This window comes from Bubalus bubalis, chromosome 5 (assembly GCF_019923935.1).
Source record: "Bubalus bubalis isolate 160015118507 breed Murrah chromosome 5, NDDB_SH_1, whole genome shotgun sequence".
In the NCBI taxonomy this organism is placed as follows: Eukaryota; Metazoa; Chordata; class Mammalia; order Artiodactyla; family Bovidae; genus Bubalus; species Bubalus bubalis.
In genome coordinates this window covers 81,707,449-81,851,627 of record NC_059161.1, presented here as the reverse complement: position 1 = coordinate 81,851,627, position 144,179 = coordinate 81,707,449, and the positions used below count along the sequence as shown (strand labels likewise).

General features: G+C 39.8%; 3 protein-coding genes, 1 long non-coding RNA gene and 10 other non-coding genes across 22 annotated transcripts; 4 read left to right on the top strand and 10 right to left on the bottom strand.

Annotated features, from left to right (window-relative positions):
* The first annotated feature begins 45,459 nt into the window (after positions 1-45,459).
* On the top strand, positions 45,460-97,087 carry CEP295 (centrosomal protein 295). 8 transcript variants are annotated; one of them, XM_025286163.3, is made up of 30 exons: positions 45,463-45,707; positions 50,174-50,310; positions 50,947-51,147; positions 52,263-52,387; positions 53,218-53,311; positions 55,769-55,861; positions 60,202-60,342; positions 62,002-62,185; positions 62,439-62,606; positions 64,571-64,792; positions 68,252-68,341; positions 68,482-68,585; positions 70,097-70,234; positions 70,702-70,799; positions 71,061-74,445; positions 75,445-75,598; positions 75,741-75,884; positions 83,408-83,560; positions 86,837-86,940; positions 87,411-87,513; positions 87,874-88,122; positions 88,921-89,060; positions 89,811-89,985; positions 90,554-91,200; positions 91,832-91,972; positions 96,084-96,177; positions 96,278-96,442; positions 96,533-96,632; positions 96,785-96,884; positions 96,974-97,087. In XM_025286163.3, the coding sequence occupies exons 1-30, from the start codon at positions 45,572-45,574 to the stop codon at positions 97,010-97,012; spliced, it is 7,824 nt and encodes a 2,607-aa protein (XP_025141948.3). In that variant the 5' UTR covers positions 45,463-45,571; the 3' UTR covers positions 97,013-97,087. The 8 variants fall into 8 exon arrangements, with proteins under 8 accessions (XP_025141954.3, XP_025141948.3, XP_025141951.3 ...); XM_025286164.3 differs by having other exon boundaries at positions 45,464-45,707; positions 75,445-75,577; positions 88,918-89,060; XM_025286162.3 differs by having other exon boundaries at positions 45,464-45,707; positions 88,918-89,060.
* LOC112585329 lies at positions 87,024-87,103 on the top strand. The gene has a single exon (XR_003109802.1). It is a non-coding gene; the product is annotated as a small nucleolar RNA U2-19 (small nucleolar RNA).
* Positions 87,252-87,323, top strand: LOC112585328. The gene has a single exon (XR_003109801.1). It is a non-coding gene; the product is annotated as a small nucleolar RNA U2-30 (small nucleolar RNA).
* A 146-nt stretch (positions 97,088-97,233) lies between the features above and the next one.
* LOC112585321 lies at positions 97,234-97,360 on the bottom strand. Its single transcript, XR_003109794.1, has one exon. It is a non-coding gene; the product is annotated as a small nucleolar RNA SNORA25 (small nucleolar RNA).
* Positions 97,361-97,657: 297 nt separating this feature from the next.
* Positions 97,658-97,780, bottom strand: LOC112585325. The gene has a single exon (XR_003109798.1). It is a non-coding gene; the product is annotated as a small nucleolar RNA SNORA32 (small nucleolar RNA).
* A 227-nt stretch (positions 97,781-98,007) lies between these two features.
* Positions 98,008-98,080, bottom strand: LOC112585319. Its single transcript, XR_003109792.1, has one exon. It is a non-coding gene; the product is annotated as a small nucleolar RNA Z40 (small nucleolar RNA).
* A 243-nt stretch (positions 98,081-98,323) lies between these two features.
* Positions 98,324-98,457, bottom strand: LOC112585322. Its single transcript, XR_003109795.1, has one exon. It is a non-coding gene; the product is annotated as a small nucleolar RNA SNORA1 (small nucleolar RNA).
* A 482-nt stretch (positions 98,458-98,939) lies between these two features.
* Positions 98,940-99,077, bottom strand: LOC112585320. The gene has a single exon (XR_003109793.2). It is a non-coding gene; the product is annotated as a small nucleolar RNA SNORA8 (small nucleolar RNA).
* A 585-nt stretch (positions 99,078-99,662) lies between these two features.
* On the bottom strand, positions 99,663-108,129 carry TAF1D (TATA-box binding protein associated factor, RNA polymerase I subunit D). Its single transcript, XM_044943350.2, is given in 9 exon segments — positions 99,663-99,844; positions 101,508-101,564; positions 102,313-102,367; positions 102,370-102,486; positions 102,836-102,893; positions 104,152-104,327; positions 105,316-105,700; positions 106,328-106,480; positions 107,977-108,129. Coding segments are annotated over 8 exon segments (927 nt in total). The 5' UTR covers positions 106,387-106,480; positions 107,977-108,129; the 3' UTR covers positions 99,663-99,824.
* On the bottom strand, positions 99,673-99,743 carry LOC112585342. The gene has a single exon (XR_003109812.1). It is a non-coding gene; the product is annotated as a small nucleolar RNA SNORD5 (small nucleolar RNA).
* Positions 99,892-100,022, bottom strand: LOC112585326. The gene has a single exon (XR_003109799.1). It is a non-coding gene; the product is annotated as a small nucleolar RNA SNORA18 (small nucleolar RNA).
* On the bottom strand, positions 101,713-101,839 carry LOC112585331. The gene has a single exon (XR_003109804.1). It is a non-coding gene; the product is annotated as a small nucleolar RNA SNORA40 (small nucleolar RNA).
* An 11-nt stretch (positions 108,130-108,140) lies between the features above and the next one.
* Positions 108,141-131,582, top strand: C5H11orf54 (chromosome 5 C11orf54 homolog). Of its 2 annotated transcripts, none has more exons than XM_006061537.4 (9): positions 108,141-108,272; positions 115,985-116,070; positions 117,812-117,910; positions 121,661-121,734; positions 121,914-122,015; positions 123,010-123,186; positions 124,322-124,471; positions 129,995-130,111; positions 130,980-131,582. In XM_006061537.4, exons 2-9 carry the CDS (start codon positions 116,016-116,018, stop codon positions 131,151-131,153), a joined length of 948 nt encoding a protein of 315 aa, XP_006061599.1. In that variant the 5' UTR covers positions 108,141-108,272; positions 115,985-116,015; the 3' UTR covers positions 131,154-131,582. The 2 variants fall into 2 exon arrangements, with proteins under 2 accessions (XP_006061599.1, XP_006061598.1); XM_006061536.3 differs by having other exon boundaries at positions 108,249-108,313.
* Positions 131,583-134,021: 2,439 nt separating this feature from the next.
* LOC123333752 lies at positions 134,022-138,314 on the bottom strand. Its single transcript, XR_006551265.1, has 3 exons — positions 137,966-138,314; positions 136,898-137,100; positions 134,022-134,144 (listed from the first exon to the last, which is right to left on the bottom strand). It is a non-coding gene; the product is annotated as an uncharacterized LOC123333752 (long non-coding RNA).
* Between the last annotated feature and the right edge of the window lie 5,865 nt (positions 138,315-144,179).

Genomic DNA, 144,179 nt, shown 5'->3' with positions numbered 1-144,179 from the left:
TGGGAGCAACAGGAGAGGAAAAAGCGCTTGTGTTTTTAGTCTTGCAGTCACCAACATAGGTGACACTCTATCCCTGGTACCCTTTTATTTTCTTTTTATTAATTCTATTTTTTTTAACACCAAAAACATTTTGTATGGGGGTATAGCCTATTAACAGTGATGTAATAGTTTCAGGTGAACAGTGAAGTGGCTCAGCCACACATATACATGTACCAATTCTCCCCCAAACCCCGCTCCCATCCAGGCTGCCACATGACATTGAGTAGAGTTCCATGTGCTATAGAATAGGTTTTGTTCATTACTCTTTCACTTTCTAGTTGGGTATTTCCTCCTGGCCTTATAGGCCTTTGCTCCACTCTCTTAAACAGAAGGAAAGAGTCTTTCCATTTCTCTACCATTAACTCTTGAGCGTGTTACGCTCCTCTCTCTTGGCTAATGCCACCGTATTAGTGTGATTCGGCGTTACCTTGCTTCACCGTGGCCCGCCCACTAGTGGGTGCTCTGGCCCCGCCTCCGGGCGTGGCGTCCTGTAGGTTCCTACCGCTCAAGTTCTAGCAATGGATGTGCCCCTACTTGTGAGCAGCTGGCAGACACATCATCCAACTCGCTGTGACAGTCCCGGAGGCTGTCCCAAAAACAGGATAAAAGAGAACATATTCAGTTAGTTTTTAATGCAGGCTCAAAGGACAAGGGGATATTATGAAACAGGGTTTCATAGGCTAGAACATTTAGAATATATAAGAAAATGGATATGGTGATAGCCGCTTAGGAGAGGAACCAAGACTGGATGGAGACGTATAAATCCTCATACATTTTTGCTATTGTATCATTTTTTAAAAATAGGGTGTTTTTTCTTAATGAAGTATAGTTGATTTACAATGCTGTGTTAGTTTCACATGTTCAGTACAGTCGCTCACCGTGTCCGACTCTTTGCGACCCCAGGGACTGCAGCACGCCAGGCTTCCCTGTCCATCACCAACTTCGAGAAGTGGAGGTGGAAGTCACTCAGTCGTGTCCGACTCTTTGCGATCCCATGGACTGTCCATGGAATTCTCCAGGCCAGAATACTGGAGTGGGTAGCCTTTTCCTTCTCCAGGGGATCTTCCCAACCCAGGAATCAAACCCAAGTCTCCCACACTGTAGGTGGATTCTTCACCAGCTGGGCCACAAGGGAAGCCCACCAACTCCTGAAGTTTACTCAAACTCATGTCCATTGAGTTGGTGAGGCCACCCAACCATCTCATCCTCTGTCGTCCCCTTCCCCTACCGCCCTCAGTCTTTCCCAGCATCAGGGTCTTTTCAAATGAGTCAAATCTTCGCATCAGGTGGCAAAAGTATTGAAGTTTCAGCTTCAGCATCAGTCCTTCCAATGAATATTCAGGATTGATTTCCTTGAGGATTGACTGGTTGGACCTCCTTGCAGTCCAAGGGACTCTCAAGAGTCTTTTCCAACACCACAGTTCAAAAGCATCAATTATTTGGCGTTCAGCTTTTTTTATAGTCCAGCTCTCACATCTATACATGACTACTGGAAAAACTATAGCTTTGACTAGATGGATCTTTGTTGGCAAAGTAATGTCTCTGCTTTTTAATACGCTGTCTAGGTTGATCATAGCTTTTCCTCCAAGGAGCAAGTGTCTTTTAATTTCATGGCTGCAGTCACCATCTGCATGATTATGGAGCTCAAAACAATAAAGTCTGTCACTGCTTCCATTGTTTCCCCATCTATTTGCCATGAAGTGATGGGACCAGATGCCATGATGTTAGCTTTTTGAACACTGAGTTTTAAGTCAGCCTTTTCACTCTCTTCTTTCACTTTCATCAAGAGGCTCTTTAGTTCTTCTTTGCTTTCTGCCATAAGGGTGGTGTCATCTGCATATTGATATTGATATTTCTCTCGGCAATCTTGATTTCAGCTTGTGCTTCATCCAGCCAGGCATTTTGCATGATGTACTCTGCATATAAGTTAAATAAGCAGGAAGATAATATACAGCCTTGATGTACTCCTTTCCCTATTTGGAACCAGTCAGTTGTTCCATGTCCAGTTCTAACTGTTGCTTTTTGACCTGGATACAGATTTCTCAGGAGGCAGGTCAGGTGGTCTGGTATTCCCACCTCTTGAAGGATTTTCCATAGTTTGTTGTGACACACAACAAAGGCTTTGGCATAGTCAATAAAGCAGAAGTAGATGTTTTTCTGGAACTCTTGCATTTTCAATGATCCAACAATGTTGGCAATTTGATCTCTGGTTCCTCTGCCTTTTCTAAATGCAGTTTGAACATCTGGAAGTTCACGATTCACATATTGCTGAAGCCTGGCTTGGAGAATTTTGAGCATTACTTTACTAGCTTGTGAGATGAGTGTAATTGTATGGTAGTTTGAACACTCTTTGGCATTGCCTTTCTTTGGGACTGGAATGAAAACTGACTTTTTCCAGTCCTGTGGCCACTGCTGAGTTTTCCAAATTTGCTGGCATATTGAGTGCAGCACTTTCACAGCATCATCTTTTAGGATTTGAAATAGCTCTAATTCCATCACCTCCATTAGCTTTGTTCGTAGTGATGCTTCCTAAGGCCCACTTGACTTCACATTCCAGGATGTCTAGCTCTAGGTGAGTGATCACACGATCGTGGTTATCAGGATCATGAAGATCTTTTTTGTAAAGTTGTTCTGTGTCTTAGTATCTTCTGCTTCCGTTCAGTCCATACAGTTTCTGTCCTTTACTGTGCCCATCTTTGCATGAAATGTTCCCTGGGTATCTAGTTTCAGGTGTACAGCAAAGTTATTTAGTTATACATTTTTTTCATATTCTTTTCCATTATAGGTTATTATGAACCTGTGCTGTAAAATAGGTTCTTGTTGCTTATTTTATAAGTAGTAAAGGAGGGCATGGCAACCCACTCCAGAGTTCTTGCCTGGAGAATCCCCATAAACAGAGGAGCCTGGTGGGCTACAGTCCATAGGGCTGCAAAGAATTGGACATGCCTGAGTGACTAAGCCGGAGAAGGCAATGGCACCCCACTCCAGTACTTTTGCCTAGAAAATCCCATGGACGGAGCCTGGTGGGCTGCAGTCCATGGGGTCGCTAGAGTGGGACACAACTGAGCGACTTCACTTTCACTTTTCACTTTCATACATTGGAGAAGGAAATGGCAACCCACTCCAGTGTTCTTGCCTGGAGAATCCCAGGGACGGGAAGCCTGGTGGGCTGCCGTCTATGGGGTTGCACAGAGTCGGACACGACTGAGGCGACGCAGCAGCAGCAGCAGCCGAGCGACTAAGCACAGCACAGCAGAGTGTGCATCTGTTAAATCCTAAACTCCTGATTTATCCCTCCACCACTCTTCCCCTTTGGTAACTATTAATTTGTTTCCTATGTCCGTGAGTCTGATTCTGTTTCGTATAGTAAATAAGTTCATTTGTATTGTTTTCTTAGAGTCCACATATCAGAGATACCATGTAATATTTGTCTTTCTCTGACTTACTTCACTTAGTTTGATAATCTCTAGGTCCATCCATGTTGCTGCCAATAGCAATATTTCAGTCTTTTTATGCCTGAGCAATATTCTATTGTATAGATATACCATAGCTTATTTATCTATTCATCTGTTGATGGACACTTAGGTCACTTCCACGTCTTCGCTATTGTAAACAGCACTGCAATGAACACTGAGGTGTATGTATCTTTTCAAATCAGAGTTTTCTCCAGATATATACCTGAGAGTGGGATTACAGGATCAAATGGTAGCTCTGTTTTTAGGTTTTTAAGGACCTTCCATACTGTCCTCCATAATGGTTGTACCAATTTACATTCCCACCAACACTGTAGGAGTATTCCCTTTTCTCTGCACCCTCTCCAGCACTTATTTGTAGATTTAGTAGGTTTTAAAAGACCTAGAGAGTCACCTAATTGAAGATGAGATGTAAATCTGATTTTTTAATGGAATGCTGGACAGCTGTTGACCCACCTCTCCCACAGGCCTTACTGGAGTCCATAACTGAGAGGCAACCCGTTTGCCTTCTCTGACATCTGCCCTCAGCCTGAAGGGAGTCGGGGGCGCGTATCGCTAGTGTTCATATTTCTTCGGAACCATTGCTCATGTGTCTTTAAATAAGAAACACTCCTTCAAAGCTATTGCCCACCAGGCAGTAAATGCTAATAATATTTACCTTTATTGAGCTTTTACTAAACATATAGTGTTCTAAGTGCTCTGGATACATAATATAATTTTTTCCCATTTCAGGTGTCAGTGCTATAATAAGAGAAGTCTTCCCTGGTGGCTCAGATAGTAAAGAATCTGCCTGCAAAGCAGGAGACCTGAGTTTGATCCCGGGTTGGGAAGATCCCCTGGAGAAGGGCAAGGCAAGCCACTCCAGTACTCTTGCCTGGAGAATCCCACGGACAGAGGAGCCTGGCAGGCGACAGTCCATGGGTTTGCAGAGAGTCGGACACAACTGAGCAACTAACACCTTCATTGTCACAAGTGCTTGCAGGGCTGTCGTGTGCTAACGCTGGGATCCAGATCTAGCTTGCGTCTGGAGCCCACCCGGAATCCCACCCACACTCTCCCCTCCTCCCCCTGTGTCACCTCCACAGCCACTGAAAAGACACGGTACCTGCAGCCACTCCTTACCTCATCTTCATCCTGGGGCTAAAGGAGGAAGCAAGCGAGGGCAGTAGGGAAGGTTAGAAGGTCACTCTGGGGCTTCCCTGGTGCTCCAGGGGCTAAGAATTTGCAAGGAACACTGGTTTAATCCCTGGTTGGGAAGATCCCACATACTGGGGGGCAACCAAGCCCAAGTTCTGTAACTAGAGAGTAGCCCCTGCTTGCTGCAACTAGAAAAACTCAGCACAACCTAAAATGAATCAATAGAATTTTTGCTAAAAAAAAGGTCACTCTAGGTAGGGACAGGGAGGACAATCTAAACCATCAGGAAAAAAAAAATAATCAGGAAGATCCAAGCACTGACTCCTCTTCATTCTCTGTTACCACATCTTTCCCTCACACACACACACACACACACACACTCCTAAACATAAACACACACACACACTCACTCCTAAACATAAACACACACACACGCTCCTAAACATAATACACACACACACTCACTCACTCCTAAACATAAACACACACACACACACTCCTAAACATAATACACACACACACACACTCACTCCTAAACATAAACACACACACACACTCACTTCAAAACATAAACACACACACACACTCCTGAAAACACACACATACACTAATGCTTGACACTTATAGATCCCACCATTGAGAATTTTGTCTTCTAAGAACCTTGGGTTCTGGCTTTTCATTTCATTTTGTCAGTAGCATCACTAGAAGAGTCATCAGAAGGGAAGTTAGAAGGACCTGCCTGGCGGGTGCCCGCTGAGTTGACAAAAAAGAAAGCTGCTCTCGTGGGGAAGCACAGTTCTCGTGGAGCAGGGCGTGGGGCTGGGGAACAGCAGCCAGCTGAGGCGGGCGGGAACCTGAGAGAGAAGAGCAGGGCTGAGAGGGGCTGAGAGGAGAAGAGACGAATTTTGTTTTCTGTTTTGAAATTTACAAAGCAGTCATAGAATTGCGAAAGCTAATCATCTCCTTCCCCCGCCCCTGGCTGATCAATGGCCTAAAAATAAATGACTGCATTGCTGTCCTCTGCACCACCCCACGAAGCCATCACAGCGAGAAAACAAACTACAAGCAGAGCCTGTGTTTGGGGAGAAAGAAAGAGAATTCATCGTTGTTTGCAAACTCAGAAGTGGTTGCCACAGCCCTACTAAAGGAAAGACACAGACACACAGCACACACACCCTGAGTAGGAAAAGAATCTATTAATAAGCAGGTACCTTTGTGTCTTTGCAGTTTTCTACAACCTGTATCCCATGCAGAAAAGATGTTGTTTCAAGTTCTGACAGGGGACTGGCTTGAAAGAGAAACTCCGAAGGATTTAAACCACTTTCTGAGTAAGGGAAAACTCCAACTGTCAACAGTTTCATATTTTTTTCTTATTTTCCTTCACTTTTCTTCTACTTTTTTCCTTTCATTTCTCTCCCTTGATGCACCCTGATCTTTTCCTTTTTCCTACCCTCCTTCCCTTTCCCCCCTTCTTCACAAAAACTATAAAGATGGAGCAGCCAATTAAGAGTGCTTCACGGTATCACAGCGTTTGGGGAATTAGGAAGAGTAAATGTCATGCCTCATTAGAAGATTGACAGCCAGTGGAAAAATCCAAATAAAAGACCTGGAGCAGAATTCCCGGAGCTGCTGGAGAACAGCTCGTCACCACTAGGATGAGGAGAGGCGCTTCTTTGGGGCTGGTTTTATAAAATCTGCTGCACTGGCGGTGATTTTCACTGAGGTCAGCGCCATAAGTACAGGGCCAAGCCTGCTTCAGTTCTCAGTAAATATCATTCCCTAGGATACTTTGGTGGAACATATCAGCAAAGTCTCTAGCATTATACAATGCTTTGCAAGCCAGTGTGACCCTTGCGTGGTCGCAAAAAGACCTGCGTAACTGTAGAGATGTCACTCCTGTGTGTTTGCGCTTCCACGTGGACACCTCAGGGGGTCAGTAAAGAACCTTGTAGTAGGAGTTGGATAAAGCAACTAATGCCTACTGTGTGTCCAACCTAGGTAGGTAAGCTTACAGCTCCTACCCTGGAAGCCTCCAAGTCTGGTGGGCGGTAACACGAAAAAAAAAATTACATATATCTATGTATGTATGTACATATTATACATACACACACACATGCACAGAGATTAATCCAACAGTAAGGCTAAGAATATATATGGAAGGATTTACTCTGCTTTAAAAAATAGAAACAGCTTGCTAAGAATCTATAGCCTCTATTTTCCTTTCCCTAACCAGTGACTTTTCCTTCTTACCTCTCAGCTCGCATCTAGGCGCATCCATCCACCCAAATGTTAACCTCATTCCTATCAAGACAGCTGCCAAGGGGAGGTGGGGGAATAAAAAGAAAGCCAGCTGCCGAGATTCCTCACCTCTCTGAACTCCTCGTCTGACCCTGACATTGGCAGCTAAGACGGTCATGGCTCTTTGTGATTCCCCAGCTCTCTCACTTTTAGCCTATTTCTGATCAGAAAATTAACCCATTTGCTCCCTGGCTCCTAGACTTCTGAGTCACCTGACTTCTCTCTGTTCCCGTCCACTGATATCCCATTCCCATGGGTCTTTGGCTCACCCTCACACAGTGGTCTAGGTTAATGCCTAGACCCAGATGTTCCAGACTTTACCCTTCCCTTGGCCTGATGGAGTCCTACTCTGTGTCTTATTGAGTGGAAGGTCAAGACTCAGCATTCTTTCCCCAGTTAATTGAGCTACACTATAATAATGGAAAAACAGGGAAACAGTAGATTTCCTCTTGCTATGATGGATTAGCCTCACCTAGGTGAAATGACCCAAACAGTGCCTGTAAGGCATGTGATCCAGAAGAGATCTCTGTGGCTCTAAGGGGCCAAATAAAGGGTCACTATATCAGAGTGAGCCCCTTCCCCTTCCTCTTTATAAAGTGAACCCAGAGAACACCACAGAAGTTGTCAAGCATTATCACTATCTTGAAGAGCTCCAAAAAGTGCTGTAGCTCAACCCTCTCAGTGTCAGGAGGTACCAATAAGCTGGGTTTCTTGCAATCTGCTTCCTTGTGCGGCTCAGGTCTCAGGAGGAGGGAGCCGTGGGGAGCTAACAAAGTGCATGCCAGCCACCTCCCTTCTCTTTCTCTTGATCAATGGCTGTGAAAATACTGCTCTTATTTTTCAGGGGAGGCTGAGGAAATATTGTGAGTCTTCCCGCTGGATTAGACACCTGTAGGATCAAGATAACAGCAACTTACTTATCTTCATACCCCAACCTTTAGGTCAGAACCTAGCACAGAGCAACAGCTTGATTAATGTTTGATGAACATATGATTAGTCCCTGATAGCTCAGTTGGTAAAGAATCTGGCTGCAATGCAGGAGACCCTAGTTTGATTCCTGGATCAGGAAGATCTGCTGGAGAAGGGATAGGCTACTCACTCCAGTATTCTTGGGCTTCTGTTGTGTCTCAACTGGTAAAAAAAAAATCAGCCTGCAATGCAGGAGACCTGGGTTTGATGCCTGGGTTGGGAAGATCCCCTGGAGAAGGGAAAGGCTACCCACTCCAGTATTGTGGCCTGGAGAATTCCATGGGCTGTATAGTCCAAGGGATAGCAAAGAGTCAGGCACAACTGAGTGACTATCACTTTCACTTTTACTCCATTTTGCATCTTGTAGTTAAATATTCTTTCAGTCAACAGTTCTTGAATTCAGTTCAAACATCATTCACATAGGTTAAGGGACCGTCCTAAAATGTTGGCTTACAAGATCCAAAATGTTTGACTGAAGTAATGATTCTCCTTCTGCTTATGTAGCATATAATCTTTGGCTAAAAACAAATTCACCTGGACCCAGTCTAATCCAGATCTTAAGGTTTCCTTTCTCAAGGTTGGTGTCACTGAGCTAAGACCCTTAATCTGATATTGAAAGGCTGGAGTCTCAGGTTCAATGAAGGTTGAGAGCAACCAGTTGAAGGCAACAGACTAAGAATTTTGCATTTGGGCAAATTTCAAACATTGATGTAAAAATTGATACTGGGTTTTCTTCTAACATGGTCGGAATACTCAGAGAGAGATGCAAGTGTCTCCCACGCCTTGCCTCACAGGAATAATTCTGAAGCACTTAATTTTTTTTTTTTTAATTTTATTTTATTTTTAAACTTAACATAACTGTATTAGATTTGCCAAATATCAAAATGAATCCGCCACAGGTATACATGTGTTCCCCATCCTGAACCCTCCTCCCTCCTCCCTCCCCATTCCATCCCTCTGGGTCGTCCCAGTGCACCAGCCCCAAGCATCCAGTATCATGCATCGAACCTGGACTGGCAACTCATTTCATACATGATATTTTACATGTTTCAATGCCATTCTCCCAAATCTTCCCACCCTCTCCCTCTCCCACAGAGTCCATAAGACTGTTCTATACATCAGTGTCTCTTTTGCTGTCTCGTACACAGGGTTATTGTTACCATCTTTCTAAATTCCATATATATGCGTTAGTATACTGTATTGGTGTTTTTCTTTCTGGCTTACTTCACTCTGTATAATAGGCTCCAGTTTCATCCACCTCATTAGAACTGATTCAAATGTATTCTTTTTAATGGCTGAATAATACTCCATTGTGTATATGTACCACAGCTTTCTTATCCATTCATCTGCTGATGGACATCTAGGTTGCTTCCATGTCCTGGCTATTATAAACAGTGCTGCGATGAACATTGGGGTACACGTGTCTCTTTCCCTTCTGGTTTTCTCAGTGTGTATGCCCAGCAGTGGGATTGCTGGATCATAAGGCATGTCTATTTCCAGTTTTTTAAGGAATCTCCACACTGTTCTCCATAGTGGCTGTACTAGTTTGCATTCCCACCAACAGTGTAAGAGGGTTCCCTTTTCTCCACACCCTCTCCAGCATTTATTACTTGTAGACTTTTGGATCGCAGCCATTCTGACTGGTGTGAAATGGTACCTCATAGTGGTTTTGATTTGCATTTCTCTGATAATGAGTGATGTTGAGCATCTTTTCATGTGTTTGTTAGCCATCTGTATGTCTTCTTTGGAGAAATGTCTATTTAGTTCTTTGGCCCATTTTTTGATTGGGTCATTTATTTTTCTGGAGTTGAGCTGTAGGAGTTGCTTGTATATTCTCGAGATTAGTTGTTTGTCAGTTGCTTCGTTTGCTATTATCTTCTCCCATTCTGAAGGCTGTCTTTTCACCTTGCTAATAGTTTCCTTTGATGTGCAGAAGCTTTTAAGGTTAATTAGGTCCCATTTGTTTATTTTTGCTTTTATTTCCAATATTCTGGGAGGTGGGTCATAGAGGATCCTGCTGTGATGTATGTCAGAGAGTGTTTTGCCTATGTTCTCCTCTAGGAGTTTTATAGTTTCTGGTCTTACGTTTAGATCTTTAATCCATTTTGAGTTTATTTTTGTGTATGGTGTTAGAAAGTGTTCTAGTTTCATTCTTTTACAAGTGGTTGACCAGAGTTCCCAGCACCACTTGTTAAAGAGATTGTCTTTAATCCATTGTATATTCTTGCCTCCTTTGTCAAAGATAAGGTGTCCATATGAGAAGCACTTAATTGTCATCTTAAATAATAATGATAACTCGGACGTGGCTTTTGGAAGCAGTGCGAGTGCCCAACAATCAGTTTCCCTGAGACTGAAAGCTATGCGATGCTGCACGTGCACACGGGGCTGACTGAGGGCCAGTAGAGCCAGCAGCCAATCCGAGGAGGAAAACGTGTTTCCCTCAGTATACAAATCCATTCTCCCAGAGACCATGCTAGGACTCAGGGAGTTCAGGTGCTTTTTAACCTCTTAAGTAGAGAAGGAAATGGCAACCCACTCCAGTATTCTTGCCTGGAAAACCCCATGGAGAGAGGAACCCGGCGGACTACGATCCATGGGGTCACAAAGAGTCAGACATGACTGAGCGACTGAGCACTCAAACCTCTGAAGGGAATGGCAGAGGATAAGATGGTTGGATGGCATCATAGACTCAACATACATGAGTTTGAGCAAACTCTGGGAGCTAGCAAAGCCTGATCTGCTGCAGTCCATGGGGTCACAAAGAGTCAGACTCAACTCAGTGATTGAACAAAAAAAATTTCTTGATAATCTCCCAGTTGCAAGGCTACCCCCTATACAGTCTGGCCTGAACAATCACAACTGCTTGCCAATGCTTGACTGCTTCCTAGTACAGACTGACTCCAGGTAAAACTGTGAAGATGTCCGAGTTTGTCTCTGTGACCCCCCGGCCCAGCTTTCTGGGCCTTCCCCTCCCGACTCTGTGCCGCCTCCCTCTGACCAGTCACCTGGAGCTACAAGCCCTCGGGCACAACTTCTCAAGAAAGGCTCGACATGGACATTTAAATGACTAGACTCCCTGTTCTAAAAAGTGTTCACTGTGGAATGACAGTGTTTTTCCCTCCTAGCGTGCATTAGAGGGATGGGGAGAGATGTGTGTGGATGGATGTAGTTCTTCCCCAGTACCCTCGAGTTCGGTGGATGTGTTCTGAGCACTTCGGGAAGGCAGGATAGTGCTGGGCAGCGACTCTCAGCCTTGACTACCCATTAGGGTCTCCTGGGAGGCTTTTGAAACATACTGATGTCTTGTCCTTACTCCAATCCAGGTAATCAGAATCTAAGTCAAGGCTTTTTTTGTTTATTTCGTATTCTTTTCCATTATGTTTATAACAGGATATTGACTGTATCAATAGTTCCCTACGCTGTACAGCAGGGCCGTGTTTCTTGTCTGTTTTATAGATAGTAGTTTGTTTCTGCTAAGCCCAAACTCCTAATTTATCCCTCTCCCATCTCCTTTCCCCTTCAATAACCATAAGTTTGCTTTGTATATCCGTGGGTCTGTTTTGTAAATAAGTTCATTTGAACATTTTTTTTTTAGATTCCACATATAAGTGACATCATATGATATTTGTCTTTGTCTGACTTACTTCACTTAGTATGATACTGTCTGGGTCCATCCACGTTGCTGCAAATGTCAGTCAGGGTTTAGAACCATCAGCATGGCGGAACACATTTAGGCTTTGGCACTGACAGATACATGTGCTTCCCACGTGGCGCTGGTGGTAAAGAACCTGCCTGCCAATGCAGGAGACATGAGACCTAGGACCAATCCCTGGGTCAGGAATACCTACTGGAGGAGGGCACGGCAACCCACTCCACTATTCTTGCCTGGAGAATTCCATGGACAGAGGAGCCTGGTGTGCTACAGTCCATAGGGTTGCAAAGAGTCAGACACAACTTCGCATGCATACACTTGACAGATATGGGTTCAGATCCCAAATCTGATACTTATAAGTTGTATGATTTTGGAAGAATTACTTAACGTTGATATGTCTCAATACCTTCCTCTGCCAAATGACATAATATTAGTGATACCAGTCCTACCAAGGTGTAAGGCAGTTAGATGACCAACAGAGCACCTGACCCATAACAGGGATGCTGTAACTTTGGTTTCCTACCCCCTCTACCTGGCCTTGAAGGAGGTACCAGAAATCGCACATACAAAGAATCAAGTACTACGACTACATCTATCGCTTCATAAACAGATACCTCTATTTGACCAAAAAAAAAAAAAATATATATATATATATATATATTTCCTCTAGCAGTTCCCAAAACTTATTCCTGAGAACTGACTTCTCACTTCTGGAGGCACATTAGAATCACTCTCACAATTTTTTTTAATGCAGATGGATTTTGGCTCCATCCCAAATATTCTGACTTAGTTGATCTGGGATAAGACCTGGACACCAGTATTTTTTAAAAAGCTTCTAATGTGAGTATAGGGTTGAACAGATATCTTTCTAGAACAAAGACAGATAGATTATTGTGGAAAGAGCAATAAAAAAGTGGTCAAAAAAAAAAAGTGGTCAAAAGACAGTTCTGCCTTCGAGATCTGCCCCTGTCAATATGACCTTGGGCACATCACATAAGCTCTCCAAAACTGAAAATGAAGATAATATTATCTGGCTTGAAGCAGAGTCATAATGATCAAATAAGATAATGTAAAATTAAAGTGCTTTTTAAACCATAAAGCACTGTGCAATTTTGGCTTATCATTCTGAAGATGACAGAGCCTGGGATTAGTGGCATGGTTGGCCTAACCCTTCCCAAGATTGTCCTGTGCCTAGGGGTGGGATGGGGAATTTGGACGTGGAATACAAATGAATATGGTGTTGACCATAACAAGAATTTTGCTTGCTTCCTACAAATGAGGAAAGAGAAAGTTTTTCTCTAGGCCAAAAATCCATCAAACTTTAAGGCAAATAGAAACAGCAAATTTCTTGCCATCCCAAGCAACAATTTATGTGATAATGTAAACTGTTGGTGGGACTTTTTAAAAACTTTTTATTTTGTATTGGGGTATAGCCAAATAATAAACAATGTTTTTACAATTTCAGGTGAACAGGGAAGGGCCCAGCCATACATACACATGTAATCTATTCTCCCCCAAACTTATGTACCATCCAGACCACTGCACTACATTGAGCAGAGTTCCATGTGCTGTATAGTAGGTCCTTGTTGGTTATCCATTTTAAATATAGCAGTGTGTACATGTCAGTTCCAAACTCCCTAACTGTCCCTTCCCCACATCCCTGCCAGCAACCATAAGTTCATTCTCCAAGTTTGTGAGTCTTTTTCTGCTTGGTAAGTTCATTTGTATCATTTCTTTTTAGATTCTACATATAAGGGATGCCATACAATATTTCTCATTCTCTCTCTGACTTACTTCACTCAGTGTGACAGTCTCTAGGTCCATCTATGTTTGCTGCAAATGGCATTATTTCATTCTTTTTAACAGCTGGGTAATGTTCCACTGTATATGTATACCACATCTTTAGCCATTCCTCTGTCAATGGACATTTAGGTTGTTTCCATGTCTGAGCCATTGTATACAGGGCTGCAATGAACATTGGAGTGCATGTATCCTTTCAAACCATGTTTTTCTCTGGATATATGTCCAGGAGTGAGATTGCAGGGTCATATGGTAGCTCTGTTTTTAGTTTTTTAAGGGGCCTCCATACTGTTCTCCCTCGGAGAAGGCAATGGCACCCCACTCCAGTACTCTTGCCTGGAAAATCCCATGGACAGAGGAGCCTGGTAGGCTGCAGTCCATGGGGTCGCTAAGAGTCGGACATGACTGAGCGACTTCACTTTCACTTTTCACTTTCATACATTGGAGAAGGAAATGGCAACCCACTCCAGTGTTCTTGCCTGGAGAATCCCAGGGAAGGTGGAGCCTGATGGGCTGTCGTCTTTGGGGTCACACAGAGTCGGACACGACTGAAGCGACTTAGCAGCAGCAGCAGCAGCAGCATACTGTTCTCCATAACAGCCTACTAATTCACATGCAGTCTGGTTCGGTTCAGTCCCTCAGTCGTGTCTGACTCTTTGTGACCCATGAATTGCAGCACGCCAGGCCTCCCTGTCCATCACCAACTCCCGGAGTTCACTCAAACTCACGTTCATCAAGTCAGTGACACCATCCAGCCATCTCATCCTCTGTCGTCCCCTTCTCCTCCTGCCCCCAATCCCTCCCAGCATCAGGGTTTTTTACAATGAGTCAACTCTTCTCATGAGGTGGCCAAAGTACTGGAGTTTCAGCTTTAGCATCATTCCTTCCAAAGAACACCCAGGGCTGATCTCCTTCAGAATGGACTAGTTGGATCTCCTTGCAGTCCAAGGGACTCTCAAGAGTCTTCTCCAACACCACAGTTCAAAAACATCAATTCTTTGGCGCTCGGTTTTCTTCACAGTCCAACTCTCGCATCCATGCATCTATTTCTGCTTTATTGATTATGCCAAAGCCTTTGACGGTGTGGATCACAATAAACTGTGGAAAATTCTGAAAGAAATGAGAATACCAGACCACCTGACCTGCGTCTTGAGAAACCTATATGCAGGTCAGGAAGCAACAGTTAGAACTGGACATGGAACAACAGACTAGTTCCAAATAGGAAAAGGAGTACATCAAGGCTGTATATTGTCACCTTGCTTATTTAACTTATATGCAGAATACATCATGAGAAACACTAGGCTGGAAGAAGCACAAGTTGGAATCAAGATTGCTGGGAGAAATATCAATAACCTCAGATATGCAGATGACACCACCCTTATGGCAGAAAGTGAAGAGGAACTAAAAAGCCTCTTGATGAAGGTGAAAGAGGAGAGTGAAAAAGTTGGCTGAAAGCTCAACATTCAGAAAACGAAGATCATGGCATCCAATCCCATCACTTCATGGGAAATAGATGGGGAAACAGTGGAAACAGTGTCAGACTTTATTTTGGGGGGCTCCAAAATCACTGCAGATGGTGATTGCAGCCATGAATTTAAAAGACGCTTACTCCTTGGAAGAAAAGTTATGACCAACCTAAATAGCATATTGAAAAGCAGAGACATTACTTTGCCAACAAAGGTCCGTCTAGTCAAGGCTATGGTTTTTCTGTTCAGTGGGACTTATTTTTGAAATACAGTTTCCGCTTCCCAAATTTGTCTTCTTCCTACTCCTACAGTACTTCGTACTGATAGGTCTTCCAGGTAGACTGAAATAGTTCATTGTTTTAATCACGCATGTCCTGGGGATTGAGTTAACTGTTTGTGCGGTAGGATGCTAGGATATTGTCAAACCTTTAGCCCCTGGAGCTGTAAATCAGTCTTAATGTCAGCCAAAAGAACTGCTAGGGTGTGTTAGCCTTGTGTCCACAACTACCACTCATTACTTCTGTAATAATAAAATATAAAAAATAAATCTATTTAAACACTGCTCTGCAGCAGGTCTTACATATGAATCAAGGAAGTTTTACAAATGCTACTCTGATTCTCTCACCCTTCAGTGTTCGGACACTCACGGGTGGCTGTGGCCACATGCTGGCCCAAGATTTCTTTAGACAGTGGTTCTCAGCCTGGGTCCCACCACTTGAGAGTTTGGTAGAAATCAGATTCTCAGCCCTCGCTTCAGACTTAGTAATTCAGAATCTGCATTTTCAGCTGCCTTTCCCACAAGTGATTCACACACACATTAAGGTCTGAGGAGCCCCCATGAGGGAGCCTCCCTTCACATCCTCCCAGATCAAAGTGGCTGTTACTATTTCCCCATCACAGGGAGGAAGCAGCTGAGACTCAGATGGAAACATTTACTCAACTATATCAGGACCACACAACTAGTCATTGAGAGATGGAGACCTAATCCCGCCCCTCCCCCAACCCCGCTCTGCTGATTCCAAGAGCAGTGCGCCCCCTCCCCCACCCCCACCCCGTGATATTGCCCTTGCTGTAGGAGCTGTTGGTTTTTCTTTTTTAAGTGTCATTGAGGACACAGGGCCTGTAATTTATTTTACATTCTCTTCTGCACAAAACAGCTTCTCAGGGATTATTCTTAACAAATTAATTGTAAGAACAAATAAAACAGAAGAGTGGTGAGAAACACACCAACCAGAAAACAAAAGTGGAGAAAAGTCAGATTTCCACTGACAAGGACTTTTACAAGAAAGCCAGAGAAAGGCTTCAGTCTCTGGATTTCTGGTAACCCTGGAAACCTGCACCTCTTTAGAACAGGGATAAAAGTCCTCAAAGGACTAGGATGAAGATTAGTAACATAATTAGGTGGAAGGCAGATGGAACCCTTTGGGAAGGAAGTCAATACCCACACAGATGCAGAAAACCAATATAGAAAGCAGTCCCTGTCCCTCCACCCCCAACCCGGCTGCTGAGCTGGAGGAGGCCACACACCCCGGGCTCTGACTGATGACACCACCCCTACCATCTTGCACTTTGGCCCTGCCTGACCCAAATCCCAAGTGCCTGAAGTCCAGGTAGTGCCAGATGCTGAAAGACTGCACTGGAATAGGCATAGGGAGACTAGCTGTGTGACCTTAGAAAAGTTACCTCAAGTCTCCGAATCTCAGTTCCTGCATCCATTAAATGGGAGCAACAAACCTGACCTGCCCCCATCTTGGACTTTTTAAGGATAACTATATTAATCCATGGGCTTCCCAGGTGGGAATCCACCTGCCAATGCAGGAGATACAGATTCGATCCCTGGGTCTGGAAGAGTCCCTGGGGAAGGAAAGGGCAACCCACTCCAGTATTCTTGTCTGGAAAATCCAATGGACAGAGGAGCCTGGCGGGCTGCAGTCCCTGAGGTCACAAAGACACAACTTAGCGACTAACATGCTAATCCGTAAGAAAGTGCTTAAGAGATCATGATTTTCTTGTTGTGAAGCCTGATGCTATGTATGGAGTTATAATTACTAGTTTCTTCCTGGCCATGGCACTTGAAATTCACAGTCTGGCTGGAAGCAGCCCTGTACTGTGCAGAAGCCAACAGCGTCCAGGCTGCTTGAATTGTGTGTCAAGCTGGGTGCCAACAAATGAGGATGTGATAAACACAGGTTGTTTAGAAGGGACTGGGAATGATCCAGAAACGACCCCCCTAACAAAAAAGATCCTCCACAGGCAAGCCACACTGCCTCATGTTCCACTATTATGGCACTATTTGTTCAGTCAAAGTGTTTTCCTGGGAAAGCTTTGAAATGCAGATATTCCTAGAAAAGGTTAACCTGTTGACTGATTATGGTCTCTTCTACTTTAGTATGAATTAGTTTATCTACAGATTCCTCAGGTATTGCTCTTAAACAAAGTCCCCAAACAAGGGAACTGAATGTAAATTTTGATAGTGGAGAAGAGAGAATGTTAGAGACTGAGACCCCAGCTTGAGAGGGTCTACCCTGGGTCTACTCTACCCAGCAGGTCTGAGTGAGTGCTGCAGGAGACGCAAGAGGGCACTGGGGGAGGCGGGCAAAGTGTCCCCAACTCGTGAGACAAACACTAAATACAGGAATGATAGACAGTGCTGAACCAAACTCACTTTCTGTTTTTTCTCAAGGTCTAAAAGGCTAGTCATTAGAGCCTGTGTTTCTCTCTCTGATCTGACTCCCTCTTTGCCTTTCCTTCTTTGAGCACAGTATACCTTGCTATTGCTCTAGGTAATGGAAAAACAAAGCTAACAATCTTGATTACTGCTCATTGTAAATCATTATTTATCACAGACATGTTACTATCTACAAGTCTTTCCTAATTGCACCATCTTTTTGGGCTTCCCTGGTGGCTTAGATGTTAAAGAATCTGCTTACAATGCAGGAGACCTGGTTTGATCCCTGGGTCAGGAAGACCCTCTGGAGAAGGGAATGGCTACCCACTCCAGTATTCTTGCCTGAAGAGAAAGGAGGAGCCTGGCAGGCTACAGTCCATGGGGTTGCAAAGAGTTAGATACGGACTAACTAACACTTTCACTTTATCAAAAACCCTTTAAGGTGAGTTGGAGCTCTCTATACATCATGTTTGGAGAAGGCAATGGCACCCCACTCCAGTACTCTTGCCTGGAAAATCCCATGGATGGAGGAGCCTGGTAGGCTGCAGTCCATGGGGTCGCTAAGAGTCAAACACGACTGAGCGACTTCACTTTATACATCATGTTACCACTAACATAATGTATAAAGGAAAAAAAATTTTAAGGTTCTAATTGGACCCTTTAAGGCTGTAGACATGGGAAGCGTTCTAGAACCCATCACTAGTATAACAGCATGCTGCCTCAGTTCCTCCAGGGTGATCGGTGTCTACAGAGCTGAAGACAAGCAACTCTAATCTAGTCCAGCAAAATGGGTAGCTCACACTGCCCTGATGAACCCTAATGAGTTCTGCTCCCCAGGTCTGCACATTCATCCAGTTCATCCATGTCCCAGCCAGTCATAGGTCAGTGGATGAAAACCACCCAGGGTATCTATGGCCACCACCCTTGGGTCACCCTTGCTGTGAGTTCCTGTGTTCCTCCAGTTTTAGTGGAGTCCAGCTTCACTGGTCTTCCCTGCTAATTCGGCCTCCACTTTTACCTAATGCACATGGCTTACGATTTTAGACCCAGATATGTCCCTTAGAAGTCTTGACTCATTGTAGTAGACTGATATACTCATCACCAAATATTCTGATCCTCCTCCCTGAGAGGATTATAAAAGCCTGTCCTGTTGAACTCCAGAGCAGCTATGGCCCCCTTGGCCAATGGGAAGTGGGCAGAAGTGACAGTAAGAACATGGTTTGCCATCTTTCTTCCCCTCTGTATCCTTGACCTGAAACATTCCCTGGAGAGGCTACTTTAGAAAACACATTTCCCCTGGAGAGCCTGGTTTCAGTACGGAGATATGGAACAAATTGGCAGCTGACTCGTTTTGGGACATAGGAGTGAGAAGTAAGTCTTTATTATCATAAACGTTGAAATTTGGTAGTCTTATTTGTCACTGTGTGTAGCATGTGCTAAGTCACTTCAGTCCTGTCTGATCTGTGCGACCCTATGGACCGTGATCCACCAGACTCCTCTGTCTGAGGGATTCTCCAGGCAAAAATAGTGAAGTGGGTTGCCATTGCCTCCTCTAGAGGATCCTCCCAACCTAGGGATCGAACCTGCATCTCTTATGCCTCCTGCACTGGCAAGCAGGTTCTTTACTGCTAGTGCCACCTGGGAAGCCCAAAGTTATGGGCTTTCCAAAGTTTTCCAGTAGTCCCAAAGTTTTCCAGTAGTCATGTACAATGTGACATGACTCATTGGAGAAGCGGTCGAACCCTTCCCAGCCCAGGGATTGAACCTGTGTCTCCTGCATTGGCAGGCAGATTCTGATTCACGTATCCTTGGATTCCTACCACTTTCACCAACTTCAGACAGATAGACAGACTGACAGCCTGCTAAATTTAATTCTAGCCCCAACATACCATGATGTTCAGAGTGGGAGGACAGACCCACCAGTCAGGGTAACACAACATACTCAGGTGTTCTGTGACAACTCAGCCCCTGGAGAGAGATGTGTGGTCTTCCAAGTCCCTTGATTTTGTCAGTGTTTCTGGGTTTAAGGCTCTAACAAAATCTCATCCCAGAATCTAGCAGCCTAGGGACTTCTCTGGTGGTCCAGTGATTAAGACTCCACACTTACAATGCACGGGGCGAGGGTTTGATACCTGGTCATGGAACTCAGATTTCCCATGCTGCAGCCAAAAAGTAAAAATTAAAAACAACTCCCCCCAAAGAAAAACCCACCAAAACCCCCCGAAATCTAGCATCCTACATGATACCAGGGTCCCCTTTGGATAAACTATGCATTAGACTCTGAGAAGGCTGGAGTGGAATCTCTTTACAGGGTCTCTTTCAGGCCTTCCATGCCTTAGAAGGAGGAATCACCCATCTAACCTTGCCCAGGCCATCTATGCACCTAAAAAGTTACTAAACTCTATCCAATACTACTGAATTTCTAAAACCCCAGCAGTAATCATTAGAGGTGTTACTCTCTCTGTCAAACTTTCTTCACATACGGATTTTCCTTTCTTCTCTTTATCACCTTCTCAATGATAGAAATAAGGTGGCAAGGTCAAGAGAGCTCTGCTCTCAGGTCTGATAAACGTATTGATATACTGCTGCGAGGAGTGGTCAACATGAGTAAATAGCCTTTCCCCAAATCACAGTTGCTCACAGTTAGCACATTTTCCAGGGCCTGGATTTCTTGCTTATTGATGACAGATATATTCCAGGAAGAAATATTAGGGAGAAGGATTTCCTTCATTAAGTGAATGTGCTGAACTTGTTTATTTTTGTTTTCCCTCGTATCCTCACCTTTCTCCCCCAGGAGATTGTGGTACCTTGAGGATGGAAGCCATGATAGACTCAAATACCTACCAAATGGCCTGGTATGTGATAAATGCTCAATCAGTTCAGTTCAGTCACTCAGTCATGTCTGACTCTTTGCCATCCCATGGACTGCAGCACACCAGGCTCCCCTGTCCATCACCAACTTCCAGAGCTCGCTCAAATTCATGTCCATGAAGTCAGTGATGCTCAATACAGGCTATTAAAATAAAATACAGGCTATTAAATAAAATAATGAATAATTAGATTCAAAATAGGGAGTCAGAGAAAGACAGACATTATATGATATCACTTAGACATCAGTTCAGTCGCTCAGTCGTGTCCGACTCTTTGAGACCCCACAGATTGCAGCATGCCAGGCTTCCCCGTCCATCACCATCTCCCAGAGCTTTCTCAAACTTATCTCCATCGAGTTGGTGATGCAATCCAACCATCTCATCCTCTGTCGTCCCCGTCGCCTCGCCTTCGATCTTTCCCAGCATCAGGGTCTTTTCTGATGAGTCAGTTCTTTGCATTAGGTGGTCAGAGTTTTGGAGTTTCAGCTTCAGCATCAGTTCTTCCAGTGAGAATTGAGGATTGATTTCATTGAGGATTGATTGCTTGAATCCCCTTGCAGTCCAAGGGACTCTCAGGAGTCTTCTCCAACACCATAGTTCAAAATAGTCAATTCTTTGGTGCTCAGCTTTCTTTATAATCCAATTCCGACATCCATTCATGACTACTGGAAAAACCATAGTTTTGACTTAGATGGACCTTTGTTGGCAAAGTAATGTCTCTGCTTTTTAATATACTATGTATATTAGACATATATGTATATTATGTCTAATATATATTATACTATATAATAATAATATTATATATAATAATATATAGTGGAAGTGAGAAATAGATTTAAGGGCCTAGATGGATAGATAGAGTGCCTGATGAACTATGGAATGAGGTTCGTGACATTGTACAGGAGACAGGGATCAAGACCATTCCCATAGAAAAGAAATGCAAAAAAGCAAAATGGCTGTCTGGGGAGGCCTTACAAATAGCTGTGAAAAGAAGAGAAGTGAAAGGCAAAGGAGAAAAGGAAAGATATAAGCATCTGAATGCAGAGTTCCAAAGAATAGCAAGAAGAGATAAGAAAGCCTTCCTCAGCGATCAATGCAAAGAAATAGAAGCAAACAACAGAATGGGAAAGACTAGAGATCTCTTCAAGAAAATTAGAGATACCAAGGGAACATCTCATGCAAAGAGGGGCTCGATAAAGGACAGAAATGGTATGGACCTAACAGAAGCAGAAGATATTAAGAAGAGATGGCAAGAATACACAGAAGAACTGTACAAAAAAGATCTTCACGACCCAGATAATCACGATGGTGTGATCACTGACCTAGAGCCAGACATCCTGGAATGTGAAGTCAAGTGGGCCTTAGAAAGCATCACTACGAACAAAGCTAGTGGAGGTGATGGAATTCCAGTTGAGCTATTCCAAATCCTGAAAGATGATGCAGTGTAAGTGCTGCACTCAATATGCCAGCAAATTTGGAAAACTCAGCAGTGGCCACAGGACTGGAAAAGGTCAGTTTTCATTCCAATCCCAAAGAAAGGCAATGCCAAAGAATGCTCAACTACTGCACAATTGCACTCATCTCACACGCTAGTAAAGTAATGCTCAAAATTCTCCAAGCCAGGCTTCAGCAATATGTGAACTGTGAACTTCCTGATGTTCAAGCTGGTTTTCAAAAAGGCAGAGGAACCAGAGATCAAATTGCCAACATACGCTGGATCATAGAAAAAGCAAGAGAGTTCCAGAAAAACATCTATTTCTGCTTTATTGACTATGCCAAAGCCTTTGACTGTGTGGATCACAATAAACTGTGGAAAATTCTTCAAGAGATGGGAATACCAGACCACCTGATTTGCCTCTTGAGAAATTTGTATGCAGGTCAGGAAGCAACAGTTAGAACTGGACATGGAACAACAGACTGGTTCCAAATAGGAAAAGGAGTACGTCAAGGCTGTATATTGTCACCCTGCTTATTTAACTTCTATGCAGAGTACATCATGAGAAACGCTGGACTGGAAGAAACACAAGCTGGAATCAAGATTGCTGTGAGAAATATCAATAACCTCAGATATGCAGATGACACCACCCTTATGGCAGAAAGTGAAGAGGAACTCAAAAGCCTCTTGATGAAAGTGAAAGTGGAGAGTGAAAAAGTTGGCTGAAAGCTCAACATTCAGAAAACGAAGATTATGGCATCCGGTCCCACCACTTCATGGGAAATAGATGGGGAAACAGTGGAAACAGTGTCAGACTTTATTTTTCTGGGCTCCAAAATCACTGTAGATGGTGACTGCAGCCATGAAATTAAAAGACGCTTACTCCTTGGAAGGAAAGTTATGACCAACCTAGATAGCATGTTGAGAAGCAGAGACATTACTTTGCCAACAGAGGTTCGTCTAGTCAAGGCTATGGTTTTCCTGTGGTCATGTATGGATGTGAGAGTTGGACTGTGAAGAAGGTTGAGTGCCGAAGAATTGATGCTTTTGAACTGTGGTGTTGGAGAAGACTCTTGAGAGTCCCTTGGACTGCAAGGAGATCCAACCAGTCCATTCTGAAGGAGATCAGCCCTGGGATTTCTTTGGAAGGAATGATGCTAAAGCTGAAACTCCAGTACTTTGGCCACCTCATGAGAAGAGTTGACTCATTGGAAAAGACTCTGATGCTGAGAGGGATTGGGGGCAGGAGGAGAAGGGGACGACAGAGGATGAGATGGCTGGATGGCATCACTGACTGGATGGATGTGAGTCTGAGTGAACTCCAGGAGTTGGTGATGGACAGGGAGGCCTGGCATGCTGCGATTCATGGGGTTGCAAAGAGTCGGACACGACTGAGCGACTGATCTGATCTGATCTGATATATTATTATATATAATATATACATTATATACAATATATTATAATTATTATTATAGTTTATTATAATATATATAATATAATATAATATTATTGTATTATATATGCTGGGAAAGATTGAAGCCAGAAGGCGGTGGGGATGACAGAGGATGAGATGGTTGGATGGCATCACCAACTCGATGGAGATAATATTAATAATATATTATAATATTAATAATATTATTATATTATATTATAATATATATTATATTATATTTATAGTATAATATATATTATATAGAATATAATAATATTATTATATATTATTGTTATATATTATAATAATATATACAATATATAAATATATATTATATATAATATAATATATATTATAATAATATTATATATAATATAATAATATAAAGTAATAATATATTATATTATAACATTATATATTATATTATTATATATTATTAATATTATATCCATATATAATTAATAATATATAATAATATATAACATAATATATATTTTATTTATTAATATATAACATATATAGTATAATATATTATTTTAATATAATATAATAATATATAATAGATTAACAATATAATAATAATATAAAATAATATATCATATATCATACATATATGTATATATATATCAAACAGGAGATGGCAGAGTGAATATTAACATTTAAGTTCTGTAATCTCTCCCATCAGGAAGCTTCCATAAGTTTCTTGTCCTTCTCCATCAGAGGGCAGACAGAGGAAAACCACAATCACAAAAACTAATCAAACTGATCACATGGACCACAGCCTTGTCTAACTAATTGAAACCATGAGCCATGCTGTGTAGGGCCACCCAAGACAGATGGGTCATGGTGGAGAGTTCTGACAAAACATGGTTCACTGGGGAGGGCAATGGCAAACCACTTCAGTGTTCTTGCCTTGAGAACCCCATGAACAGTATGAAAAGGCAAAAAGATACAACACTGAAAGATGAACTCCCAGGTTGGTGGGTGTCCAATATGCTACTAGACACCAGTGGAGAAATAGCTCCAGAAAGAATGAAGAGATGGAGCCAAAGCAAAAACAACAACCAGCTGTGATATAACTGGTGACAGAAGTAAAGTCTGATGCTATAAAGAGCAATATTGCATAGGAACCTGGAATGTTAGGTCCATGAATCAAGGTAAATTAGAAGAGGTCAAACAGGAGATGGCAGAGTGAATATCAACATTTTAGGAATCAGTGAACTAAAATGGACTGGAATGGGTGAATTTAACTCAGATGACCATTGTATCTACTACTGTGGGCAAGAATCTCTTAGAAGAAATGGAGTAGCCATCATAATCAACAAGAGTCCAAAATGCAGTATTTGGGTGCAGTCTCAAAAATGACAGAATGATCTGTTAGTTTCCAAGGCAAATTGTTGAATATAACAGTAATCCAAGTCTATGTCCCAACAAATAATGCTGAAGAAGCTGAAGTGGAATGGTTCTATGAAGACCTACAAGACCTTCTAGAACTAACACCCAGAAAAGATGTCCTTTTCATTATAAGGGACTGGAATGCAAAAGTAGGAAGTCAAGAGATACCTGGAATAATAGGCAAAGTTAGCCTTGGAGTACAGAATGAACCAGGTCAAAGGCTGACAGAGTTTTGCCAAGAGAACTCATTTGTCATAGCAAACACCCTCTTCCAACAACACAAGAGAAGACTCTACACATGGACATCACCAGATAGTTGATACTTAAATCAGATTGATTATATTCTTTGCAGCCAAAGATGGAGAAGCTCCATACAGTTAGCAAAAACAAGACTGGGAGCTGACTGTGGCTCAGGTCATGAACTCCTTACTGCCAAATTCAGACTTAAATTGAAGAAAATAGGGAAAACCACTAGACCATTCAGATATGACCTAAATCAAATCCCTTGTGATTATACAATGGAACTGACAAACAGATTCAAGGGTTTATATCTGATAGACAGAGTGCCTGAAGAATTATGGACAGAGATTCATGACATTATACAGGAGGCAGTGATCAAGACCATTCCCAAGAAAAACAAATGCAAAAGGGCAAAATGGTAGTCTGAGGAGGTATTACAAATAGCTGAGAAAAGAAGAGAAGCAAAAGGCAAAGGAGAAAAGGAAAGATATACCCATCTGAATGCAGAGTTCCAAAGAATAGCAAGGAGAGATAAGAAAGCCTTCCTACGTGAGCAATACAAAGAAATAGAGGAAAACAATAGAATGGGAAAGACTAAAGATCTCTTCAAGAAAATTAGATACACCAAGGGAATATTTCATGCAAAGATGGGCTCAATAAAGGACAGAAATGGTACGGACCTAACAGAAGCAGAAGAGATTAAGAAGAGGTGGCAAGAATACACAGAAGACTATACAAAAGAGATCTTCACGACCCAGATAACCACAAAGCGTGATCACTCACCTAGAGCCAGACATCCTGGAATGTGACATCAAGTAGGCCTTAGGAAGCCTCACTATGAACAAAGCTAGTGGAGGTTATGGAATTCCAGTTGAGCTATTCCAAATCCTAAAAGATGATGCTGTGAAAGTGCTGCACTCAATATGCCAGCAAATTTGGAAAACTCAGCAGTGGCCACAGAACTGGAAAAGGTCAGTTTTCATCCCAATCCCAAAGAAAGGCAATGCCAAAGAATGCTCAAACTACCACAGAATTACACTCATCTCACAAACTAACAAATTAATGCTCAAAATTCTCCAAGCCAGGTTTCAACAGTATATGAACCGTGAACTTCCAGATGTTCAAGCTGGATTTAGAAAAGGCAGAGGAAAAAAAAAAATAGAAAAGGCAGAGGAACCAGAGATCACATTGCCAACATCCACTGGATCATTGAAAAAGCAAGAGAGTTCCAGAAAAACATCTACTTCTGCTTTATTGACTACACCAAAGCCTTTGACTGTGTGGATCACAACAAAAATGGAAGATTCTTAAAGAGATGGAAATACCAGACCACTTTACCTGCTTCCTGAGAAATCCGTATGCAGATCAAGAAGCAACAGAACTTCTTGACATGGAACAACAGACAGGTTCCAAATTGGGAAAGGAGTATGCCAGTGTTGTATAATATAACCTGCTTATTTAACTTATATGCAGAGTATATTTGTCAGATGCTGGGTTGGATGAAAAATAAGCTGGAATCAAAATTTCTGGGAGAAATATCAATAACCTCAGATATGCAGATGACACCACCCTTATGGCAGAAAGCGAAGAAGAACTAAAGAATTTCTTGATGAAAGTGAAAGAGGAGAGTGAAAAAGTTGGCTTAAAACTTAAAATTTAGAAAACTAAGATCATGGCATCTGGTCCCACCCCTTCATGGCAAATAGATGAGGAAACAATGGAAACAGTGAGAGACTATTTTGGGGGCTCCAAAATCATTGCTGATGGTGACTGCAGCCATGAAATTAAAAGACTCTTGCTCCTTGGAAGAAAAGCTATGACCAATCTAGACAGCATATTAAAAAGCAGCGACATTACTTTGCCAACAAAGGTCCATCTAGTCAAAGGTATGGTTTTTCCAGTAGTCATGTATGGATGTGAGAGTTGGACTATAAAGAAAGCTGAGTGCCAGTGGATTGATGCTTTTGAACTGTGGTGTTGGAGAAGACTCTTGAGAGTCCCTTGGACTGCAAGGAGATCCAAGCAATCAATCCTCAAGAAAATCAATCCTCAATTCTCATTGGAAGGATTGATGCTAAAGCTGAAACTCCAAAACTTTGGCCACCTGATGCGAAGAACTGACTCATTGGAAAAGACCCTGATGCTGGGAAAGACTTATGGCGGTAGGGAAGGGGACGACAGAGAATAAGAAGGCTGGATGGCATCCCCAACCGGATGGACATGAGTTTGAGTAAGCTCCAGGAATTGGTGATGGACAGGGAAGCCTGGCATACAGTAGTTCATGGGGTTGCAAAGAGTCGGACATGATTGAGCAGCTGAACTGAATAAAAAATTTAATGTTGAGTGTTACAAATAATTCACTACTATTTATTCTTTCCAGTTCCTTTCTCTTAGTTCCCTTTCTGTTCATACATCTATCCTAGGTTCACTTGTAGCAGTGATCAAATAACAGGAATGTGAGTATGCATGTGTGTGTGTGTGTTACACCTTGAGCTTTTGGAAGAAGAGTGTATTTCAAAAACATACCTATGTTCAAAAATGAACCCTGTTGAAATAACATGGGAGGCGAGAGCTGCTGCATCTTGTGGCTGGTTATTTGTTCATCATTCTTTAACTCTGCCATGCCCCAAGGGGTTCAGCAATGAACAAACTGATTCTGCTGTCCGGGCTGATTTTTATTGTGTTCAGGGTGTACACAATTTATTAGCAAGAGTTACAGCCATCCAATGATCTAAATTATACATAATAAAAATTCTAAAAGATAACCAACATCCCTGCCTGCATCCAGTTTTGTAGACTGTGAAAAATAATAAGATTTTGGGTTTGTTTTTAAATAGATTCTGGGTCTTTCCCTCCCTGGCCTCAGGATCTGCCTGGTACTCAATCAACCCTTATCCACCTGTGGTGGGACTCCTGCATGCTCTCTCTCAAGGTTCTGGAATGGGTTCCAGGGGCTTCCAGGGGAGCTGGGTCCAATGAGGTAGGGAAAGTCTTTATTACTATCAACCCAGTATGCATTTTGAAGTGCTTTGGAAATACAGGGTGGTTTCCTCCCCCAAAAGTACATTCAGAAAACATAGTAAAATAAGTGAAAAATAAACAACTAAAAATAAATAAAGTTTAGTAAAGTGCTAGTGCTTTGCTAATTGTGCTCTGTGACTACTTGCCTCGAAATCCCCCGGATGGGTGAGTTAAAATGTTGATTTCTGCACTCTGCCACAGATGGGCTGCTGGTGGGAAGGTAAATTGGTGCAGTCACTACAGAAAAGAGTATGGAGATTCCTCAAAAAGTTAGAAATAGAACTACCATACATTGTGTAAGTTATGGGTATTTACACAAAGAGAATGAAATACTAATTCAAAAAGATATAGGTACCCTTAAGGCCATTGCAACATTATTTACAGTAGCTAAGATATGGAAGCACCCTAAGTGCCCATCAATAGGTGAATGGCTAAAGAAGATGTGACATATATACATATATATATATAATGGAATATTAACCATAAAAAGAAAGAAATCTTGCCATTTGCAACAATGTGGATGAACCAAGAGGGTATTATGCTAAGTGAAATAAGTCAGACAGAGAAAGACAAATACTATATGATTTTATTTATACGTGGAATCTAAAAAACAAAACAAATGGACAAACATAACAACACAGAAACAGAGTTATAAATACAGACAAACAGGTGGTTGCCAAAGGGGAGGGATAAAGGGAAAGGAAAGAAATAGGTGAGGGAGATTAAGATGTACAAACTTCCATTTGCAAAATAAATGAGCCACAGATATTAAATGTATAGTGTGGGAAATACAGTCAATAACTGTGTAACATCTTTGTATAATGACATATTGTAACTATATGTTGATATATATAACTATCACCACCAGACATCGTGGTGATCATTTTGAAACGTACAGAAATATTAAATCACTATGTTATGTAACAGGAACTAATGGTACGTCATTGTAGGTCAATTATACTTCAAAAACAAACAAACTCCGATTTTGTGGTTACCAGTGGTGAGGTACAGGGAAAGGAGGAATTGGGTGGAGACAGTCAAAAGGCACAAACTAATAAGATAAGTTAATACCAGGGATGGTATGTGCCATGTGATACATATAATTGACATTGCTGTATGTTATGTATGAAAATTGTCAAAAGAGCAGATCCTGGGTTCTCATCACAAAGGAGAATACATTTTTTTCTGTTTAATTTTGTATTTATATGAGTGTTCACTAAATTTATTGTGATTGTTGGTAGGAATGTAAATTGATATAGCCACTATGGAAAACAATATGGAGTCTCCTTAAAAGACTAAAAATAGAACTACCATATGAACCAGCAATCTCCCTATTGGACATATACCCAGAGAAAACCATAATTCAAAAGGACACATGTGGCTCCCCAATGACATATACCCAGAGAAAACCATAGTTGAAAAGGACACATGCAAAAAAAATAAATAAATAAAAATAAAAAAATAAAATAAAAGGACACATGCACCCCAATTTACAATAGCCGGGACATGGAAGCAACCTAAATGTCCACCACAGAGGAATGGATAAAGATTTGGGTGACTTCCCTGGTGCTCCTATGGTTAAGAACCTGTCTTGCAATGTAGAGGATGAAGGTTCGCTCTCCGGTGGGGAAGCTAAGATCCCACGTGCCGTGGAGCAGCTAAGCCCACGTGCCGCAACTAGGAAGTTCAGGCGCCACAAGAATGTTGCGGCACCACAGTCGCCACAGTGAAGAGCCACCTCAGCCAAATAATAAAAAAATATTTTTTAAAAAAAGAGTATGTGGTACATATACACAATGAAATATTACTCAGCCATAAAAAGGAATGAAATTGTGTCATTTGCAGAGATGTGGATGAATCTAGAGAGTGTTACACAGAATGAAGTAAGTCAGAAAGAGAAAAACAAATATCATATATTAACATGTATATGTGGGTTTCGTGAAAGGTATAGATGAACTTATTTGCAAAGCAGAAATAGAGACATAGGGAACAAATGTATGGATACCAAGGAGGAAAGGGGTGGGTGGGAGGAATCGGGACATCAGGATTGACACAGATACACTACTGATTGTTGTTGCTCAGTTGCTAAATCATGTTTGACTCTTTGCAGACCCCATGGACACGGATATTTTATATAAAATAGATAACTGATGGGAACATGCTGTACAGCACAGGGAACTCTACTTATGCACTGTGGTGACTTAAGCGGGAGGGAAATCCGAAAGGGATGGAATATATGTATATGTATAGCTGATTCATACATGCAGTAGAAGTTCACACAACATTGTAAAGCAACTATCTGCTAGTAAAATCAACAATAAATAAATTTATTGTGATAATCATTTCCTGATGTATGTAAGTCAAATCATTATCCTGTACACCTTATACAGTGCTATAACTTATGCACTGCTGTATGTCAACTATATATCTTAGCAAAACTAGAAGAAAAAATTGGCATGACAAGTGTGGAAAGATGCAGAGAGTAGTGTTTTTTTAAAACTCTGATCATCCATTATATTCACTTGTGGAAGCGTGAAAGGGTTAGTTGCTCAGTCGTTTCTGACTCTTTGCGACTCCATGGTCTGTAGGCCACCAGGCACCTCTGTCCATGGAATTCTCTAGGCAAGAGTACTGGAGTGGATAGCCATTTCCCTTCTCCAGGGGATCTTCCCAACCCAGAGAATGAACCCAGGTCTCCCACACTGCAGGCAGATTCTTTACCATCTGAGCCATCTGGAAAGCCCTTTATAATCACCTATAGTGCTTCAACAAATGCAGATGGTCTGGGTTCCCATGTCTGAAGATTCTGACTTTAGTATCTGTAAGGTGGAGCCCAAGAATTTATGTTTTTAAAGTCCCAAAAGTGAGGCAGGGTTGAGAGCCATTGGATCTAATGTAATTAATATATTGGATGAAATTTATTTTATAGCCACTGAGAAAATGTCAAAATGTATCCTGAGTATAAAACTCTTAATCACCATTGATGGTAATTAATATTTATGTCTTCCTCAAATTCATAATCCTTGAGGTGAGGGTATTTGGAAGTGGGCCTTTGGGAGATGATTGGCTCATGGGGGTGGAGCTCTCATGAGCGGGATTAGTGCCCTGAAAGAAGAGGCCCCAGAGAGCTCCTTTACCCCTCTTCCACAGTGTGAGGATACAGCAGAAAAACAGGCATCTGTGAAGCAGAAGAGGAACTTCACCAGATAACAAATCTGCTGGCACCTTTATCTTGGACTCTCCAGCCTCCAGAACTGTGATAAATAAATGTCTGTCATTTATAAGCCACCTAATCTATGGTTATTCAGAGCATCCTGAATGGACTATAGTGTACTGGAATGGCCACGCAAAGAGAAAAGAGAAAACTTTGGTCTGAACCCCGAGACAGCTCTAACCATTCATTATGGTGCATCCACTGCTCTTCTGTCTCTTACTGCACGAAGAAAGAAGGGTTTCAAGAGGTGAACACCATGGGGAACCCAACTCCATCACTGACTAGCGGTAGGATCTCAGGCATAATAGTTTAACTGCCTGCTCCTCAAATGCCTCAGCTATAAAATGGGATGACATCTAGCCAAGGTATCTCTTAAGGTTGTTATGAGAGTTAAATGAATACTCTAAAATCTTGATACTCAAAGTATGGTCCATGGACCAGCAGTATCAGAATCACCTGAAAGTTTCCTTGAAAAGTAGAATCTCAGAACCACTGAATAAGAATTTGCCTTTTAAGAAGACATCCTTCCCCACCATCCACCCAGTGATTGCTATACAAAGTTCACAAAACACTGCTTTACAGCACTAAAAAAAATTGTAGGGAAGTGTTATAAGGTGAAATAATCCTCGTCCTTTAGAATCCTACAGTCTCATTGGAAAGGAGCAAGCCTTATATTAAACACGAACAGTTAGAGATGTGGACAAAGCCAACAAAATCAGGTGCTAAGTCATGTCCACAGCTTTCCATTCAAAAACAACAGCAGCAGTAACAACATTATTTAACATTCTTTCTAGCTCTAGTTATAATAATCAGTGCTCTCCAAATGTTTTCACAATCAAAAAACAAATAGTAATAATCTTTATACATCACAGGTATTGTGATAAAGGATAGGACTGTTCAAAACCAGAGTCCATTGTGCACAGCCTCTGAGACTTAAATGAGCAGACGATCACTAAGGCATCTTTTGAAAACGCAGATTCTGAGATGAAGGCTGAAATTCAGCAGCTTCCAAAAGGTACTGCTTGTCCATGAGCAATTATTTGAGGCATAAGAGTTGGGGGCTCAGCCCCAACCAGGCACTGTACCAGCAGCCCAGCCCAGGAGGGAATAAATACCTCAGGACACGTCAGCACGTCTGCAGCACAGTGAATGTGAATTGCCATCCTCACTCAGGTGGAGTGAGCGCGTCATTTATACTGGGACCAGTGTTGTTTCTGCCCCGGGGACATCTTTAGTGCCTGAGGCACGTAGGATGAGGGTAGAGGGGGAGACACCTGCTTCTGTGTATGAATACAGCACCACTTTGTGTGGAGGCGTATGTCAGTCAATACCGCTTGCTGACAAGGAAAGGGAAAGAGCTGGTGATTAAATGGTCCTGCAAGCAAGGGAACCTGTCAAAGTAACACTTTCTGAGTCTCCAGAACTGTGTATGTAGTTCTGTTCCTTTGCATGTCTTTCCTTGGAGCAGGACTATGTGAGCTCACAGCTTCCAGGAGCTATACAGTGTTCTTTCTCTGGGACCTGCTTTATGAATAGATGTTTAACAGCTGTAGTCAGCTTGTCCTTCTGTGAACTTCCTGGGGAACTGAGTTTGTGGCATTTTGCCTTGGTATAACACTCCTATACCCAGATTCCTGGAACCACATGTCTGATGGGCCAGGTAGTCCTAAACCATTTCCTTTGACCTGGACCCATGATATAATACTTTGGTGGGAAATTTATCCACAAGAAAAGAATATACTTAGTAGACATGTCCAAGAAAGCCTGAGCAAGCTCAATATAACTATATTCTTATTGGAGAAATAAGAAATCACCAGGGGAAAATGAATAAATCTGACTGCATAATACATTTTTAAACTTTCTTTTGCAAAAACATCAAAAATGAGGTTGAAAGACAAATGAAAAACTGGGGAAAATATTGTCAATTCAAACAAAGGTTGAATACACAAAGAACAAATCATTAAGGGAAATAATCATAACAGAAAGGTAGACAAAGAACCTAATCTGGGATCCACACAAATAATGCATGTACAAATGGTCAATAAGTCTATGCATAAAACATGCAAATAACCCCAAAATGCAAATGAAAAGACAATATTTTGCCTAAAAGATGACTAAGGTGAAAAGTATTGACAAAATCCCTTTTGGTGAGCTTTGGTCAAAAGCACTGTCACGTACTCTGCTGACGGGAATATAAATTGTCAAATGTGTCAAATGTGTCTTTAAAATTCATAACCTGGGAGTCAGCAATCCCCCTTTTAGAAATCTACCTGGAGATCACTGCCCTGGAAAATGAATATTCATTCATTCGACAGATTTGTATTGAGCCCTGATGGGTGCCAGGCATTAGATGAGGAGTTAGGCGTACACTGAGAACAAAATAATTACAATGCTTGGCTTTACAGAACATACATTATAGTCATGGGAGACAAGCGACAAATAAATTGTGTGGTGTGTGTGTGTGTGTGCAGGCATGCGCACATGCAGTGATGATGGTAAGGACAATAAATCAGAGTGAGGGCAACAGAAAACAGAATACGCTGTTCCCAACAGGATGACTAGGAAAGCCTCACTTATAAAGAGACACTGAGCAGGGATTTGAAGAAAGCAGGAAAGCAGGGCCTAGACACCTGCAGAAAGATGATTCCAGGCAGAGGGTGGGGTCTGGGAGGCGACCAGTGACACTGAGCTGAGTGTGGGGTTGGGTAAAGTGGTGGAAGCCAAGGGGATTGTGTTCTGAGACCACACAGGACCTTGTCAATCACTATAAAACCACTGGATTTGACTGTCAGGGAAACAGTCAGGATTGGAGGGCTCTGGGCAGAGCAGTGGTGGTGGATGACTGGAGTTTATAAAGGTTCTCTGGCGGCTGGTGGAGAAAAGGCTGGAAGTGGGCACGAGCCGGAGCAGGAAGACCACTTGGGGTGAGGTTACAGTAATCTAGGTGGGAACTAACAGGGGAGGGGGACACAAAGTGGTTGAGTGCTAGACACATTTTGAAGGTAGAGCCAACAGGATTTCCTGAAGAACAGATGTGAGTCATGAGAAAAATAAGGGAATCAAGGATGACTGAGATTTGGGGCAGAGAAGTCTGATATTTACTGGGGTGAGAAAGCTTGTAGGAAGAGGATGAAGTGAGGTCAGAGAACCCAAGGCTTGCAACTTGTCAGGTTTGAGATGTCTATTAAATGTCAAAGTAGAACTGTCAGGAAGGCACTTGGCTATGAATCTGGAGTTCAGGAGGAAGTCTGGGCCTACATATAAGTATTTAGTCCTGAGACCAAATGAGAGAGAAGAGGTTTAAGATCTGGATACTGGGATGCTGCAAAATTTGGAGATCAGGAAGACGAGGAGAAACAAGTGAAGGGGACTACAGCCCATGAAATAGGAGGAAACCCAAGAAAGTGATTTCCTGGAAGGCAGTGAAGCATTCTGAAAAAGAAAGGAATGGCCAATGTGTGAAATGCTGCAAGAAAGATGAAGATGAAGGGTAACCATTGAGTTTGACATCATGACAGTCACAGTGACCTTGACAAGAGCTGTTTGTGGAGGACTGTGAGTGAAAACCTGATTGGAGAGAAAGTGAGTCTGAGGAGTCTAAACAACTCTTTCAAGAATTTTAGGTGTCTGGGGGAACAAAGAAAATGGAATGGCATTGGGAAAGATTTTTTTTTTTTAAGATGGGAGCGATTATCTGGTATGTTTGCTAAAGAAACGGTATAGTAGAAAGGAAAAAAAGACAAAGGAATTTAGGGAGATGAGATGGGATCCAGTTAACAAAAGAAGGGGGAGTTTTGGAGAGACATAAACACAAAGAATTTGCTACAAAATTGTTCGAATGGAAAAAACTGAAAATTAATGAAAAGTTTATCAATAGGAACTGGATAAGTGATTTAAGCGGTCTAAGTACAATAAAATAAAACACAATCATTAAAATTGATAGTGAATAATCCCTTATGATTATACAGTGGAAGTGAGAAATAGATTTAAGGGACTAGACCTGATAGAGTGCCTGATAAATTATGGACAGAGGTTCGTGACATTGTACAGGAGACAGGGATCAAGACCATCCCGATGGAAAAGAAATGCAAAAAAGCAAAATGGCTGTCTGGGGAGGCCTTACAAATAGCTGTGAAAAGAAGAGAAGCGAAAAGCAAAGGAGATAAGGAAAGATATGAGTAAGCATCTGAATGCAGAGTTCCAAAGAATAGCAAGGAGAGATAAGAAAGCCTTCCTCAGCAATCAATGCAAAGAAATAGAGGAAAACAACAGAATGGGAAACAGTAGAGATCTCTTCAAGAAAATTAGAGATACCAAGGGAACATTTCATGCAAAGATGGGCTCGATAAAGGACAGAAATGGTATGGACCTAACAGAAGCAGAAGAGATTAAGAAGAGGTGGCAAGAATACACAGAACTGTACAAAAAAGATCTTCACGACCAAGATAATCATGATGGTGTGATCACTGACCTTGAGCCAGACATCCTGGAATGTGAAGTCAAGTGGGCCTTAGAAAGCATCACTACGAACAAAGCTAGTGGAGGTGATGGGATTCCAGTTGAGCTATTCCAAATCCTGAAAGATGATGCAGTGTAAGTGCTGCACTCAATATGCCAGCAAATTTGGAAAACTCAGCAGTGGCCACAGGACTGGAAAAGGTCAGTTTTCACTCCAATCCCAAAGAAAGGCAATGCGAAAGAATGCTCAAAGTACCGCACAATTGCACTCATCTCACACACTAGTAAAGTAATGCTCAAAATTCTCCAAGCCAGGCTTCAGCAATACATGAACTGTGAACTTCCAGATGTTCAAGCTGGTTTTTGAAAAGGCAGAGGAACCAGAGATCAAATTGCCAACATCCGCTGGATCATGGAAAAAGCAAGAGAGTTCCAGAAAAACATCTATTTCTGCTTTATTGACTATGCCAAAGCCTTTAACTGTGTGGATCACAATAAACTGTGGACAATTTTGAAAGAGATGGGAATACCAGACCACCTGACCTGCCTCTTGAGAAATCTATATGCAGGTCAGGAAGCAACAGTTAGAACTGGACATGGAACAACAGACTGGTTCCAAATAGGAAAAGGAGTACGTCAAGGCTGTATATTGTCACCCTGCTTATTTAACTTCTATGCAGAGTACATCATGAGAAACACTGGGCAGGAAGAAGCACAAGCTGGAATCAAGATTGCCGGGAGAAATATCAATAACCTCAGATATGCAAATGACCCTTATGGCAGAAAGTGAAGAGGAACTCAAAAGCCTCTTGATGAAAGTGAAAGTGGAGAGTGAAAAAGTTGGCTGAAAGCTCAACATTCAGAAAACGAAGATCATGGCATCTGGTCCCATCACTTCATGGGAAATAGATGGGGAAACAGTGGAAACAGTGTCAGACTTTATTTTTTTTTTTTGGCTCCAAAATCACTGTAGATGGTGACTGCAGCCATGAAATTAAAAGACGCTTACTCCTTGGAAGGAAAGTTATGACCAACCTAGATAGCATGTTGAAAAGCAGAGACATTATTTTGCCAACAAAGGTTCGTCTAGTCAAGGCTATGATTTTTCCAGTGGTCATGTATGGATGTGAGAGTTGGACTGTGAAGAAAGCTGAGCACCGAAGAATTGATGCTTTGAACTGTGGTGTTGGAGAAGACTCTTGAGAGTCCCTCGGACTGCAAGGAGATCCAACCAGTCCATTCTGAAGGAGATCAGCCCTGGGATTTCTTTGGAAAGAATGACGCCAAAGCTGAAACCCCAGTACTTTGGCCACCTCATGCGAAGAGTTGACTCATTGGAAAAGACTCTGATGCTTAGAGGGATTGGGGGCAGGAGGAGAAGGGGACGACAGAGGATGAGATGGCTGGATGGCATCACTGACTGGATGGACGTGAGTCTGAGTGAACTCCAGGAGTTGGTGATGGACAGGGAGGCCTGGCGTGCTGCGATTCATGGGGTCACAAAGAGTCGGACACAACTGAGTGACTGAACTGAACTGAACTGATTCTGTATTTACGTGATAATGTACACATGTAGCTACACGGATCCATAAAAAAATCATAAAACAAAACAAAATAAAAACAATGTCATAGGAGCCTAACTAAACATGATTTAAAAATGCTTTATCTAGACAATAAGATCTGAAGGCAGTTTTTGCTTTCGCCTTTAGATATTGTGTTGAATTTTTTTTTAACGGTGAATATACATAATTTGTTTAAAGGTATTTTCTCCACTTACAGTGGCTAGCAGAGGACAGTGCCCAGCCCTGAAGCCCTCTTAGAGGCTTTGAACGATAATTTACTGCTTAATTTCAGGTCCTTTCGAGATCCCCCTCTTTTCCCATTGACCCCTCCTTCACAAACATCAGTTCAAACTCGGTATCTGTCACTTATTATTTACTTGCTTTAGAGCAACATATTTAACAAGCATGTTTCTTCACTTGTCGTGATCTTAAAAATGTGCCTCAGAAGGCCATTGTGAGGCTCACAGAAGGTGCTGTGGGTAAAATGCCTAGTAAGGTGCCTGGCTGCTGCTGCTAAGTCGCTTCAGTCGTGTCCAGCTCTGTGCGATCCCAGAGAGGGCAGCCCCCCAGGCTCCCCCGTCCCTGGGATTCTCCAGGCAAGAACACTGGAGTGGGTTGCCATTTCCTTCTCCAATGCGTTAAAGTGAAAGTGAAGTCGCTCAGTCATGTCCGACTCTTAGCAACCCCATGGACTTCAGCCTACCAGGCTCCTCCATCCATGGGATTTTCCAGACAAGAGTACTGGAGTGGGGTGCCATTGCCTTCTCCTATGCTGCTAAGTCACTTCATTCGTGTCCGACTCTGTGCAACCCCATAGACGGCAGCCCCTTATAAGAGGCACTAAACACCAAGCTAGTATCACCCCGACGCTCACTGTTTGTGGCCATAGGGCAAGTCCAGCTCGCGGCATACACAGAGAGGAGGAGGAGGAGGACCGGCTCTTATCAGCAGCAGTGGCGCTGCCTTTGCTTTTTCCTATTTCTGATGACCTTGGTCCCTCTTCTCTTGTCTAATGGGGTTTGGGTGGGGGATCCGAAGGTGGAGGGGATGTGAAACAAAAAAGTCCCCACAGCGTCTCAATGCCCCTCACGCATTTTAAATTTGACCAGTCTGCCCTCTAGCGGTAGACATGATCATTTCCACCCCTTTCCCCGCAAGTGGAGTTGAAACAGAAAACACCGGTAAAGGCATAAAGGACGGCATCTGAGGTGTCGCCTCACCTCTCACTACTGGTCCTGCCGCCGCCATGTAAAGAGAGAAAATTTACTAAAAGTAGCCCCATCGCTCACCTGCTTGTGTTAAGACTTTGAAGGTCCTTCTGAAAACGCACACCCGTGCCTTTGCCTGGGAGGACTGGTCCGCCTGAGAATCCTTTAGCTTGAATGAAGCCAGCCTGAGGAATGAGACTCAGAGGGATGAGGTTAGGAAATTCCATGGGAAGTAAGCCCAAAAATGAGCCATGAAGGTGTCCCCTGGCTGTTCCAAATGTAAAGAACAGAAGACAAGACGTGTAATACAGGCACAAGCGTTCCCATCTGTAGCATGGGCATGATGCTGATAATTCTGATGTCAGCAAAACGGTTGCTAAACCACAGATGATAGTTTTGTTATTTTAAGTCTCCCTGGACATGGCATGTTGGAACTGGCATTGAAGGTGAAAATGGCGTATGTATGTAAAAAGACACCTTTGTTTTGACCTGGGCTAGATGACATCAGGGCATGAATTATGAAGTCATCAGGCTCTTTAGCAAAAGCTGCAGAGAGTGCACAGGATGAGTAGACACCTAATGGAAAGTTTGAGGGAAGTTCCAGGTGTGGAGTTCTAACAGTGAAGTCACAGGAACAAAGGTGGAAGGGTAGGGAGAGAAAAGGTGGGGGGAAGAGCACAGAGATTTGAAATCTGGGAAAGGCTGTTAGAGATGAGACAACTCATAGAAATAGGACAGAGGCTCTTCCTTTTTAAAAAACTTTTTGGTGTGGATCATTTAAAAAGTCTTTATTGAATTTGTTACAATACTGCTTCTGTTTTATGTTTTGGCCCCAAAGAATGTGGGATCTTAATTCCCTGACCAGGAATTGAACCCACACCCCCTGCATTGGAAGGCAAAGACTTTAACCACTGGCCCACCAGGGAAGTCCCCAAGTGGCTTTTTCTAAAGGAGAAGAGTCAATGAGTCCTCATGATCTAATCACCTCCCAGAGGCTCCACCTCCAAACATCACCACAGTGGAGATTAGGATTTAATATATGAATTTTCAGGACACACAGCCATTCAGTTTATAGCTCACTGTCTGCTTGGTCATCTTACCACAGATGGGTTGGGCATCTTGTTTTTCTTTACTCTCATGGTCTAAATCCTCTGGAGAAGGGCATGGCAATCCACTCCAGTATTCTTGCCTAGAGAACCCCATGGACAGAGGCACCTGGTGGGCTACAGTCCATAGGGTTGCAAAGAGTCAGGCCAGACTGAAGTGACAACAAACACAAGAAAGAACCTGGTCATAGCTGGTGTTCATTAAATGTTGAGTTAATGCATATAACTGGGTAATACAATCATATCATGAAATAATAGTTAACCTGTGTGACATCACTCTAGGCATAATGTTTCATAGGTAGGAGAAAACCAGGGGAGAAGACTTCATGAATGAGATAGGATGTGAGCTAGAAAAGGAAGACATGGTCAAGTATGAAAAGTGCTTGCTACAACAGGGCCGGGAGTGATGTGACGTGCCAAGCACGGTCTAAGGGCTTTACCCCGGGAGCCCATTTAATCCTCACTACAGCCTCCAGGGCAAGTGCTGACGCAGACCCCAAGCAGTCTGGCCTCAGGGTCTGCTCTCCTCCCCACCGGGCTGGGGACTCACATAAGCCCCAACTCAGAGACAAGAAGGAACACAGCACATTGTGGTCCAGTTGAAGGATGACATGAAATAATGCTGGATGGATCAAAGTACCAACATCATAATACTCACATCTGTACAGTAACACTACATTGGTGGTTTGCAAAGTGCTGTCAGATGCATCATTTTGTTTAACACTGACACAGTCCTGTGAGTTTGATATGGTGGATATTATTATTCCTATTTTACAAGAAAAAAAAAAGGCTCAATGTGATTAGTGATAAACTGAAACTCTGAGCTCTGCTCTCCTTAGTGCCATATTTTGGATGTTCTGGAAAGCTAGTAAGAGACATTAGCATTGATGTATTCTGTAAAGAGAACCACTGTAGGTTTCAAGCAGGGCAGGAATGCTTATAGAGGGCTGTTTGTCTAAAAGATTGTCCCATGTCACCACTTTCTAGAATGCTGAGGAAAAAACAAGTCCAAATATACAGAGATTGAAGCAAGCATAAATTTATTCTCTCAGCTATGTTTGGCAGTATTATAGAAGTGCAGAATTCTCTTCAATATGCCTGTTTCACCACATTACAAGCATTTAAATAAAATATTTTACCCCATCAACACACAGTGACACCATATGCATTATATTATCAATACACTGCTCCCTTTAAAATTGCTAGAATATCTTAGATTCCCACCTGTCTTCTTCCCGATGCCAAAGATTTATAGCTGGAGTTCCCCTCTCTGGAAAGCAGAGTGCTTACTATATGGGTTGGGTCTCTGGGGTAGCAGACACATCAATTGTATCCTCAGGAGTCCATGTTTCCTTCTTTCTGCTAATTTGAGCCTCAAGAAACTCACAGACTTCTGATGGCTGCCTCACTAGTTCACCAGTTACGTGGCAGCCCCATTTTTGGCTCAGACAGAGCTCTGGCTGGGAATGAAAGCGTGTAAAGAACAAGCAGGCTGTTGCACTTAATGTGAAGTATTGTGAGAGCCTGTTCACGTGTCTTCACTGCCTTTTTGAGGGTAGGATAGCGTCTGTCTTGTGCATTTGTTATATCCTCAATATCTGGTTTATCACTGTATCCTCAGCCAAAATGTTTGGTTGGCACTTAGTAATTGCTCAATGAATAGTCAATGAATGAATGAAAACAATGAAGCCAAAATGGTTATAACTGGATGATTACTATCTTGGGGGGCATATGCCTCAGGGCATATGGGATCTTGGTTTCCTGACCAGGCATTGAACCATGTTCCCTATGCTGGAAGGCAGAGCCTTCATCATTGGACCACCAGGAAGTCCCCAGACTTCCCTGTCTTTTAAGTATATAACTCACAGTCTACACCCTTATTGCTGAATAAATATCAGTAATATTAATAAAAATCATATTAGCTGAAATATGATTTAAAGATGAAACAAAATAAATTCATTTTCCTATTCTCTCCTCTCAATTTTCACTCTCCTTAAATAAAAGGCCCAATTCCTCCCCACCTTCGGATCTACCCACACACATTTTAAAGAAATATTTATAGCTTTTAAAAGCCTTTCTGAGCCCATCTTTCCTCTCCTGCTGGGCGCTCTTAGTCTCACTTCTGTTAGCAGCTGTAAATTACCCTGAGACCCTATCACTTGTTAAGCCCGTTTGGTGTTTATGCCAGAGAGAAAGGCCAGTTGACAGATGGTCAGATGGAAATCTGATTACTTCTGTTCTTGCAATGATTCCCTTTCATCAGGACTTTATACATGAGAATTATTGAGGGTCCTCCCCCACCCCAACTTTAATGCCAATCTCTTGTATTGAATGTGGATAAAGATAAAGGGAACTCAGAACAGTGAAATGGTTCCCCATCAGAGAAACATGTTAAACTGCTCCTAACCTGAATGGCTTCCATTGCAGTTTGAGGGGCAGCATTGCATAGTGACTAGTCACACTAGTGTTGTTACTGCCTAGGGAAAATTCTTCTTCTTGATCATTGCTTATTAATATTCATTCCTTGTTGGGTAGCAACACTAGAAACAGCCTATACCCCTAGCCCTAGGCCAATAGAGTACAAAGGGACCCAATTAAAAATTAAAAACTGAACACCAATAAACACATTTAAAAGGTGTTTTTTGTTTGGTTGGTTTGGTTTTGTCTCCTGAAGTCTGAAGTGAGTGTATTAAAATAAAAGCCACAAAAGATTCAGTTTAGAATATGTTCCTATCCTTGGGTCAATCTCAATAGCAAAGGAGATAGAGAACTGTGATTTGCTCAGTTTGGGTCACATGCCTACCCTTGTGGCCTGGAGGGCTGGGTCTGTAATAAGAAGAGGAAACAAATGTGCCTATATATATATATATATATATATATATATATATATATAATAGCTTCTAATGTATGCCAACAAAGATCTGTCTAGTCAAGGCTATGATTTTTCCAGTAGTCATGTATGGATGTGAGAGTTGGACTGTAAAGAAAGCTGAGCACCAATGAATTGATGCTTTTGAACTGTGGTGTTGGAGAAGACTCTTGAGAGTCCCTGGGATTGCAAGGAGATCCAACCAGTCCATCCTAAAGGAAATCAGTCCTGAATGTTCATTGGAAGGACTGATGTTGAAGTTGAAACTCTAATACTTTGGCCACCTGATGCAAAGAACTGACTCATTTGAAAAGACCCTGATGCTGGGAAAGATTGAGGGCAGGAGGAGAAGGGGACAACAGAGGGTGAGATGGTTGGATGGCATCACTGACTCAATGGACATGAGTTTGAGTAAACTCCGGGAGTTGGTGATGGACAGGGAGGCTTGGTGTGCTGCAGTCCATGGGGTTGCAAAGAGTCAGACACGACTGAGTGACTGAACTGAATGTATCTAACATGGTTTTGGAGTTCATTCGTGCTCTTTATGATTCATGACTTTGAGTTTCACAAGCAGCCTGTGAAGAGAGCAGGTCAACTATTACTAAGGAAATGGTGGTGAATTAAAGATGGCTGCAAATTCTTTGTCACTTCACTGGGAGATGACTTTTTCCCCTTCACTTGAACTTGGGCTGGTCCTATGATTCTTAATCAGGACAGTGTGGCAAAACTTACTATTTATCAGCCTTGCCTTTAAAAGGATTTGCAGCTTTCATGTTCTTGCTCTGGAAATACTCATTCTTTGGACATTCTCTCTTGAATCTCAGCTAGTAAGAATTCCAACCCACATGGAGAGGCTGCTTGAAGGCACTGAGATATGTCTGGGACCTGGGACCCTTTGCTGCAGTGCTGAAATATTTGCCCCTGGACAAATACCTCCCTGAGCAACAAAATACAAAGAAACTGTATGGGACTAAAAATAACTGCATGCATACACAGTTGGGGCAAAATTATGAACTGATGCAAAGAGACCAAAAAACCAAACTGTGATTTTCTTTTTAATATCTATACATTTATTTTTATTTGTTTGGCTGTGCTGGGTCTTGGTTGCAGTACATGGAATCTTTGATCCTTGTTGAGGCACGTAGGATCTAGTTCCCTAACCAGGGATCAAACCCGGGCCCACTGTATTGTGAGCGCAGAGTCTTAGCCACTGCACGCCAGGGAAGTCCCTGAACTGCCACCTTTGAAGAGCCTGGAGCAAAAGCAGAGTACTGAGCATGCCCCCTGCACACAAGACCACAAAATGCTGGGCAAACCACCTAAGCCATCCCTCTAGCCTGACCCCCACAAACACCCCTACCCTCATCCCCACACAAGGAACAAGCTTACCCTCCTTGAAGAGTGAGCAAGTAAGGGAACCGGTTGTTTGTTCTCACTCCACCCTGCTGCAGAAGAGACCCCAGGAGAGCTTTGCCTGAATTTCTTGTCTGGCCCCTGATAATTTAAATTGATTGAGGAGGCCAAGAACCCTGGTTGGTAACAGCACTTCACTCAATAGTTCCAGCAAAGTTTCAGCTGACAATCAGAATCAATTGCTAGTCATAATGAGTGAGCCATTCTGGACATTCTGAGGTGGTCTGGTTGGCAATAATAGAGAAACAAATCAGAAACCAAGGCTCATTGGCTTCGTGTCCAACAGTTGGAAAGTCTCAGAGTTGTGACAGAAGACCAAACACTCTGATTCTAAGCCCACTGGGTTTTCTTTGATTCCTCACCGCCTCCTATAAAAAAAAATAACAAGCATTAATTCAAAATCTCCAACTGTAAGATTTCTGCCCAGGATGCAGGTTGGGAAAGTGATTTATTTATTCATTCATTCAGCAAACATTTCAGAAGCTCAAAGTGGCAGGTGACTGAACAAAGTGCACTCCAGTTCTTGAGAATGCAGTCTAGTCAACACAGAGCCTAATAAACAGGTCATTTCAATAAGGATTGATAAGTGCTATGATGCGGAATGTGCTTGGTGCTTTTGGAAAACACAGTGGGCACCAAAATTAGCCTAAAGCGTGAAATAATGGGCGCATCTTTTGTTCAGTGTGGGAGGGTACCTATGAGTCTGTGTTGAGGATGTTGAAGAATTTTGTTTAGAATAAGTACAATTATTAAGATAAATGTGATCATGGACAGGGAGGCATGAAGAAAGAATCCCAGTATTTGGGATAAATACATGAATTCTAGTCTCGGTTTCACTCTTCCATGTCCTCTTGGCCAAGTCACCAAATTTCTCTGTAATACAGCTTGTCTGTAAAACCAAGGTGGTGGTTGTTCAGTCACTCACTCGTGTCCACCTCTTTGTGACCCCATGGTCATGTATGGGTGTGAGAGTTGGACTGTGAAGAAAGCTGAGTGCCGAAGAATTGATGCTTTTGAACTGTGGTGTTGGAGAAGACTCTTGAGAGTCCCTTGGACTGCAAGGAGATCCAACCAGTCCATTCTGAAGATCAGCCCTGGGATTTCTTTGGAAAGAATGATGCTAAAGCTGAAACCCCAGTACTCTGGCCACCTCATGCAAAGAGTTGACTCATTGGAAAAGACTGATGCTGGGAGGGATTGGGGGCAGGAGGAGAAGGGGACGACAGAGGATGAGATGGCTGGTTGGCATCACTGACTCGATGGACGTGAGTCTGAGTGAACTCCGGGAGTTGGTGATGGACAGGGAGGCGTGGCGTGCTGATTCATAGGGTCGCAAAGAGTCGGACACGACTGAGCGACTGAACTGAAATATGAAACAGCTCTCACTCCCTTTCTAATTGCAGGTTCTACAGCGGTTAAATCCTTGACATGTTCTAGGTGGTGTGGCCCTCTGGAGGCACAGCATTACGATACGGTTCCCTGTTGAGTGAATTGAAAACTATCAGAAAATAACTGCAGCGTGAGAAAGTACCAAACGAATTGTGTCCTTAGACAAGAAAGGCTGCACCTCCCAAGGCGTCTTCATAAAGACGCTTGAGACTGAAGCCACCCGGATGGGCTGTGGTAAGTAACTCTCCCTTCCTGGACCTCTGTCTCGGATCTGTAAGATGACCCTGTCGGGAGACGTAAAGCAAAACCTCCGAGCCACGCCCGACACGAGAAATAATGGGCCGCACGTAGGGGCGGTGCGCGCCCCCAGCGGCTTCCGCCGCGGCCGTCCCGACGGCCCCCGGGGCGGGGCTCGGCGCTTCCCGCGGCCTGGCCGCGCCACTGGCGAGCGGTTTGAATGACGGAAGTGACGGCGGCTTGGAGATGGCTGCCTCGCTCATGCCCGAACGGCTGTTCGGAGGCAGCTGTGGGGCGGGCCGCCGGGTCTTCTGTGTCTGAGCCGCGATTCCTGAGGCCGGGCTTTCGTCTCCCTGGTGAGTGACGGAGGCGCTGGCCTCCCAAGGGCCCCGAGCGTGCACTTCTCCGCGAGGCGGGGAGCCGGCGGTGTGTTGCGGCGGGGGACGCACTCGCAGCGGCCCGCAGCTCTCCACAGAGGCCGGGCACGAGGCCGGCGGGGCGCGCGTCCCCTCACGGGCTCGCCTGCGCCGTGTGAGAGGCCGCCCCGGGGCCTTTGGCGCGCCGGCCATGCGCGTTCCCGTGGGGTCGGGCCTCGCGGGGGCCCTGAGCTTGCAAGTCGGGGCGGCCGGAAGGGTCTGCGGGGTCGCCACTGCAGAACTCCTGGGTGAGTCCTGCCCCCAGTCACCCGCGGAGCGGCCTCACTCCTGGGAGCCGTTTAAGAGCCCAGCTTGGAATCGTTTCATGCACACAGCATGCTCTCTTTTGGTGTCTCTCACCTTTAATTTCTTAGATACTAAGTTCTGCCGCAAACGTCTGTTTTGTAAAACAATGGGGAACGGTAGAGTCATTAAAATTTAGAAAGTATCTGGCAGTTTATATTTACTAAGACACACAATCAGAACAACCTGTTGGAGAAGATATTATACTCCGCTTATATATTTCAAGGAAGTGAGACCAAAGTGATTTTAAGTGTCTTTGCTTCAAGTGGGATTGGGCCTTGAAGCCACATCTTCCTAATTGGTGATTAAGAGGTGCCCGTTGCCATTTAATCCTCAGGACAGTCTTGCAAGATAAGTAGTATCATCTTTATTATTTGTCAGTAACAGTACTTAGAATTTGAAAATCTGTATTGATATGAATAAATACTAAAGTGAGGGAATGGGTGAAACTACCTTACAGTAGGATTCCAGTTGGTAAGTGTAGAAGGAATAATGTAAGCAGAAAACACATTGTTTCAGGTGGTCATCAGTGGATACTAAATTTAGTTGGTAAATATGGTGGGGAACATGGTATTTACATAGCCTCAATTATCTCTTCACCAAATACTTTAAAAAAAAATAGTGTTTGTAGTGGAGGAACCTGTTAGGCACCTTCTTAATCAAGGGATCAAAACTCATTCTGGTGTGATGTGCTGAGAAGAGTACGTCATGACTTCTGTGGTGGTCTTGCCAAAAATGCATAACCTCAGTCTAACTATAGGAAGGGATTAAACACATCTAGATAGAGGGACATTATGCAAAATAACTGGCTGGCATCTTGTTAAAATGTCAAGATGGGGGAAGGGGTGACGGGACTGAGGAACATCTCAAATTAGAGGAGTTGAAGGAGACAAAACAGCCTAGCCATTAGAACATGATTTACAGACCCTCAGCCCCTGTGTTCTGAAATTTGTTTACATGGATGCCTCCCATAGACTGCTCCTAGTTAATGACAGCATGGGGTGGATGTGAAGGCAGAGCTGTTCCTGAGACACAAGGGATTTTGGCTTAAGGACTCCCCAGCAATCTTCCTGAAGCTTCCTTAGACTGCACAGTTTAAGGGTCATCTACCCAACTTTGCCTTCCTCCTTCACTCAGTGGCAGATTTGCATGAAAGTCTGAAACACTCCTAGCTTTCACCAGCTCCCTCTCCATTTTCCCTCACACAGGCATTTCCCCTAATAAAATTCTCGTGGGTTTCATCCCATTTTGGCATCTACTTCTTTGAGGACACAGAGTGACACAACAGTTAAAGGATATGTTTTCCTTGGCTTGGGACCTGGTCCAGAAAATGGACATTAGTGGGACAATTGATGAAATTTGAATAAGGTCTGTAGATTAGCTAAAAGTATTGTGCTAGTGTTAATTTCCTGGTTTTGGTGGTTGTACTGTGGTTGACATTTAGAGAAGCTGGGAATACTAAATCAAATTATTTCCAAACAAGTGTAAAAATTAAGATAATGATATACAAGAAAAAACAGTTACTCTGTCACAGCTTAGGTAAAAATAACAAATATATGCTTGTTCCTGTAATCCTCTAGGAAAGGAAATTGAGGATTACAGGATTACTTGTTTTCTCTTTGTTTCAGTTCAGTTCAGTTCAGTCGCTCAGTCGTGTCCAACTCTTTGCGACCCCATGAATCGCAGCACGCCAGGTCTCTCTGTCCATCACCAACTCCCGAAGTTCACTCAGACTCATGTCCATCAAGTCGGTGATGCCATCCAGCCATCTCATCCTCTGTCGTCCCCTTCTCCTCCTGCCCCCAATCCCTCCCAGCATCAGAGTCTTTTCCAATGAGTCAACTCTTCGCATGAGGTGGCCAAAGTACTGCAGTTTCAGCTTTAGCATCATTCCTTCCAAAGAAATCCCAGGGCTGATCTCCTTCAGAATGGACTGGTTGGATCTCCTTGCAGTCCAAGGGACTCTCAAGAGTCTTCTCCAACACCACAGTTCAAAAGCATCAATTCTTCGGTGCTCAGCCTTCTTCACAGTCCAACTCTCACATCCATACATGACCACTAGAAGAACCATAGCCTTGACTAGACGGACCTTTGTTGGGTCTCTTTGTTTAGTTCTTGTCAATCCCCTCTTGAAAAAATATGGGCTTAAACAAAATTTTCCTTATTCCCTATATTTTAGCTTTTCAGAAAGTTAGGAGCCATATATAAGAAACACCAGATTCTTCTCTTGGCTCTGCCAGTAGATATTGTCACTCAGGTCAATAACCTAAGAGGCCTTTGATTCTTGTCTAAAATAGACAATGGTTGGTTGGCACTTTCAGAGTACATTACCAAAGCCTTGTGAATATCAGCTGAGTGGGTTTCAGCTGGAAAAGATTTTTCACATGTAAGCAGTTATTCCTTTTTGTCATCAGGTTGTAACAGTGACCACATATACCTATCTAGCACTTTATATGAATTAACTCATTGAATGAGTCATTCATTCAGTCAGCACACTGAAGGACCTACTTAGGAGCAAAGCAGCTTTTAGGCTCTGCACGTACAACCATGAATAAGATCATTCCTGCCTTCTTTTTGATGGAGAGTTTCAGTGAAAAAGTTTTAGTTTCTATTTTTGTTTGTTCAGTTAATAAATCATGTACCAACTCTTTTGCAACCCCATGGAGTGTAGCCTGCTAAGCTCCTCTGTCCATGTGATTTTCCAGGCAAGAATAGCAAGAATACTGTTGCCATTTCCTTCTCCAGGAGATCTTCCCAACCTAGGGATCAAACCCAGGTCTTTGCATTGAGAGGTAGAATCTTTACCACTGAGCCACCAGGAAAGCCCTTAGTTCCTATTAGATAACCCCAAATTCTTCTGGCCGCTATTTGTACACCTGAATGAAAACGGTATTTATCCTTAGTATGTGAAATACTGTGTGGTGGTTGTTATTTGTGGTTAATTTGGATATTAAAAAAAAACAACAAAACCAGAGCCTCTATCCTTACTGTTAAGGAATCTGACTAGAAAGGGCAAGTTATTGATGAAAAACTAGAGGAAGGTAATATCAAGGCAGCATAGGTTAGTCCTCATATGAATGTGAGGGTTAACATTTCTTATGGACAGGCAGGTGGAGCAAGAATCACTGAAGGGCAGTTTCACAGGGAAGTGCTGCTTAAACTGGCTGCAGAAGGGGATTCCCTGGTGGTTTAGTGATAAGGACTCAGCACTTCCATTGCAGGGGGCCCAGGTTGATCCCTGCTCAGGGAACTAGGATTCTCACAAGTCAAGTGGGGCAACAACAACAACAGAAAACTATCTTCAGAAAGATTTAAGTGTTCGGTTTACCATATTTCCCTTCCTGGTCATTGTAAAGAGATTGATCTCAAATGAAATCATGGTTATGTACTGATTTGAAGTGTCTAACTTTTGAAAATGGCAATAATGGGAACAAGGAGATACAGAATCACCTGGGGAGGGTTTTTAAATTTTATAAAAACTATAGATTCTTAAATTCTTTCGTTTTTTCCCTGCCAGACTTCCCCAAATTGGGGCATGTTATAATCTAGAGATGCGATTGAGAACACCTGAGTGTAAACAGGAGCAATAGAAGACTAGATCTAGGAATCTTAAACCCTGGACTGAACCTAAAAACAGAACTTTGTTCTAGGAGTTTTGTTTAATGATTCCATTTAAAAATCACACCACCAATTACTGAAGAGTTGTTTTACTGTAAAGGGGTTAGTAGTAGTAATTGTGAAGCATTTATTCTGCACTAACACACCTTTTGAAATCTTTGTGGTTTTTATATTTAAGCTGGGTAAACTCTGGAAATCTCGAGTAGGAGTTAGTCAGGTCCCACATGCTACAGGTAAACAATAATCTGCCACAAATGAGGAAGCATTTTTTCAAGTAATGCTTGAAATGGTTTACTCACCACTAAACTGCTTTCTCCCCATCTGAGAACTACCAATTTAAGTGCTGAATTAATGATTGCTATTTATAAATAAGTTGAACTTAGTTTACCCAAATCATTTCATGTTTACAGCCCTTTAAAAAGTGTTCTAATCTTTACTGTCTTATTTTTTAATGGATATATATATATTTTTTTTTTTTAATGCAGAACCTTCATATTTAAAGTACTACATGAAAATGAAAAGAAAGGGAGTGAATGCTGGCAAGCTGAGATTGAGTCCTAATGAGGAAGCCTTCATTTTAAAAGAAGATTATGAAAGAAGACGAAAACTAAGATTGCTGCAGGTGAGATTTATTTGGAACATAGTGTCAACTTCTTTGTGTCCCCCAAATTATTCATATTTTCTACATTGTAGTTATTGTGTTAAGTCACTAAGTTGTGTCTAACTCTTTGAGGCCCCATGGACTGTAGCCTGCCAGGCTTCTTTGTCCGTGGGGGTTTTCCAGGTAAGAATATTGGACTGGGTTGCTCTTTCTCCCGCATCTCCTGCATTAGCAGGTGGATTCCTTATCACTGAGCCACCAGGGAAGCCAATTTTTTACATTCAGTTCAGTTCAGTTCGGTCGCTCAGTTGTATCTGACTCTTTACGACCCCATGGACTGCAGCACACAAGCCTTCCCTGTCCATCACCAACTCTTGGAACTTGCTCAAATCAGAATGATAATGGCAGTCCCCTTAGGTCTCTGGGGAGGAAACGTAATGGCTTATCAGGGAACTTTGTAAGTCTTATTTTTGGTTTTTCCTCCTTCACCTGGATTTTCTGCTTTAAATAGGCCTTATCTAATATCTTGTGAATATTCTGGAGAATTGATATATCTAATACCTGAATCAAATTCATTTAGGATCCTGTTTCCAAAGAGCTTTTCCAAAAAGTTGAAGTAAGCCTCTTTTCATATAATCTTAAATATTCATCCTTTAGGTTCGAGAACAAGAAAGAGATATTGCTTTACAGATAAGAGAAGATATAAAACAGAGGAGAAATCAGCAATTCACTCGTTTGGCAGAGGAACTAAGGACAGAATGGGCAGAATCACAAACTCAGAAAATCAAGAACTTGGAAAAACTGTATTTGGCAAGTTTAAGAAATATGGGAGAGGGGCATCAACAAGCCAAAGAAAATGTAAGTGAGCACTTATTTGACTACTTGTCTGTGGTAATGATACTTGTTAAAAGTAGATTTGTGTTATTAGACACTGATAAAAATGTTTTCATGTATAGAATTTGCTGTGGGCAGCCTGAATGTTTTTGTAAATTTAATATAACTAAGAATCCTACTTGATTCATTTCCTGGTAAGAGTCATGTGAAGGAAAATCTGTTTTCTATGATGTTTAAGTTAACATTATTCTCTAACAAACTTAGGGTTACCACAGGTGGGCGGTAAGGGATAATACATTAGGAGAATGGGATTAGCACACACACTACTATATATAAAATAGATAACCAACAATGACCTACTGTAGAGCACAGGAAACTATACTCAATATTTCATAATAATCTACAAGGGAAAAGAATCCAAGAAAGAATAGCTGTATATGTGTATGTATAACGGAATCACTATGCTTTATACCGAAACTAACACAGCATTGTAAATCAAACTATACTTCATAAAAAAAAGCAAACATTATTCTTTTCCAGTCCTTAACAACTGGGTGAATAAAATAGTAACCTTCAGAATTACAAGTTGTTACTCATTTCAGTCATTTTGGACAAGTTTGGTGGGATGAATTCAGATTTCTGATTTCATTATCACTCCTTCCTCATACCTCCAAAATGTGTAATTAAATGTGTATACACTTGAGTTCTTCCTTTCACAAAGGCAAAGTAGTACTTAACTCAGTATTTAAGACTATTCCCTGACCTTATTTTCTTTCTTCTGATTTATGGTTGGAAAATCCTAGATTGTGGTCCCAGAGATAGTCACACAAAATAAACAAGCTGGATTCCAAGAATGCATGTCTTTGTTACCAAACTTTTAGTCAGGAAGAACTCTTTAAAGAATTTGTCAATCAAAATATTCTTGGTCCCTGGTTTTTGTTTTTGTTTTTAGTATTAATAGCTTTAAGTTCTGATATCAGATTTTTGTAGCTTTATTTATTTCATCATTAATTTTGTGCTATAGCCAGTGTTTCATTTGAATACATCTTCATGATTTTTGCCCTGACAGAGTACCACACATATATATTTGCCATTTTAGTCTTGTTTAACATGACATTTTAAGTAATATTTGTTTTTAGGAGCCTGATTTAAATGCTCTGGCACACCGGGCAGCAGAAAGGAAAAAAAAGGCAGAAATGAGACATAAAGAGGCCCTGAAAGTACAGAAAAATCAAAAAGAAATGTTAATGAAACAAAAAACCTGGTAAAGTAATAGTAATTTTTACCGTATTCTCCACTGAAACTGATATGGCTGGAATTAAAGGGTACATTGGATACTTTTTTTGTGTGTGTGGAGAAGGAAGTGGCAACCCACTATAGTACTCTTGCCTGGAAAATCCCATGGATGGAGGAGCCTGGTAGTCGACAGTCCATGGGGTCGCAGAGTTGGACATGACTGAGTGACTAAACTTTAAAACTAAAACTTGGATACTTTTTAAAAGTTATATAGTATATCCATGGTGTTTGTTAAACTTGGTTTAAAATAATGCAGTGGGGGGAGTACATACTAACAAGTGAACTTTCTCTTCTGTTCTGACTTTAGCAGCAGTTACTGAGTTTCTGAAGAAGTGTATTACTAGTTTAGAATGCAGGTCAACCAACATCTGTCTGCCTCTGATATAAAAAGAAAAAAATCAGTGCGATTACGAACATTAAAAGAGGTTATAGACTCTGCAAGTCATTGATGAGATTTTTGCATATTGTAAAAATGAAAGAACCTATTAGCTAGTCAGAAGTGGTCATTTTATACAGTGGCCCCTCTTTATCATTTTTAGGTTTTTATAATTCCAAATTATTCTGAAGAACATTAGATGTTTGCTGGGTCAGTCCACATTATGGAGCTTTATGTCTAGCTACACTGCTTTTACTCTTTATTTTCTCACATGTGTATGTACTCTATTAAATAGCATTTGAGCCTGTGGGATCAGGCTGTGGAGGATTTCTTAAGATTGTGATGGCTTTTATATTTTTAACTTTGAGTTGTACTGTAACCTTATTTGAGAGATTAATTTATGACATCTTTTATTTTTTAAGGCATATAAAAGCTCGAAAAGAAGCTCTGCTTGTGGAAAAGGAGAGATCTGCCAAAATCGCAAGTCTGCCACCCCCTCCTCCAGCTCTCTTTGAGGTGAATTACTCTGGGTATGGGAGCTTGGATATAGTAATTCTTCTTTGCTGTTAGAATTCAGTGCACATCCAAATGTTGAACTTAGTTTTTAACTGTACTGGTAATACATATCTAGAATATTTAAAAATAATTCTAGATAGCATTTTACCCACAAATGCTTTAGTTTGTATCTCTGATGTTTAAGGACTTTAAAGCACAATACTAATATAATGTTGTTCCCAGTATAATCTGATACCCAGTCTGTGTTCAGTTTTCTCCAGTTGTCTCGAGATTTTTTTGTTGTTGTTTGAAAAACTGTAACCTTTTTTATTTTATTGGGAAAGAGAAGGATTATTTGCCCTAAAGACTTGCCCACATTCAAGATTTGGCTATTGTAAATAGTTACCATTTTATAGACACAGAAATTAGGTCCAGATAAGTTAATAACTTCACATAAGATTATGTGAAATGGTAAGAAAAGTCTGTTTCTTTGTGAGAGTAAAATGTGTGATTTTGTGATTTGAAGCTTTTTTAAAAAAAAATCATTTAACTTATTAAGCGGAAATTAATTTTGAAAGGTATCGCTTCTCCTGCTCAGATTATCTTGTTGTGGTTATTAAAATAGCTCATTTGGATCATTATCTAAATTACATAGGTGTGTTTATCAAAAAAGTTAAACAGAAATTAAAAAAATACAAATACAGGATATATTATTTTGTTGTATAGACAAGAGTATTTTCTGTATGTGTGATCAGCCTCAGTACCAGATAGTCTCATCTTAAGCCTCTGGTTTTGTCAGCCTTCCTACTTTTATGTTAGACATCTGCCATGTGACATTTGATCTAGTAAGATCCAAACAGAGAAGTCAGATTTCAGCCACTCCCTTAGTGCCTTGTTAAAAGGCAGGCAGTATTTTACCCATTTTTTTTTATTATTATTATTACTTTTGTCATAATTCTTAATGTTTCTAACAAGCCGAAAGTGAAACTGGCTCAGTCTTGTCCAACTCTTTCTGACCCTCTTGGAATTCCCCAGGCAAGAATACTGGAGTGGGTAGCCATTCTCTTCTCCAGGGAATCTTCCCAACCCAGGGATCAAACCCAGGTCCCCTGCATTGCAGGCAGATTCTTTACCATCTGGGCCATCTGGGAAGCCCTAACAAGTCAAGGTCAAAACTTTAAACTGACCAAAACATTGTCTGTGTAAGTGATTTGGCAAATATGAATTATATGTTAAACTGTGGTGGTACTTTTTTCCCCAACATTTTTATTATGAAAAATTTTTAAATACAGAGGAGAGTATAAGAAATAGCTTGTATGTAGATTTCATTTTGCATTATGTGTAGATTTCAAATGGTTGTGTATACATTTGAATATATAAATGTATACATTTGAACGTAGATTTATAGGTTACATTTTACCCCATATACTTCAGCGTACTTCTGCTAAGAATAAAGACATTCTCTTTTCTAACAAAACTCTAGGTTTGTTTTTATTTTTTAAATTTATTTATTTTTTGTTGTGCTGGGTCTTTGTTGCAGTGCACGGGCTTGTCATTGTGGTAACTTCTCTTGTTGTGGAGCACAGTCTCTAGGTGCATGGGCTTCAGTAGTTACTGCTCATGGATCAATAGTAATGGCTCCAGGCTCTAGAGCACAGCCTCAGTGGTTGTGGTACACAGGCTTAGTTGCTCCGTGGCGTATGAAATCTTCCCCAACCAGGAATTGAATGTATCTCCTGCATTAACAGGCAGATTTTTACCCACCATACCACCAGAGTAGTCCAGGACATTCTCCTATGTGGCCACAATATCACACTAAGAAAAGTAACCAGGAGCCAGTCAAGGTTTACCTCTTGCTTCTGTTTGCTTTGTGTCTTCAAAGTAAAACATTCTCTCCCCAACCCTGGCCAACTTTTTTATTTCAGAATTTTTGAATAGACTAGTTTCTTGTATTCTGTATTTGTCTGATTTGGTTATGTGGCTACAAGAGATCTCAATTATATTGGTAAATTTTTCTCTTTTCAATTTCCAAGTAATCTGGGAGATGATACTTAGCATCACAAGTATCTATCATCCTTTTGCATTTATTCATTGGCCTATTTCCATTAGACAAAAGAGAACTTTCTTCTTTCAGTGATTATGAAAAGACAAAAGAGAACTTTCTCTTATCAGTGATTATGAAACAACATAACCAAATGAGCAAACGTAAAATCAGTAATAGAGGCACACCTTGCCATTATGTGCCTCCTGATGTCATACAGTAAACTATAGAGCATCACCTATTCATTATTCTTACTGAAATATAATCTGACTTTTAAACCTAAACTCCAGATTAGTGGAAATACAGTGCACGCTCTCATGAAGAAAAAAAATAAAGAATAACTGATTAAAATATAAAATTACTTTTTTCAATGGATCTTGCTTCAAATGAAAATGAATACTTCCAACTTAACAATCTATTTCTGTTTCATTTTTCAGAATGTTGAAGTAAAGAAAACTAATGTGAAGACGAACAGTTCTACCTACCATCATCTTTGTACTTTCGTGAATAGAGAGGTGGACACAAAGCAGGTGATTGACTTTTTTCATGACTCTCACTTTATTATTTCTTTGTCCATTGAAGTGAGTTATATATTGTTCTACATATATTGTTCTCAGATACCAAATTTGAACAGCTCTACCAACTGTCTTAGGGTAATAGTGATTAAAAAATCTTTTAAATATGCTTTGAATTACAATGTCATGTTGAATGTGAATGGAATGTTGATATAATATGAATGAAAGGAATTGGCCTCCTAAATTGATATATTTAATTTTCTTACCATAAAAGTTTTTTTGACATAAAAATAATACTCTAGAAATTTGAAACTAGATACGTGTAAAACACCTAAGTTTTCATCACGAAAAAGTAATCGGTTAATACATTAATGGATTCATTATAGTATTTTTAATTAATACATTTTCATTATTTGTGTATAAACATATACACATGCTTTTTAAAACATGATTTTTAATGGCTACTTAAATATTTCATTATAGACTTTATTTAACCATTCTATTGTGGAGGGTTTGTTTTTTTTTGCTTTGTAAATAATGCAAACATAATCATCTTGTACATTTTTTATAGCTTTTTAAAAAAAATTTATTTGTTTATTCCTGGCTGCGTTGGGTCTTTGGTGTTGCCCATTGGCTTTCTCTAGTTGTGAAGAATAGGGGCTCCCTTCGGGTTGCAGTGCTCGGGCTTCTCGTGGTGGTGGCTTCTGGTCGTGGAGCACGGGCTCTGTGGCCCGTGCGCTTCAGTAGTTGTGGTGCATGGGCTTAGTTGCCTCACGGCATGTGGGATCTTCCTGGACCAGGGGTCAGACCGGTGTCCCCTGCATTGCAAGGTAGATTCTTAACCACAGGACCACCAATAAAGCCATGTTGTGTATATTTTGTCTACAGCTCTGATTGTATGTTTAGAATAAATGTCTAAAAGAGAAATTATAGGTTCCACAGTGTATAACATTTTATCATAGATACTTGATATAAATCTTTAAATTTCCTTTTAAAAAGTGACTGCAACATATGAAAATGGCTGTCTTACCATACTCATGGGCTTCCCTGGTGGCTCAGTGGTAAAGAATCCGCCTGCAATGCAGGAGACCCTGGTTCAATCCCTGGGTGGGGAAGATCCCCTGGAGAAGGGAATGGCTACCCACTCCAGTATTCTGGCCTGGAGAATCCCATGGACAGAGAAGCCTGGCGGGCTATAGTTCTTAGGGTTGCAAAGGGTCAGACACAGCTGAAGTGACCTAGCACACACATATGGCTTAAAAATTAATTGTCTGTGTTAAGAGTGACAAACAATTGTTACTCCTTGTTATAATTGCTGTTAAACATACAATCAGAGCTGTAGACAAAATATACACAACATGGCTTTATTGGTGGTCCTGTGGTGAATTTTCACCTTTTTCATGTTAGATATATTTATCTACTAGATACATATACTATTTCACAGTGTAGCATTCATGTGGAGGTTAGAATGCAACAAATTCTGTAATAGCAAGTGTTAATATTTGATCAAGACACAAGATGAGTATTACCATCATAAAGTTAACTTCTAAGAAAGGAATAAATCTTGAAGCTTGTTTAAAATTGCATAATACTATTATAACTTCAATATCTTCTATTAGTATTAAACATATTTTATACTAAAATTGATGAAAGAAATTTCTGTTTTTAGCTGTCATATAGGGTATCACTGATGGTGTCACAGTAAATTTTTAAACTTTTCTCTTTGACAGTAACCAAAAGACCTACCTTCTCTTCAGTTTCTGGACTTGAAGATTACATTAGTAGTTATAATGCAGTTTTATAAAAACTGTCCTGCATACTAAAGCGTTCTGATATTTTCTTCCTTAGACCATCACTTAGGGAAAATCTGTCTGTAAACCTTGGGTTTAAAATGTGATAGTGCAGTAATGTGCTTGATTTCCCAGATAACAAATCTCTGTATTTTCATCTGCATCTAAGCTTATTTCACATGTGCAATAATTTAGAATCTTTCTTTGAGTAGAATGATAGGATCTTTATAGGAGGTATCATATAAAACTACTTGCATTCTTGGCATATATTTCAGTTATTCCTTCAGCTGCTTTCTCCAGATAAGCACTTTCATTTTGTTCAGTCAGTCTTTTAGCATGTGAGAGTTGCTGTCATGTTTTGTTTGAATATCTTGATAAAGTGGTTCTTCTTGATAGTCTCTTGTATGTTATAAAGTTTGTCTTTGACAGAATGATGACATTGACCTGCTATATTCCTCTTTAGAGCCAGTTATTCTCTAAATTTTGTGCTACATTTACATTCTGTACACACAAACAAAACTTCATAGGCTTGAAATTCCTAAATTATTCCTGCTCTTCATCCTGTATATTAGTATTAAAAAGTTGTTTTATACTAAGGATGTTTTCATCTGATTTATTCCTTTGTCAATGACTGTACGCAGCACTTGTTAAAATGGATTTTTCATCCTAGAAATATTTTTCTAATCAGATCCACTGTATTGTTTGCTGTAAGATCCAGAAATGTCAGCAGACAAGCAGAACAGATTTTGACCTATATGTCTTGGGTAGAAGATGCAGAAGTAGCATATTTAATCACTTATTGTTTTGTGCATTGCAGATTACAATTCATGGGAAAGGGGTTTTCAGAAACATGTTTTCTAAAAAGTATTTTTGCTTGGGATTTACACTTTTGCAAATTTCTCATCTATCTTTTGAGTTCAGCTGGTAAAAATAGAATCTTGCAATTATTTCAACCAGATACTTGTTTAAATTTTTAATTGCATTGACACAAAGTTTTAGCAGATTGTCTTCTTAAAGAAAACAGTTACTTGTAAAACCTTGTTTTGACATTGAGTGGTCAGATTACATGGTTAAGAACCCACCTGCCAATGCAGGAGATGTGAGTTTGATCCTAGGTCGGGAAGATCCCTTGAAGAAAGAAATGACAACCCACTCCAGTATTTTTGCCTGGAAAATTCCACAGAGGAGCCTAGCAGGCTACAGTCCAAAAGAGTTGGACACAGCTTAGCAATTGAACAGCTGCAGCAGCAGTCAGATTAAAACTTGTTTGGCATGTCTAATGTTTCTCTGACCCTTTATTGATACTCTTTATATATCTCATTATATCTGGACTCAGTCTGTTTATTATACATGTTGTGTGTTTTGAAGTTTTTCCTTCTCTTCAAATTTTGGTTTATCATAGTTGACATTCTGGTTTTTAATTCACCCTCACATGATGTGAAGAATCCCCAAATAACTTTTTTTCTTAAAAACCTCATGGCCTAAATGAAATGTTGCTCCTAAAATTCATTTTAATATTTTACATGTTAATACACTGAATAATTTTATAGAGGTTATAACTTTGATTTAATCTGACCTTTGTTAATAAGGATTTACATAAATATTTATTAGCTCAAAAGGAATATAATATTTTTCATACATTTATTTGGCCATTACACTCTTTCTTTCTTTCTTATTTTTTGGCTGCATTGAGCAGCTTGCAGGATCTTAATTTGCTAACCAGGGATCCAACCATATCCCCTGCATTGGGAGGGCAGAGTCTTAACCAGTGGACTGCCAGGGAAGTCCCTACTCTTTCTTAATTCATTAGCTATCTCTTTATTTATCTCACTACTTGAGAGTTATAAATAATTTTAAATATGTGGTAATAGCTTTTGTGGTTATTGTTTCATTGACTGATAGATTATCACCATGTAAAATATTTTAAGATTTTTACTTAAAGTTATATTTGAAATGCTTACTTGTATTTGAAAGTGAATGTTTAGGTATAATAGTAAATCCAGGTTATGTTCCATGCCCCACCCCCAACACACATGCACACATTTAATATTGCTGTGTTAATGAAATAATGGCTCACTGTACAACCACATGATCATTGATTTGCACAAGTTCTAGAAAGCCAGAAATTATGTTAAAGAAGGTGTTTTGATTATTTGGCCTTCCCGAGGTGCAAGCCAAGCAGCAAATTTTGGCTGAAAACCAAAGGCAAATCTTAGTGCTAATGGCTTTCATGACCTTTGACGTTGGTGATTTCTTAACTATTACTTGTTTACCTTTCAACACTGTTTTAGTAGAATTTCTTAATAAAAATATGATGGAGGAATTATTTGGATGAGTATAGTGTACTTTACTTTAAAATGAACAAGTTGTAACAATTTGACTTTTTTCATACATACATGCTGTTGATAATTGTGGGCATTTAAAAATATAACTTGAAAAAAAATATATAGCTGGTTATCATTTAATTTGATATAAATAGAAAAACGTGATTTTAGGGTTGTTTTGCTAAAGTTACCACTTTGTTTCATACTTTATTTGTCTAAAATGTTATTGATTGACTGCTAGCCAGATCCTCATTTGGCTGCTGAAGAAGAAGCTAAAAGATTGGAAGAACTACAGAAGCAGGCAGCGCAAGAGAAAATGGAACAGAGTGAGAAGGCACATGCCCGGGGATTCCAAGCAATGAAAAAGATCCATTTGGCTCAAGTAAGCATTCAATTCTGGCTGTGACCACTGCTGATGGCCTTACCGATGGCACTGTAGGACTTAACTGACAGTGAACAGTCTCAAAGGACAGAGTCTTGAAGAATGGGAAAACACTGTCTCTGATTCACGTTATTCCAGGTTTTCCGACTTGCTTTTACCTCCTCGTTTCAAATTCAGGTTGGGTGAAACTGTTCTCATTTTTCTTCTAAAATTTGTACTAATGAATATATTAAAAGTTTAATGTATTAATCAGTTTAAAAATAGCCCAAGAAGAAATTAATCACTTTTCTAATTTAGTTATTTGAATTGCATTTGTGCTCTGTGGATTTTCAGATTCAATTCATTAGATATTTACCAAGCAAAGGACTCATTGGCTTTGCAGAATATTGTTCAAAAATAGTCACAATCCTTGCTGTCAAGAAGCATTGAACTTTGTTGCAGAGGTGTAAAATATGTATGGTGAAAACTGGCTTTGTAGTTATAGCATTGCATCTGTCATGCTAAACACTGAACAATAAGCATGACAGATGCAATGCTATAACTACAAAGCCAGTTTTCACCATACATATTTTACACCTCTGCAACAAAGTTCAATGCTTAGACTTAGAAGTCTGATTTTCTTTTCTGAATTTGACTAATACATTTGGATTTTTAAACATTCATCTGAAGAATGAGTTTTTATGCACTTCTATGGTAATTAGATGCCACAGAATTAGATGCCTTAAAGTTTGTATAATTTGAACTGAATTATGACTTCCTCCCTTAAATTTTTAGTTTTTATCACTAGGACTTCCCTGTTGGCTCAGACAGTAAAGAATCTGTCTGCAGCTCCGAAGACCTGGGTTGGATCCCTAAGTCAGGCAGATCTCCTGGAGAAGGGAATGGCTACCCACTCCAGTAATCCTGCCTGGGAATCATAACTTACCCCTAGTTTATAAAAGCTAAAAGATGAATTTCATCTAAGTTTTAAACCTACAGGCAAAAAAACATGAAAAGTAATATAAACTGAGCACATTCTTGCATAAATTAGTAGTGTTTAGTGGTTAAGAAAGTGGACTCCACGGTCAATCTTCCCAGGGTTTTCCTCCCTTCTTCACTACTTAGCTGTTTAATCATAAGCATAGTGTGGAGTAACAGGAAATATTTGTTAAGCCACAATCTCCCTGGGTCTTGGTGCTCACTTGAGAATGGTATCTGCTGCTGGCAGCATGGAGAACTGAAAAAAGTACATTGCAGGAGCGGTGGCACCTTAATTAGAGTGTAGCTTTGTGACTGTCCCGAGGAAGGAGACCTGAGAGACACGTTTGAAGCTTTGTGGCCTAACCAAAACCATCTTCTCATATTACTTGCCAGCGTAATAGAGTTGACCCTTGAAGTGTGTGGGTCAGCTTACACCTGCATATTTTTTCGGTGGTAAATACTGTGGTGCTGCACGGTCCATCGTTGGTTGAATCTGCGGATTTGGAAGAACTGCGGATATGGAGGGCCAACTCGTAGTGTCTTGTGGCATTTGATCAAATGGTAAAGGAGGGGATGGAACTACAGCCCCTGTCTTCATGAGTTCTCCACTTTTAATTTCCTTCATGATTTCCTCATTATTAATGTTACTATCCAAAGTGTGTGACTCAGTTGTTAATTATTTCTCTTTATTCTTGGAAGAATCAAGAGAAACTAATGAAAGAACTCCAGCAGCTGCAGCAAGAGGACCTGGCGCGCAGGAGACTGATGGTAGCGCGGATGCCAGCACAACTAGTGGAGCTGCCGTACAAACGCAGTGAAATGAAAGAGGATTGGCAGAGAGAGCTGGAATTTGCCTTTGAAGACATGTACAATGCAGACAGAAGTAAGATGTTTTCAGTAAACTTTCAAAGTTTACTTTGAAATGTTATTAAATGTCATTAAAATGTTACTTATTAAATGTCTTTGTGGGAAAATATATTTGTCTTGATGAAGCAGTTTTTGTTTTGAAAGGACTTCTCATTTGAAAGAGGTGCTCATATTTTAGACTTGAAACTGTGATGATCTTTAAAATTTTATGTGCAAGTTCTTTTTAGTCATTTTGGAATGGAAACATGTCTGTGCATTTCTTTATTGAGAGGTGAAAGGAAACCTGATTTTGCACCTTGAACCAGAGCCTCTGCCTGCTGTGATTGATCAGATCCAAGACGAAGAACTGGACCTCTCAATGGAACACGAAAGTTTAGGGGAGACTGAAAACATTCCAATGACAGAAGCTGAAACAATACATTCTAGCGAAGCAGACGGTAAAAACTTCTGACCTGAATATTGCTGTATTTTATAGGATTTGCCAGCAGTTAGGAAAGCCTGGTCTGATTTAACTACTGCTGCTGCTAAGTCGTTTCAGTTGTGTCCGACTCTGTGCGACCCCATAGACAGCCGCCCACCAGGGGCCGCCCACCAGGCTCCCCCATCCCTGGGATTCTCCAGGCAAGGACACTGGAGTGGGTTGCCATTTCCTTCTCCAGTGCATGAAAGTGAAAAGTGAAAGTGAAGTCGCTCAGTTGTGTCCAACTCTTAGCAACCCCATGGACTGCAGCCTACCAGGCTCCTCTATCCATGGGATTTCCCAGGCAAGAGTACTGGAGTGGGGTGCCATTGCCTTCTCTGAATTTAACTACAAACAGTGCCTAATACTAATGGGAGTGATGAGGGGAGGAAACTTCAGATTTCCATCACTAAAGATCCTTTTCATATACATAGGAGGAATGTTTTATATATATATATATATATATATATATATATATATATATATGTAGTCTGAAGATTTTTAGGTTACTTAGGTTATTTGATAAACTCAGTTCATTTGAAAGGTCAGCATTTTTTTGTTTTTGCTTTTTAGATTTTGTGCTTCTACGGTGCATCCTACTGTGCTTCTAGGCGCTTCATGTGTGATGATGAACAGCACAAACTTAGGTTTCTTCCAAACTTCATCTCTCTCTCCACCTTCTGAATTTTTTCACTTGCCAGTGTCTAACAGTACATTGTTCATCTTCTCTTGCCTTGTCCTCTGTCTTCTTCATGTTAATGATGATACCACAGTCTGCAGTAATCCAGGCCAGAGCTATGAGGCATCAATACCTCTAAAAAGACAAAGCTGTCTCTCACTACACATCTCCTTAGAGACCAAGTCTTCTTCCTTTTAACTTCTTTTCTCCCCATTCCTATGAGTATTGCCTTTGTTCAAAACCACTCAGACTTTCTTTTCATCTTCACCATACACTGTGGATAGGTAGTCCTTGGGGGTTCCCATTTTATGTGGATCTCCTCTAAGACTCCTTGGGGTAGGGCTCTAGGCATTATCCCTGTTTCCTGTGTTCACACTGCTGTCTGAACAAAGTATACGGTTACTACGATTTGGCATAAATTTCAGAAAAATAGGTTCCGGGCTCAATTGCCATGAATTCCCCTTTAAACTTCATTTCTGGCCTCTGCAGAACCTTTTATCTTCTTGCAAACCTTATAGCACGTATTTTGAATGCTAGTCTTAACCACAGATTAAGAGATACATATTCTGTCATCATTTATCAAGTGAAATAAGCATCTTCCTGATACATTTTTAAGCTTGCTACATGCCAATCATTGAAAAATACAGTTGACCCATGAACAAGAGGTTAGGGGTGCCGACCCTCCATACAGTCCAAACTCTGCATGTAACTTGGCCTCTATATCCAGTATATCTGCAGATTCAACCAACCCTGGATCATGTAGTCCTGTGATAACATATTTATTAGAAAATAATCTGGAAATAAGTGGACCCCAGGTGGTGCTAGTGGTTAAAAATCTACATGTCAGTGCAGGAGACAAAACAGATGTGGATTCAATCCCTGGGTTGGGAAGATCCCCTAGAACATGGTATCCCACTCCACTATTCTTGCCTGGAGAATCCCATGGACAGAGGAGCCTGGTGGGCTGCAGTCCGTAAGGTTGCAAAGAGTCAGACATGACTGCAGTGACCTAGCATGCATGCACGTGCAATTCAAATGCATGTTCACGGGTCAGCTGTAATTGAATTTTGGTGTCCTTATTTAAATTTAAGTTGAAGAAAATTATACCTGGTTACAAAATTGTGTTTAATTGTAAATATTGAGGAAAATACAGTTGTACTTTTGTTTTAACCAGTGGTGGTTGTGGTAACTAAGTGTAAAGATAGACTAATTTACTTTATTTGCAATAGGTGCTGAATAAATTTTATTTCCTTTTCTTTTAGTTCCCTCAGCAGTGAAGACCCACCAGATTCCTTCAAAAATTCTTTTTAAAAAATTATTAAATAAGATCCGAAGCCAAAAATCTCTGTGGACAATTAAATCTGTGTCTGAAGAGGAGGGTGAAACGATTACAACTGTCAATGAAGCTGAAAGTAAAGCCCTGACAGTTGAATCAGGAGCAACTGTGAGTGAAGACAGAACGTTATCCTCTGGGCAGGAACAAGGTAGTTTTCTCCAGTCTCATATTATAGTACATAAACCCTTTCTAAGTTGTTCAAAGATAAGCTCATTTCTGAAAAATCAAAGAACAGAGGTCAAAAGGAAGAAAAATGTTTCAAAGCCCATAATGCTGCCACTTACAGGCAGTGAGTGTTAGAAACCTTACTGAATCCTCTTCCAGAGCACTTTCAGTGTAGTGAATTATTCATAGATATGTTTCCAAAGACATTGATGAACCAGAACTAGCCTGTTCGTTATGTTGATATGTACAGGCTGTTTCTAATGTTTCTTATTACTTTTTTGCACTGTAATGAGCATCATTTTAGCAAAGTCTTTGCCTACATCTTTAATTATTTCCATCGAAACAAAGGAAAATAATTCCCGAATCAAAGGATATGAACACATTAACAGTTTTGAATGTACAGTATTGTGTGTTTATTTTACTTTTCCACCAGAGATTTGGTTTCTTGTTAATTAAAAAAAAAAAAATTTGGTAGATAAATAGGCTATTTAAATATATTCCCAGAAGTTACTAAAGTCAAACCAGTAGTATTTCCTTGAATTACATACTATCAAACAAGAATCATGATATAACTCTTCTTTGATTTGCTTTTTTCTTTGAGTTTTGTCTTCTAGATTTTTTTTTAAACAAAGTAATTGGATTTATGTGGAAATGTTTTGCTGCCAGCCTTCTTAAAGAAATGGCTTGTAGTTCCTATTTAAGTCTTTGATTTGATCCTAAGTACAACAGGAATCCTTCTGAAAATACTTTCTGCACTTGACCTTTTGACACCTCCCTTTCTTGGTTTTCCTACCTCGCTGACTTCTCCGTCATCGTTTTCTTTGCTGCTTATTCTCATCTCAACAACCACTAGTTATTGCCTCAGAACTTGATTCTCACATTTCATCTCTTTGTATTGATACTCCCTAGTTGGTCTCTAAAATGTGATGACTTTACATTACAATCTGTACGCCAATGACTTCCAGGTGTGTCTTTCCAGACTTGGCCTCTTCGTTGAACTCCAGTTCTTTATTTAAATGTCTATTTGATATTTTCCCTTGGTGGCTCAGGTGGTGAAGAATCCACCTGCAATGCAGGATTGATCCCTGGGTCAGGAAGATCCCCCCTGGAGAAGGAAATGGCAACCCACTCCTGTATTCTAGCCTGGAGAATTCCATGGACAAAGGAGCCTGGCAGGCTACAGCCCATGGAGTCACAAAGAGTCAAACACGACTAAGCAGCTAACACACACACACTCGTGCATCGAATCACATCTTAAACTTCTCCAGAGCTAAGTTTTTGATATCCCCTCCTGCCCTATACCTGCTTTTCCTATGATCATATATTTCAGTAAGTGGCAAAAAATTCTCTTGCTTAAGCCAAAAAGCTTGTCATTCTGGTTTGTCTCTTCTGTATTCTACATCCAAATCATCATCAACCTGTTGATCCTATGGTCAAAATATATCCAGAGTCCAGCCATTTCTTACAGCTACCATCCTTGTGTAAGTAACGTTCATTCTCTAGTGTAGATTCTTGTCTATACTAACCTCCTCTCTAGGCATAGCTTTTGCACCTTCCTGCAGTAATCTTTTTCCAGAGTCATCTTGTTAAAACATGTCAGCTACGTCATTCCTTTGGGGGAAGCCCTCCAACAACTACCCATTTCCTTCAGGAAAACTGTTTTTCTTACAGTGGCATCAGGTCTCCCCACACACCCCTCCCCACTACTTCCCTTACTCACTGTCGCTCTGACTTCATTTTTTCCCCAACCACTGCACTGTAGGCACTGGCTTCCTGGCTAATTTTCCAACACAGCAAATATAAATCATACGGTCTTTGAAAGTGCTGGTTTTGGGTGGGGAGGGGGATGCCCTTGGGTATATTTATGGCTTACTCTGTCACTTCTTTCAAATACTTGCTCAGATACCACTTTCTCAATAAAGCCTTCTCAGCCACTTGATGTAAAATGTCAAACTTCTATACCTTCCCCCAGCCCCATAGTCCTCACTCCCTGTCACCTCTGCTCCATGGCTCTTAGCATCTGATGGACCGTAAATTTTCTTTCTTGCTCATTTGCTTCTTGTCTTGACACCTACCCCTCTCCACTTTGCTCATCCTCCAGTCCTGGAATGTAGAACTTGATTTTGTTCATTGCTATATCCCCAGAGACTAGACTAGTGCCTTGAGAGTCTAGACTAGTGCCAGGACTCCAGTCCTGGAATGTAGGACTTGATTTTGTTCATTGCTATATCCCCAGAGTCTAGACTAGTGCTCAGTTCGTATTTATTAACTTAATTGATCTGCTTAAAGCAAAGAGAGATAAGTTTGGAAGTCAGACATATGATATTCAAGCACATGGGCATGGAAGAACTCTTAGTGGAAAGAATTCAGTGAGAAAAGGGCTTATAAGACATCTGAGGAACTCGGGCATTTAGAAGATGTCTAGAGAAGGGGCAAGCAGTAAAAAGGAGTGAGAAGCAGGAGAAAGAATATGGCATTGGCATTTAATACAAGGCGACACTTTCATCTTTAATCTATAACCAAGTAATTTTGGAAAAGGGCCTGGGTAGTAATCTTTCTCTAGCCTCATTTGACTGTGTTCTTCCCCTTATCCGAACCAAGTTTTTTTTTTTTTTTAAATCCTCGTAGGGTCCTTAATGCCTGCTGACCTGTCTGGAAAGGTTTCCTGTCCATCTCACACTCTTTACCTGGTTGATTCTTCCTTACCTTTCAAATGTCCACTTAAGTGCCATTTCGTAAGGGAAATCTCATCTGAGCTCCTAGTCTGATTCAGATTTGTCTGAAATACTCTCTTGTATAGCCCCTCTTTTTTTTTTTCTTATATAGTACTTAGCACTGTTTCTAATTTTATAATTTTTTTCTAAGATGATTATATAACGTTTTGCTCCCACCTGCCCCATAAAACCCGTTTTGAGGCCTTTCCTTCCTGACCAGGTACATGTGCATGCAGCACATACGTAGGTGCTGCGTGAATGTGTGGGTGATACTCCGCGCAGTTTCTGGCTACCCTGATATGATCAGCATATACTGCTTTAACTTAACTTTCTGCTCTGGTTTCATAAATAATAAAAATCCTAATATCTAAGTATGTTGAAGATACATTTAAATTTCTTCAGCCTTTTTTTTTTACACTTTGGTACCTTACTTCCTCTGTTCTTTTTATGCTTTCCTATTGTGTTTGAAACTGTTAAGTCAGTTGTCTTTCAGCTTTTCCTTTTTGTTTACAATTTTAGTCTTACATCTTCTTGTATCTTCTTTATTTTCTTTTTGTGTTTGACTTGAGTTTATCAGATAAAATATGTGATCATCTGGAAGGTGGCTGGATCTTAACTAAATAAGACATTCAGGTGGACCAGTGATAATCTGAATGTAGATTTTTGTTACATTGTTCAGATTTAATTTTGACAGTGATACTATGTTAATAATAATATATCTGTTACAGTTGAAAGTGACATGCTAACAATTGACTCTGGACCACTTACTAGTGAAGATAAACCACTTTCATTTAGTACAGACTCTGAAAAGGAACAAGGTATTTCTTTTTTCACATTCTTAAGCGAACTTAATTCATCACATCTTTTTCCTAATAAAATTACATGTAATAAATGAACAAAGGACATTACAGTTGTATTAAATTAGTGAAACTAATTTTTGCTTTGGGAATTCTCTTAGAAATGAAAACCACTCAGCCTATCATAGCTGTAGCTCCAAGTTCAGTTCTACTTCATCCTCAGGAAGAAGCAGTCAGAGTTAGAATGGCAGCAAGGCAGAAACAGGTAATTTGAAATTTTTATTTTTAAAGGTTTCTTTCTTCCCCTGGGTACTATAGTTTTGTTTGACCAGATTTTGTCTTAAAATCTGGCTACTTTTGATACCATTTCTTCTACCTTACACATTCATTTGATAAAGGCAGAGATTGTCTTTTTTAAAGGTCAATTTACCCTACATAGTTTCTTGTACAATGCCTTATATATAGTAAGTACTCAATAAATATTTGTTGAATAACTGAGTCCCTGTCATGATATTAAACATTTGGACTTTGTGATCCCAAGAGTTTTTTTGAAAGGCTGTTTTTCAAAGAAAAAATTTTAATTCAGCTTCTACAACTGTAATATTGGGCCCTTCTACTTTAATGAAAAGTTTTTCTTAATACAAATTAACTTGATAGAGGCTAATTGTTACTAAGCCAATCAGTTTATAGTCATAGCTTTTATAAAAATACATCTGAGGGTTGATAATCTTATGAGCCATTGTTTTTTTCTCAGATAAATGCTTTCTAATCTGTGTTGTAAAGCAGTATTGTCTAATAGATTCTTCTACAGTAATGGAAATATTCCATATCTGTGTCAAGTATGGTAACTGTTAGCTATGTGGGCTGTTGAATATGAGTAGTGCAACTGAAAAACTGAATTTTAAATTTTGTTTTGGATTGCTCTAAGTTTTAATAGTCACATGTAGCTAGTGACTACCATATTGAAGGAAGGTAAAGACAGAAACTCAGCTATAGTCACTCTTGCTTGATGAGGAATAGGTAGTATCAGATTGAGACATTTTTAATTTTGAAAATTAGATCATTTCTAGCAGAAGGGTGCTGCTTAATAAAGCTTCACATAGATTCCTTTTTCTGTCTATTCCTTGTTTCTTATGTATGTTTCAAGGACTAGAAGGTGTTGGATTTAGGGGGCAACCAGTTAGACTAGTCCTTGTCCTCATGAATCGTAGTTACTTTAACATAGATGTTTTTATTTCTTGGATTTGTGTGTGTGTGTTGGTATAATTTTAGAGTTTATCATCCCTCTGCCATTGTCTTCCCATCTGTTTCATGCCTGACAGTAGAGACTGAATGTTGCTCACTATACTGTTATTTAACTTCTAGATAACTGCACCCTTTTACGAGTATGTCTAAGAAATCAAAGTGTTGTGGGAGGTCTTGATATTTAATTTCTTAGGCATTATCCTTACCGAGAACAAGATAAGAGCTAAAGATGTGAACACAGAATTTGCTACTTCTCTGGAAGTGGTGCTTCAGTGGTGATCAAGGTTTCCCTGTGCTCCCAGGAAATAGAAATAGTTAATATGTTTATTTTTAGTTCTCTCCCTTCTCCTTTCCCCTTTCTCCATCTCACTCCCTTCCTCCCTCTGGCAGTGGCAGTAACATAAAATATCACCACTTTCTTCTTGGAGAATTGGTACTGTTGGGGATGAGACCTATTACTTTTCATTGTAATGCATGTAAACTTTGGTATGAGTTTGTTGTTAATAGATCAGTAGTATTTTTGTTACTTAGATAATGGAAATAGAAGAACAGAAGCAAAAGCAGTTGGAATTGCTTGAACAGATTGAACAACAGAAGTTAAGATTAGAAACTGATTGCTTCAGAGCTCAGCTAGAAGAAGAAAAAAGAAAAAAAACTCAACAGACTGGGGTAGGATGCAGGAAATCTCATCACTGTGTAGACTGTTGGAGGATAAGAACAATCAATCTTAGTGTTCAGAAAAGTAAAACGCCATTCTAATTTGTGTTTGATTATCTTTTTTTAAAGTATATATGTATATGTTTATACAAACCTGATTTTTATATATATATATATGTGTGTGTGTATAAGTAAGTTTATACAAACCTGATGACTTTCATCTTTCGGTTTCTAGACAGTGCTAATACAATGACCATGACTTGTATGCAGTATGTATGTTGAGCTCTTGAACTTCCTTGACACTAAACGAGAGTGACAGATTACTTCATTTCTCAACAATGGAAGTGCCAGTCTTTTTTATTTAAGAAAAAAAAAAAGGCTATATGGAAGTTTACAATTATAGAACTTCAGTTTATGTAAAATACTCTAGTACTTGTTTCTGTATTTGCCTTTTAATTAGTAGCTTTGTCTTTTACTAGGTCAGCACTGCTCCAACATCATACACCGTACATTCTGATGAAGATAGACACAGACAGATGATTCGTATTTATCAGCAACAGCTATTACAGCAAAACAGGTATTAATTAGGGTACAGTTTTTATGTGATATTGTGTGGCTACATTTTCAGGGTTTATTATTTGGTGTATATGAAGATCTTAACCAGGATTCCCTTTAGAACTATGACATGTAGATTTCTCAAAGGGCAATGTTAATAGCATTGTTCCATTTCTGCCTTGATTATGGCCATCCCTAGATTGAATGTAATGTATAAATACTTGAGAATGTAGGTTGTTTTTGTTTTCATCAAAAAAGAGTAATGTTTGTTTGTTTTGGGTAGGTTTCACAAGCAGTCTGTTGAAACAGCCAGGAAACGATTACTTGAATATCAGACCATGTTAAGAGGAAAGTACCCATCCATGTCAGCTGCACCAGTGATGCCTGGTTCTGTTACATCAGTGCCACCGCCAAAATCTGAAAGACCCAGTGTTCCATCAGAACATGAGGATCAAGGTCAGAGACCCAAGCTGAGTCCTAACAAACAACCTGTACAGATCTCCAAATTAGAGCAAGATTCTCAGGTTTCAAGACAGAATCGCTTTCCACAAAGACAGGTAGAAACAACGGAAGCATTAATCACTTCAGATGTTTTAGCCAAGCAAGCTTTGGAATCACAAGAACACCAGAAGCAACTCTCACAGACTGAAGTACAACAGAGAGACTACAAATTGGTTGCTAAAGATTCTCAAACGCTTTCAAGGGCTTTATCACATGATAAGCCACTGACAGTACAGGATGCTAGAGAAAGAGCTGAAACATCTGGGGCAACAGCTTTTCAAAGTTTAGACTCCCAGCAAGTGTTCTCAGAGAACAATGAAAATGTATCTTCTAAGTTAATAGAACCATCTTCATTCCTACCATTGGTAGCTGAGCATTCTTTTAGTTCTCTGCCTACTAAAGTCAAGTCTGGAGAAATCCAGCAGCCCTTTTCAACTGCTAGCAAAGGTGTAGTTTCTGTAAGCCACTCTGTAGCTGGCCAAATGCAGGATAAGTCTTTGCCATTCTCAGAAAATATCATAGCCCAGCAAAGTAATTTGAAGGCTCTCCAAGAACAGTTAGACCTACAGAAGGAAGTTCTTCGGACAAGACAGGAAGCTCAGGAACAGTTGCTTTTGTGTACACAGAAAGAGTTGGAAGGGCAAACTGGCCTTTCTATATTCCTTCCATTAGTACCTCTGAATTCATTTGCTTCACTGCCTTCAGCCCAAGCTGAGTCAAGGAGAATCCAGGAATCTTCTCCAACCAAGAAAGAGACTGGAGTTTCCTCAGGCCATCCTGGGGTCCCACAACTTCAGGATAGGCTTAATTTTAAATTTTTCCAAGAACAGTTAAAAACGCAGAGGGACAGCCTTCAGGCTAGGCGGGAAGCCCAAGAAGTATTATGTGTGCATAAACAGAATGAGTTGGATGGGAGAGTATGGGCTGAACAGACTGGGTCCTCTTCTCTCCCACCTCAAATAGCTCAGCATACATTTACTTCACTGCCTTCTGCTGGTCCTCAGTCTGGAAAAATTCAGGACCAGTATTCATCTAAGACTGAGAAGGAGCGTTTCTCAATCCAGACTGAAATGCCCGCATCTCAGGATGGGTCTTTAGGTTTCCCACAACAGTTCCAACCTTTGCACGATTGTTTGAAGTTGCTCCAAGAGCAGCTGATTACACAGAGGGATGCTCTCCAGGCCAGGCATGAAGCCCAAGTGGAATTACTTTCACGTAAACAAAGGGATTTGGAAGACGCTAAGTCTGTGCAGATGAGTTCTTTGTTCCTGCCAGTGGTCACTCACCATTCACTTGCTTCACAAGTTTCAGCTAAAACTGAGCCTAGGAGAATTCAGAACTTTTATTTCTCTGAGAGGGATAGTGTTATTCCCTCAAGTAATTTGGTAATGCCAGCATTTCAGGATGCGACTCTTAGTTTTCCACAGTATAGTCTGCCACGGCAGGAAAATTTAACAGCACTCCACAATCAGTCACACCTTCAGAGGGTATTACTTGGCGATAAACAAGAAACTCAGGAATTTGTACACAAACAAAGTGAATTAGAAAAAATGTTCCCTTCTGAACAGACTGGCACCTCTTTGTCTCAGGTAGCTGACTCTGAAAGATGCCAGGAATACATGTCATTCAGGAGTGACAGTACTGTTCCCTTGAGCCACTGGAAGATCCCAAGATCTCAGGAACGACTTCTGGGATTTTCACGACATACACAACCTCTGCAAGGTAATTTGGAAGGACAGCAAGAACAGTTAGACAGAGAAGAGGAGGCCCTTCAGTTCAGCCAGAGATCCCAAGGGAATGTATCTTCTGAACAGACTTGCCCCTCGTTCACACCCCGGTTAGGGCAGCTCTCTCTCACTTCATTGCCTTCTGCTGAATCTTGGGAACCTCTTTCAGCAGAGAGTGAGAGTAGAACTCCTTCAAGCCGTTTTCAGATCCCGGCGTTGCAGGATAGACTTTGGAAGTTATCACAGCTTATCCAGCCTCAGCAAGATAACCTGAAGTCACTCCAAGAACAGTTAGCTACACAGAGGGAAGCCATCATTCAGTCTAGGCAGGAAGCTCAGCAAGAATTTCTTTTGCACAAACAGGGTGAGTGGAAGGGAAGAGTGTCTCCCGAGCAGGTTGGCACCTCCTCCTTCCTACCCCAAGTCATACAGCCTCCTTTTGCTCCATTACCTCCTAGTGAAGCTGGTAGAATCCAAGAACCTTGTTCAACTAAGGGTGATAATATAGTCTCCTCAGGTCATTCTGAGATACCAAGGTTGCCTGATAGACTTTTAGGTTTACCACAGCCTGTTTTGCCTCAACAAGATTATCCAGTCACATTTCAACAAGAACAAAGAGAGTTGGTTTTGCCCAGACAGTATACACTTGAGGGAAAGTCACCTGAGCATTGTCTCCAACCTCACCATGGTGATTTAAAGGCCTATCAACGGCAGTTAGATATACAGAGGGAAGTCCAAGAAGAATTCCTTTTGCAAACACTAAGTAAATTGGAAAAAGGGGTCTCAGCTGAGCAGACCACTACCTCTTCATCCTTATCCCACGTAGCACTGCCTGTTGCTGACTCTGAAGGAATGCCAAAGTGTTTTCCAGCTAGAAGTGACCTTGCTGTTTCCTCAAGTCATCCTGAGATTCTAAGACCTCAGGAGAGCCCTTTGCATTTATCCCAGGCTGTTTTGCCTCAGCGAGACCATGTGTCCACACAGTTGGGCCTTCAGGGTGAAGTACTACGTTTTAGTGAAAAGGCCCAGGAAGAACTGCTAAGAGGCAATCACACAAAACTGATTGAAGGTGATGCTTCTGGGCAGCCTGTTCCCTCTTTGTTTCCACCCAAGGAAAGAGAACATTCGTTTATTCCACTACCCTTTGCTGAGGTAAAATCTCAAAACATATGTGAATTGTATTCAGCCAAGATTGAATGTGCAGCTCCCTCTAGTGCTTCTGTGAGCCCAAGACTTCAAGATAGAATTTTGAGTTTTTCACAACCCATCTTTGCTCAGCAAGATAACTCGGGACTTCAGAAGCAGTTGGAGCTACAAAAAGAACTTCTGCCTTTTAGTCAGAAAGCCCAAGAAGTATTGCTTGTACCAACACAGACAGCCTTGCAGCAACAGACACAGAAACATCAGGAGACTCTGAAGGATTTCTTCAAAGACAGCCAGGTATGTTTTAAACTTGAATATCTAAGAATTAAACATCACCAGTAACCCGATGACTCAGGTAACTCAGCCAAACTAAATACTTATTTTACTCCTAGGCTGAAATAATAAGTTATTAGTTATTGAGAGTAAGTGGTTTGAACTTAACTGTGCTTTAATTTTCTACCTTAAATAACATGGGAATTAAAACATAAAAATTCATCTGCCTTGCATGGTGTTTATGAGGTTAATAGTTACTTGAAGCCCAACTAATTTCAGCCAGTAGTTTGATACAACCAAATGCAAACATCATTAAAAATGTAGGCCATGTTTTGAAGTTTTGTTATAAAGAGTTTTGAGCTTACCACAAGATTAAATTGTAAAATAACTAGTTAGCAGAATTTCTCTTAGGCAAATAGCAGACTTTGCTTTCTCTAGAGCACTTTGTTGACATTTGTATAGGATCAAAATGAGTACCATCTTTTTCTTTAAGTGACAGTACTAACACCTGGTATAAAAGTGGTGTGATTTTAGGCTGATGGACATTTGGACCTGCTGCTTGTGACTGAATTGTTGAGAGGACTCTGGTTTCTATTCATAGTTTCTCTATATGGGAGACAGTATATCTCCCTATATATGAATGTGTCTATTGTATTTTAAGACTGTTTCCTAAATTTATGAGTTAGCCTGAACAGAATTCTACAGTTCCTTTAATGCTCAGGAGAAGTTTGAATTCATGAGAATGTGAGGTCTAGGGATACTCAAGTCTAATCTTGAAAGGTACAGTGGAGGCTGTTTTTGAGGTTCAAGGCTGTGACTGGTGGTTCTTTTCAGTGGAATTACTACCCTTTCAATACTAGAAGTACTTCTAATTTTTTTTTAATCTGTAGATAAATTTGTAATAATGTAGTTGGAACTGTTTGTTTGCTTGAGGTACTAATTGAAGAAGTTACAAATCTAATAACTTCTTCACATGACCTTTCATCCTGTGTCATCCCCACCCTCATCTATCTACTTTTTCAGGAAAGTAAGCCCACAGTTGAAAATGATTTTGAAACCCAGAAGCTCAAAGAATGGCTTCCTCATCTCCACGATCAAAAAAACATTGGTCCTGCAGACAGGAGCAACTGTGATAATCATCAGCTCCTTTCAGAAGGTAGTAATGCCAAGCAAAGTGGTAAGATACTAATAATTGCATTCTGTTGTACTCATTATCCTGATGATGATTCTTTGCTTTCACCTCCTGCACTTGCTAGTTGAAGAAGTTCATTGTGTTAACACATCTGTATTGTGCCTGACTTTGTCTTTTGACTTGATAGGTGTGCATCAGGACAAAGAACTGGGTAGGAAATCCTCAAAACCACCTGTAGCAAAAATAAGAGGTGGATTGGACTTGAACCAACATGAACTTAGTGCCATACAAGAGGTAGAATCACCAACAAGTGGCAGAACTTCTATACTAGGTAAAAAGTTGGTTTGATAAAATGATTTTTTCATAGTTTGCTAGTTTTCTATAGTTATTTCAGGATGCTAAATATTTTGTGGCTGTTGAAGAAACGTAGACTGTGAATACTCATGAAGGGGAAAAAGTGGTTTATATAAACAGTATTTAAAACGTGGACTTAAAGAAATACATCATTAGGTAACTAAATACTTTATATATGGGAGAAAGCAATTTATTGTAGACAGAAATTCTTTGTTCTCCTTATTCGGACATTCTTGCTTCCCTCTGCTGCTGCTAAGTTGCTTCAGTTGTGTCCGACTCTGTGCGACCCCGTAGATGGCAGCCCACCAGGCTCCCCTGTCCCTGGGATTCTCCAGGCAAGAACACTGGAGTGGGTTGCCATTTCCTTCTCTGGTTCCTTCCTAAACCAGTTTCTTTAGGATATAACTCTTTTCTTTTTTTTTTCTCTCTCTCTCTTTTCACATACTGCTCTTTCACCTCAGTACCTTCACTGCTCCTTTCCTGTATCTTTCACAGGATAATTATGGTGCTTAAAATCCTGGCTCTAAGAACATGCATATTTCTTTTCTGTGCTTCTTCAGAGATCCAGTTATCTGGAAAAATTTCTCCTGGTGATCCTTAATAAAAGCTTTATTTTCGTTTTATAATTGTTTTTAGATTTTACAGTCAACCAGATAGTTTTATTGATCAAATTTATCAAAGCAGACTCTTTGAAGGGGAAAAATAAGCTTTGTTAATAGAAGGGTATATGGAAGTTTACTATTGATACTAGCTATTTAGGTCTTGTGAAAGTTGCTCAGTCGTGTCCGACTCTTTGCAACCCCATGGACTGTATAGTCCCTGAAATTCTCCAGGCCAGAATACTGGAGTGGGTAGCCTTTCCCTTCTCCAGGGGATTTTCCCAACCTGGGGATTGAACCTAGGTCTCCCCCATTGCAGGCAGATTCTTTACCAGCTGAGCCACAAGGGAAGCCCATTTAGGTCTTAAGCCATAAAATATTGTACTTTTGTTTCTGGCTAAAAGAGTTTAAGAAGGTAGAGATTCTGAATAACTCTTAAGAGTCATTCCACATTTTGTTTTCTTCTTATGTCTTATGGAAATTATAACATAAAGTAAGTATTCTGTTTATTACTAGGCTTTGGAAGTTTTGCTTCATTTTGCACTATTTGGTAAACAAAACTATTCAGGACTAGAATGGTGATTGCTCTGATTCAGATTGAGCATTGGGAATTTCTCACCATTGATTCCTGTAAATTAATGAGTTGTGTTTGAGATTGCAAAAATGTCCTCTTGCTTAGAAGGGAAAGCTATATATTCCTTCACCTACATCTCCTTATCCTTTAGCCCTTTTTCAATGAAAAGTACCCGATGTAAGTCTTAACAGTTTCCTTGTCTGTACCTCTCCAACACCCAACAGATTACCAGCTCTTTTCAGTTCTAGATGATCCACTCTGTTTCCATTCCCACTACCGTTTCCAGTTGATTCACTTGTTTCCATTCCCACTACTGCCCTTTTAATTAAGGCTGTCATTTCTTTCTTTTTTTTTTAATTTATTATTTTTTAAAATTTAAATTTATTTATTTTAATTAGAGGCTAATTACTTTACAATATTGTATTGGTTTTGCCATACATCAACATGAATCCACCACGGGTGTACATGTGTTCCCCATCCTGAACGCCCCTCCCACCTCCCTCCCATTACCATCCCTCTGGGTCATCCCAGTGCACCAGCCCCAAGCATCCTGTATCCTGCATTGAACCTGGACTGGCGATTCATTTCTTATATGATATTACACATGTTTCAATGCCATTCTCCCAAATTATCCCCCCTTCCCTCTCCCACAGAGTCCAAAAGACTGTTCTATACATCTGTGTCTCTTTTGCTGTCTCACATACAGGGTTATTGTTACCATCTTTCTAAATTCCATTATATGTGTTAGTATACTATATTGGTGTTTTTCTTTCTGGCTTACTTCACTCTGTATAATCGGCTCCAGTTTCGTCCACCTCATTAGCACTGATTCAAATGTATTCTTTTTAATGGCTGAGTAATACTCCATTGTGTATATGTACCTCAGCTTTCTTATCCATTCATCTGCTGATGGACACTGAGGTTGCTTCCATGTCCTGGCTATTATAAACAGTGCTTCAGTGAACATTGGGGTACACGTGTCTCTTTCAGTTCTGGTTTCCTTGGTGTGTATGCCCAGCAGTGGGATTGCTGGGTCATATGGCAGTTCTATTTCCAGTTTTTTAAGGAATCTCCACACTGTTCTCCATAGTGGTTGTACTAGTTTGCATTCCCACCAACAGTGTAGGAGGGTTCCCCTTTCTCCACACCCTCTCCAGCATTTATTGCTTATAGACTTTTGGATCGCAGCCATTCTGACTGGCATGAAATGGTACCTCATAGTGGTTTTGATTTGCATTTTTCTAATAATGAGTGATGTTGAGCATCTTTTCATGTGTTTGTTAGCCATCTGTATGTCTTCTTTGGAGAAATGTCTATTTAGTTCTTTGGCCCATTTTTTGATTGGGTCATTTATTTTTCTGGAATTGAGCTCCAGGAATTGCTTGTATATTTTTGAGATTAGTTGTTTGTCAGTTGCTTCATTTGCTGTTATTTTCTCCCATTCTGCAGGCTGTCTTTTCACCTTGCTTATAGTTACAAACCCCCATGTCTCCCTGTTTCCAGCCTAGCATTACTTTCATTCATTTTTCCATGGTGTACTCAGAGTAATTTGCCTCTATTGCCCTGTGTTTAAAACTCTTCAGTAGTTTCCCCTTGACTGGAGGGTAAGTCTAAACTAAGTCTTAAGTCCCTAGCTTCATCCTCCAGGGCCTTCATCATCTTGCTCTCTCCCTTCAGGGTTGAGTTTGGTGCCACTTTGTGGCATAAACTTTGCCTGGACTATCGTGTCCTTCTCGTGTGCTCTTTGGGAGCTTTTGTCATAGCCTTTATCACACTTCTTTGGGCAGTAATTTAATCACATAATTAAAGGCAACTAGTGCTAAAAGATTACAGCATGAGACAGCATTTCTTCTTGCCCCTACACACCCCTCACCCCTTAATCCTACTCACCAGACACAGTCACTTTTCAAGCCTCCTTGGTGCTTCTTGTATTTGCTTCTGTAGTTGGCAGTGGATTTTAGTAGAAACTAAGCCAAATACTAAACACCACTAAAATAATTTCAGATCACATCATTTTCTCTATTTGTGGGAACACCTTTTAGTTGGAAATTGAATGATACATTCTTTTTTTTTTAATTGAAAGATAATTGCTTTACAGAATTTTGTTGTTTTCTGTCAAACCTCAACCTGAATCAGCCATAGGCACACATATATCCCCTCCCCTGGACTTCCCCCCGCCTTCCCCCACATCCCACGCCTCCAGGTTGACACAGAGCCCCTGTTTGTTTCTTAGCCATACAGCAAATTCCCGTTGGCCATCCACCCCACATATGATAATGTAAGTTTCCATATTTCTGTTTGCATACATCTCACCCTCTCCTCCCCTCTCCCCATGTCCATAAGTCTATTCTCTATGTCTGGTTCTCCATTGCTGCCCTATAAGTAAATTTTTCAGTACCATTTTTCTAGATTCCGTATATATGCGTTAGAATACAATATTTTTCTTTCTCTTTCTGACTTACTTCACTCTGTATAATAGGTTCTAGGTTCATCTGTCTCATTAGAACTGACCCGAAGGCACTCCTTTTTATGGCTGAGTAGTATTCCATTGTGTGTATGTACCACAACTTCTTTATCCATTCATCTGTCGATGGACAACTAGGTTACTTCCATGTTCTAGCTATTGAAAATAGTGCTGCCATGAAAAATGGGATACATACGTCTTTTTCGATTTTGGTTTCCTCAGGGTATATGCCTAGGAGTGGGATTGCTGGGTCATTGACAGTTTTATTCCTAGTTCTTTAAGGTATCTCCATACTGTCTTCCACTGTTTTTGGGCTGTACAATTTAATCCCCACCAGCAGTGCAAGAGCATTCCATTTTCTCCACACCCTCTCCAGCATTTATTGTTTGTAGACTTTTTGATGATGGCCGTTCTGGTGTGAGGTGATATCTTCTTGTTGTTTTGATTTGCATTTCTCCAATAATGAGCAATATTGAGCATCTTTTCATGTGTTTGTTAGCCATCTGTATGTCTTCTTTGGAGAAATTTCTGTTTAGGTCTTTTTCCCACTTTTTGATTGGGTTATTTGTTTTTCTGGTAGTGAGTTGTATGAGCTGCTTGTATATTTTGGAAATTAATCCTTTGTCAGTTGTTTCATTTGCTGTTAATTTCTCCCATTCTGAGGGTTGTCTTTTTACCTTGCCTATAGTTTCCTTTGCTGTGCAAAAGCTTTTAAGTTTAATCAGGTCCCACTTGTTTACTTTTGTTTTTATTTCCATTGCTCTAGAAGATGGGTGGGTCATAGAAGATCTTACTTTGATTTATGTCACCAAGTACTCTGCCTATGTTTTCCTGTAAGAGTTTTACAGTCTGGTCTTACATTTAGGTCTTTAATCCATTTTGAGTTTATCTTTGTGTATGGTGTAGGAAGTGTTCTAATTTCATTGTTTTATATGTAGCTGTCCAGTTTTCCCGGCACCATTTATTGAAGAGGCTGTCTTTGCCCCATTGTATATTCTTGCCTCCTTTGTCAAATATAAGGTACCCATAGGTTCATGGGTTTATTTCTGGGCTTTCTATCTTTTTCCGTTGGTCTATGTTTCTGTTTTGGGGCCAGTACCATACTGTCTTGATAACGGTAGCTTTGTAGTATAACCTGAAGTCAGGAAGGTTGGATCCTCTAGCTCCATTCATCTTTCTCAAGACTGCTTTGGCTCTTCAGGGCCTTTTGTGTTTCCATATGAATTGTGAAATTTTCTGTTCTAGTTCTGTGAAAAATGCCATTGGTAATTTGATAGGGAGTGCATTGAATCTATAGATTGTATTTGGTAGTATAGTCATTTTCACAACATTGATTCTTCCTACCCAGGAACATGGAATATCTCTCCATCTGTTTATGCCATCTTTGAAGTCTTTAGTGTCTTATAATTTTCTGTGTACAGTTCTTTTGTCTCCTTAGGTAGGTTTATTCCTAGATATTTAATTCTTTTGTTGCAGTGGTGAATGGGATTGATTCCTTAGTTTCTCTTTCTGATTTTTCATTGTTAGTATATAGAAATGCAAGTGATTTCTGTGTATTGATTTTGTATCCTGCAACTTTACTAAATTCACTGATTGGCTCTAGTAATTTTCTGATAGTATCTTTAGGGTTTTCTATGTACAGTATCATGTCATCTGCAGACTGAGAACTTTACTTCTTCTTTTCCAATCTGGATTCATTTTATTTCTTTTTCTTCTCTGATTGCTATAGCTAGGACTTCCAGAACTATGTTGAACACTAGTGGGGAAAGTGGGCACCCTTGTCTTGTTCCTGATAGGGGGAATGCTTTCAGTTTTTCACCATTGAGATGAATGATACATTCTTGACAAGGCTATTATTGCTTCCAAAAGGGGTGAAAATTGGTTTTGGGGAAGATGAAAAAGTCTTACTTTTTATGTATCAAAGTACAAATTTACATAAAGTGATATATGGTATAATTATTTACTTAATCTTTTCTTTTTGGTTAATATGTTTCTACTTTTATTTGTAGATAATGCATGTATTTGTAAAAATAGTTTCATTTAATATTTTTCACCTTTTGTAGTTTCATACTTTGTGAATACTATCCCTTGTCTTTGAAAACAGAGCTTCTGAAACTGTCTTTGAAGGACCAGGGTGTTCTCCAATCTTTTCAGACCAGTATTTTGTTAAGTTACAGACCATGTAGTTGAATGTCAAAGCAATGTTATCCTGGTATTAAAGTTTCCAAATGCTTACTCTTCCCCCACAAAAAAAGATATACAGGATAGTTATTAAATTTCATAGAGTTGGGAAGCCATTAGGGGAAAAGTCTTTAAAAGGCTTCTTAGGTGGGTGATGATAAAGTTGAGAAAATCTGAGCTAAATTTCTTCTCTGTAGTTTATTTATTTTGGCTTTACCTTTTAGGAGCATTGTCTCAGCTTTTTCTTCTAATATTCTTAGAAATTTTTATTTTGGCTCTCAAAGTATAGTTTCTAAAAGTTTGTCCTCTTTTCTGATTGTTTCTTTTCTTAGCATCTTGCTCTTGTTTTATGGATGCAAGATACTACCTACACTGAATATTTATAGGTTTTTGTTTGTTCAGGTTCCTGTATTTTCTGTCTAGGTCCTTCCTTGTTTGTTTTTTTTTTCTCCTGTGTGAAATTTTAGAATTTTTAAAATCTAAAATCTTGCATATTTCAGTGGAACACTGAATGGCTAATTGGAAATTTTATAGGTGGGGACCTTATTTACTTCTGGATTTCATTGGAAAAGGTGGCTTTTCATTGAGGACTGTCAACTTAGTACCTGTGGTTCTTTTACCTGAGCAATTTACTGTTTAGTTTCTTCAAAGAAAGATCCTCCAGCTTTGATACAAGCTTGGCTGTTGGTGCTATGGAGGCAGACCTGAGGGTAGAGGATGTAGACTTTCTTTCAATACCCCTGATTTCCTTATGCCATTCTTTTTCTTCCCTGCACCCTTGCCTCATTCTGTGCCCGATCCCCCTGATTTCATAGTGTAGCTGTGGCCACATGGCTAAGAGGATAGACTGGAAATCCATCAGGGTCTCTCCACACAGGCTTGAACCCTGTCAGCTGTGGCACTGGCGCTTTTCCCCTTAGAAGGTGATCTTTGACACTTCTCCAGTTTGAGAGTCTGTGATAAAATTGATCACAGTGTATAGGATTCCATTTCTCCGGAGAATAAACCTTTAGTCTTCTCTGGGGATGATGTTGAGAGACAGGAATCTCAAGTGATGGGAGGGCTCTTTTCCAAGTACATGTTTTTAAACCTTCTACCTGTTTTCAGTTCCCTAATACACACCTTCATTTTGTAATACACCTTGCCTCTTAATTCTCAAGTTTTTCTGGAGTTGCCCCCAATAAATTAGCTTCTATTTCTGAGTGTCTCCCATTCCTTTGTTTCATAAGTGATTATTTCAATCATAATTATTTATTTTACTTACAAAAATAAGTACTTTGAAAATCACCCTCAGGTAGACACCATCCAGCTCAGGAATTGGAATGTAAGAGAACTCCATAAACTCTTCCTTTGTACACTTGATATTAACTCTTCTTTCTCTTCTCCCCAGGGTAAACACCTGAATTGGTCCCTTATACCACAGATTAGCTGTGACTGTTTTTGAATTTTACATTATGAATACATATTATACCTTACAATATTAATGGTTAGTAAGTTCTCCAGGCATATTAAAAACTTAGTAAAATTGAAGTAAAACAATGTAAAGGCTGTGTGAAAGTTAAGCAGTTACTTTTTCTTGATACATTGATCAAACTTTTAAGAGTTTAGATTTTTACCCTTGTTACTTTCAAGAAGAAACATTAGTTTCTAACATCCAGTAAGTCAGTTTTTTTTCCTCCCAGGTAAACCTGATTTTTATCAAGACAGAGACCCCCTAAGGGTCTCAATAAGCCGAGAACAAAGTTTTCTTGGGAGCCCTCTGGACCGTGATCCATTTGGTCATCTTCACCCAGTTGCTCAGGAGAACATCTGTGGTGATGACTCTAATAAAGCAGGTGAGAGAAAAAGGAATCAAAAGTGGAATTACTGTACACAAGAGTATGTGGGCGGAAGATAATTATTGTAGCGTTGCTTGTAATGCAAAATAGTAAATAACTTCAGTAAAACTGCAGTTTTGTAAAAGTGTTAAATGAGAGGAGAAAAGTCTGTTCGTGCATTTGAAAACTGTCTGAAATAAGAATCAACGTGTTGGTACAGGTTAACCCTTGTTGGAGATTGGGTTTCACTGTCTATTTCTTGTGTTTACATACTGTAAAATTTTTTCCCATAAGAAGCCTGTATTCCATATTCAAAAAGTTGAATAAGGAAAGTGAAGTTTATTTAGATAATAAGTAATTTCACATCTGTGGTATTCTAAATGAGCTGTTTTATGTTTAGTTTTAAATGTTGGAAAGTATTAAAGAACAAATTGCAAAGAAAAAACTTTAAATGACTAAAATCTGCCACTCAAAGACAACTGATGTTAATTTTCTTGGTTTTGAATTTATGCATAACAGGCTGTTTTTTATGTGTAATATTGACCCTACAAAGCATAGTTCCAGTACTGCTTCATTACTTCTAAAGTATCTTTTTAAAAGTTGCCTTTTTCTAAGCAGATTTCTTCTTATTTTAGCTATCACTTACACTTGGATAACTGTTACCTTAGTTGTATCTAGTGTTTAATAGAATGAGAAAAGAGCAAGACCTATTTTCTATATGGGAGTTTATAGAGAAATTGACTTCAGCATCTCCTTTTTAAATTGGAGATTGAAATAACTACAGATATAACTTCCAATTAATTATAGTTTTTGAAATTTTAAAATAAAACTATTAGCATTTTTTTTAGATTTAGCCAGTGAATACTTAAGGGCTTCCCTGATAACTCAATTGGTAAAGAATCCACCTGCAATGCAGGAGACCCGGGTTTGATTCCTGGGTCCGGAAGATCCACTGTTCGAGAAGGGATGGGCTACCCACTCCAGTATTCTTTGCTTCCCTGGTGGCTCAGCTGGTAAAGAGGATTCCTGGGTTGGGAAGATGCCCTGGAGAAGGGAAAGGCTACTCACTGCAGTATTCTGGCCTGGAGAATTCCATGGACCATATAGTCCATCAGATCGCAGAGTCGGACATGACTGAGCGACTTTCTCTCACTCAGTGAATACTCGCATTCCTTTTCATTCTACCTGTCAGTGTCCTCTAGCCAAAGACTACCAGAGAACACACCTCTACATAAGAAAGCTGTGTGCTTTGACTTGCTGCAGTGAGAGAGCATGCACACCATGGAGAGCCAAAAGTGAGTTAGTGACAGGGTATCAGAAAGGAGTTACTATAAGACTTGGGCTTTTATTAGGTGATTTTGGGGAGGGTTCAAGGAAATAGGGCTTTGCTTATTAGTACTGGAAGCAAGTGTGATTCTATTATTGAATACCTACAAAATTCTTATCTAGGAGGTAGGAATAATGGAGTTAGGCTAAGTAAAGCTGTAATTGGTTAAACAGCAATCACTCATGTCAGCCATGATAAGGAGATGGTTGTTTTTGTGGTTTGGACAGTATTCATGGTTTTGTCTATGTTCAGACATGAGAACTGATGGTCTGATTTTTGTTTTGACCCATCATAGTCACAGAGTGGCCTTCTCCAATATTTGTATTCTGTAACACTGTACCTGTTTACCAGGAGAACTCCAAGGCATAGCCAGTAGTGCCAGGTCTGCTCCTGGCTGTCAGAGGCTGCTTGTCTCTTTCTCACAATTATCCTGGAGTGGTATTGTTTCTACTTTGGAAGGGAGGGTCTTAGTGTTGTTACTGTCTTTTCCCTCCCTACGCTTGATTCAGGTCATCACCTCACCTTGGTTTCTCAGCTTTTTAGGTGGTACTCCCTAGCTTTACACTCTGTACCCTTTGCTTTTGTAGGAAAGCAGGAAATGGTGCTTTGCTTCTCAGGAAAGCAGAAAATGTTGCCTTCCTGTAGCAATATGGGAAGATTACTGTCTTTAAGGCATTGCTTTAATGATGTAACTTCCCCTTTTTAGGAACCTCGCACTGTGTCCCTATTATCAATGAGCTGTTTTCAAACCAGTGATACTTCTCTTCCAGTTACTTTTAGGGACCTATCCATTGATTTCTTCAACATCTTAAGTAACTCGACCTTGCTTCTCTCTCTCATTTTTATTTTTCAATTCTTACCACTGCCCAAATGCTACCCTGGGCCACCCACCTCAGGGGGAATCTTTGGTTTGTTTTAGATAATAACAGTTACAGAATTGTGATTCTGACATGAAAAATCCCTAACTTCTCATCTCAAAACTGGCTTTTGAGATGAGCTGCTTAAAAAAAAAAATAATATTAAGTTTCTTACTTTCTTCACTTATATAGAAGCAACCAAGTAACAGTTTAATGGTTAAATTATATCACAATATTTTTAATTCAACTAGGAGTAAAAAAATGTATTTAAAAACAAATTATATTTAAATATAAAATTTTCTGTAGTTTTACTTAATTATCCATAATATAGATATCATTTTATGAATATCTGTCTACACACATATATAGATACATATGTGCCTGCAATATGTGACCTCTTAGAAAACATTTCTTACATAAACACTTAAGAAACATTTAATTAGCATTATCTCTTAATATCATGGTGATAATGAGATGAAAATTTTATTTTATATTTGGTGGAACAGTTTTAATTTTATTCTGTTTCAGAGCCACAGATGACATATTCTTTGGCCAGCTTTCTCACAAATGTTGGCCATTGAAAGTAAGAAAAAAACTAACTCAGAATACCCAAATTACTAATAGTGAGATAGTATAATTTGTATGTGTTTTTAGTATGTCAAATGTAATTAGGAATGATAATTCATAGTAAAAGCAGTACATGCTCCTCTGATTTTAGACAGCACTGCAAGTTATAAAGAAGTCAAATTTCTCCTTGTCCTACCACTGGTTGCACTTTCTTTATTATGTACATTTTTCTCAACTTTGAGATCACACTGTATTTATGATTGAATATTCTTGCTTCTTCACTTAAAATGATGATAGAAGCATTTCCAGTCACACTGGCTCTTTTCTAAAGGGTTTTTATTCATAGAATAATAATGACAACCACAGTTTTCCATGAAAAAGTATAATGTGCTAACTATAAATATTATTAATGAATAATAACATGAATTGTTTTTTCTTCTTAGTCAAAAAAAGAAAATTGTAGGAAAGCAGGAAATTATGCCCTCTGCTGCTAAGAATTTGATTTGTCATAATCCAGTCCTTCCTCCTCCCTCCCCCTTTTAGTCAAAGTCAAGGAGGCTGTGGTTGAGAATTACGCAGTATTAAGTTATGCTGTGGAGAGAGAAGGTCATATGTACCTGGATCCAAATGTGAAGTTAGATGTTAAGGTTAGTAATGTCTTGATGTGCCCTGCATCATTAGAGCTGCTTGGCTTCATCTGTGTTCTCTGAGATCTGCTCTTACTGAAGTGGATCAGTGATGAAAGTAGCCAAATCTGAGCATCAGAAGACCACCCAGTGTATCTGATGCGTGATCTGTGTAGTTCTGAGAAGCAAAAGAATAATTTAAAATAAGGGGTATGAAGGGGTGGGGGGGTGTGTGTGTGTGTGTGTATAGGTGACTGGATAATTAAGGGGCTTATTGGTGGGTAAGTGAGAGTTGGTTGTGGGTGTGCTTGTATGAAAGGCTGATCAGTTCTGAGCAATGATGAAAAGATTTTACTGCAGAACTTTATATAACTATGAAGGTTTCTACACTTGATCTGAGCTCAGAATTAATAACTGCTACTGTTGGCAATTTGGGTGTTTTCTAGCTATTTCTTCCTACACAGTGGCCTAATGTTCTCCTTCATTTTTAGGCTGAAACACAAGAAATTTATCATGAGCCACTATCTTCAATAACTGTTTCCACTGGGAGTTTTTTAAGTTACGAAAACATAGATTTAAGCCTTACAGAGCCAGGTACGAGTATCAAAACATTTATAAACAAATTGAAAGTCAAGCACCAGTACAGTGATGAGAGCTAACCTTGTTTTTCAGAATGTGCTGAGAGGGATTGTTCTTTAAATCTCAAAAGTAAAGTAATCATGTCTTTACAATATTGGACAGTATGATCTTCTGAACATGTTTGGAAGTCACAGTGATGCTCTATCAATCTCCATAGCACATTGAGCAGGGTCTGCTAATATCAGTGGGAACGACCAAGCACGTTTCTTGGTTGTGCTGATTCTTTATCAATGTATGTTGCTATGTCTGTCTGCTAAAATCTGTCTCAAAGGAAGTACCCAGCCATTAAGTATTTTCATTAAACCCCATTTTCAGAGTCATTCCCAGAGCATGTGGACTATAGGGAACAAGAACCTCCTGCTGGTAAAGAAGAGGAAACAAATGTTTTAAGTTCTAGAGTTCCTTCAACACAAGATATTTATCAAAGACAGGACTCTCAGGACGTCCATAAACCTCTTTTTTGTGCAGTGGAAACATTGACATCTGGTCAGACACACATTCAACAGATGAAAGACAAGTACATTAATGAAACAAATTTGATGACTGAAAAAACAGACTTTCGGGGTAAGTTTTATTTAAAAGTAAGACTTTTTTAATAAATACGTCTATGTAAACTAAGTGTTCATTTTTAACCTATGATCCTTTTTAGTTAGAAGTAGTGATTGTTTGAGCTTTGTGTTTTGATGGCTTGCTGTAGCAATTGTAACATGGAAAACACTGAGGAGGGCACTTAGTGAAAGGAGCTCTGGAATCAGACTGAAGACCATGTAGAAGAGATGAGCAGGTCTTCCTTTACCTTTGCAAAGTTACCTATAGCAACAGAGGCAGTACTGTCTGTATTGAGCACATAAACTTAAGTCATACAGACCCTATGACTGTTTCCTGAGACCACAGGCAGCTTACTCTTCATCTTCTATAGAAGAGGTGTTGGAAATAATACACATAAAGTGAAATAATACACATGAAGTACAGTGTCTGGCCCATGGTAGCACTCAGTATAGTGAGCTTTTCTTAAGTAATTGATCCCCAAATGACCTGAGAGTAACAAAGCTTATTGTAGCAAAGCAGTGACCCTAATGGCATCTTATTCCTAATTAACCCCATAAAGACTATCAGGCTAGTAGAAATGGAAACTTAAATTTGTCAAAGGGTTTCGAAACCCCCCCACCCCCCACTTTTGCATAAGAAATAATGATAGGGCTTAATTTGAAAGCATCTGCTGGTAATGAGAGGAATGGAAGTAATTTTGTTGAGTTGCAGTTACCTTAAAATAACCTTTATGAATATGTTCTTAGTACTACTTTTCTAGGCTTTACTTTTAAGATAAATGTCTTTTTTTTTTTTTCCTTAAAATTCCAGCAGTTGACTTTGACTTTCCAGAATTGGAGCACAGTTTTCCAAATTTGCATCATCAGCTATTTAAACCCTTAGAACCACATCCAGATTTTGATTTGTTATCATGTTTCTCTGGGATTTCTCAAGACAGTAAAGACTTTAACCAGGTAAAGTAGATGCTTCTTTGCAGTCTGTCTTTTCTTCTGTTAGAACAGAAGAATGATTCTTAGCCTTGGCTGCCAACTAAAATCATCTGGTGAGCTTTTAGCTACCAATGCCCAGGTTGTGGTAGTGGTGGTTTGGTCGCTAAGTCATGTCTGACTCTTGCGACCCAGTGGACTGTAGCCTGCCAGGCCCAGACTGTACCTCTGACCAATTAAATCAGAAAATCTAGGAATAGTCAGATAAAATGGTTACAATGTGGAACCAAAATTGAAAATAGATGCATTAGAATTTGGTCCCAACAGCTTTATTTCTAGCTATTTTTTATGGGTCACTCCATAAAAACTTGAGAACATTTTTATCCTTAGTTTTCAGGGTTTTGGGGTGGGGGTTACTTTGATGGAATTTAGTCTTAAATAGTCAGGTAAATAGAATGTTGCAAAATTTTGAAAGTCTCCTCCTACAGAGTAAAGGAACTAAGATTCAAACCTGGGTGTTTCTGTTTCCAGGCAGGTCTGCATAGTTCCTGCTTATCAGAAAATGATTTAGTCATGTTCTGAACTGTGTCTTGTTAGTTAATACAGTTTGTTTTCTGAATAAAGTCTCTTTCATATTTCCTAAAGTGAAAGAATTGGGTTTGAATAAGCAAGTTGTTAATGTGATGGTAAAGTGGTAATTACGGAAGCGCAATAGCAAAGAAACATGAGGATTTGTTGATGCAACTGGTAACACAGCCTTTCCCTGTTTCCCGTCAGAGGTCAGGTTCTTCCTGTGAAAGCCTCCGTGCTACTCCATCCCCCAAAAGTATGGCTTCTTTTACAGCACTGAGGAGGGCCAGCCTGCATTCTTCTAACACCAGTCTGAACCAGCAACCTGACCCTAACTTGGCTTGTGAAGCAGCTCAGAGTTTTGCTGTAGAAGATATTGAGGGTATGCAGAAGTTCGGAAAAGTTAAATAAAGCCCAATAGTTTCTCATGGTTGTTTATATCATTTTTCCTTGGAAATTGCACCTAGTAGCTCTTAGTTTGTCTCCACTCATACCCTTATTCCTTTTGAGGGTAGTAAGTGCTGCCTCTTGTTCAGCTTCCTTACCTCAGCTCTTAAAGTATCCTTCTAAAATTTTTTATACAAATTATGTGTGTGTGTGTGTGTGTGTGTGTGTGTGTGTGTATATATACACATCACAACATACCCATCTGTGAGACATGAATGTTTTAGTCTTTAAAAGTCAGTATTCAGTTATGGGGGAAAAGTCCTCATTGCCTCTAATAGCTGTATTTCCTTTATTAAATATTATAGGAGAAAATACACAGTGTGTGCAGTAATTATTTAAAATCACTGTGACCGTCCTTTAGCTTCCTATTCTTGTTTGTGTACATCAGTTTTTGTTCCTGAACTTTATAAGTAACCTGGCTTTATTTATAATTTTCTCAGAAATTGTTAGAGACTATATCCAAGTTTTACAACACCTAATTATGATCAACTGATCTCTTACAGGGTCTGAACAATCTTTTCGACAACTTCGACCAGAATATTCTTCACAGGAAGGGAGCCAGCATGCCGATCTACCAAGCATTTTTAGCATTGAAGCGAGAGCTTCTTCCCAAGATGTGGAAAATCAGAACTGTTCCTCTGAACAAAATGAACTATTACAAAACAAGCAAAAAAGTGTTCATTTCCAGCTCTCAGTAGGAAATTTGCAAAGTTCAGTCTTCAGTTCATCTGGTGAGGCTAATGTATTTCATCAGTTAAATCTACAGCATGGCACTACATGTGGTTCTACCTCTAGTGAGTGCTCAATAAAAGACCAACCAGAAGGCAGAAAAGAAAGACTGGGTTTTGAAAAACTATCAGAAAGACTTGATACAGTGTTACAAGGTCAAGGACTCACTGATGATAAAAAAGAAACCTGTGATTTAAATCCACACATAGAGGAAATTGACTCTCATTTATGTGTAAGGACAGTAGAGATGGGAACTTCAATTCAGATACCATATTCACTCACTGTTCAGAATGAAAAATGTCTTCAGGACTCAACTATGGCAGGAATTCCAACAATAGTAGGAAACGCATCTCAACTTGCACAATCAGAGCTCTTTGTAAATTCTGGATCGTTTTCATTACAGAGATCTATTCCAGTCTGGGTAAGTGAAATCTGTGCTGTATACTTAAATTCATTTTCAGGAAAGACTTTGAAAACAAGATTGCAGGACATGCAACAAAGCTACTTGTTCACGTTCCTATCTGAGACAGTCTCATAATCATTGGAAATCTCCAATAAAATGCAGAAATGACAAATTTTTTAACTTGACCTCCCTCTGAATTTTACATATCTTTCTTTCCAATTTACATTTCTCATCTCCAGCTTACCTGAAAAATGGTAGCTAAGCCTATGCTTCAGCAGTCACCTGAACATAGCTTTTACCTTCTAGTACTGTTTGTCCTGCCACAGGTAAGCAGAAAATAAGATGTTTTGGTCACCTTTTGGATTTTCTTGTATTCTTGTTAAGTATTTAAAGGTTGTTCTCTTACAAAGGGTGCTCTAGCAGCAGTGACATTTGGCTGCAGCCCAGTAGCCAGCCACTGCTCCATTTAGATAGAATGCAGACTCTGATGCTGTACAGCCCCTACTCAGTCTGGCCGCCTAGTCTTGTAAGCCTTTTACAATGCACAGAGTAGATCTTCTCTGGTGTTCATAGTTGAACAACCTGTTCTTCCTCCATAACGTACATTAATTTTTTCCCTTCTGAATGTGGTTTCCCTTTTGTTACACAGGAAACAGAATCTGGCCATGGTATAATGGAAGAACCAGAACTTACATTGACAAGCACCAGTGATATCAGTATTGCTGAAATGGATTTTGCAAACTTAACCCTAGAAGAAAAGAGAGAAAATGAGGCAAAGAGCTGTTTTCAGGTAAATTTCACAGCTCTCATTAATAAACCTCAATTATATAGCAACTCATTGTTGAAATTTAGGGGCTAAGGGTATTTTTACTCTGCTTTGTACATGGCATTTCTTCTTAAAGTATCACTGTATGAATGTGCTCACAGTAGAAAACTGACAGTGGGTAAGCTGATAGGGCTACTGCTGCTGGTGCTTAGTCCTTCAGTCATGTCTGCCTCTGAGTGACTCCCACCAGGCTCCTCTGTCCTTGAGGACAAACTCTTCTGTCCAGACAAGAATACTGGAGTGGGTAGCCTATCCCATCTCCATGTAAACTTCCTAACCCAGGAATCGAACCAGGGTCCCCTGCGTTGCAGGCAGATTCTTCACCAACTGAGCTATCAGGGAAGCATGATTACATGGTACAAAACAGTGCTAACAAAGTGCTATTCAGTTTAGTCACTCAGTCATTTCTGACTTTGTGACCCCATGGACTGCAGCATGCCAGGCTTCCTTGTCCATCACCAACTCCTGGAGCTTGCTCAAACTCATGCCCATTGAGTTGGTGATGCCATAAAACCAACTTGTCCTCAGTTGTCCCCTTCTCCAGCCTTCAGTCTTTCCCAGCATCAGTCTTTTCCAGCGAGTCTGTTCTTTGCAGCAGGTGGCCAAAGTAGTGGAGCTTCAGCATCAGTCCTTCCAATGAATATTCAGGACTGATTTCCTTTAGGATGGATTGGTTGGATGTCCTTGCAGTCCAAGGGACTCTCAAGACTCTTCTCCAACACCACAGTTCAAAAGCATCAATTCTTCAGCTTTCTTTATAGTCCAACTCTCACATCCATACATTAATGGAAAAAACCATAGCTTTGACTAGACAGGCCTTTGTTGGCAAAATAATGTCTCTGCTTTTAATATGCTGTCTATATTGGTCAAAGCTTTTCTTCCAAGGAGCAAGTGTCTTTTAATTTCATGGCTGCAGTCACCATCCACAGGGATTTTGGAGCCCAAGAAAATAGTCTGTTTACATTGTTTCCCCATCTATTTCCCATCAAGTGATAGGACTGGATGCCATGATCTTTGTTTTTTGAATATTAAGTTTTAAAACAGCCTTTTCACTCCCCTCTTTCACCTTCATCAAGAAGCTCTTCATATTTTCTTCACTTTCTGCCATAAGGGTGGTGTCATCTGCACATCTGAAATTACTGATATTTCTCCCGGCAATCCTTGATTCCAGCTTGTGCTTCATCCAGCATGGCATTTCACATGATGTACTCTGCATGTAAGTTAAACAAGCAGGGTGACAATATACAGCCTTGATGTACTCCTTTTCCAATTTGGAACCAGTCCATTGTTCCATGTCCAGTTCTAACTTGATTCTCAGGAGGCAGATTAGGTGGTGTGTTATTCCCATCTCTCGAAGAATTTTACACAAGTTTGTTGTGATCCACACAAAGGCTTTGGCATAGTCAATAAAGCAGAAATTTTTCTGGAACTCTGATTTTTCTATGATCCAATGAAGTGAAGTTGCTCAGTCGTGTCCGATTCTTTGCGACTCCATGAACTGTAGCCTGTCAGGCTTCTCTGTCCATGGGATTTTCCAGGCAAGAATACTGGAGTGGGTTGTCATTTCCTTCTCCAGTGGATGTTGGCAATTAGACCTTTGGCTCCTCTGCCTTTTCTAAATCCAGCTTAAACATGTGGAAGTTCTCTGTTCATGTACTGTTGAAGCCTTGCTTGGAGAATTTTGAGCATTACTTTGCTAGCATGAGATGAGTGCATTTGTGCTGTAGTTTGAACATTCTTTGGCATTGCCTTTCTTTGGAATTGGCATGAAAATTGACCGTTTCCAGTCCTGTGTCCACTGCTGAGTTTCCCAAATTTGCTGGTGTATTGAGTGCAGCACTTTAACAGCATCATCTTTTAGGATTTGAAATAGCTCAACCTGGAATTCCATCACCTCTACTAGCTTTGTATGTGATGCTTCCTATGGCCCACTTGACTTTGCACTCCAGGATGGTTGGCTGTAGGTGAGTGATCACACTATCATGGTTATCTGGATCATGATCTATTTCATAGTTATTTTATGTATCCTTGCCACCTTTTCTTAGTATCTTCTGCTTCTGTTAGGTCCATACTGTTTCTGTCCTCTATTGTCCCTATCTTTGCATGAAATGTTCCCTTGGTATCTCTTAATTTTCTTGAAGAGATCTCTAGTCTTTTCCATTCTATTGGTTTCATCTGTTTCTTTGATCTGTTAGGAAGGCTTTCTCTCTCCTTGCAAGTCTTTGGAACTCTGCATTCAGATGAGTATATTTTTCCTTTTCTCCTTTGCCTTTCTCTTTTCTTCTTAGCTATCTCTGTAAGGCCCCCTCCGACAGCCATTTTGCTTTTTTTGCATTTTTTGGGGGGATGGTCTTGATCACTTGATGGTCCTATAGTTTTTTAGGCACTCGATCAGATCTAATCCCTTGAATCTATTTGTCACTTCTGCTGTATAATTGTTAAGGGATTTTATTTAGTGGTTTCTGGTTATTTTTCATACTTCCTTTAAGTCTGAATTTGGCAATAAGGAGTTCATGATCTGAGCCATAGTCAGCTCCTGTCTTTGTTTTTGCTGACTGTATAGAGCTGCTCCATCTTTGGCTGCAAAGAATATAATCAGTCTGATTTTGGTATTGACCATCTGGCGATCTCCATGTGTAGAGTCATCTCCTGTGTAGGGTCAGGGTTGGAAAAGTGTGTTTGCTGTGTGGTGGTGGTGGTGTAGTTACTAAGAAAGAAAGTGAAGTCGCTCATTCGTGTCCGACTCTTTGCGACCCCATGGACTGTAGCCTACCAGGCTCCTCCATCCATGGGATTCTCCAGGCAAGAATACTGGAGTGGGTTGCCATTTCCTTCTCCAGGGGGGTCTTCCCGACCCAGGGATCGAACCCAGGTCTCCTGCATTGGAGGCAGACACTTGAACTTCTGAGCCACCAGAGAAGCCAGAGGTTAGTTACTAAGACATGACTTAGTTACTAAGTCGTGTCCAACTCTGGTGACCCCATAGTCTGCCAGGCTCCTCTATCCATGGGATTCTCCAGTCAAGAACTGGAATGGGTGGCATTTCCTTCTCCAGGGGATCTTCCCAACCCAGGAATTGAACCCAGGTCTCCTGCACTGCAGGAGCTGAGGGAAGTTTCCTGTGTACTCACAAAACTTTGCCCTACTTCATTTGGTATTCCAAAATGAAACTTGCCCATTACTCCACGTATCTCTTGACTTCCTACTTTTGCATTCCAGTCCCTTATGATGAAAAGGACATCTTTTATGGGTATTAGTTCTAGAAGGTCTTGTAAGTCATAGAACCGTTCAACTTCAGCGTCTTTAGCATTGCTGTTTGGGGCATAGACTTGGATTACTGTGATAGTCAATGGTTTGCCTTTGGAAACAAGTAGAGATCACTGTCGTTTGAAACTGCACCCAAATACTGCATTTTGGACTCCTGTTGACTATGAGGGCTTCTTCTAAGCTATATAATGGTCATCTAAGTTAAATTCGTCCATTCCAGTCCATTTTAATCCATTTAGATTCCTAAAATGTTGATGTTCACTCCTGCTATCTCCTGTTTGACCACTTTCAATTTATCTTGATTCATGGACCTAGCATTCCAGGTTCCTCTGCAGTATTGTTCTTTACCGCATTGGACCATCACCAGCCACATCCTCCAACTGGGAATTGTTTTCACTTTGGCTCCATCTCTTTTGGTGACCTGAGGAGTTCCATCTTTCAGTGTTATATTGTCTTTTCATACTGTTTATGGGGTTCTCAAAGCTTCTCCAGTGGACGTTTCCTCAGAACTCTCCACCATGACCTGTCCATTGAGGTCATGTCTGAGGAAAACTGTCCAGTTTCATTGAGCTTTTCATTCTCACAAGGCTGTGGTCCATGTGAGTTAGTGGCTAAATTAAGTTTTCCTTTACATTTTTCAGTTCTTGCTTGACTCATCCTTTCAATTCTTGAAGGTCGTCTGCTGTGGTTAACTCTGAATAACTTTAGGACTGAATTTTCTAGAAAGGCAGTTCCAAAAGAACTAGGGTAAAGTCTGTAAAAGTCTTCTCTGAAGTGGTAAAGTATTTTATGACTTTCTTGCCATTAGGTGAGTGAATTTCTGCCTCTTCTGTCAGAAACAGAAAACTCAGATTATCCAGCCATGTCAGAACATCCACTGGAGAGAGCAACTGTGTGTGGAGGTATGTGCATCAGATTGGTGAACCCACACCCATTCACGAAAACTTGAATTTGTGACTTGCTGACATACTTATTTTAAAAAAAAAAACTTTTTTCAAACAGAAACCTTTTCAAGGTGTACAGCTGTACCAGAGAGCTTACAAGAAGCATTCATAAAAAGAAAAAAGGCATTTATAGAGAGATCCTCACAGAGACAGAAAGAGATAAAGGACAAAGTTCATGCCTCTGGAAATTCTCAAACCAAAACAATAACAGAGAAAACTACAGGTATCTGTTATCAAAGAGAATTATGTATTTACTTAGTGGTTTTACTCAGTGGCATTATATATTTTACTCAGTGGCTTGTTTTCCACTCAGGTTCCTTTGTGAGTGACCTAAAGGGTATGAGTAAAGTTAGGGTGTCACTTCCTGAAGATAAAAAGACTGCACAACCCCATACGCACGAAAGGGCACTAGGGTATGTATATGGATCTACATATATCTGATAGACAAAGGAATGGCAACCCACCCCATGTCCCTTGTTCATAGGGTTGCATTGTCAGATGCATAGTCAGTGACTATACATGTATCTTAAGTGTCTGTCTTTAATTCCATACAAATTTCTTATAGATTATACCTTCAATTAGCTGAAATGAAAAAGCAAAAGGAAGACAAAGCAAAGCAAGATGCACATGCCCAAAACAGAGCAAGGACAAAAGAATTTCACAAGGTAAGCAGCATCCCATACATACCCCCAACTTTTCATGTCTAAGGCGCATCAGAGCCTGATACTAATAACTGATACTATTTCCTCCACAGAAAACATTAGAGAAGCTTCGAGCCAGAAATACATGCTGACTTTCTGCACAAAGGTTTCTTTTTATTCATAACATAGACAAAGTTATTTAAGTCAATAAATTTTTAAGGATTTTTCACACGTCCTGATTCTTTCCACTGCCAATCACCATAGCTCCTCCAAGGTTGTCATCTTCAAGGTAGCCCTGAAGAAGAGTAGATACTGGTTAAATTTTGAAGACTGTATTTACACTCTCCCACATCATCTCTCATGGATATGAGTGGCTTGTATCTCCATCAGGAAGACATAGCACTATCGAGTGACTATTATATCCAATGGAGAATTCAATCTTTGGTCACAGCGTTAAGGGCTCCAGGATTTGGTCCCATCAGCCCTCTTTGAAATGACCTACAAAAATTTTCTAATGTGTACATACCTTTCAAAAAGTTCTGCTCAATCCACAGCTGTGATGCCTGTATAACAGAAATATTAAAGGTTTCATTTTCAGAGATGGTCCTATAAAGTTCTGAAGCCAACTACCCCAGTAATAAACTAGAAAACAAGTCCAGCAATCTAGGCATAGACTGTTCAATGCTAGGCATAGACTAGCAATGTCTGGGTATTATAAAACCTAATTAGAACAATGGCTGTGTTCCATTTATACTAGAACAGTGCTGACTTTCACAAGTAGTTAATTAAGGCTAATAAAATGTTCCCAACAGGCTGTATGCTAACAAAGTAGCAGGAAGAAAAACCTAGTTGGGATTTTGTTTTACGGTCATGTCCACAGCAAACTAGAAACTGCATTCTAAAAGCCTTGGTAATGACCATCAAAATCTGACAGATAAAACAAATTACTTGCCACAGTTTTAGTTGGGCCTCTTAGATCTTCAGTGGAGTTCACTTCAAAGTTTGCCACCTACAGAAAAGGATTTTAACAATAACTGGGACTGATTCGGTTCCATTTTTATTCATACCTAAACTTTGTTGCAAAACATAAATGTCCTCAGGCAACTTTAATCTTAGAGCTTTCATGTTTTAAAATATAGTTTAATGTGGATGTTCAGAAAGGCTATTTTCACTCAGCCCATTCAGAGCAGTTGAACAATTTGCCCATCATCATAACATCACTGAAAAAACAGCAGAACACCTAATGGGCTGTTTAACGTCTAGTTTTTTGCATTAAATACAAGGGGGAAGAAATGAAAATCTTACCTGTAATCTTCAAGATCCAATATCCTCAAGAAGTTTACTATAGGATCCTAGAAGTTAAATATAGCAAGTACAATGGTGTTTACTCCTTCATCTTTCCTAATATTGAAAAGCCATATTATATCCAGTTTTTACTCATGAGCCTAGTCAAAAAAAAAAAAAAATGTTACAGGTCTCATTGTCACCACTGCAATAAAATTACGGTGATGGAAGCAAAACCTGTGTTCTCAATGTAGCCACATTAACAGTTTTATGGACACCATGAACAAGTGCCCATTTTCAGTAGAATGAGGCTTTGTAAGTAAGTTTCCCAAGCTTAAGACAATGTGCAAAAAGCTGCTTCTGCACCTGTACAGCTCCAGTACTCTTGCCTGGAAAATCCCATGGACGGAGAAAGCTGGCAGGCTACAGTCCATGGGGTCGCTAAGAGTTGGACCCAACTGAGCACACTTTTCATTTTCATGCATTGGAGAAGGAAATGGCAACCCACTCCAGTGTAGTTGCCTGGGGGAGCCTGGTGGGCTGCCATCTATGGGGTTGCACCGAGTCAGACATGACTGAAGCGACTTAGCAGCAGCACCTGTATAGAAGTTCCACTTTGCTAAGCATGCTATCAGCAAAGGAAAGCTACTAAAAGCAACAGAAAGTGAAAAGCAAAATACCTGTTTAGGGTCAGGAGATGGGATCTGTCTAGTTCTTAATGACAACCGTAGGAAAAAAAGTATTAGTTACTTTTGAAAATTCTGTCAAACTGACCAGTATAAGAAACTAAAAGGATACTGTATCAGTAGAAATACCAGGTCTAACATGCACAAAGCAAAAAAAACCAACGATGCCAGATACTGAATTTATATCGCACTGTCTTTTGAACAGCCAGCAGGAACAAACTGCTGAATGCAGATACCATGCAGTGCAATTATGATTGAACTGGAACCACTCCAACCTCATTCTGTAATGATACTATCTGAGAAATTTACTTTCACACACACCTCTATTTTTTTACATGTGAAATAATTTTTTCCTATTTGTCATTCCAGCAAGCAACCAACTACATTAACTCTTAAATTATAAACTTAACTCGTTACCTTTTTACCCTCTTTATACCTATAAAACTTACATAGGAAGCTATCCAATCAAACTTGCTATTTACATGCTAGTTTAATAAAGTATGCAAGGGACCAGGGCATTTCATGCCCTACATATGCTGTGTCTTCATTTTTTTCCAATGAGTACAAGTATTACAGCAAATTTTTGGCCAAAATCTTGATAATTCTGTTTTACACCTAAATAACTAGCAGTCACAATAGTAATGGAATGCCATACTCAAAATTTCATTGTTTTCAGAACTTCTGAATCCTATTTGAATAGAAATTAAATATTCTACTTACCAAAAACTTACCAAGTTCAAATCATATTAATTCCTGCAGATACCAAATAAAAGATTATGGGTTACTTACTCATGATGAAAAAACCTAAATATATGCTTATTTAAATATTTTGTTATACTCAGCTCTATCAGAATTAAGTTTTAGTTCATATCTGTATCATTCAGCAGTTGAACATTAAATTCATCATCTGAACTGGAATGGTAACCCCTCCCCCCAAATTATAGTCACTAACTAAAACTCACCTAAGTTATCACACCCTAAAACTTGACACAGATCATTGGGATATGCCAATACCTAAGATTAAAAAAAAATTGTTAGGTTTTTCATAGTTTAATTGGCAGCTATGTCTTGTAGTTTTTTCCCACAGATCTAACAGGTAGTTCTATGAGTAAAGGAAACTACATAGTTACTCTATGAGGCGTTTCCAACGACGTAGGTTTATAGAAAAAGCCCCATCGGGATAGACCTCAATGCTTAATCATTGTTTAATTAATTTTAAATTAATTTAAATAAATCATACAGTTAATCACATGACATGTATTTTAAAATCAATCCTTAGGAAAGATAGTATAAAGTACCAAGTAGCTATTACAGCTGAACCAAAAAATTACATATGTAAATTTAAGCTTGATTATTAAGAACTTCATTATCAGATTACTGCAAAACTATTTAAATGGATTTTTGCCTTTAAATTGAGAACTAAAATGTAAAATATTTTCTCATTGATAACAATTATGAAAATACAGAAAAATGTTAATATGCCTGATGTTCTGACCATTTGGGGATCCTTGAGGACAAATTTGGCATTTGTATATCATTCAGATTTATGAAATTATGTGTCCTGTGTAGTCATTTCTAATATTACATTATGAAATTTTCTACTTCATTTTAGTATATGCATCAAAATATTGTGGGACTTCCCTGGTGGTTTACTGGCTAAGACTCAGCACTTCCACTGCAGGGGGTGTGGGTTCTATGCTCAACATCACTATTAGAGAAATGCAAATCAAAACTATAATCAAATACCATCTCACATTGGTGAGAATGGCCATCGTAAAGTCTACAAATAATAAATGCCAGACAGGGTGTTGGAGAAAAGAAAAAGGAACCTTCTCCTACATTGTTGGTGGGAATGTAGATTGGTACTGCCACTACAGAAAACACTAGTGCTACCCTATGATGAGCAACCCCACCCAAAGAAAAACATGGTTGGAAAGGATACATGCACCTGTGTTCACTACAGCACTGTTCCAAGATATGGAACCAACATAAATGTCCACTTAGAGATGAACTGATAAAGATGTGTGGGAGGGGTGTATATTTTACTCAGCCATTAATATGAAAATGATGCCATTTGCAGCAACATGGATCTAGCAATATAGAAAGCAAACTAAGTCAGAAATAGGTATCACTTACATGTGGAATCTGAACTACCACACAAATGAACAGATCTATGAAACAAACAGATATGGACTTGTGGTTGGACAGGAGGTGGGGGTGTGGAGGAGCCATGGACTGGGAACTTGGGATTAGCAGATACAAATTCATAAGATAAACAAGGGCTTACTATATATAGCACAGGGAATTAATATGCTGTGATAGATCATAAGAGAAAAATTATATAACTGAGTCACTTTGCTGTACAGCAGAAATTAGCATTGTAAATCAACTATACTTCAATAAATTTTTTTTAATGTACAGGGGGTATTAGAAGATTAAAAATTCATATGCTTGAAGAGGAAATATCCAAGATTCCGATAGCTTATAGTTCTGGGACCCCTTCCTGCAAGCAAATCCTGGCACAATGTCACTATAAAACATGCCAGTCCTGAGATGCATTTTCTGAAATTACATGATGAATAGAAATTTAAAGTTGGCAAAAATGGCTTTCAAAAATTAAACCTCTGGAGAAGTTCTGACAATGTATCATATTTACACAAATCTGAACAAAACTCACCTAAAGCATTAGACATATCTTTGCAAAATCCAGACACTGTATTCCGAAGATAAAAGCCTAAAAAAAGAAGGCCATCTTTGTTTGTTTTATGTCAACATTAAAACTGAGTACTAGGATCAATATAGCTGGTAATTTAGAAGCTTATTTAGCTTTACAGCCCTGGAAGCAATCTTTATGCTCATCAATACACATCCATTTTATGGATCATGTTCCTTCTTATCTGTATCAAAACTCATACTGAACAATGAGTTGTGGGTTGCAAAAGAGGATTTACTTTCGCACTTGTCTGTAAGTCTTTGTCCACAAATTAAACAAAAACAAACACAAGCGCTACTGTAAAATGCATTATATATAGTGGTGATGAAAATGATATTTGAAATACAGGTAATTAGGAAGGGAAAATTAAGTTATTAGAGTACTCAGCATTTCACACTAAACTTGTCTAAATAAAACAAAAACAGGAAATTGTAGATACCCTAAGGAGGGTAGGTGGAAAAAAAAAATCGTTTATGCAAACTTTTCAAGATTACAATCTGTTATTTGATTCAGTGTTAAAATGGTACCTTTAAGTTCTCTTACCTAGAAATAAACCATCATAGGCAAAAACAGTAGGACTTTTTATTATTTGTCAAGTCAATCTCTGCAGTAACAGCCTCAATTTTTTTCTACATGATTTTTCTTATAATTACTACTTCAGGAGTTTCACAAATCTGTTTAAGTATTCTTTATTTTCTTACAGGGTTGTTTTTTTCTAAGGTTGGCATATATATATATACACACTTATCTTCGCTTTTATTCTGTTTACCTTGTCTGGTATTTATAATCTTATCTCTCTTCAGGCCATTTTGTCCTCTATCCAGTGTTTAGATTTTGATGTTCTCTTTTTAAGCAAAGCAGTTTCTTCAGGATATTCTTCTTGATCCAAATATCCATTCTTCTTCTTTGGAAATTCAGAACTTACTATGAAATAACTGTTCTCCTGCATAAGAAGTATTGGTAAGACATATAACCAATTTCACTGCACTAGTAATTACATACAACTAGGTTACTTAAAATAACTTGAAAATTGCATTTGGATTTTTTCTTTCTTATTTGATATCCTAGTAACAATAAAACACATTAAGACTTAGAATACTATTGACACTTATTGACATAGTACTGCTAATTGATGTTCTCAATTATCTATAAAATTCTCATTTTTATCCTCACATTTCTTGCACCAAGGGCTTTGAGGCTTTCTAAAATTAGACAGTAACACTACAGGATAAAAATCTCCATTTGTCAACTCCTGCCCTCCCCAAACAAAATGGAATAAAAATGTCACTTACCACCAACTTAATATCACATTCATCATGTTCAAGGTTTGCTGCAATCTCCTCCTCTGCTCTGCAATATTAAAAACATTATCACTCAGATGACAATAAATTCATAGCATACTGTTATGACATACAACTGAACCCGCAATACCAGTTGATTATCACTATTAAATTTAAGTATGAATACTTATTAAGTAACATTTAATCCTTAAAGAATTAATGAATTTCTCCTGAGAAATCTGTATGCAGGTCAAGAAGCAACAGTTAGAACTGGACATGGAACAAGACTGGTTCCAAATTGGGAAAGGAGTGTGTTAAGGCTGTATACTGTCACCCTGCTTATTTAACTTATATGCAGAGTACATCATGAGAAATGCCAGGCTGGAAGAAGCATAAGCTAGAATCAAGATTGCCAGGAGAAATATCAATAACCTCAGATATGCAGATGACACCACCCTTATGGCAGAGAGTGAAGAAGAACTAAAGAGCCTCTTGAAAGTGAAAGAGAGTAGAAGAGTTGGCTTAAAACTCAACATTCAGAAAACTAAGATCATGGCATCTGGTCCCATCACTTCATGGCAAATAGATGAGGAAACATGGAAACAGTGAGACTATTCTCTTGAGCTCCAAAATCACTGCAGATGGTAACTGCAGCCAGGAAATTAATAGATGCTTGCTCCTTGGAAGAAAAGCCATGAGCAACCTAGAGAGCATATTGAAAAGCAGAGACATTACTTTGTCGATAAAGGTCAGTCTAGTCAAAGCTATGGTTGTTCCTATAGTCATGTATGGATGTGAGTGTTGGACCATAAAGAAAGCTGTGCACTGAAGAAATGATGCTTTTGAACTGTTGTGTTGGAGAAGACTCTTAATTAAGAGTCCCTTAGACTGCAAGGAGATCCAACCAGTGAATCCTGAAAGAAATCAGTCCTAAATATTCCTTGGAAGGACCGATGCTCAAGCTGAAATTCCAATACTTTGGCCATCTGATGTAAAGAACCAACTCCTTGGACAAGACCCTGATGCTGAGAAAGATTAAAGGCAGGATAAGGGGACAACAGAGGATGAGATGGTTGGGTGGCATCACCAACTGGAAGGACAGTTTGAACAAGCTCTGGGAGTTGGTGACGGACAGGGAAGCCTGGCATGCTGCAGTCCATGGAATCCCAAAGACTCAGCCATGACTGAGCGACTGAACTGAACATTTAATATGAATTAAAAAAAAAACTATTAAATCAAAATCTAAACAAACTGATAGTATAATGTGGAACAACATAAAAATTTAAAAGCACAACAATGTTTAAAATTGTTCCAATGTCTGAACTTACGCTGACTCTTCAATAGGAGAGAGAGATCCATCATCATCCAAGTATCTGTATCTTCGACTATCAAGGTCTTCTTTTTCTAAATCTTCAGCAACATTCATCTGTTTCAAGGATTCCTTGAGGTAGTATTCATACTTCAGTTTTTCAAGGTAGTTAAAAAATCCTCTTGCCACTGCTTGCTATATACCAGAACACCCTGTTGTCAGTCACAGACTTGGAAAAAAATTTTTTTCTGCCACAGCTTAGCAGATAGATGCTTATGTTCTATAATAACAAGGAAGCTCTAACTCTGCCATATGGCGATCACCTCTATCAAACACTGCTTATAAAAAGAATTCACTGTTCTACCGAGCAAGTTACCGAAGTTGGTACACCAAGAAAAACAAGCACAAATCTATATGGTTTGGATGCTTCTAAAGACTTATTTTTTAATGCAAATTGAAAGATCTTTTTTAGTCACTTTAAACATAAAAGGTTAATAATTACTAATCCTTTCCAATAAATCAGATTTTAGAACAAGTGACTACAAATTATGCTGCTGCTGCTAAGTCGCTTCAGTCATCCAACTCTGTGCAACCCCACAGACGACAGCCCACCAGGCTCCCCCGTCCCTGGGATTCTTCAGGCAAAAACACTGGAGTGGGTTGCCATTTCCTTCTCCAATGTATGAAAGTGAAAGGTGAAAGTGAAGTCGCTCAATCGTGTCTGACAAATTATGCAGTCACTTAAAATTCAAATATTTGAGTCTACTGCTATGAACTGGCTGATCTGTCAGGTGATTCTTTCAGAAATGAAATCTACTAAAGCCACTGAACATCAAAGTCAGGTGTGGGTTTGACTTAGGTTATAGTAAAACAACTAAGCATTAAATTTGAGTTTTAGGAATGATGTTTAAAACCTGTTTGGTAAGAGCAAGATATAAAAACGTCCTTGGAGCACCTTACATGCAGATATATCCACCCAATATACCAGTAAAGATTACATCCAGAAGCCCAAGTCAACTTTGAACTGAAGGATGGAGGTGGCATTTAAGTGGCAGTATAGTCAGGATAAAGAAGTATTATCAAAGTTACAAATTGCATGCTCCAGGTGTTACCTAAATTCTAAAAGTGACCAACAACTTATTTCACACATTTAAGCTGTGTATGAGCATATATAATGACTCACCTCAAAGGTTAAAATTTTTCTCCAAGGTAATGGTTTTCTTCCATTTTCTGATTCTAAAAATGGGAAACCAGGTCTTTTGTCTTTAAATTGTTTCTCAGTAATTTGTGAGTATTTAGTGGTTCTCCTTCCTTTTGGTCTTCCCACTGATCTTCCCGTTGGCTTGTATTTCTTCTTTTTATGTTTACGTTTCTTATTTTTGAATCTTTCAAAAATAGCCTTTAAAGTCAGTGGTCTTGGCTCTATAGATGAGTCACTAGATGACTCTGTTGCTTGAGTACTTTTGGGTATGTGAACGAATTTTCTAATAGTGTTTCTTTGCCTCCGTTTAGGTGGGACAGGAACACACTGAGTTTTAAATAAGCTGCTACCAGAGGAAGAGTTGTCACTAGAAAACAGGGAAAGATTAATCACACCCTCTCAAATGACTGAATATTTATTACCAATAATATACGTTTTTAAAATCAAAGCAGGAAAACATGCTTAGAATAATTTCTTAAAAGATGGGCTCAGTAGTAACAAACTGCTAAAGTGGGCCATAATGCCACTGCCATGGTGATCTTCCTTTATGTAAGTTCCATAAAGGTATTCTGTCCACTGCTAGATCCTAAACGAAATAGGACAAAGCCTCCTCTAAATAAAACAAGAGTATCTTAGTAGAGAGGTATCTGATGCGAATATACTATAAATGCTTATGTGATTTCCCAGTGAGATCAATGATTTAGACTAGATACGTTTCATCGTAATACATAAGCCAGCATCCTTGCTAATGTGAAATAATGAGAACAAGTTGATTTTAAAGCAAGACTAATACCCATCTTCTTAGTTCAAAAACTTCAAAGGCCTATCCAAACCAAGTTTTCCTTTTCTGTTCCAATTCTTGAAAATTACATTTACCACCACTCATTACTGACAATGATTTATGCCCTCCCAGTAATTAAAATACAGTAAATATTAGCATCCAGTCTCTTATCCAGGAAAAATCTTTTTTTTTTTTTTTTAAAAAGGCACTTACCTTTGATTCTCAGTTTCCACAGCGGAATCACATGCCGTTGTATAGTTAAGAGAATCCATTCTTGATCCAAGTCCCTCTCAAATTATCTTTTGCTTTGAACAGATTTCTGACCATATAAAATATGGTAAATTTTAGTGTAGTGGTGTAGTTTCCCTGAACAAATTAATGCCAACAGTTAGTAATCAGAGTAATGCAAATTTTGATGTAACTGTGAGTTATGTAAATATGTAAATTAAGGCCATATCACTTACAAAGCCTTTAATATTTTCTGGTAGTAACTAAATTCAGATCAATTCTAAAATCTAGAGATTTGATTCACGGGTTCTGTTTCAGTTTTGCCTCCTTCATCTGTCCAATGGAGTAAGATTCTGGAAGAGTAGGTAATTTCCAACAGTATCAAGGAACTTTCCCAACAGGAAAAAATGTAATTTTAACCCTTAGCCATAGTAATGTACAATGAAGAGTATCAGTGTTCAACAGCAGAAGTTAACTACTATGTGTGGCCCAGTATAGCAGGGAAAAAAATCCAAACTCCTGGTCTGGGATTTACTATTGGGGTATTAAAAATTCTAAACTCTCCAAGTTCTCAATAAAAGGCTTGCAGACAATGCCCTTTGTCTTTTTTTCACTTCCTTGGATACAGTATTTTGGGCAAAATTTTTATTTCTTTTAATTTAAATTTATTTTAATTGGAGGCTAATTACTTTACAATATTGTATTGGTTTTGCCATACATCAACATGAATCCGCCACAGGTGTACACGTGTTCCCCATCCTGAACCCCCCCTACCACCTCATACCATCCCTCTGGGTCTTCTCAACCTCCTTTATAGAGGATGCCATCATTCTCCCTCTGTTCTTAGTTTTTAGCATTTTAAGAGCGATATATTTCAAATACAGGAAAACAATAGGCCACAGAGATCTCCAGCTTTGCAAAATCTAAGTCATGAAGTGAAGTGAAGTCGCTCAGTCGTGTCCGACTCTGCCACCCCATGGACTGCAGCCTCCCAGGCTCCTCCGTCCATGGGATTTTCCAGGCAAGAATACTGGAGTGGGTTGCCATTTCCTTCTCCAGGAGATCTTCCCAACCCAGGGATTGAACCCGGGTCTCCGGCTTTATAGGCAGATGCTTAAGTGGATCCAATGGCAGCGATGGTATATCTGAGCGTATTATCAAAATTAAAGTTAACACAATCTTTTCCGAAATCTGGAAAGCAATCCTGTGGAAGTGCTGCTTTCTAGTCGGGGACTCTGCTGACCCAACCACACGGCCGCGAACAACTTCCCCTCAGCGCCTTGCGCGAGCCTGGGGCAAGCGTCTTCAGGAGGCGCCCACCTCGGGCGAGAATGCGTCAGCAACGGCTACCTCGCAGTCAACCGCCATTTAGAAATAAGCATTGTTATATGCTCCATTTTAACATCCACTTCACGGGCCATGCTCGGGCCACGGTAGCAGCGCAACCCTAGGCCTGCAGTCCACAACCACCGCGGGCCCTCCGCCATCAGGGCCCAACTCACGTGGCTGGACCTCACCCCTCCCCGCCCCGCGGGGCCCGGAAAAGCCACAAGAGCAACCCTTCCGCCGCCCGCGAGGCCCAGACGCCAGTGTCCTCTTTTCGACCCCTCCAGAGACGGATGGTGCATACCAACCTGCGCTGGCTCGTGGCACGGGCCTCTGCTGCGGACAGCAACCTACCGACCATTAGCACTCCGAAAGATACACTGCAGCCAACCTCCGCCGCCGCGCGGGAGGAAAGGCTGGGCGCGCCGCGCGCCCAAGCTAATAGTGGGGCTGAAGTCTCGCGATAACAACTGGACTCCGGGATGAACGGGAGAGCTGGGAGGTGGCGCGACGCGGGCGCCATGTTTATCCCCGCGATAGGAGGGCCGATTCCAGTGGGCGGAGCCTTGGAGGCCCTAACCCTGGAGAGGCGGAGTTGAATGAGGTAAGAGCAGGCGTCTGGTGTAGGCTTCTCTAACGGACTAGGTAGGTGGAATAGCCTAGGACGTTTAGGCCAACGTTTCGGGAATAAATTGTGGGGTCAGGCGGGTGGAATGCACGTGAACTGCAAGGAAACAGGCACTCCGCTTGACTTGCTCCCAGTGGCCTCACCTCTACTGAGGTTTCCTATAACTGTCCAGAGTCACTGCGGGTCTTGTGGGGGATGTGCGAGTGTGTGTCTCTGGCCAGGTGTGTTTTGTCGTGTTGTGTCCGCTTTTGCCTTCAGAAATCGCTTCTCCGTTAAATTGTGAGAGGATCGTACCTTGACCGTGACTCAAAATGTGTAACCTTTGTACTGGAAGCCTCTGTTACGCAAGCACTCCCAACTCCCCGCTCCACCTTCGAACTTGTGTTGTTACCTACAGGAGTTGCTTAACAGATCACAGGAGACATCCGCGGTGGATTTTTGTTGTTCGTTTTCTCAGTTCCCTAAATGGTTCAGTTCAGTCGCTCAATCGTGTCCGACTCTTTGTGACCCCATGAACCGCAGCAGGCCAGGCCTCCCTGTCCATCACCAACTCCCGGAGTTCACCCAAACCTATGTCCATCGAGTCGGTGATGCCATCCGACCATCTCATCCTCTGTCGTCCCCTTCTCCTCCTGCCTTCAATCTTTCCCAGCATCAGGGTCTTTTCAAATGAGTCAGCTCTTCGCATCAGGTGGCCAAAGTATGGGAGTTTCAGCTTCAGCATCAGTCCTTCCAATGAACACCCAGGACTGATCTCCTTTAGGATGGGCTGGTTGGATCTCCTTGCAGTCCAGGGACTCTCAAGGGTCTTCTCCAACACCACAGTTCAAAAGCATCAATTCTTCAGCACTCAGCTTTCTTTATAGTCCAACTCTCACATCCGTACATGACCACTGGAAAAACAGCCTTGACTAGACGGACCTTTGTTGGCAAAGTAATGTCTCTGCTTTTTAATATGCTCTCTAGGTTGGTCATAACTTTCCTTCCAAGGAGTAAGCGTCTTTTAATTTCATGGCTGCAATCACCATCTGCAGTGATTTTGGAGCCCAGAAAAATAAAAGTCAGCCACTGTTTCTACTGCTTCCTGAATGGTTACTGTGTTAAAAAGCTAAAAGTTTAAACTAGTTTAGTTTTGATGTTTTTTGTTTTTCCCAAAGTACTTACAAAAAGGAATGAGCTAAAAAAAAAAAATTAAAAAAAAAAAAAGGAATGATTTGGCTTGATCTCTAGTCCAACTCTTTGCGAACCCACGGACTGTGTAGCACCAGGCTCCTCTGTCCATGGGATTTTCCAGGCAAGAAAACTGGAGTGGGTTGCCATTTCCTCCTCCAGGGTATCTTCCTGACCCAGGAATCAAATCCTCAGCTTCTTGTATCATATAATAAAACCAGGAAAGCAGTTTAGTCTTATTTTGTGGATAGTGTCATGTTGGGATTGAATAGATCTGAAAGGTAATCTAGCCTCTTTACTCAATTTTGCTCTAAATGTTGAACAATTCCAGGCACAGATAGTCAAGTCTTGTAGGGTTTGTGAAGCACAGTAAGTTCCAGAACGGGGATTGCATGCCTTATCCCCTGCCATATTTCCAGAGTCCACTTGCCTCTGTAATTTGTGAAGCTCAGTACAAAAGGAAAATGCAGTGTCCCTTGTTCAAAATGCAATGGGAAAGTGCCATTAAAGCTACTAAGATATAAGTTGTCTCATTTCTTCTGTAGTATCTCTTTCAACTTGTCATGATGTTTTAACTAATATCATTAATTTGCTATTATTATCAAGGGCATTATTAATCATGCTATTTTATTGATTATTAATCACTATATTATTAATAATAGCATTAATTTGCTCTTTATTGTCAAGAGAAATTAAAAGGTTAATTCATTAGCACGAGATTTACCACTCTATATTGTGTAATACCAGTTTTAAATACAAACATAAGATTTAGCTTATATGCAGAATCACTGAAATTAGGCTTATGTATTTTGTTCTCACTCTAACACTGAACAAAACTAACACCCCTGTTTTTATTTCACTTCTTGATTTACTTCTTGATGCGTGCTCATTCTACCGACTCCATGAAATCCAGGGAATTTGATTCTCAGTGAACTCTCTTGGATTGTGGGTCCAACAGCATTTTACATTCACAGGACTTAAATGATTTATGTGAATGGGAAGCAAGAATTTGTTGCCAAAATCTTGACTCTCTGTGCATTGATGCCAACCAGAAACACGGAGACAGTTATGGCGAAGGAAATAGAGGCTTGCTTTCTTTGGCAGGCATAAAGGGAACACAGTAGGCTAGTACCTCAAGACCTGTGATCCTCTCCCTGGGTATTAGGGAGAGGTTATGCAAGATCCCCTGGAGAAGGGAATGGCAACCCACTCCAGTATTCTTGCCTAGAGAATTCCATGGACAGAGGAGCTGAGTGGGCTACAGTCATGGGGTTGCAGTGAGTCTGATTGAGCGACTAACACACAATGTAGTCAGGTCAGGAGTATGTGACTTGTTATGTCCTGGCAATAGCAGTCTTGCATCTTCTTCTGCAAAGTTTCAAAAAGGGTGGGGTTCCTGACAAGATTAGGGTGTATGCAACTAAGACCCAACTCATCCAAATAAATATTTTAGAAAAAAATAAAAATAAAATGACATTTGCTTTCCATTTTAGAATAAATCTTTTAATTCTGTATGGTAGCCATTTATTTTAATTATTATCAGCAAGTAAACTGCTCCTGGATACAGAGAGTTAAAGTTTTGGCTATCATCTGAGATATATATATATATATATATATATTCATAATTTAATAATGCTATATTTGCTAAATAAAGTTAAATTAAAATTAAAATATTTAAATGTCACTATATCTTGTTTCCAAGTATGTATAAGTGTGTTAATGTGTATGTATAAATATTCTATATTCTAAAAGGAAACAATGTTAAAAAATAAATGATGGGCAAGAAAAAAAATTTTTTTTTGCACTTTTAAAATTTTATTTATTTATTTTTTAGTTTATTTTAATTGGAAGCTAATTACTTTACAGTGTTGTGGTGGTTTTTGCCACACAGTGACATGAATCAGCCATGGGTGTACATGTGTCCCTCATCCAGAACCCCCCACCCTCTTCCCTCCCCATCCCATCCCTCAGGGTTGTCCTAGTGCACCGGCTTTGAGTGCCCTGTTTCATGCATGGAACCTGGACTGGTGATCTGTTTCACACATGATAATATACATGTTTCAGTGCTATTCTCTCAAATCATCCCACCCTTGCCTTCTCCCACAGAGTCCAAAAGTCTGTTCTTTATATCTGTGTCTCTTTTGCTGTCTCACATATAGGGTTGTTGTTACCATCTTTCTAAATTCCATATATATGCATTAATATACTGTATTGGTATTTTTCTTTCTGACTTACTTCATGTGTACCCCAATGTTCATTGCAGCACTGTTTATAATAGTTAAGACATAGAAGCAACCTAGATATCCATTGGCAGACGAATGGATAAGAAAGTTGTGGTACATATACACAATGGAATGTTACTCGGCTATTAAAAAGAACACATTTGTATCAATTCTACAGAGGTGGATGAAACTGGAGCCTATTATACAGAGAAAAATAATTTGCAAAGCAAGAAAAACAAAAAAATTTTTTAATGTATATAAGATGATGGGACTTCCCTGGAGGTATAGTGGTTAAGAGTCCATGCTTCCCCTGTAGGGGGCTTGGGTTCTATCCCTGGTTAGGGACTAAGATTCTGTGGCTTGTTCATGTGTGCTAAGTCACTTAAGTCATGTCCGACTCTTTGTGACCCCATGAAGTATAGCCTGCCAGGCTCCTCTGTTCATGGAATTCTCCAGGCAAGAATACTGGAGTGGGTTACCATGCACTTCTCCAGGTGATCTTCCCAACCCAGGGATTGAACCCATGTCTCTTGTGTCTCCCGCATTTATTGACAGGCAGGTTCTTTACCACTAGCACCACCTGGGAAGCCCTTGCATGAAGTGTATACAAGATACAAAATCTTTGTATGTATTTTCTGTCCATCTGAAATTATTTCAAAAGTTAAAATGGCTTATTCCTAAACAATTATAGTTTATTTCAATTTGAAAATATATTTCAGGGAATTCCCTGGAGGTCCACAGGCTTCCCAGGTGGCACTAGAGGTAAAGAATTCACCTGCCAATGCAGGAGACACCAGAGATTCAAGTTTGATCCCTGGGTCCGGAAGATTCCTCTGAAGGAGGAAATGGCAACCCACTCCAGTATTCTAGTCTGGAAAATTCCATAGACAGAAGAGCCTAGTGGGCTACAGTCCACAGGGTCACAAAAGAGGCAAACATGACTGAGCATGCACGCACCTAACCACCACCCTGGAGGTCCAGTGGTTAGGACTCCAAGCTTCACTTTCACTGCTGAGGGCTCAGGTTTGATGCCCTGGTCAGGGAACTAAGATTCTGCAAGTGGCATGTTGCTGCCAAAAAGAAAATATATTTGAGGTAATTAAAATATGATGATATAGGGTTTGGGGCCCAGTATCAACAGTTTACATTTTATTTGGGAGACCAAATTATGCATATTAAGTAAATAAAGGGCTTCCCTGGTAACTCAGTAAAGAATCTGCCTACAGTGTGAGAGACCAGGTTCCTTCCCTGGATCAGGAAGATCCCCTGAAGAAGGGGATCAACCCACTCCAGTATTCTTGCCTGGAGAATCCCATGGACAGAGGAACAGGGTAATAAATTTTGGTATTTGATCAAGTACTAAAGAAGTGTCAGGTCTTAAATATATGTTTGTGAAGGATGTGTTGTTTGAAACTATTGTCAAAATTAGAAATCCAGTTTCTAAGAAAATTATGAATCTTGAAAAAAAAAAAAAATTTGGAAGAGTATTTCAAATGTTGCCAAAGGACCACCTTTTACTTAGTAAGTAATGATATGTCTGGAGAAGGAAATGGCAACCCACTCCAGTATTCTTGCCTAGAGAATCCTGTGGACAGAGGAGCCTGGTGGGCTGCTGTCCATAGGGTCTCATAGAGTCAGACACGACTGAAGCAACTTACCATGCATGCATGCATGCATTGTAGAAGGAAATGGCAACCCACTTCAGTATTCTTGCCTGGAGAATCCCAGGGATGGAAGAGCCTGGTGGGCTGCCATCTATGGGGTCACACAGAGTCGGACACGACTGAAGCGACTTATCAGTAATGATATGTCAGACAGTATTCAGATTAATGAGGTATTCATTAACAATTTTAATGAGAAATCCAACAGTGTTCCTAGAAACACCCTTAAGAATTTTGTCTTTATTCCTTGCTGTGATTGGCCTAGAGTGGGATTTCTCCACCCACCTAGTATTACTTATGTTTGTTTGTGCTTTTTGGCTCACATTTTATTTAACTCTGTCTGCTTGCTCACCTCATCACCTGTACACTTGAGGTAAGATACTAATCTCTGCATAAATGTCTAATTATTGTAAAATACTTAGCATATATTTTTAAAAAATCAAATTATACTTCATTAGTTATCAGAATAATTGAACATTAAAGCTGTTTACCAAAAAAAAAGTTTATTTGTAAATGAAATGATTCGAATGTCAAAAGCTAATCATTTGTAGAAATTTCCATTTTTCTTAGTAATTTAAATTTTCTCTTGTAAAAGTGATAGTGTAAGAAACTCATTTAATTTTTAGCCTAATTGTCAAATACAAAATAGAAAACACAAGTAAATGATCTATTATAGAAGTACCTGAACATCCTACAACCAACTCTTATTCTACAACCACTTAAACACTTACTCATAAACCTTAGCAACTACCTACCTTTGCTTCAGCATCTATCTTCCTTAAACCAACTGTTAGAAAGATGCATGTTCAGTCCAGGTACATGACTGGAGAAAAATGAATCATGTGCCCTCTTGGTTTGGTATTCCTTTTGTCTATTTAAATGTCAGCTATTTAAGGTGTTAGTATTAAAAGAAGTTACTTGGACATTTCTCATTCCAGTTATTAAATACTAAAAGCTGTGGTTGCCTTTCTGTGAGGACAGACACCTAAATGCCCTTTTGCCTTCTTTATATAACTGAACTCTTTCATTTCCAGAGCTTTAGATGTTCATGCTTGGTGCACTGTGAACTCTTGCAATCATTAATCTACACTTGCTTTATCTTGTAAATCCTCATGAATTCTCACAACTCAGGTTGGGACTTGAACCCACTGTCTTTTGAGATCACACACTCAGGACTTAATGAAGCTCAAGTCTTTAGGTCTTATCTAAAGAAAGTATTCAGTGAGAGACAAAGTGATAGGAAGTAGATTTATTTACAGAGACATTTCAAAAATACACAGAAGAACTCCACAAAAAAGATCTTCATGACCCAGATAACCACAATGATGTGATCACTCACCTAAAGCCAGACATCCTGGAATGTGAAGTCAAGTGGGCCTTAGGAAGCATCACTGCAAACAAAGTTAGTGGAGATGATGGAATTCCAGTTGAGCTATTTCAAATCCTAAAAGGCGATGCTGTGAAAGTGCTGCACTCAATATGCCAGCAAATTTGGAAAACTCAGCAGTGGCCACAGGACTGGAAAAGGTCAGTTTTCATTCCAATCCCAAAGAAAGGCAATGCCAAAGAATGTTCAAACTACTGCACAATTGCACTCATCTCATACTCTATGCTGGCAAAGTAACTCTCAAAATTCTCCAAGTGAGGCTTCAACAGTACATGAACCGTGAACTTCCAGATGTTCAAGCTGGATTTAGAAAACGCAGAGGAACCAGAGATCAAATTGCCAACATCCATTGGATCATTGAAAAAGCAAGAGTTTGAGAAAAACATCTAATTTTGCTTTATTGACTATGCCAAAGCCTTTGACTGTGGATCACAACAAACTGGAAAATTCTTCAAAAGATGGGAATACCAGACCACCTGACCTGCCTCTTGAGAAATCTGTATGCAGGTCAAGAAGCAACAGTTAGAACTGGATATGGAACAATACACTGGTTCCAAATCGGGAAAGTAGTACATCAAGGCTGTTTACTGTCACCCTGCTATTTAACTCATATGCAGAATACATCATGCGCAATGCTGGGCTGGATGAAGGACAAGCTGGAATCAAGATTGATGGGAGAAATATCAATAACCTCAGATATGCAGATGACACCACCCTTATGGCAGAAAGCGAAGAAGAACTAAAGAGCCTCTTGATGAAAGTGAAAGAGGAGAGTAAAAAAGTTGGCTTAAAACTCAACATTCAGTGATGGACAGGGAAGCCTGGCGTGCTCCAGTCCATGGGGTTGCGGAGTCAGACACGACTGAGCAACTGAACTGAACTAATTTCATAAACAGAATGCCATCTGTCTCAAAAAGCAAGACGGCCTTGGAAGAAAGATGGACATTGTGGGCCAGCTCAGAAAGCTAGAGGTCCCAAAATGTAGGGTGGTTAGTTTTTATGGGCTGGGTAACTTCATAGGCTAACAAGTGGGAGGATTATTCCAACTATTTGGGGCAGAGATTTTCAGGAATTGGGCCACCACCCACTTTTTGGCCTTCTGTGGTTATGGTGCTTATGGGTGTGCCATTTAGATGCTAATGCTTTACAACTAATGCTCAAGGTCTACTGGAAGTTGAATCTTTTGCCATCTTGGACTTAGTTGGTTCAGACTAATTTTTCCCCAATGGCTATGTTATTCTTTTAAAGGTTGTGCCTTGTCCCCTAAGGAAGAAAGAAGATGGCTTGTGCTGAATATTCTTTTCATGTGCCAAGTCTAGAGGAGCTTGTTGGAGGTAAATACTATATTGAGTCTTTTTTATTATCCTAAGGGAAAAAAATAAAAATAAAACATTCTAAGATATGAGAGTCCAAATCTCTACCTCTCAAAAAAATCTAAATTCACCATTCAAATAGTCTTGATGAGATACTAACTTTACAGAATGAAAATGAATATGATAACCCAAGATTTAAATGTGTGTGGTGCCCAAAGAGTACACAGTTTTGCTTTATTAACTTTTTACCAGTTGCAGTACTCTTGAAATAATCTACTGTGATACATTAATCATGTTCCCAATCTACTACTTTTTCCCCCTCTCCTGATATGACAGACTGCCAGTGAACCTTGCTTAGGTTTTTCTGTGTATATTTTTAGGTATCTCACCTTATTTGAACAAGAATTTAAGGTAGTGTCACAGGATTAATTCGAGGGAAGGGATCTATTAATAGGTAAGAAAAATAAAGTGAAGCCAGGAGGGAGAAGGAATATATATATATATGTATAAAATTATGACAGATTCAAGGCAATGGCACCCCACTCCAGTACTCTTGCTTGGAAAATCCCATGGACGGAGGAGCCTGTTAGGCTGCAATCCATGGGGTCGCTAAGAGTCGGACACGACTGAGCGACTTCACTTTCACTTTTCACTTTCATGCATTGGAGAAGGAAATGGCAACCCACTCCAGTGTTCTTGCCTGGGGAATCCCAGGGACGGGGGAGCCTGGTGGCATGCTGTCTATGGGGTCGCACAGAGTCGGACACAACTGAAGCGACTTAGCATAGCATAGCAAGTTGATATTGGGCAGAAACCAACACAACACTGTAAAGCAATTTTCTTCCAATTAAAAAATAGATCCAACAAGCCTCAACTAAGACCTGTTGCAGTCAAATAAATAAATATTAAAAACAAAAAAGATTCTGGAGGGGTGCACAGATCCTTGTTTGGGGAACTAAGATCCCACATACCACCCAGCATGGCCAAATAATAAAGTTTAAAAAAAAGGTATAAACTGTTTCCAGTATCCCAGAAGACTCCTCACACTTTCTTAGTGAATATCACTTTCCCAGGAAGTGACCATTGTTGTGACTTCTGTGACCTTAGATTAGTTGCCTTTGTTTGAAATACAGATAAGTGAAGTCATATAGCACATACTTTCATGTCCTCTTTTGCTAAACATTTTGCCTGTAAACATTAATGAAGGTGTTGCATGTAATTGCTTACTTTCTAGCAGTTTAAATATTTACGTTTCAAGAAAATGAGTGCAGTGTTTATCTTCAGTGGTTTATAATCACTATAGCTCACAGTGGTATTTATGGAAGTATTTATGTATATTAGTATGCATATCTTGTGATTAATTATGTGTCTAGTATCTAAATAAGTTCATTAACAAGATTGTTCCCCCCTCTTTTTGTTTGTTTATATGATTTTTTTGGCAGCACAGCATGCGGGAGTACCTCCTTCAGTAGAAGCATGGGGTCTTAACTGCTGGCCCCCAAAGCTCCTTTTAAATTACTCAAGTTTAGGGACTTCCTGGCACTCCAGAGGGTAAGACTCCTTGCTTCCACTGCAGGTGGCAAAAATTCCATCCCTGTTCTGGGAACTAAGATCCCACATGCTGGGCGCTGCAGCCAGAAAAAAAAAAAAAAAATTACACAAGTTTAGGTTGGAAATAGGACACACAAAACAATCAAGGGAAGACTTGATCTGTGATGGCAAATTTCTACCTAATGATAACCCTTTTTCTTGTCTTCATTAGTCTTGCAGAAGGGGCTAACGGATAACTTTGCTGAAGTCCAGGTCTCTGTAGTTGATTGCCCTGATTTAACTAAGGAGCCATTTACCTTTCCTATAAAAGGTAAGCAATCTTTGCAATTAGCTTTTCCTTTTCAGACCAAATCTTTTCCTGAAACCAAAATTATTTTTAAGGATTATCTTAAATTATCTCCAGATAAAGGATATTGCCCCAACTTTTAGATTAAATTGTGTTTCATTTCTGTGTTTTCTAATATTGGTCAAATTTCATTTTATACCCTTGTAGGAAAATATGGTGTTTTATGTACTTTTGTAACTTTCATAGGCTACATAATAGCTATTCAGTAGGCTAGCATATGAATATCACATGAAAATTTTATTTTTAATTGTTCAAGTAACTGTTATGGAAACTTATTATAATTTTTATGTTTTATTTATTCAATATCAGAAGGGATCTTAAAAGCCTTGTATTTATTTGAATCATCTATTAAATATTTACATCCCTTTAACAAATTTGTCAACTGGTTACCAATGTTCAAAGTGAGGAGGGACATTAATATTGATACTGAAACAGACTCTGTGTAGCAGTGTCAAATTGATTCTCAGAGACAAAGAGTTTTCCGTGAAGTAGAAAAGAATAGCTTTATTACTTTGCCAGGCAAAGAGGGACATAGCAGACTAATGCTCTCAAAACTATGGGTCCCAAACTGAAGTGGGGGTTGTGGGGAGTCTTAGGGAGGGGTTAGTCATGGGGAGGGGTTTCTCATAAGGATCAGGGTGCTCGCAAGGCTTGCATTTGTTCAGTATAGAGATCGTCTCAGGCGGTCCTATGATCTGTGGTTCTCAAGGTTATTGAACTGTAACTTTCTCTTTGGAATGAAGAATGTTTCATCAAGTAGTTAACATCTTCCATTTGGTGGGGGTTTTAGTTCTGCAGAAGAGCTCAAGAATACTGTTCTGTATGTCCCTTACTGGAAGGACCCATTCGAAAAGACCCTGATGCTGGGAAAGATTGAAGGCGGGAGGATAAGGGGATGACAGAGGATGAGATGGTTGGATGGCATCACTGACTCAATGGACATGAGTTTGAGCAAGTTCCGGGAGTTGGTGATGGACAGGAAGACCTGGCGTGCTGCAGTCCAAGGGGTCACAAAGAGTCAGACACGACTGAGCGACTGAACTGAACTGGTATCACTTAAGGAAAAACCTGCCCCAAGGCTACACTATTTATTTTGGCTACTCTGGGCCTTAGTTGTGGCTCATGGGATCATCACCATGGCATGTGGACTCTTGGTTGTGGAATACATACAGATCCCCGACCATGGATTGAACCTGGGTCCCATGCATTGGGAATGTGGAGTCTTCACCACTGGACCACGAGGGAAGTCCCCTTAAAATATAACTTTAGCTAAAGCCCTCTACTCCCACAAAAAAAAGATTTTTAAAGGGCTAAGTCATTATAGACTAATATAGAAACTTCATCCAATCCAGACACTGGCCCCAGTTCTAGCCCTTGCCTTACCATCAACTCCATTGCCTTTATGTTACTAACTATATCAAGTCACACTTGGTTATGACAGTATTAGAAACACAAGTGGGGAACTCCTCAGCAATCCAGTGGTTAGGACTCCTAGTCAGGGAACTCAGATACCATAAGGCAAGTGGCCCAGCCAGAAAAACAACAAAAAAGAAAAAAAACACAGGTAGGACAGGGGTCCTAGCTACTTTTAGGTTGGCCAAAAGATTCATTTGTTTTTTTCCTAAAGATGGCTCTAATAGCACTTAGTTGCATTAAACTTCATTCAGACAGTTTTGTTAGATTATATTGTGACAGCTGTCATATCAGCATACATTTTTAAAAAACTTATCAAAATGGATAAGTTTTGTGTAACCATTTTAGTATTGAAGATAGAAGAAAAAAAGCAACATTTTCAGCATATTATGCTTTATTACTTGAAGAAAGGTAAAAACACAACTGAACCCCCAAAAAAGATTTGTGCAATGTATGGAGAAGGTGCTGTGACTGAAAAAATGTGTCTAAAGTGGTTTGTGAAGTTTTCTGCTGAAGATACAGTGGATGATGCTCCATGGTCAAGTAGACCAGTTAAAATTGATAGCTATCAAATTGAGACATTAATTGAGAATAATCGACTTATACCATGCAAGAGATTGCTGACACACTCAAAATATCCAGTGCTGAAAATCATTTGCAGCAGCTTGGTTATATTCATTGCTTGGACATTTGGGTTCCACATAAGTTAAGCAGAGAAAACCTTCTTGACTATATTGCCACATGCGATTCTCTACTTAAATGACATGAAAACATTCTTTAAAAAAAAAAATTGTGATGGGCGATGAAAAGTGAATACTGTACAATAATGTGGAATGGAAGAGATTGTGGAGTAAGTGAAATGAACCACCACCAACCACACCAAAGGCTGGTCTTCATCCAAAGAAGGTGATGTTGTGAATATGGAGAGATTTGGAAGGGAGCCCATTCTACTATGAGCACCTTCTGGAAAATCAAACAAGTTAATTCCAAAAAGTACTGTTCCCAATTAGAACAACTGAAAGCAGCACTTGACGAAAAGTGTCCAGAATTAGTCAACAGAAAATGCATAATCCTCCATAATGCAAGGCTACATGTTTCTTTGATGACTAAGCAAAATCTGTTATAGCTTGACTGGGAAATTCTAATTCATCTGCCATATTCACCAGACATTGTACCTTTGGATGTCCATTTATTTCGGTCTTTACAAGATTTTCTTCATGGAAAGAATTTCAGTTCCCTAAAAGACTGTTAAAGGCACCGAGAACAGTTCTTTGCTCAAAAAGGTAGAAAGTGTTGGGAAGATGGAATTATGAAGTTACCTGAAAAATGGCAGAAGGCAGTGGAACAAAATAGTGAATACTTTGTTCAATAAAATTCTTGGTGGAAACGAAAAATGTGTGTTTTATTTTTACTTTAAAAACTGGAGGAAATTTTTGGCCAACACAATACAGATTCTGACCCCTGCTATTTGTAAAATGATGAGAATGGAAAACTTATATACTCTTTTTTTTTTTTAAAATTGAAGTATAGTTGATTTACGATGTTGTGACAATCTCTGCTGTACAGCAGAGTGATCAGTTATACACATATATACCTTCTTTTTTTATATTTTCCATTATGGTTTATCACAGGATATAGAGTAAAATGTGTATACTCTCTTAAAAAATATTTATTTATTCATTCATTTATTTCACTGCACCTGGTCTTAGTTGTAGCATGCAGAATCTTTAGTTGCAGCATATGGGATCTAGTTCCCTGACCAAGGATTGAACTCAGGCCCCTTGCATTGGGAGCTCAGAATCTTAGCCACTGGATCACCAGGGAAGCCCCAAAAGTTATTGTTGTTCAGTCGCTCAGTTGTATCCGACTCTTGGCAATCCTATGGACCTTATACAGCATGCCAGGTTTCCTTGTCCATCACTCTCTCCCGGAGTTGACTCAAACTCATGTCCATTGAGTTGGTGATGCCATCCAACCATCTCACCCTCTGTCGTCCCCTTCTCCTGCCCTCAATCTTGCCCAGCATCAGGGTCTTTTCCATTGAATTGGGTCTTCACATCAACTGGCCAAAGTATTGGAGCTTCAGCATCAGTCCTTCCAATGAATATTAAGGGTTGATTTCCTTTAGGATAGACTACTTTGATCTCCTTGCTGTCCAAGGGACTCTCAGGAGTCTTCTCCAGCACTATACTTTGAAAGCGTCAATTCTTTTAAAAGATATATACTCTTAATAAGTGTCTTCTGGTATTTTATACTTAGATGTAGATGTTCACCTATTTTTAAGGTGTATTTTCTTTTTAGGTATCTGTGGAAAAACTAGAATTGCAGAAGTAGGAGGTGTGCCTTACTTACTGCCTCTTGTAAATGAAAAAAAAGTAAGTGTATTTTTACTTTTCACATTCACATGAAGATTATGGAAATTGATTCCTATTTTTATTCTTAGAAGATCCACTGACCAATGTGACAAGCAAATGTTAATGGACTCAGTAACAAAAAGTAAACCTGGGAATTTATGTAAGTCAGTTTTAAATAATATGCTTTTTCTCTTACTTAGGTTTATGATTTAAATAAGATTGCAAAAGACATCCAGCTTCCTGGAGCTTTTGTTCTTGGAGCAGGAGCAGGCCCATTTCAGACTCTTGGATTCAATTCTGAGGTCAGCATATTATCATATGTTATATATAATATGTAATATATATTATATATTAATATAATTATTTTAATTTATTGATTTGAGACTTAGTTTGCCTTTTTCCTTTTACTGCCTTATCAGAAATCCTGTCATCTGAATGAATTGTAAGTGGTTGATATCATACCTCTCTGCAGATTTGATACTGTTTGATACTGACTTAGAGTATAGAACATGCTCCAGTTAGTCGAACTGAAATGGAGCACTAATCTCTAATTTAGATTTTCTTAAGACATACATTCAGTCATAGATGAGTCTATCAAAGGTCCTGCTGTGGTTTGTCGAGGACTCTGGACTGTGAAAGATTTTGGTTCATACACATCAGAGGATTCCTAGCTTTTCTGACCTTGGCTAGTTCAAAGACAGCTTTCAATCAGAAGATGCATGAAATGTTTAATGATCTAGTCAACTCCCTCTTTCAAACCAATAGTAGGGATCTAGCCCCGTAGTATGATTATTATTTATGAAAGGTAATATCCATCAGTGTGTACATCAATACATTTCCAACATAAAAATGTCAGTGCTTCTTCACATCTCATGAACAGAGAGTGAATAACCTCCTCAGTTTGCATATTCTCTCTCACTGCCTCTTACAGCTGTGACTGTTAGTCAATAATCATACAAGCCCTTTTACAGAAACATTAATATAAATTGCCTAGTGTTCAAGATAGAAAAAGTTAAAAATTTAAAATGAGAAAATTTAAAGCAAATGTCACAATCTCATAGAAACACCATAATACTGTAAACATTTTATAAAATGTTTTTTCCAGCTTTTTGAGATTTGTAAATCTTTAACATTTTAATATAACATTAAATATTCTATTTTTCATGTTTTATTATTAGATCTTGAAATAAAATGTCTTAAAGTCTAGGGCAAAATATTTTGTCACATTTTCAAGATATTCTGTTTTGCATAGAGATTCTAGGATTGACTAAGTACCTTATTTACTTTTCTTTTCAGTTTATGCTACTTGTTCGAACAGAAGGTGAACACAAACCTCCTGTGAATGGAAGTTACTTTGCTCGTGTTAACCCTGCAGATGGAGGGTGTCTACTAGAGAAATACAGTGAGAAATATCATGATTTTGGGTGTGCATTACTGGCTAATCTTTTTGCCAGTGAAGGCCAACCTGGGAAGGTGATTTTGTTCATAAAAATGCAATATTCTCCAAAATTTCTCAGAGAGCTAAAAATCTGAATGCTTATTGCTACTGTAATTTTCTTAAGAAAATCCAAAGCTACCCAAGCCAAAGCTCTTTAAATAATCCAGTTATGAAAGATTCAGAAAGTACTGCAGGCAGAGTGAAAGTCTCATTTAAAACTAAGGTTAAGAATAATACTAGTAAACAATAGCCTTTTTCCAAGGAACTAAAAGGTAATAGGATATTCTTGAGTTAGTCAAATAGATGAACCATGCAGCTGAAGTAGATAATGTCTACCTACAGTTAGTACATATGTAACTTGCTCATTCCTGACTGATCAGACATTGATTGAGATAGCTATAAATAATGGGATTATATTATAAATTATAGAAATTATAGAAAGAAGAGATAAGGAGAATTAATGCCCCACTTCATATTTATTTCCTGTTAGTACCAAAAAAAAAAAAAGATGATTTCATATTCCAAAATTGTAATGATGGTCACACAACTCTATAAATATACTGAAAGCCGTTGAATTGTTTAAATGGATGGATTGTACGGTATGTGAATTGTATCCCCAATAAAGCTGGTTTTTTTTAAAGATTATTTCAGTTTTAGCAGTAGTGAGAACTCTCAGATTTTATACAGAGATAACTACTTCAGCCACTTTGAGAAATGAGGTGGTGAAGCAAAAATACCTACTAAAGTGGAGGTAATAGAAGTCCAGAATTTTAAAGGAAATGAGAAAATATAGTCATTTCTCCTCTCTAGTTATCAGAAATTAATCCCTTAAATCAAAGAATTCTCAATCTTATACCATATGGACATATAATAAGAATCTCAAGAGTTCAGTGTTGAATTTAGCTATAAATTTATAAAATTAAGCTATAACTCTCCTTCTCAGTCCAAGAAAGCATGAATAAGACATTATTAGAGTAAACGATATATCTTACATATATATATATATTATTAAGACTTAGAGGACTGAGACACTTCTGCTAATATCTGGGTGCTCAAAACAAACGAATATTTGCTTGATGGCACTGAATTATATAATGTTTCAGTTTGGTAGTTATTTGCATAATATTTTGCAGCTTAGAACAATGGTATGTACATTTATGTTCTCTCTAGGTCATTGAGGTGAAAGTCAAAAGAAGAACTGGAAAACTTAACTTTGTGACATGTATGAGGCAGACTCTTGAAAAACATTATGGAGATAAGCCTGTAGGAATGGGAGGTGCTTTCATAATTCAGAAGGGAAAAGTGAAGACTCACATTATGGTAAAGGCCTCTGCACATGTGTGTGTGTGTGTGTGCATGTGCTTAAGATTGTAGGAGATTTTAATATACATTGAGAATTTAACCTTTAAAGACGTTCTGAACAAATCCTTTTACTATGATCGTATTACCTTAAAATTTAAATGACAAAGAATACTGTAAAGCATGTTATATGATAAGGTCCTGCTAGAGTGCTTTCTTCATGTTAATAATAGAACTTTCTTCTTAGTTTCAAAGATCAAGATAGCTCTGATTATAAGCCTTGAAAGTGCAAGTGCAAGTTGATCAGTTGAGTCTGACTCTTTGCGACCCCATGGATTATACAGTTCAGTCCATGGAATTCTCTAGGCCAGAATACTGGAGAGGGTAGCCTTTCCCTTCTCCAGGGGATCTTCCCAACCCAGGGATTGAACCCAGGTCTCCTGCATCGCAGGTGGATTCTTCACTAGCTGAGCCACAAGGGAAGCCCAAGAATACTGGAGTGGGTAGCCTTTCCCTTCTCCAGGAGATTTTCCCAACCCAGGAATCGGACCAGGGTCTCCTGCATTGCAGGCGGATTCTTTACCAACTGAGTTATCAGGGAAGCCCAAAGTTAATTTGGAGTCAGGCTCTCCTGCCCTGACGGCACCCCAGCCTTAGAAACTGATCATTTCCATTGCTAGAATCCCAACCTCAGTATATTGAGTTTACTGTTAAGGTGGTTGTCAAAAAAAAGATGGTTGTGGTTTAGGGAAAAAAGTCATTATGAAAATTATAATCTTATATGATGCTGTGCAAGTGCTGCACTCAGTATGTCAGCAAATTTGGAAAACTCAGCAGTGGCCACAGGATTGGAAAAGGTCATGTTTCATTCCAATCCCAAAGAAAGGCAATGCCAAAGAATGCTCAAACTACTGCACAATTGCACTCATCTCACATGCTAGCAAAGTAATGCTCAAAATTGTCCAAGCCAGGCTTTGACAGTACATGAACCGTGAACTTCCAAATTTCAAGCTGGATTTAGAAAAGGCAGAGGAACCAGACATCAAATTGCCAACATCTGTTGGATCATCGAAAAAGCAAGAGAGTTCCTGAAAAAATCTACTTCTGCTTTATTGACTATGCCAAAGCCTTTGACTGTGTGGACCACAACAATCTATGGAAAATTCTTAAAAAGATGGGAATACCTGACCACTTGACCTGCCTCTTGAGAAATCTCTATGCAGGTCAGGAAGCAACAAGTAGAACTGGACATGGAACAACAAACTGGTTCCAAATCGAGAAAGGACTATGTCAAGGCTGTATATTGTCACCCTGCTTATTTGACTTATATGCAGAGTACATCATGACAGATGCTGGGCTGGATGAAGCACAAGCTGGAATCAAGATTTCTGGGAGAAATATCAATAACCTCAGATATGCGGATGACACCACCTTTATGGCAGAAAGTGAAGAACTAAAGAGCCTCTTGATGAAAGTGGAAGAGGAGAGTGAAAAAGTTGCTTGAAGCTCAACATTCAGAAAATGAAGATCATGGCATCTGGTCCCATCACTTCATGGCAAATAGATGGGGAAACAGTGGAAACAGTGAGAGACTATTTGTTTGGGCTCCAAAATCACTGCAGATGGTGACTGCAGCCATGAAATTAAAAGATGCTTGCTCCTTGGAAGAAAAGTTATGACCAACCTAGACAGCATATTAAAAAGCAGAGACATTATTTTGCCAGCAAAGGTCTAGTCAAAGCTATGGTTTTTTGAGTAGTCATGTATGGATGGGAGGGTTAGACTATAAAGAAAGCTGAGCGCCAAAGAATTGATGCTTTTAAATGTGGTGTTGGAAAAGACTCTTGAGAGTCCCTTGGACTGCAAGGAGATCCAAGCAGTCCATCCTAAAGGAAATCAGTCCCTGAATATTCATTGGAAGGACTGATGCTGAAGCTGAAGCTCCAGGTGGCTGAAGGCCATCTGATGCAAAGAACTAACTCATTAGAAAAGACCCTGATGCTGGGAAAGATTGAAGGCAGGAGAAGGGGATAACAGAGGATGAGATGGTTGGATGGCATCACTGACTCAATGGACATGAGATTGAGTAAACTCTGGAAGTTGGTGATGGACAGAGGCCTGGAGTGCTATAGTCCATGGGGTCACAAAGAGTTGGACACAACTGAGTGACTGAACTGGACGAACTGTAAAAAAAAAAAAAGAATATATTTATAAGATATTAATGATGGGCAAACCAGGTCATCTAGGATTTCACAAATAATTTTTGGTACTTCCCTGGTGGTCCAGTGGTTAAGTATACACCCGCCATTTCAAGGGACACAAAGTTTGATCCCTGGTCCTGGAAGATCCCACATGCCACAGGGCAGCTAAGTCCACAAGCCACAACTACTGAGCCCACACACTCTAGAGCCCATGCTCTGCTACAAGAGAAGCCATTGCAAATGAGAGGCCCACGTACCACAGCTGGAGAGTGGCCCTTGCTTTCAGCAACTAGAGAAAGCCCTCATGTAGCAACAAAGACCCAACACAGCCAAAAATAAAATAAACAAAAAAATTATTTAAAAAAATAATAATTTTTGGTAGGTGAGTGAATGAAGTGTCGTTGTTCATTCCCAAGTCATTTCAGACTCTTTGTGATCCCATGGACTGCAGGACGCTAGGCTCCTCTGTCCTCTATTTCCCAGAGTTTGCTCAAATTCATGTCCATTGAGTCAATGATGAACAAAATGTAAAAGTGTTACACTTTAATGTTGTTTTGTTTTAACAATGAAGCTGTCACAAAATATATTGTTTTAAAATTTTTAGTCTGATAATTTTAAATGGCAAACCAGCTGATCTCACATATAAATACATATTATGAAACTACTTAATTACTTTTCCAAATTATTTACAACAAAATTAAAGGTCAATCCATTTGTAAATACCAAATGATTATAGGATTTTTAAAAAATCAAATAAACAATACTTCATTACAAACTGTAGTTAACATGGTGTACATTAGATCTTTAAACTTATTCGTCTTACAACTGAATTTTGTACCCTTTGATCAGCATCTCCTCATTTCACTCCCATCCTACCTCAGCCTCTGACAACCACCGCACTACTGTTTCTCTAGACTGGACTTTTTCAGATTCCACATACAAGTGATATCACCCAATATTTGTCTGCGACTGGCTTATTTCACTCAGTATAGTATCCTCCAAGTTCATCTACATTGTTACAAATGGTGGGATTTCCTGCTTTTTAAAGTCTGAATGATATTTCATATATATATATATATATATATATATATCACAACTAGAAAGATAGGTAATAATTTCTTTGTCCCTTCATCCATTATTGTTGTTATTGTTTAGTTGCTAAGTGTCTGACTCTTTGGCACCCCATGGACTACAGCATACCAGGCTCCTCTGTCCTCCACTGTCTCCCAGAATTTGCTCCAATTTATGTCCATTGAGTTGGTGATGCCATCCAACCATCTCAGTATCTGTCGCCCACTTCTCCTCCTTCCCTCAGTCTTTCCCAGCATCAGGGTCTTTCCCAATGAGTTGTCTCTTCGTACGAGGTAGCCAAAGTATTGGAGCTTCAGCTTCAGCATCAGTCCTTCCAATGAATATTCAGGGTTGATTTCCTTTAGGATTGACTGATTTGATCTCCTTGCAGTGCAAGGGACTCTCAAGAGTCTTCTCCAACACCACAGTTCGAAAGCATCGATTCTTCGGTGTTCGGCCTTCTTTATGGTCCAATTCTCACATCCATAGATGACTACTGGAAAAACCATAGCTTTGGCTATATGGATTTTTGTCGGCAAAGTACTATCTCTGCTTTTTAATGCGCTGTCTAGGTTGGTCATAGCTTTTCTTTCAAGGAGCAAGCGTCTTTTAATTTCCTGGCTGTTTTCTTCCATTGACAGACACTTAGGTTGTGTTTCCCAGTCTTGGCTATCATGAATAATGCTGCAGTGAACATTGGAGTCCAGATATCTCTTCAAGATGGTGATTTCATTTACTTTGGATATATACCTAGAAGTAGAATTGCTAGATCATATGGTAGTTTTATTTTTAATTTTTTGAGGAACTTCCATAATGGTTGTACCAGTTTACATTCCCACTAGCATTGTACAAGGGTTGTCTTTTCTCTACATCCTCACCAACACTTTATCTCTTGTCTTTTTGGTAACTGCCATCTTCACTAAAATGAGCTGATGTCTCATGGTTTTGATTTGCATTTACCAAATGAATAGTGATATTGAGTGCTTCTTCATATACCTGTTGCCCATTTGTATGTCTTCTTTGGAAAAAATGTCGAATTCAGTTCTTTGATCATTAAAAAAAATTTTTTTTTGCTCATGAATTCCTTATGTATTTTAGATATTAACCCCTTATCAGATATATGGTTTGCAGATATTTTCTCCCATTCCATAGGTTGCCTTTTCATTTTGTTGACTGGTCTTTTCTTTGCTGTACAAAAGCTTTTTAGTTTAATGTAATTCCACTTGTTTTCCTTTTGTTACCTGTACTTTTGATGCCAAATCTAAAAAGTCAAGTCCAATGTCTTAAAACTTTCTCCCGATGTTTTCTTCTAAAAGTCTTTATAGCTTTAGCTCTTATATTTAGGTGTTTTATCCATTTTTAGTTTTTGTATCTGGTATGAAATAAGGGTCTAACTTCATTTTTTTGCATATGGACATCAGTTTTCCAAGTATTGTTTGTTAAAAAGATAGTCCTTTCCCATTGAATGGTCATGGCATCCTTGTCAGAATATATGCAAGGATGTACTTCTGGGATCTCTTCTGTTCCATTGATCTGTATACCTGTCTTTATGCTAGCATCACACTGTTTTGATTACTACAGCTTTGCAGTAAGCTTGATATCAGGAAGTGTGAGACTTCCAACTTTCTTCTTCTTTTTCAAGATTGTTTTGACGATTTGGGGCCCCTTGAGATTCCATATGAATTTTCGATGGATTTTTCTGTTTCTGCAAAAACACCATTGGGATTTTGATAGGAATTGCAGTGAATCTGTAGATCATATTTGATAGTACTGACATGTCAACAGTATTAAATTGTCCAATCCATGAGCACAAGATGCCTTTTCATTTATTGGAGTCTTTTAAAATTCATTTCAGCAATGCTTTGCACTTTTCAATGTACAAGTCTTTAGCCTCCTTAAGTGTATTCCTCCTCAATATTTTATTCTTTTTGATGCTTCTACTCCACTTTCAATGCCTTGCTTTTTTTTTTTCCATCTAGCAATAGCAATAATAACATTTAAGACTGGGATGAGGATATGCTCATAGGAAAGCTGAGAAGCTATGAAAAATAAAAATACAGCAATAGACTCCTTTATTTATTCACTTATATCTTTCAGTGTGTACACACGGGTTGGCGGTCCTTTTGAAAACTAGGGTATATGAATCTCCTGGTGCCAAAAGTAGCAGTAGAATGTATAAGAAAGCTTAAAGCTTTTAACAATGAAATTATATGTAAATTTTTAGCTCAGAAATATTCAGTATGTTTACATGTTTAATGGCCTCTTATTGTAGCCTGCAGAATTTTCTTCCTGTCCATTGAACTCTGATGAAGACGTGAATAAATGGTTGCGTTTTTATGAGATGAAGGCTCCTTTGGTTTGTCTGCCAGTTTTTGTCTCCAGAGACCCTGTAAGTCTATGTCTGTCTTTTACATTGAAAGATATTACAGTGGTAATGCTTGATTTTTAGAATATTCGTTTAAAATAATTAAGCACTTTTTGTGTTCTTAATTAAGAACTAGGATAGTTTCTAGAATTACCTTGAAAGGTAAGGAAGCAAGTAGCTGACTACTTAAGATCTAGGCAAAGTAGATTTTACCTTTGAAGAATTGAAGGCACCAAACATTTTAAATAGCATCCAAAGTTATGTTATTAAACAGTAGAATCAGGACAGGATTCAGATCTATTTGCTGTTCTTCATACTATTCATCATATTCTAGTTTTCTACCCTTGAAAAATAATAATATAGACTAATTCAAACCAAATATCTACCACTGTTCTGTCTAGTTATATCTTTTGATCTAGTGATTACATGTTTAGGAATTAATCATTAAATATATGCTTACATGATAAAATGATTAGTGAAAAGGGTTATTCATGACATCATTGTTGTAATAGCAGAAGAGCTGGAAATAATCTAAATCGCATTTGGAAAGAATTAGGAAGCTCTCATGATCTGAAAGCTATATTGTTAATTTAAGAAAAACAACATACAGCATAGTAGCTGCAGAATACTACCTATGAGTAATTTAAAAAATAGATCTTTCTGGGAGGATATAGAAGATCCTGCTTACTGTGGTTGCCTTTAAGGAAAGGAGGGGTAATGGCAGGAGTTGGAAAGATACATTTTACTGAATATAAACTTTTGCACCCTCTGAATTTTGATTCATGTGACTGTATTACCTATCCCAAAAAATTACTGTAGCCTAAACTTAAAAGGTCTCCTATCCCCTAAGTTCTAATTGGAAGACTAACAGATGGCTCCTCTGTCATTCTAGGGGTTTGATTTGCGGTTGGAGCACACTCATTGTTTCAGTCATCATGGAGAAGGTGGACACTACCATTATGACACCACTCCAGATATAGTGGAGTACCTCGGATACTTCTTACCTGCCGAGTTTCTCTATCGCATTGATCAACCAAAAGAGACCCATTCATTTGGGCGAGATTAAATCATCTGGTACTTGTTTAGAAAAAAGTAATAATTAACTAAGGTTAATTGATTGATTAACTCATTAATTGATACTAATATAAAGTCTAATAGAAATGATCTCACTACTTAAGCCCTATTTTGGGGGGCCTTTAAAATGAAAGTTATGTTAACATTGGGTTCTGTGTTTTCACAGATCTATCTGAGAGGGACTATTGGGAACACAATACACATGATGGAGATGTTCTTCATTATTTTTAATCTAAAAATCATTCTTATGTTTATAATTAAGTATAAACATGATTAAGAATTAAGTGATTATTCCTACTGCTAAGTCGCTTCAGTTGTGTCTGACTCTGTGTGACCCCATAGACGGCAGCCCACCAGGCTTCCCCGTCCCTGGGATTCTCCTGGCAAGAACACTGGAGTGGGTTGCCATTTCCTTCTCCAATGCATGAAAGTGAAAAGTGAAAGTGAAGTCGCTCAGTCGTGTCCGACTCCTAGCGACCCCATGGACTACAGCCTACCAGGCTCCCCTGTCCATGGGATTTTCCAGGCAAGAGTACTGGAGTAGGGTGCCATTGCCTTCTCCTAGCTAATAGTAATTTACATTTGTATAACATTACTCAATTTTTAGTCTCACAACTGCTAAGTGGATGTTTCTGGGTATTAGAAAGATCAGTGTTGGAATATTGATTATTGTTAAATCTTTCTACTGAATTTTAAAAATCCATTTTAGAAGTCAGAGTACACTTTTTTTTTTCATGGAATAAGGTGGTCAGAGGGAGCACCTTTACTTCTTTTGGTGAAGTTGAACCATAATTAGAAGTTTGCAGTTTGCCTTTCACAAATGTCAGTTGGAAGCAGTTTGTATCTTGTTGGTTATTTGCAAGAAGAGAAGGGGAAAAAAAAGTATCAAAATATGACTTTGAAGTGTATATAATTTATAAGTGAGGCTGTTGCTAAATATGACTACTGTCCTTTGTGAAATATAAAATCATACTTTACCAATTATAATGGTTGAGATTTTCCTCAGTGTTTTTCTATAATAATCATTTACCAAAAACAACTCTCTAATCTTATAATACCAACACTACAGATTTAGGAGCTTTTTAGTACTAAGCATATAATAAATCATCAGGAAATATGTTTTGATTGTCTTTGGATGTTAACTATAATGTGTCCTATGAGTATAAATCCCTAAATGTTACTTTTAAGTAAACACTAGTCTCTAACAAAAAAATGAATAAAAATTTTATATTCATAATATGATACTGTGTTTCTATTTTTTAATTTTTATTTGTGTATTTGGCTGTGTTGTCTTAGTTGAGGCACTGGAGATCAATCTTCATTGTGGCATGGCAGATCTTTGGTTGCAGCATGAGAACTCTGGGCTGTGGCATATGGAATATGGTTCCTCCACTAGGGATCCAACCCAGGCCCCCTGCACTGGGAACCTGGAATCTTAGCCACTGCACCACCAGAGAGACCCTGTGTTTCATATTAATATCTTCAGTTCAGTCGCTCAGTCATGTCTGACTCTTTGTGACCCTATGAATCGCAGCACGCCAGGCCTCCCTGTCCATCACCAACTCCCAGAGTCTACTCAAACTCATGTCCATCAAGTCAGTGATGCCATCCAGCCATCTCATCCTCTGTCGTCCCCTTCTCCTCCTGCCCCCAATCCCTCCCAGCATCAGGGTCTTTTCCAATGAGTCAACTCTTCGCACCAGGTGGCCAAAGTATTGGAGTTTCAGCTCTAGCATCAGTCCTTCCAATGAACACCCAGGACTGATCTCCTTTAAGATGGACTGGTTGGATCTTCTTGCAGTCTAAGGGACCCTCAAGAGTCTTCTCCAACACCACAGTTCAATACCATCAATTCTTTGGCGCTCAGCTTTCTTCACAGTCCAACTCTCACATCCATATATGACCACTGGAAAAACCATAGCCTTGACTATACGGACCTTTGTTGGCAAAGTAATGTCTCTGCTTTTTAATATGCTACCTAGGTTGGTCATAACTTTCCTTCCAAGGAGTAAGTGTCTTTTAATTTCATGGCTGCAGTCAGCATCTGCAGTGATTTTGGAGCCCCAAAAAATAAAGTCGGACACTGTTTCCAGTGTTTCCCCATCTATTTGCCATGAAGTGATGGGCCCAGATGCCATGATCTTAGTTTTCTGAATGTTGAGCTTTAAGCCAACTTTTTCACTCTGCTCTTTCACTTTCATCAAGAGGCTTTTCAGTTCCTCTTCACTTTCTGCCATAAAGGTGGTGTCATCTGCGTATCTGAGGTTATTGATATTTCTCCCGGCAATCTTGATTCCAGCCTGTGCTTCTTCCAGCCCAGCGTTTCTCATGATGTACTCTGCATATACGTTAAATAAGCAGGGTGACAATATACAGTCTTGATGTACCCCTTTTCCTATTTGGAACCAGTCTGTTGTTCCATGTCCAGTTCTAACTGTTGCTTCCTGACCTACATACAGATTTCTCAAGAGGCAGGTCAGGTGGTCTGGTATTTCCGTCTCTTACCTCCAGACAAAAATAATATTAGTATTCTTTCATTTAACAAATACATACTGAATGAACAACATAGCCTATCCTCTGGAAACGTAGGCTCCATGGCAGGGGCTTTGATCTCCACTATACACCGTGCCTTTAACAGAATCTGCCCAAAGTAGACACTCAGTAAATATTTGTTGAATGAATAAACAGATGAATGATTATGACAGATACTTCACTAGATACTGGGATCGATCATTCAGTCCTTTACATGGTAGGAGAAGGCAAATAAGCAAATACATATTATATCAGGTGGTATTCGTGCTCTGAAGGAGGATCTATTTTGTTGTGGGCATCCCACGCTGAGAAAAGGTGGACTCCACACCCAGCTCAGTCGTTGAGAATGACGAAGTCACACACACACCAAGGGGGTCCAAAAGACTTCATGATTCCCATAATGAGGCTTTCTGGAGTAGCAGGGAAGCTCCCAAGCAAGTCCAAAAACGGCCTGTGAGAACAGGGAAAGAAGACTGGCTTGGGGGTTTTATAATGGTTAGCAGGTCAGGTCAGGGTGATGGTTGTGCATGCAGTTTGAATTTTCCACAGGTGTCAAAGCAAGAAGGAGTCAGGCTTTTTTTTTTTTAATAATAATTTTATTTGTTTTATTTATTTATTTAGTTTTGGCTGTGCTGGGTCTTTCTCTAGTTGTGGCGAGCGGGGGCCACTCTCCAGTTGCAGTGTCTGGCTTCTCATCGCGTGGCTTCTCTTGTTGCGATGCACAGGCTCTGGGGCACACAGGCTTCCGTAGTTGCTGCACGTGGGCCCAGAAGTCGCAGCTGCAGGGCCCTGGAGCACAGGCTCAATAGTTGCAGTGCACAGGCTTAGGTGTTCTGCGGCATGTGGGATCTTCCCAGACCAGGGACTGAACTCGTGTCTCCTGCATTGGCAGGAGGATTCTTTATCACTGAGCCACTTGGGGAAGCCCACAGCCAGGCTTTCTTATCACACAAACGTGGGGGCAGAAGGGGAGGAAGGATTGGGGTAAGGCTTAATATCTGTCAGCAATCAAACATCAGAAGTGGAATCAGACTCGTACACATTTTATAGAGAGGGATCAGGGAAAGGTGCCTATAAAGAGACATTTGAGCCAAGTCCTGAAAAAATGAGAGAGTGAGCCATGAGGTTATTTGGAGAAACATCCTTTCTGGCAGATTTAAAGGTTCAGCCAGAAGAGAACTTGGTAGTTTCAAGAAACAGCAAAGAGGCCATTGTGAACAAAGTAGGATCACCTGAACTCCATGAAGCTAACATCTAGTTAGCAATTAACATCTGAGAAGCAATTTTTTAAATGCTAGCTAGATATAGGTATTTGCAAAATTATGTTAATACCATATTCACTTTAGGAATGTGACAAGGATGCCCAATATCATTAACTATTGGAGTTTCAACCAGGAAAAAAGACAAGAAAGAACAGGTATAACAACTGAAAAGGAAGCAAAAAATCAGTTTTTCAGCAGAAAACATGGTTGACCTCTTGAAAAACCCAAGAGAATCTATAGTTATATTATCAGACTGAGTTCAAAGAGTTTCCTAAATATAAATATTATTGTTGTTCAGTCGCTAAGTCATGTCTGATTCTTTGTAACCCTATGGACTGTAGCCTGCCAGGCGCCTCTGTCCATGGAGATTTCCAGGCAAGAGTACTGGAGTGGGTTGCCATTTCCTTCTCCAGGGGATCTTCCTGATCCAGAGACTGAACCCATGGCTTCTGCATTGGCAGGTAGATTCTTTACCACTGAGCCACCAGGGAAGTCCAAATAAAAATATTATTCAGCCACAAAAAAGATGAAATATTACCATTTGCAGCAACATGGATAGACCTAGAGAATATCAGTATGTAAAATAAGTCAGACATATATTAAATATCACTTAAATGTGGAATCTAAAAAGTAATACGAAAAATCTATATATAAAACAGGGACAGACTCATAGACAGAAAACATACAGTTATTTACCAAAGGGGAAAGGGAGTGGGGGTAGGGTGGGGGAGTGTGGGAGTGTAGGCATGTGGGAACAGATATGGACTTCCCAGGTGGTACTAATGGTAAAGAACCCACTTGCCAATGCAGAAGATGTAAGAGGCAGGGTTCGATCCCTGGGTGGGGAAGAGCATGGCATCCCTGGCAGAGGAAATGGCAATCCACTCCAGTATTCTTGCCTGGAGAATCCCATGGACAGAGGAGCCTGGCAGGCTACATTCCATAGCATTGCACAAAGTCAGTCAGGACTGAAACAACTTAGCACACACACATAAAATAGATAAGCAACAAGAATTTACTGTGTAACAAAGGGACTATAATGGAAAATAATCTGAGAAAAAAATGTATATAACTAAATCACTTTGCTGTACACCTGAAACTAATACAATATTGTATCTATACTTCAATAGAAATAAAGTTTCTAAATGTAAAAATCAATATACAGTAATGAGTTGTATTTCTGCATACCAACAACAAAAAAAATGGTTAAAAATATACATTTGGAAGGAATTCCCCGGCAGTCCAGTGGTTAAGACTCCGTGCTCTCAGTGCCAATGGCACTGAGATTTGATCCCTAGTTGAAGAACTAAGATCCGGCAGTGGTGCAGCCAAAACAAAAAAGTAAATTTGAAAAAGATACCAATTACATGTTACTAAAAGTACACAGCAGTATTTTTAACAAAAATTACATACAACCTTTATGGAGAAAATTATAAAATTGTTGAAAATGCAAAGAAATAAAAACAGTTACATCTAGGAAGACATAATCTCTAGAAGTATCAGTTCTTCTCAAATCTATAAATTCAATGTCAGTCTAGTCCCAGTAGGGCTTTTGATAGAACCTTGGAGAAGGCAATGGCATCCCACTCCAGTACTCTTGCCTGGAAAATCCCATGGATGGAGGAGCCTGGTAGGCTGCAGTCCATGGGGTCACTAAGAGTCGGACACGACTGAGTGACTTCACTTTCACTTTTCACTTTCATGCATTGGAGAAGGAAATGGCAACCCACTCCAGTGTTCTTGCCTGGAGAATCCCAGGGATGGGGGAGCCTGGTGGGCTGCCGTCTATGGGGTTGCACAGAGTCGGACACGACTGAAGCGACTTAGCAGCACCAGTTCATTTAAAAATATATGGTAAAGCAAAGGGCCAAGATAAGCAAAGACAGTTTTCAAGATAGCAAGGTCAGGGATATTTGAAAGATAGCAACATCTTTAAACTTACTATTTAAGTAAGACAGTGTGGTTTCGGTACAGTGAGGACAGTCAAACCAAAGCAGAAGCAGGTCCTCACGTGTGCAGATGCTTGATTTTTCTGACGCAGCAGATCGATAGGGAAAGGAGAATGTGTCCACAGAGTGCTGGCACACCCAGTTATTAGTGGAGAAACCAAACCGGATTGAACTCAATGCCTGGCAAATTAAAGACCTACAGGTGAACAAGAAAACTTTTAAAGTTTTAGAAGAAAATGTGGAAGGTATCTTTATGACCTAAGGGCATGAGAAGATTTTCTAAACAACATAAGACACAGACTATATAAAAGATAAATAAATCTGATCTGACATTAAAATGTAACACTTGGTCAAATGATAACTTAGGAAGAAAACAAACCACAGACTAGGAGAACATATTTTCAAAATATAGCTGATTAAATTCATGATGGGAAGAACTGACTCCTTGGAGAAGACCCTGATGCTAGGAAAGATTGAAGGCAGGAGAAGGGGACAACAGAGGATGAGATAGTTGGATGGCATCACTGACTCAATGGACATGAGTTTGAGTGGACTCCGGGAGTTGGTGACGGACAGGGAAGCCTGGGGTGCTGCAGTCCATGGGGTCACAAAGAGTCGGACTTAACTGAGTGACTGAACTGAACTGAACTATTCAGGATGCATTAACATCTACACGTCAATAAGGAAAAGAGGAACTTCTAGTAGAAAAATAGGCTGAAATTATGAACTGGTATTTGGCAGAAAAACCAATGGCCACTGGCTGCACTCAGTCTTATTTGCAGTGGCATGCATGTGGGATCCAGTTACCCAACCAGGCATTGAGCCCTGGCCTCCTGCACTGGGAGTGCAGAGTTTTAGCACTGCACCACCAGGGAAGTCCCCAAGGGTCACTGTTAAATTTAAGATTTCTATTTCCAGTAACAATAGATTAGATAATTCAGATGAATCATCTCACTAAAGATAATTTTAAAAGCTTCAAAACATAAAACGTATCTTCTTGAAGGTACTGAAGAGTTAACAAGAAAGGCCAGTATCTGGGAGAGAATGGAAGCCCAGCTAACCTTCAAGACATAAAGAATCTTCAAGTATGAGTGATTACTGTTGTAAGCCTGTGACTTTTGGGATGCTTTGTTACACAGCAGTAGGTGACTAAATTTAAAAATATAAGAAATGACAAGGAGTGGTTATGTCTAGGAGGAAGGGAGAAGTGAGCTAGGAAGAGCACAAAGGAGCTTCAACTATATCAGTAGTCATTATTAAGCTGGGTGTGAAAACACAGGTGTTTGTTGTTATCTTCTTTTTGACAAATATAAAGTTAAGGACATAGTATTGTGAATCTCTTTTTTAGAATTATTTTCTTTTGTACTTAATTTTTCACGCATTTTCTTAAAATATTTTTCAGTTTATACTAAAGAATTATGGTGACTTGGTAATTAATATTCAATTATTTTCAAATTAAATACTTCCCTTTTGTTTTCTTGACTGGATTAGAATTTTTTCTGACACATTGCTATCCTATTCTTATATATGACTTTTTTCCTGAAGGAGTCATCCTTTGCATGTTCAGTGGCCTGCATTTATGATATGTGGGAAGTGGTGGATAGTAATAGGGAGAGAGGACTATGCTGGGTAAGAATATTTTATTTGCCTTTGGAAAGACTGATAAAATATCAATGACAATATACTACGTGATGTTTTCCTATGAAATGTACCGGAATATCTGTTTTAAGAAAGAATGAGTCATGATATACCAATGGATCTTAGATACTAGTGAATTCCTATGGGACAAATTATGAATGAAATGACAAGTCAGCTTTTTAAGTGTCTGTCCTGATGCGGTGACATAAAAACTCAAAAGAAGTGTAGATAAAGGGTGAAGAGGATTTGGCCCTGAAAGAAGAGGATTAATAAGCAGGGGGTTCTATATGCAGTGAGTGAGAACAGTGAAGTGTGAAACAGCACAGCCACTAAGAACCTGTTCTAACAAAGCTGTGAGGGGGATTGAGTTACTTAGGCATTACAGCCCTTGGGAGAAGTGAACTGTCCTACAAACCTGCCTGGTGGGGAGTTCTAGATTTGCCTTAAGGACCTGAGCTGAGAACCCCTGCAACATTAAAGCAGTTCTAGAGAGAATTAGCTGCAGTCCTACTCGCAAGCTGCTTCTCATCAGATTTCTTATGGCATGGGGGTGGGAGCAGGGAGTTGTCCTCTGAAAGGGTCTGGAGCCTCTTCCCCTGATGAGTGTGTGAAAACTGCCTTTCCCTCTCCATCAGTGCTCTCCAAAGAGGGGTGCAAGAACCACGGCAACTGCAAAGGACATCCCAAATGGTGCAGGAATATTAGAATGCCTTTACATATTTTATTTCATCCTTTTAATTTCTATTTTTGCATACATTTCTGAAGTTACATTCTGTTAGGGGTTTCAGCTAAAAAGTTTTGTGATTTTCAAAGAGCTTGGAGATCAGATACATTTACATCACCTTTCCAAACCTAAAATAAGAACACAATCTGACACTACAAAGGCAATTATGTGACTAAAGTAATAAAATATTAAATACTGAGTTTTCTACAGAAAATCTGGTATATTCATTCATTGGTCAAATACATGGTTAGTATTCCTGGAACTTCTACCTATGGCCCATTTCTCTTGATATGTCCCATTTGTCTGAAACATTGTGTTTTTCTGAAGTGTATTAAGTGTGGCAAGAAAAACTAATTTCTTTAAGTTTACAATAATGCTTGGGTTGGGCTTCCCCAGTGGCTCAGTGGTAAAGAATCTGCCTGCAATGCAGGAGATGTGGGTTCGATCCCTAGGTTTAAACTTACCTTCCAGGGAAGATGCCCTGGAGGAGGTCATGGCAACTCACTCCAGTACTCTTGCCAGGAACATCCCCATGGACAGAGGAGCCTGGTGGGCTACAGTCCATGGGGCTGCAAAGAGTTGGACACAACTGAAGTGACTTAACATGCAAGCAATGCTTAGGTTAGTTACATTAACAATCTAACATGTGCCACTAGAACAGATACCTAAAAGCAGATACTCATTTGCTTTTGGTTTTAAAAGCCCAGCTTCCTTTTAGATTCTCTGCGAAGCCTCTGTATGTCATGTTCTATTGCTCATTCAATGTCAATTTTACGAACATCATCCACATGCCAAGCACTGTACCAGGGATGCAGGATCAGATACTGACTGACATATGAACAAATAGTTAAAATAGGGTAAGTCCTATTAGTATTACTCTGTAATGTATTGTACATTATAGAGGAAACTTCATCTCAGAAACACAAAAATAAATTTACTAAAGAACACATGAATTTCTGGTGCTGGCCAAGATGGAATAAGCCCACAGCAGCCTATTTCTTCAACAATTACAAAATACAAAACTTTGGACAAAATGCAGACAGCAACTCCCAGAAGACTGTTGAAAATTAAACCATTTTGACTGAATGGTTGAAGAAGGAAGTCCAAACTTGAAAAATGAACAATACTGATGATGAGTTTCCTGATTTTTCTCTCCTCTTTTATCCGAGGCAGACTGGGTCACAGAACAATGCAATGGGCATGGACAGCAAAAACTCCCAATGTGAACATGAAGTTGCTCAGTCGTGTCCGACTCCTTGTGACCCCACGGACTGTAGCCTACCAGGCTCCTCTGTCCATGGGATTTTCCAGGCAATAGTATTGGAGTGGATTGCCATTTCCTTCTCCAGGGGATCTTCCCGACCCAGGGATCAAACCCAGGTCTCCCACATCGTAGACAGATGCTTTACCATCTGAGCCACCAGGGAAGTCCAAAAACTCCCAAAAGACAGTTCATTTTGGCTAGAGAAGCAGGAAAGGGGGTCCCAGCAGGCCACAATGTGAAAGTCTCCGTTTTTCTCTTGTTCCTTTTCTATCTCTTGGCTCTGCCCAAAGGCTTTACCCCGGTGCAGTCAGAGCAGCACGGCTGCGTCGGTGGTTTTAGTGGAGCTGTTACCTAAAAGAGCAAGAGAAAAATGATCCCAGAGGAGTCAGGAAATGGACTTCTTGGGGTCGCGTTTTTCTGTCTCTTTTCTCTTGGTGCTTCAAGAGAAATGTAGTTCTTCATAACCGGAGGGTGGCCCCAGTTGTGAAGAACTACATTACAGCCTGGGATATTAAGAGGGCACTAAAACTAAGAAAAACTGGTATTTGTGGCAAGAAGTAGGAAAAGGGGTGCTATTAATAATATTCCCTTATTAGCTTTTTTTTTTTTACATTAGCCTTTTAATGTCTGTAAGAATTTTGAAAGTGTATCCCAAGTTATCTTACATTCTGTTCTGTTCTGTGTTTTGGATTTTTTCATCGACCGAACTTTGAGTTCACTAATCTTGTTCTATGCTATGTCAGATCTCTTAGTAAACCTATCTTGTGCTAAGTCACTTCAGTCATGTCTTTGCAACCCCGTGGATGCACTACCAAGCTCTTCTGTCCATGGGATTCTCCAGACAAGAATACTGGAGTGGGTTGCCATGCCCTCCTCCAGGGGATTTCATGACCCAGGGATCGAACTCAAGTCCTTTCAGGTCTCCTATATTTGGCAGGTGGGTTCTTTACCAAAGTGCCACCTTATAAGCTATTAATTTCAGTTACTTTGGGGATGTCCCTGGTGGTCCAATGGTTGAGTCTTCACCTTCCAGTGCAGGGGGGTGTGGGTTCAGCCCCAAGTTGGGAAGCTAAAATCTCACATGCCTCGTGACCAAAAAACCAGAACATAATCTTGGCCAAAAAATCAGAAGATAAAAACAGAAGCAATATTGTAGCAAAATCAATAAAGACTTTTAAAATGATCCATAGCAAAAAAAAAAAATTAAAAAATAAAACGTTATTTTTAGTCTAGAATGTATATTTTGATTCTTTTTTTAATAGACAAATTTTTCTATTGAAACCCCATCTTTTCATTCATTTTGTCCATTTTCCTCTATTTTCTTTAACATACTAATCTGTTAAAGTCCTTGCCTCCCATCTCCAATGTCTTGATCATCCATGAATATGTTCCTGACTATGGGTTTTGTTTTTGCTTTCAGCCACTATTTCACGACTTACTACTACTAAATTAATCTTCCAGCAGTAAGGATTTCCACTTTTGTTAGGCAGAGGAAAGACTGATTATAATCAGCGATCCAGCTGGGGTGGGGCTGGATTTCCTTTTAAATAAAATTCAGGCCACATCTGAATGCAATCTCTCCCTCTTAGATCCTGAAAGATGGTAGGGGGTGCAGTTCTTCCCTTTGGAAGATCTGAGTTCCATGAACCCTCAAAATCTGACAAATATATTTCCCTCTAAGCAGGTCTTAGTTTCATATGTATCCAAATGTACAGAACATGTGACTGTTTTGTGTGTATGTGTGTGTGTGTTTAACTAAATCATAATTTTGTTTGTGCTAGGTCTTCCTTGCTGCTATTGGGCTTCCTTGCTTCAGAGACTGGGGGCTACTCTCTAGCTGTGGTGTGCAGGCTTCTCATTGTTGTGGCTTCTCTTTTTGCAGAGCACAGGCTCTAGGGCGTGGGATTCAGTAATTGCAATTTGGGGGTTCAGTAGTTGTGGCTCTCGGGCTCTAGAGCACAGGCTCAGTAGTTGTGAAGCATGGACTTAGTTGCTCCGTGGCATGTAGAATCTTCCTGAACCAGGGATCAAACTCATGTTCCCTGCATTGGCAGGAGGATTCTTTAGCATTGCACCACCAGGGAAGTTCCAAGACTTCACCGTTTTTCACACTTAGCTCATTAATCCATTTGGAATTTATTTTTATTTAGGATTTGACATAAGGGTGCAACTGTATTATTTTCCATATGTGATAGGTTGTTGGCCCTGCTCCTCCCATTATCCACACCCTTTCCTCTGCAAGTCTTCAGCTTCTGCTACTAAAAAGGCTGAACATAAGTCCTCTCCCATCCTTGACTTTTGGGTTTGGCCATAGTACTTGTGGATTTTAGATATATAATGGAAGCAAGGCTTAGATCTTGTATCTCAACTGTTTCCATGAAAAGAACATATCCTGACCAGCTTGCTAGTACAATGAGAGAGATATGGCACAAAGGCTTCCGAATAATCTGTAGATCTATAACTGGAATTAGAATTGTTGCAGGAATGGGGATCCCTTCCAGGGCCCGAAACTGGGCTCTTGTCTAACACTCAGAAATGAATTGTCCAAGGAGACACATTTGCTGACAAAGCAAGAGATTTTATTGGGAAAGGGCACCCGAGTGGACAGCAGTAAGGTAAGGGAACCCAGGAGAACAGCTCTGCCACATGGCTTGCAGTCTCGGGTTTTATGGTGATGGGATTAATTTCTGGGTTGTCCTTAGCCAATCATTCTGACTCAGAGTCCTTCCTGGTGGTGCATGCCTTGTTCAGCCAAGATGGATGCCAGAGAAAAGGATTCTGGGAGGTGGTTGGACATGTATCTCCTTTTGACCTTTTCCGAACTTTTCCTGTGGGTGGTGGCTTATTAGTTCCCTGTTCCTTAGCAGGACCTCCTGTCCTAAAACAACTGATGCAAATGGTTACTATGGTGCCTGGCAGGGGTGGGCGGTTTCAATCAGTGTGTTTCCCCTCACAGAATCAACCAGCTGAGCCCAGCATAGATCAAGGGACCCTCAGGTCCAGTCCAGCTGAGACAGCAGTTGCCCCAGCCAAACTGCACAAGTATGAGCACCTTATAAAGATTAAATGAAAAATGTTTAACACACTTAGCACAGTTACTGGCACAAATACACTCCATGATAAACATTAATCAAATTTTGAAACAAGGTATTAAAACCTTTTACAAACTTATGTATAAAGAGTAAGCACAGTAATTCTCAAACATGATTGTCCAGCAATATCAGTTGAGCTTGCAAAAATAGGTTCCTCCCTTGAAAATTCACAGAACCCCCCAACACACATATGTATTGCTTAGGCAGACTGATAGCATGGCAACCGTATTTTCCTAAGTACCTTGCTGCTGCTGCTGCTGCTAAGTCGCTTCAGTCGTGTCCGCCTCTGTGCAACCCCATAGACAGCAGCCCAACCAGGCTTCCCTGTCCCTGGGATTCTCAAGGCAAGAACACTGGAGTGGGTTGCCATTTCCTTCTCCAATGCATTTAAGCTAAGAGTGAAAGTGAAGTCCCTCAGTCGTGTCCGACTCTTAGCGACCCCATGGACTGCAGCCCACCAGGCTCCTCCATCCATGGGATTTTCCAGGCAAGAATACTGGAGTGGGGTGCCTTTGCCTTCTCCGCCTAAGTACCTTAGAAAAAGTTTAAAACTTAAA

Coding starts and splice junctions, on each gene's coding strand:
- CEP295 (XM_025286162.3), top strand. CDS start 45,572: ATGACGGAAGTGACGGCGGCTTGGAGATGGCTGCCTCGCTCATGCCCG. Junction 53,312..55,768: donor CTCCTCCAGCTCTCTTTGAG/GTGAATTACTCT, acceptor TTCATTTTTCAG/AATGTTGAAGTAAAGAAAAC. Junction 70,800..71,060: donor CAGCTATTACAGCAAAACAG/GTATTAATTAGG, acceptor TGTTTTGGGTAG/GTTTCACAAGCAGTCTGTTG.
- C5H11orf54 (XM_006061537.4), top strand. CDS start 116,016: ATGGCTTGTGCTGAATATTCTTTTCATGTGCCAAGTCTAGAGGAGCTT. Junction 122,016..123,009: donor CTCTTGGATTCAATTCTGAG/GTCAGCATATTA, acceptor TTTTCTTTTCAG/TTTATGCTACTTGTTCGAAC. Junction 124,472..129,994: donor AAGTGAAGACTCACATTATG/GTAAAGGCCTCT, acceptor CTCTTATTGTAG/CCTGCAGAATTTTCTTCCTG.